Consider the following 144,179-nt stretch of genomic DNA (forward strand, 5'->3'; position numbering starts at 1 on the left):
CATCTGGGGCGCCGTAGGCGAAACATAAGAAGGCGGCAGTTCTTCCTGAGGACAAGGTATGATTGGTTTGTCCTTTGAAGCACTGTAAGTGAGCTGCCTCAGGCGGTGGGGCTGGATTCTTTTATCTTTCTTCACCTTTGTACATTACACTGGGTAGTGTCAAAAAAAAACTTCTGCAAAAAAGCTCTACCATGAATCTAATGGAGTGGAAGAACCTCCCCCCATCCTAACTTTCTAAACTCACCAGACAGACAGACAAATCAGGTGGGTAGACGGGGAACCAACTGGCTATCGGTAGTGGGGGAGTCAGCTGGTGAAACAATAGGTTCACAATCACACGCTGCCAGCCCATGTTGCCGGAATTTCCAGGCACAAAATGGCGCCAGAGGACTGATGGATCCAATGGTCAACAATGGGAATCAGGCTGCCATTCACACACCAATTACACAGACAACACCCTTCCTCCCCAAATCCAGCCCAGCAGAGAAACAGAAAACAGAGAAACCTTCCGGCTTCTGAGGGGTTGATCCAGCCCCTCCTTCAGCTCCTGGGAGCTGGCTGAACAGAAACAGATTACAGAGAGCCCATTGTTACTCGCCTGTCTGAAGCTCCGGCGCCGGTTAGAAAGGTATCTGTAGCAAAACTTCCACAGAGGTTCAGCTGCGTCCACGCCGCCCCCTCAGGTCGGTCCGTCCCCAGGTCACCAGGCATCAGCGAAGCCGAAGGCAAGCTGACGGCGCGCTCCCGATGAGTGTCAGCGGACGCCTGGGGGGGAGCTGCGAGGAGGCAAGCTGGAGTGGGGGAAATCTCCCTGGCAGGCTGTCCAGTACTCCGTGAAGTTTCCTTGTTGAAGGAAGCGGCCCCACGTTCGGGCGCCAGGAATGTTACGGAAAAACTGGAGCCCACACGGAGAAACTGGAGTCCACACCAAAGTTCTTGTCCAAACAGATAGCTTTATTCGCTAGCGAAACAGCAGCACGGGATGAGTCCACGGGCGGCTGCCCTGGGGACTGGGAGGAGGGGCTTTTTATACACGCCCCTCATGCAAAGGCAACGCACACACTTTTACACAAAGGAATTGCGTGCGCATCTTGGCAGCATAGCACAACCGGTTCAAACCTGTTCGGTAGGAATGTCTGCCTCGGACTTCAGGCATGCGCAAAGAGCACGGCCTTCATTAAGGTCATAACCAGAAATGACAGCCAGTTCCCTCACAGCTACATCATGTGGTAATAAATCCCATAGTTTGACTATGCACTGAATGAAGACATCCTTCCTTTTATCTGTCCTCAATCTCCCACCAATCAGCTTCATGTGATGACTCCAGATTCTAATATTATGAGAGAGGGAGAAAAATGTCTCCCAATCCACTTTCTCCACAGGATGCATAATTTTGTACACCTCTATCATGTCTCCCCTTAGCCTCTTTTTTTCCAAACTAAAGTATCCCAGCTGTTGTAGCCTTCCATCATAAGGGAGTTGCTCCAGCCCCTTGATTATTTTAGTTGCCCTTTTCTGCACTCTGCATTAATTTCATATAGTCTGATACTTGGGCAGGGGGTGGCATGGGAGGGCAACGGACCCCAGACCCATACAATATCCCACCACCTTTTCTTTGCTTTGAAGGAGGCAGAAGGAGCAGATGGCTTTCAGTCAGTCAGAGTTGATCTATTGGGTGCATTAGAACACTTCGCTGCTGCTCTGCCTCTCCTACACACGCACACACATCCTTGCGCAGTGTGACTTTTCTCCCCTGGGTAGCTGAAGCTGGCCAAGCGCATATTGCCGTGTCAATTATGCCTCTCTGCCAGAGCCCGGCAAAGCAGGGCCAGAGGTTAGAGACAGAGCTCTGCCGTCTCATTACACTACGCAGCTAGGATGGATGAGGGTGTCTAGGAACCTTGCCCCTGTGATCCTGTGGGGAGCCACTTTCTCCACATGGCTTTCTCCAAGCGGTGCAAGTCCACTTCACTCCAAGGACCGAGCCGCTAACATCAGAAAAAGGACAGGACAGAATCCAGCCAAATGCTGTGGGTTCTCTTGTCCTTTCTGCCAATAGATAGTAAATAAGACAATCCCACTTAAAAGGGTTTTGTCCTCCGTAATTATTCTTCTGCAACCATGATTTCATATAAGAGCTTTATCACACCAGTGTTATACTGTGAAATCACTGCGAATTGTGTGCAAAGGACTCCGAAGTTTTCCATCTTATAATCTGCTTTAATTGTGCTTCTTAACCAAAAGAAGTGCAATATTTTGCTACTAGTTTTCGAGTGTATCATTTGTTGTTTTCCGAGCGGCCACTGGGGCGCAAGAGCAGGGTTTGAAGAAAAATTTAACAAATGCTTACATCTGCGTAAGCTTTAAAGATAACGACATCAAAATTGGCACAGTAATAGATATTAAGGAGAACTTTAAGCATACCAAATTTGAATTGGATTTGGTTTTTTTTTTTTTTTTTTAATTTTTATTCATTTTCAACACTATATAAACATAGATAAACATTAGCAAAATATAACTGAAACAAAACACAATAAGAAAAAAAAACATCAAATATCTGCTGCATACATATTGAATGATTGTTGAGTACAAATATCAAAAACTATTACATATACCTTATCATACTACAACATCTTCGTTCTTAACATAAAAGTGCACCCCCCACCTCGGGATCATTCTTGAGTCCAAAATCTAATCGTTTCTTCTGCTGGTGGTTTCCCACTTCCCTTAGTAAACACAAACACTAGGAACTGTTTCCAAATTCCTTCGAACTCATTTATTTTAGTTACGCCTTTTCTCCACTTAATATTACATGTCAGTTTATCATTAATGGCTATATCCCATACTTCTTTGTACCATTCCTCAATAGAATATTCCCCTTGGACCTTCCAGTTCCTAGCTACCATCAGTCGTGCTGCAACCAACAAATTCGATATCAGCTCTATAGTTCCTTTTCCACACTTTATATCTTCAAATAGTGACAGCAATGCTATTTTTGGTGTTTGTTCTATTTTCATTCCCACTATTTCTTCAATTTCTGAGAACACCATCTTCCATAATCTTTGTACATATTTGCATTGCCACCACATATGTAAATACGTTCCTTTTTCCCCACAACCTCTCCAACAATTTGCTGAATGTTGATCACTTATCTTATTCAATCTAACCGGGGTTAGGTACCACCTCCATAGGATTTTAAAATAATTCTCCTTTATTCTTACTGATAAACTTCTCAACACTCTTTGTTTCCATAGTCCCTCCCAGCTCTGTCGCCCTATTTGTATCTTCAAATCTGATTCCCAAACCATTTTCTCTGTATTCTCTCTAAACTCCTTCTCTAACAATATTTTATATATTTCACTCATTAATCCTTTTGAAACTATACTCCCTCCTTTCCCTTCCTCCTTACTTACTACTAATTCTTCAAACCTCGTCATCTTTCTGCACATTCTATTATCTTTAATCCACTTTTTATTCCATTGCTCTAATTGACCATATTCTAGCCAAGATAGCTTCTTCTCCTTTAACAAATTTTCCATATCCTCTCTTGTTTTAATATCTCTTACCCAATCCTTTAATCTTATTTTATTTTTCTCTTTTAATATTTTACATAATCTACCCTTTAGATCCTCTGGGAAATTCTTTAACATTATTATCGGTGCTAAGGGAGAGTTGCTCGGAAGCAGCTTCCCTTTAAATTTACTCCAAATTTCCCATTGAGTCCTCAGGAGTGGATTATCTATACTTCCAACCCACTTTCTTCCTCCGTCTTTAAAAAAAACATTCTCCAAATTCATCTCTACCTTATTTATGGTTTTTTCTTCCATCCAATATAAATCTCCTACTCCCATAATTGCTTCTACAACATGTCTTAATCTATTTGCTACGTAGTATAATTTTATGTTTGGGAGACCCATTCCCCCCTTTTTTTGGCTTAGGTACCAATTATTTTTATTCACTCTTGCTCTCTTTTCTCCATTACAATATTTATTAATAATATTTTGCCAACTTTTTATCTCGGTTTCTGATATTTTTATAGGTAACATTCTAAATACAAAATTAATTTTAGCTAATATCTTCATTTTTATTAAGGCTATTCTTCCGAACCAAGATAAATTTAGTCTTTTATATTTCTCCAATTTCTCTAATACCTCTTTCTTTAACCTCGTTAAATTTTCCTTTTCAAGATTCTCTACATTTTTTGTAATTTTAATTCCCAAATATTTAATCTCATTCTTAACTTTCAATTCCATTCCCTTAAATTCCCCATCCTTTTCTTCCTTCTTGGTATAGTTAAACAACATCATCTCTGATTTAGACCAATTTATTTTTAACCCTGTAATTTCCTCAAATTCCCTCAACTGATGTTTAATTCTTTCTAATTTTCTTAATGGATTCTTAATGGTCAATAAAGTGTCATCCGCAAACATGTTTATCTTTATTTCCCTTACCTCTCCAATTCCTTCTAACTCTTCATCCTCCCTTAGTGCCTTCGCCAAAACTTCCATAACCATTACAAACAGGACCGGCGAGAGCGGACATCCTTGTCTTGTTCCTCTGGCTAGTCGTATCTTTTCAGTAAGTCCGTCATTTACCACCACTACCGCCGTATTTTGGGAATATAGCTGTTCTATTACATTTTTAAATTTATTTCCAAATCCCAATTTATCTATAATACTCTTTAGTGCCTGCCAGCTCACACAATCAAAAGCTTTAAAAATATCTAATGCCATAATACCTGCCTTAATATTTGCTTTTTTTATTACATTTATTACATTTAAAACTCTACCCACTAAATTATGCATATGCCTTCCTACCACAAACCCACATTGATCTGCTCCTATATATTCTGCCAAAAATTTATTTAGCCGTTTGGCCATAATAGATGTAAAAATTTTAGCATCCTGATTTATTAAAGAAATAGGTCTATAAGAATCAGGATTAGTCAAATCTTTATCTGGTTTTGGGATCAGAATTATCACTGAATGTTCCCATGATTCAGGTATCTTCTCTCCTGATAATATCCTATTATAAAGTTCCATTAATTTTGGAACTAAACAGTCTTTGAAGACCTTATAATATTCTGGACCCAAGCCATCTGCTCCCGGTGATTTACCAACTTTTAACTTATCAATAACCTCTTCAACTTCTCTTTGAGTTATTACTGACTCCATTAACTCCTTATATTCTAATTTTATTCCCTTCTTTATAAACCTTCCAATATACTCCTCCACCTTTTCTTGTTGAATTTCTTTACCCTTATACAATTCCTGATAGAATTCCTGAAAATTTTTTATTTTAGCTTTCATTGCATGACAATAATTCATGCATTGAATTGGATTTGGTGATGTGTTGATTTTTAATGATTTTTTTTACATTTCCCCCCTTAAACACATTTCCTGGTATGCAAAGGATCTTGCCGCCTGGTAGCAACAACAACAACAACGGCGACAGCTTAGCGCTATAGGGGATAATTCGAGGGAAACAGGTATGTGGGATGAAGCTTTAAATTAATTGTTCACAGTTGCATCAGAATGCAAGTTCTAAGTAACTGATCAACAGTTAGAACTAAGAAAAACCAGTCCAGTAGCAACCTCTCTCTTTACTATTGCTGCAACATAAAGTTGTCTGATGTCAGCAACAGACAGGATGAGGATGAGCAAATTAAAACTTAATTCAGGTTCCAGACAAGGTAGAGGTGCTCCTGGTTAGTCAAAAGGCAGATCAGGGAACAGGGATTCATCCCGTGCTGGATGGGGTTATACTCCCCTTGAAGATTCAGTTTTACACTTTGGGTGTATGCCTGGGTTCAGTTTTAAACCTGGTTGCCCAGGTCTCAGAGGTGGCCAGGAGAGCATTTGCACGGCTGAGGCTAGCACACCAACTGTGCCCATTCCTAGAGATGTCTGATCTGGCCATGATCACACATGTCTTAGTTCCATCCCATCTGGACTATTGTAATGCTCTCTAGGTGGGGCTGCCTTTGACAATTATTCAGAAACTTCACTGGTCCAGAATGCTGTGGCCAGACTGTTGGCCAAAGCCGGCTACAGGGAGCACCATCCAAACTGATCTGTTTCCAGGCACAATTCAAAGTGCTGTTTATGACCTTTAATGCCTTATACGGCTTGAGACCAGGCCCCCTGAAAGTCTGCTTTCCTGCATACAATCCTGCTCAGGTTTTTGAATCTTCATGGGAGGCCTTCCTCTCAGTACTATAACCTTCAAAGTCATGTTTGGTGGCAACACAAGACAAGGGCCTTCTTTGTGGCTGCTCCTAGGCTCTGGAACTCCCTGCTGAAGGAGGCTAGCTTGGCTAACTTCCCCATTGTCCTTTCACCAGCAGGCAAAGATGTTGTATTCATACTGGCCTCTGGCATATAAACTGGTCTTTTAATTGGTTGGTGCTGGGAGTTCCCCCTTTTAATGTCATGTTTTAATTCATTTGTTTTTATTTTGTGTTTCAATTAAAATTTTATTTTTAATCTAGATTTTACTGTTAGCTGCCTTGAGTAACATTTTTGGCAGGAAGGTTAAAAGAAATGGTTGATTGATCATTCAAAATGTTAATCTAAGTACTCATCTACACCAAGCAGGATATTCCACTATGGAAGTGCTATGAAAGCAATATATAAAAGGCAGGTGCCACACTACTGCGTTATAGTAGTATTGAAGTGCGCTGACAACTGTTGGGGCCCATTGACACATACCGTATACTGCTTTCATACCACTTTCAGAGTGTTATATCCTGCTTGGTGTAGCTGTGTTATGGGCCCCAACAGTTGTCACTTTGGTAAAACTATAAATCAGTAGTGTAGATCCTGCAGTGCACTTCAATACCACTATAAAGCAGTAGTGTGGCTCTTGCCTTTTATATACCGCTTTCATAGTGGAATATCCTGCTTGGTGTAGATGAGCCCTGTCTCAGCCTTCCTCAACCTGGTACAACTCCCATCATTCCCAGTCAGCATGGAAATTGGGATTAGGTTGGAGATGGCTGATATAACCAATTGAAAACAAGTTCCCAATCAAGGCAAGTGTTTTGTTTTGTTTTAATCCCTACTTCAGTTTTCTAAAGGGATGCTCACCAAGCCCCCATCATGAACTCTCCCCTTACTTGGGAGCAGACAGAGCAGTAGGAAGAGGGTGTTGCACCATTGGCTGCAAAGGGCAACAGAGAAGAGTGGGCAGCTATGCCAAACCCATGCCTCCCCAACCACTATAAGAAATAAATTTATCTGGAACCCTGGTTGCAGAGTAACACCCACACGTTGTAGTACCATTCCTCTTATTTTAAAGGCTTGTGATAATGGCTTGTGAATGTTCTACAATTGCCTTCCCCAACCTTGTTGGACTACAATTCCTAGCATACCTGACAAGTCCTGTAGGCTCGGGCTGATGGGAGTTGAAATCCCAAACATCAGATTGAGGAAGGTGGTTCTAAGAACAGTGTACGCATTTTTCTTCAGAGTAATTATTTATTTATTCCTCAGCAAATGTATTCAAAATTTAATCCGTTAATTAGTTACAAATCATATGACCCGTCTACAATTTCTTTGATTGGGCAACAGCCCCACTGTTTGCCCTGTGCATGTCCCGGTGTGTTTCTGAACAGCTGCTTTCCCTATTACCACTGCCCAGGAAGTGAGGGGAAACGTACTTTTAGGAAAAGATACTGTATCCAGAATGGGAGTTTGGTACCATTGGCACTGTTTAGGTACAGTTGTTGCTCAATTGCCCATTTAGACTAGGAGTAATCAACGTTGGAGATCAGTTCATTTCCTAAGTGACTGTGAATTGATACTCATAACCATTTCACCTGGACACACTTTTATTCTCCGGCTCCAAAGCTGTCTATTAAAACTGAAATGAAAGCTGAAAGAAGCAAAGTATTTAGATATGAGGAATGACATAGGTTGAAGCTGGCAAAAGGCATCTTCAGGTGTCATGACTACAAAATTAAAGTTTATAGTGTGAGCATGTTATCGTAATGCCATATTTGGGCTTTATAGGGTTCACAATCACGCACATTTGATCTGAAAGCTTGGAAATTTAGGGAATTTAGGGAATATAGGGAATTTCCATTTCAGCAATTCTGCAATTTCAGCTCATTTTATACCAACTTCTTGTCTAGAGAACAGCTCTCAGTGGTAGTAGACTGCTGGTTCAGTTGTACAGAGATGTGAGGAAATGATTCACAAGGTGCATACGGAAGATCGCTGAGTATTAATATAATGTTTTGTGGACATTTTAACACACCTGTGTATATGTAAATGACTATGCAGTTCTGAATGTTTATGTCAGCAGTTAATCTGACTGAATACTATGAGACACATACTATACTATAGAGAATACTATAGAGACACATTAACAATGATAACAGTAAGAGCTCTAGTCAATTAATTGATTAACTTGCATACATTTGCAAATGAATAAGCAATACTTCTGCAGAAAAATACTTCTTCTTTTCTTGCTTTGAGGTGATGTTCACACATTTAAGGCACCGTCTTAGAAGAGGCATTCCATTGTCCAGGAAAGAATGCCTCTTCTAAGCTAGTGTCACCCAGTTTTGTACAGTTTTTTGTATTAAAAAAATTCCAGCAATTAACTTTAAAAAACAACAACAACGATCTGTCCTGATTAAGTTTTTTGAAAATCTGGTCCATCAAAATTTTGATTACTAATCTAACCAATTGAGAGTTGTAATTGCAGCCTTCCTTAAGATTGCTATGGGAAACACAGGCATTTCACCAGTGTTTCCTGCAGCACATATATAAAGCATAGATGTAATATGTAGATCTTTATGCACCTGTGCACAAGCACAGACTCGTGCTTAAAGATGAGTATACAACCTTGTATCCGTACGCTTTTAGGGCCAAAACAGACATTACTTTTAAACTGTGTCTAGCAACTATGTCTTTTTACTTTTTTTTACTCTAGAGTAGCCCCCTTTGAGCAGGGGCCTGATCCAGATTAGGACTTCTGCACCTACTCTAGAGTAAAAAAGAAAAAGGTGAAGCATGACTAGCTGGGTTGCTGGAAGTTTCAGTCTAACATATCTGGAGGACACAAAGTTGGGAAAAGTTTAAAGCTCTCTCTGGGCCCTTAAACATTTGACATGGGAAGCACTGCTGCTCCCTGCAGTGCTTGTAAAGTATGGAGCCAGGGCTGGCGTCAAGGGTAGGCATGGTCAGGAACCTGCCAAGGGCCCACACTCCAGAAGGGGCCTTTGAAAAGAGACCCCTGGAATCGCTCCTCCTGTTCTCTGTTCATACGCGTGAGCAGCACATGTGTGCACCCAGGGATATATTTTTTTAAAGGTGACCATTTATTGAATACTCAGTCATAAAGGACATTATTTTTATTCATTTATTTATTAAACACTGTGGACATTGATGCCCTACCCTGTGTTCAGTTTGCGTGACTGAGGGAGGGCCATTGCAGCTGCTCAAGCAGAGGCCTAGTGGCTGAGGGGGCAGAAAGGCTCCTGGCAGAGAGGGCCCTAGCAGCTGGGAGCAATGGTGCTCTTTCAGAGGCAGTGGTGTAGCAGTGTAGCAGTGGGGCAGCTGGAGGGCCTTTCCCACTGCACCTGGATCCCTACTCAATGCCCCCCCCCCTCAATTTGGTGCTTATTGCTTGAGACATTAGGGTGTACCTGGGCACAACCGGCATACCCCTTGTGCACACCTATGTCTCTGTTACAACCTGCTTGTTCACCTGTTTCTAGTTTTGGCCCAGACACTGGATTCCTGCATTGAGCAGGAGGTTGGACTCAATGGCCTTATAGGCCCCTTCCAAGTCTACTATTCTAAGATTCTATGAACGGTGGTGGCAAGAAGGAGGAGCAACAGGTGCCACTGCCTACTTGCTCCCTGCCTGCCAGGCAAGCAAGTGGTAGCAACTATGAGAAAGAGGAGGAGGAGCAAGGGCAGCTGGTAACAATAGTGGTGAGACGGTAGAGACCTTGAGGAAGGGGGGAGGCATTGAGGGTGTCTTGCCTAGGGACACCCCAAAACCTGGAGCAGGCACTCCATACAGGCTGCTTGAAGTTCGGCATGTTAGCTCTGTTCTGCCTTTCGTCCTGCACATTCACACCTGTGGCACCCAAAAGCACATGGCAAGGGACTCAGCATCAGGTCTATATCTTCCCAACATGCTTCAAGCGCTTCTTTGTTCCTGCCACCCTCCAGAGGAGGATTAAACGGTGTTAATAACGAGAAAGCTGGGGCTGGCCGCTCTCTCGCCCCAACGACTGTTCTTCCGCTGCATACTGATGTGCGTGTGGGTTCTCGAACCCGTGTAAGTGATCATGGGAACAGAAGAACCAGGGGGCGGCCTATGGCACAAAAGCGTGTCGGCTTTTGTTCAGGCACTCGAGATTATGGGGAGAGGGGGAGAGATTATTGCTGTTTGCCGATGTTCACCAGAAGAGGAAAGATTGTACCTTCGGGGGGGGGGGGGTCCTTTTTGTTTTGTTTTTTGCTGCTCAGGCTCTCTCTCTCGCTCTCGCTCTCTCTCTCTCTCTCTCTCTTCCCCCCCCCCCCCTCAACCCGCTTTCCCCCCTCTTAAGGTGGCGCAGCGGGGTCCTCCCACCGCCTCTTCGCCTTTCCGGCAGGGAGGCCTTAAGGAAAATCTCCGCGTCTCCTTCCACACAGCGCCCCAAGCCCGAGCTGCGTTCGGCGGCGCTGCTTCGTAAGGAGGCGCCTGGAATCGGCTTCGCCTCTAGTCGGCGGGAGGCTTTTGCAAGGAGCCATTCAGGAGCCGAATCACTCGAAAGCCGCCGCCGCCGCCGCCGGAGGCACGTGCTGCACCCGCAGCCGGCAAACCTGTAGCGTTAAATCCGGACGGACGGACGCCTTCCTTGCCATAGCGGAGAGGAGACTCCGCCGCCGCCGCCTTTACTCGCCAGGACATCTCCCCGGCGACACTTGCTCGGATGTTCCTGGAGATGCTCAGAACTGGCCCATGAAGCAAAGCGACGCATTTATTAACCCAGGTAAGACCCAGATGGATAGATAGATGGATCTTGAATCCTCCTTCGATGGATGGATGGATAGATATAGCGGGGGGAGACACGCGACCTTGTAGAGTTCTTTCTCTTTCCCCCCCCCCCCCCGCTTCTAGACACCACCTTTAAGACTAATCAATGACGTTGCCCACTTTTTCTTTTCTTTTTTTCCCCTTTTTGGCCAGAGATGGGACAGTCGTCTGGACCACACTGAACTTTAAAAGACGCTAGGCAAAACAAACAGGTTTGAATTTAGTTCCTAGTTTGCTTTGGGGGTTTTTGTTTCAAATGACAACCTCGTGTCTTTCGCCACCTCCAACACCCCCCCCCCCGTCCCCAGGTATGAGTATTCGGGGGGTGGTCCTCTTTCCCCGCCCCCCAGCAAATTCGAAGGTTTAGAAAAATCAGGTTTGGAAATATTTTCGCAGAGACGGGATGCTGCCTCTTTTTTTTTTTTTTTTCTAGATCGCTACCGTATTTGATGCTCCAGTGACCGAATCCTAGGGAATATTGTCTAATCCCTTGTTTAACCCTTCCTTCCACTGCATGTGAAATGTCACCGGTGTTTAACTAACATGTGGGGGTGGGAGAAAAGATGTACTGATGCAAATAGCTGGGAAGCCCCCCCCCCCCCCCGCGCTCGTCTACGGATCAAGAGCAAAGCTCTGGCAGAGACCCCTTTGCGCTCTCTAATTTCCAACTGAACCTTCCTCTTTTGTTCAGATTGAACAAAAGAGATTATGGAGGGGGTGGGGAGTTCACTGTGCTATTTTTAAATTTTATTTATTACATTTCTATACCACCCAATAGCCGAAGCTCTCTGGCCAACAAAGAGGGGGATCCCAAGATACACAAACCCACAGACAGCCAATTATGACAACGTGGCAAGATACATTTATCTGAAATTCAGAAATGGTGCATGAGTCGGGGCACTAGTTAATGATTAAATGGAAGCAACTGTTCCTGATCTCTCTTGTCCTTTGCGTTGTTGTGGTTGTTTGTATTTCGGAAACCTTTCCCCATCTGCAGTTTGGTTTTGGGATGAATGGGACGAAGGCAATAGCTTCACTTCTCTTGCCATTCTAAAGCATTCAGACCGAACTGCTAAAATAAGGGATGGTGTCAGCAGGTGTAAACAGGGTTTGGTTTCCAAAATGAGAGTTACAGGCACAGTCCTGTTTGGCATCCTCAGTGCCTGACGTGGAAGCCATTATCAGATAGAGGAGTACTTGGGACCAGTTATAGTTACACTTTAGTGGGAGGAAAGCACTCAGGGCACCCTCAGAGGCATCTACATCTTCCAGGGCTGAGCTGTGACATTAAAGGCAAATTCCAGAGCAAAGCCCTTGGTGAGCTGTAGCTCAAATTAATCTCTGTACAAAGCATGCAGGGGCAGTAAAAAGCTAGAAGTGTACCTTCTGTACATACTGTAGCTTGGAAAAGGTTGAATGGTAGACGTCACAGATTTGTGCACTGCCTAGATCTAATGTCTGAGGATAAATGCTGAGCTACCCGACACCCCCCCCCAGCTTTACCTTGACAGGTGCTCCCATGCCTGGAGAATCTGTATGAAGTTCTGCGGGTACAACTTCATAGAGACCGTAACTGCTGAAAATCTCCCTACCACATGCTTTTTTAAAAGCAGAAGAGACCATTTTTGATCCAGATGTTCTGATCATAGAATTGGGACCTTGCCTAGACTAAAGAACCAAGCAAATGGCATTTTCAGCTCCCTTTTACCTCCGTGGCAGGGAAGGGATGACTCCCTGTATGCAAAGCGTGAGAAGCATAATGGGTTTAGTGCTTCACTTGTAGCCTGCTTCTGATCTGCTTCTGTAAATTCTGTAAATTCCTGCAATCATGCCTCTCATCAAAAGGGCCTAGAACAGGAAGAAGAGGCCACTGCAACTCAGAGGGTACGTGGGCTGAAAAATCAAATCCCAAATCAAGCTGATCCGATGTGGCTATTGAAACAAAAGACCAAGGTATGCTCCGAGGAAATGGCGGGGTGGCCAGCCTGTTTCATTTGAGGCACTTACAAAGTGGGGTAGGAAACACTGTGGGAGTGCTGTGTGGGGACAACAGAACCGGGATGACAACTCTGAATTAGGGGGAAGAGGTAGAGCTGCATATGGATAGTGACAGACAAGAGGATGAGTAATTGCTCAAAAGCTATGGGCACTGGCTGATCTTCCTACACAGAAGCTTAGAAATATGGCTGCCAGGTTGCCAGTGGCGATCATAAATTTAGTTCAGGTGATCAGCAGGGAAAATGTCCAGTATGCTCTGGCATGGGAGTAACACATTTTTAAAAATTGCCAGCGACTCAGAGACAATGTCCCTTTTCAAAAGGGTGCCAGACTGTCTTATGTCGTTTCATGTGTTGGAGGGATTTCCTACTAACACACACATCACCCACTGCTCTTATTCTGTCAAACTCCATGCCAAGCACTGGGTATAAAAGGGACATACTTACTTTGTGCCCGTAGAACAAGATGTGAAAAGGCCAAAGCGCTTTGGCTACCAGATAGTTGGCTGCCCAGCCAGAATTGTAGAGGCCATTGGCCGATTCATATATGGGGTATTCAGAAGCACATCTAAAAATGTAACATGTGAATGTGCCAAATGAGGGTTTGGAAAAATGTGCGTCCTTATTTATTTATTTATTTATTACATTTTTATACTGCCCAATAGCTGAAGCTATCTGGGCGGTTCACAAAAATGGGAAAGATGGGATTGGCTGAGGCTCTGAGTGTACAAATCCAGACTTGTTGCTCTATAATGTGTGGTTTTGCCCAAAGAGGAGGAATGGGGATATGCGGAGGTCAGTGTAATAGTATGTAAATAAAGCTCTTCCTGAGAACTCCTGAATTCATGTTCATTGAATACTTTCATACTCATTGGGAACACAGATGGAGGGTGAAATGGGGTCTGAATAGCAAAGGATGCTGCAGGTTGAAGTTGGGGGTATGTGCTACTCTTTGACTGGTAAGCTTCTGTGTGCAGAGTAGGTGAGTGTAACGGTGTATTGGTGTGAAAGCTGCTAAATCCTGTATACATCAGCTCTGAGGCAGACCTAGGAACTGGTGTCACTTCACAAAGAGCTGCACTTGCATGTTGGAGGAACTGGATCCAAAGTCACACCTTTTCCAAAGCAAACTAGACATGACAAACTAGATATCACATTAAATGTGTCTTTGCATTTAACATGTATACTTTAAAATAAATGCAAATAGCAGCTTCTGGGAGGATGGGCCTGGTAATTATCATGGTTGTAGTGATAGGGGAGGGAGGGAATTTTTAACCCTTTCCTGCCCTGCTGGGTTCCTGATAAAAATTGTTCCTCGGAAGCTGCATTTCTCAGTAGCAGGAAATCTCTCATTGGCACCAATGGGAGATATCTTCCCATATGTAAATAGTTTTAGTGATTTTCATCAGGACTGCAGTAGGGTAGAAAAGGGTTGATCTTCTTCCTCCCCACCTGCTGCTGTCCTGATCATTATTACGCACATTATTATACACAAACACCAATGTGTGCTATTTGCATTTTTGAAAACATGCATGTTAAAAGATGCATTTAACTTCCTGTCTAGTTTGGCTCTTGGTAGCAGCATCATAAGAAGCTGCTATTTCTCACCGTCAGATTTCTGATCTGAAAATATGGGAATGATTATATATATATATATATATATATATATATATTACTTCTATACTGCTTGATATAATAAAATATTTAAGTGGTTCACATTAAAATGATTTACCTGTTTGTTTGTTAGTTAGAAGGGTAATCCAAAGTTCAGCTTGTATAGCACTCTGAATAATAGACTGCTGGTTTTAACCCATAGTGCCACCTGAAAATATTTCTGTATGTAGCTGTGAAGGAGGAGAAAGGGAAATGGAGGCTTGAGAAAGGCTTTTTACTGGGTCTGAGGGATAGGAATGGGAAAGGTGGTATTTGTTTGGTGAGAGTTGGCTTTAGATTTCCACATTTGCTGTTTTGGGAGACTTCACAAAAGTATTTGGAGAGACTCGGCATGTAAAGTGGCTTCGGGGGCAGCTTTCTTGTATTACAAAATGGTGACTATGCAAGAATGTCTTTGGTTACTCCACCAATGTGTGATCCAAGAGATGTTGATGTTGAACTTAGTAGAGCCTTCTCAAATATTGCATTTGTGGGAGTATCTGTAAGATTTCTTTTTAAAGTATACCTTTAAACAAGGGTGGACAGAAGGCAGATCTACAGATGTTTCAGACATCAATTCCCAGAAGCCCTGCCAGCATGGCCAGGGGTCAGGAACGGTGTGAGTCAGAGCCCAAAACATCTGGACATCTACTTTCTGCCTATCCCTGCCTTCAAATGTAAAGTACGGATGTTGAGAACATGTGTGCATGTGATTCAGATATCTCATCAGGGAGCTGAGACTGACTGCAGCTTCAGTTTCTGGCAAACCTATTTTGTTTTCTGTGTAGCATGGGAAACTACCCAGTGGAGTGCTGACAGAACATCGTAAGAAGCTGTCTGTACCAGTCCCTGAGAGATTGGTGCTTGGTAGGGAGCTGGGAAAGCCAATCCTATGATCCTGCTATGCTTTGTAGCCAAGAAGCCAGCGCTGCACCAATATAGCATAGTCATGATCCAACGCGCTTGTAGCAGACAAGTCAAAAGCACAGCAATTGCCGTCGATACACGAGTCAGCATAGCAATGCCAACAGCCACTTCCATGAAACCCCTGACAATTCCACCACTGCCTAAAAATCGTGATGACTCTGGCTGACAATGCCAACCCCCACCATATCAGCCATGCATGGAAAGCACCAATCAACATGTAGCAACAATATGATGACAATGTCACAGTTGCCATTCCGCACACTCTTCACACACACAGTGCTCAAGCACAATCCCAGAAAAGGCTCACGGTGTCTCCCCTATCAGATGCTTCCATACCCCAGCAGTGAAAGGCCATTCTTACACACATACACATGCGCACACACACACACACACACACACGCACGCACGCACCTAAGACAATGTGGGGCTCTACTGCAGTCTCCAAAATGGTGCCCCTAGGCACCAGTGTGTCTGCGGACAGCTCTCTTGGCACCCACCAGGCTCTGTGTATCTCCTGGTTTTTTATTATATTTTAAAGAGGTTTTTTTAAAAATAAAATAAAAATAAAAATAAAAAAAATTAACCGTGAGGTGGCCAAGTGACGTGCTGTCCTCCAGCACCATCTTTATGTAATTTTCTGTTTTGGAACCCAAACCCCTCTGTCTTCTACTTAGCTTCTTGAGCAAGTGGCTTTTCTTTTCCTCTCAACCATTTGCTTTCTAGAAAATGAGTGTTTTGTGACTGACCATACTCACCATGGCAGCCATTTTATGAATGGGCAAGTCCTGCCCTCCCCCAGAATGGCAGCCATTTTGTGAGAACACTCCCTCAAAATTCCATCTGTGCCCACTGATCCAAAAAGGTTGGTGAGCTCTAGTCAGTTAGAATGACCTGGCCCAAGTTAGTGCCTGACTCATTTGTGCCTCAAGATACCATTCATTTTGCTCAGTCCACTTCTTTCCAATGAATCACACTTCCCTTCTGTTCTTTATGTTGGGACGGCCTACAAGTGCTGGTTATTTTCCTAGCAGACCTTGTTATCATCCATCCATCTTCCATGTCATTGCATCTATAGCACTATTGGATTCATCACCCCAGCAGTAACTACAAAGAAACTACTAACAGTAAGTAATGTGGGATCGGGGAGTTAGAAGGAAATTGAGATGTTTAGGCCTTCCTCTTCACCCTGGCAAGGCCATGGGCAAGATAGGTCTGTAGCCTTGGTGTGTGTTGTGACAGAGAAATTACTGCTCCCATCCCATTATGTGCCCCATCATAAATATATCTGAGATGAGCCAAGAAAGTATGGAGAGAAGCTTCCTAGTTGCTAACCTGCATAAGAAGAGGGAGACAACAGCTAAAAGGGACATAATTTTTATTGAAATGCATCTGTTTTGGAGCTAGTTCTGACAAAAGCACAGTGGAATGGAGTCTGCCATGGATTTGTTCTTGTAAGGTTCTGGTGCGCCTTTGAAAGCTACATCACAGACAGAACAGTAACATTCAGTAGTGGAGTGGTAATTTTTTACATGTAGGTGCTCATCATGAAAGTCCCCAAAGAATCTCCCCAGGAGAGTCCAAAAAAATGCAGGCAGCTGTGTTGATGGATATCAACAAACCATGTTCTGGCATTTTTCATTTCCACAAGAAGCAGCTCTTTTATAAAACTAATGGGTCATAATTGCTCATTCAAGACCAAGCTATTCAAATTCTTTGCAGTACAACAATGATAGCTTACAGTACATCCTTGTTGGTGGGATGGGGGTGGGGGAATCCATTCTCCGACTCTACTAGCTAATGTAAGGATTGCAGCTAAGCTCAGACGGACCAGGAAAACCTGATGAGGTGGCAGATGCTATCATCATCTCTGCTAATAATAAAAAAAAGTCCTGGTGCTTTAACACTGAGAACCCTGGCTCCACTATACCACTGGTAACAGGACCAGCATTTCCATATCACATCACTGCCCCACTGTGCCAAGTACTGATGTATGTTTTACATGGTTTTTTGTTTATTTAAGGTATTTTTAGGATTTGTTACAGGACAAAGTCCTCTCAAGGCTGCTTACCGATTATAAAACACCATAAAAATCACAATTTCAGTGATGTAACAGAATGTAAAACCACAGATGGCAAATATCAAAATTTCAAGGCAATGTCGTTGGACATACCTATAATTAGCAGCCTTTTAAAATATATGCAAAAAGGGGGGAAAAGGAAAAAAAGATCAATAATCCAGCAACCAGTTGTCCAAAAATCAACAGCAAACTTTATAAACTCATTCCAGTTAAAGGCCATCATGATACTGCTAGGTCTTGAAGGCCTTTTTGAAGGTTGGACTAAGCATCCTTTGTGGGGAGTTCCATAGATTACATTTTTGTTACGCATTTAAGTCTAAAGCCAGCAAGGGAATCCTGCAAGGAGTGCCCAAAAGCCCAAAGGTAAAGGAGCAGATAAAAATGATGATTTATTCAAGGAAAGAAAAATACTCCAATGCTTTTTAAACCATATGCATGTCCTTCTTCCGTGAAATCTAAAAAACAATATATAGTGTTTATAGAATTTAAATATTCCTTGTGTTCAATAGTGTATACCACATCAGGAATACAACTGTTCATCACAAAGCAAAGATGAGAAAAAAAATTAAAACCTAAAGAAAGAGAGGCTGATAATATGCAAACTATGTACAAGCATTCTCTTAGAAATAAACTGAGTTAGGTTGCAATCGTGTGCTTGTTTAAACACACAAGCAAAAAAATTACAACGTCCAATATTCCTCAGCTAGCCATGCTGGCTTGGAAATGCTGGGATTTGTAGGACGTTTTCCCCCCTGTCAAAACATGCATAAGATTGCACCCTCATTTAGTATAATGCACCAAGAATTGTACTTAAGTCTGGCAGCTTTCAAAGGCAAAGGAACTCTGTAAGAACAAAATATGACAATCCTACTCCAGGAAACACAGACGGCACTGACAAAAAAAATCAGAAGGGGGGGATGAGAAATGCTCTTTCTTTTGGCCTCCAAATTCCACGCAGTTCAGACCAGCATTTCATTTTTTTAAAACTTCACATATGTTCATTTCATCCTGCTTCCACAACAATCTGCACATTTTAACCAAAGAAACAAGCTGACCCACACAAAATTCACATTGTTTTTATTGGGGTTTTTTGTCACAAAAGTATGCATTTTAACCTAATAGCACATTTTAAAATCATTTCTTTTAGCGGAAAACTGAAGTGCAAAATTTAAAGAGGTGTCAAAACTGAAGGATAATTGCACTCCAATCCACATATTAGTCTGGGAAATGCGAATCAAGTTGGTTCACTAAAAAAGTGCGGATCAAACAAAAGTCCTTAAGCGTTCCTAGATTTACATACTTCTGGTGCTATACGATGAGGAGACATTACTTTAAATCCTTATAAGGACATAAGAGCCATGCTGGATCAGACCAAGGGTCCATCTAGTCCAGCATTCTGTTCGCACAGTGGCTGTCCAACTGCCCACAGGAATCCCACAAGCAGCACCCCCTTTTACCTGGCACATACATCTTTTCCTTTTCCTTTTTACAGTACAGAAGGTTCAGGGACTCCAATCTGGATTGAGACCCTAGTGAGAGGTGGAGAGGCTTTTTCAGTAAGGATTGTGAGCCCTGTATCTAATTTAGTGTGCACATGCTAGAGATGCAGATATAAAGCAATATCTGTTTTGGACTCTTGAATTAGTCAGAATCCTATCTTCTGATATTATTATTATCATCATCATCATCATCATCATCATCATCATCATCCCACCTTTTGCCCAATATTGGCTCAGGATGTGGGAGGGGAGAATATCGGGGCCAGTCATATGGGGCACAACGGTCTCCAGTATGAGCGTGGTGTTTTTTCTTTCCCATTTTGTTGGTGTAATGTTCCACTTGTGTCAGGCAGGAGCAACCACAAAGCAAGCATAGAATTCTGACCAAGTCCTGTTCTTTCTCCTAGTCTGTCTATTTTTGCCCCACATACTGGTGCTGCCCAACCAATTTAGGGGTTATGTTGGATGAACCTACCTCTGGTAGAGTGGTATTGCTGGGCCAGTATATATCTTTCCTCACCTGATACACAAAGACAATTTAGTAGTGGTCCAAGGATAGATTGCACTGTGAGTTAATGGGAACATGTATGGCACACTCTCTGCCCTTAATGCTTTTCATTGAGTGAAAACCGTGGGTCCCCCTGTGAGGTGGCCAGGAGCACAGCGAGTGTGATTGACATCCTTGTCTTGCAGGAACAGCAGCCGCCACTTAGCATCACTTTCCCTGCACTTAACTCTGCACTGAATAAAAAGCTAGTGGGAGTAGGAGGCGGGAAACCTGCGGCAATTAAAACTTGATATTGTGTGTTTTGAAAGTCTATTGATATTGAATTAAAGCGTGCTGTATGCCTGAGCCAATCAAAAGTACCAACGAATGGAATATCCATTAATGAATCATTTCCACTTTTCGAGCAGTCCTTGTCCTGAGAATGCTGCGGTTCAGGCTGCTTTTGAGAGAGCACTGCTGGAACCAAAATGCAGCCACCCCTGGTATTAAGGGAGGCAGCTGGTCATACAGTGTGTTTGCCCATAAATGGCACTCAGGGTAGGCACTAAGGATGTTGGCACCATACAAAGACAGGGAAGGGGAGGGGAAGAGAAATGTTGAAAGAGGGCATGCATGCAGTGACACCGAATTTTTGTTTTGAAAGGTTGATGTACCATACACTCCATGTGATATTAGTGATGGGTGAACTCACTTCGGTTTGACTAAAACAAATGATTTTCCAAAAAAATATCAACCAGTGGGGCTGTTCACACAACACACTAATCCACACTCTGTAGCTGAGTATGGGCTGTTGTTGCACTGTGCAGGACAGGTTCTGCAGGGTGGCTTGTTAACCACCCTGAACAACCCAACAACAAACCATGGGTTCTCAAGGTGGCGTGTTCTGGAAAAATAAACCACACTGCACAGATTAACAAGCCACCCTGCAGAAAATGACCTGGGTTCAGACAACATGCTAACCCATGGTTCAACAACAACCTACCCTCAACCACCAAGTATAGGTTAGGGTGTTGTGTGAACAGCCCAATATGTCATATTATTCTGAGCCTTTTCTGAAATTCAGACCCTGTGGCACTTCTGGTGACATAATCACATGTCAATGGGGTCCAGTTCCCTGCAAGCCACTGAGTCCTGTCTAACCATTCCCTTTCATTTCCTTCTCTTGAAACAGGACTAGCGATATCAGCAACAGGTTTGCCTCCCTGAGAGCCTGTACATGAGGCTTCCTTTCCTCCCTCTCTCACTGAGCACATAATATTGCAATATTAATATTCCAGGCCTCAGTTCAAGACTTTTCTCTTTTCCCAAGCATTTAGCAATATGCGATGAGCTTCACTGATCCCAGATCTGTTTTTCGGTTTCGCTGACAGCTTGAAGTCGTATATACTTGTTTTTAGATATATGTTCTTATTTATGCTGAATGTTTTTATGGTTTTAAATTTTGTATATCATTTTTAATTGTTTTAATCTTATGTAAACTATCCAGAGAGCTTCAGCTATGGGGCGGTATATGGGGGATGTTCCCTAGCACTCAGGTAGAACCAAATAATGTTTTTCTTCAGTCAGAGTTTCTTGTGTATAAAAAGACTAGCATGTTCAGTATGTTCTATAGGTAGTAGTGGTTTCATTCTGTTCAGATCGCAGACTGTGTTGCCTTGCTGTTTTATACTTCGGGCTGTTTAGTCAGTGGACTATCTGTTTATGACTCAGTAAAATTTGCCAAGTTGTTCACTTTCTGGATTCAGTCTGCATTATTCAGCCACTTCAGCTAATATTGGGCATGGGAGCAAACTCTTACGTTCACCATCACAAGTCTCCCAATTCTGTACTTCAGCAGAATCACTAATTGTTATTGCAGCACAGTTGTATCTTTATGAGAAACATGATTTCACTTTAGGCAGTCCTCTAAATTGTACCTTTTGTGATGGAATGGAATGTTTTTACAATATATAATGGCCACAATCCACTAAGAATATCTCCTGTTCAGGTGCCACTAAAGCAAATGGGAGTTACAAGAGAACTGTTGTGCTTTTAGTGAACACTCCTTAGTTCTCTTTATTTCATGTGGGAGATGTTCTCGGGCTATTCTACCCAACTGTGGCGTAATAACAATAATTACTCTGCCAAATATATGGAAAGTGAAGGTGTTTTTGTTTACTACTCATGTCTGACTTTATTTGTATTTCGTTATTTTTCCCAGCGTGGAAGCAAACTTACTCCTCCTCTCCCTCACATGCACATAACCCTTTATTGAGATTCCAGAGACCAGTCCCATGTGTATGTATGGCCATTTGCAAATTCTATTTTTTCATTTCAAAAATATTGCTGCAAAAGTCCACTCAAAGCCTTTACAGGTGCTCAGGATTTTTCCATAATGGTAAGTGAAGACACTGCTCAGCCGTCAGTGATCCACCTAGATGATATTGTCCCAGTGAGCATTTTCCTTACATGGGACTAGCTGGTTTCCTATCAGCATCAAAACACTAAATATATATTTATTGGGGGAAATAGTAACCCTTTCTCCAGTAGACACAAGCTTTGTGCTTGTTTCACAAGCATCTTCTGGTTGGGGCCTCTAACATCACTGAAAGCATGTCACAAATCCCTCCCATACTTACCTACAGCTCCTTTAGTTTCACGGAACTACTCCCTTCGGTTTGTTTGCCTTTAAAATGATGCATCTTATGCTCTCCCTTTCCAGTGCTTGTATACACAGCTCCGGCAAGTATGAAAAATAAGCACCACTATTTCCTTTACCCCATCACACGCGCACTTTATACAGAGAGGGACAACCCTGTTAGGCAGGGTCACAACAACCCTGTTAGGCAGGTTAGACAGAGAGATAGGTACTGGCCTAAGGCCACTGAGACTGCAATCCTAAACACACTTACTAGAGAGTAAGGCTAGATCACAGTGGGACTTACTTCCTAGTAAACATGCATCGGATTGCGTTGCTTGTGAATTTCATTGGTGAGAAGGATCTGAACACAGGTTACCCTCGTCCTGCTACCATGCTTCATTATGTAAATAGACTTTGACTCTCATTGCTACCTTTGAGGATGAGTCTACACCAGCCGTTTATTGCAGGATTGTATCGGAGTCATCACTTACGGGGCACATGACGTTCACCTGCTCCCATGGTGATCTCAGCTCCATCTCTCAGTTTTCCTGGAATATCCCTGGCTGCTTTTGTCATGGTTTTGCTGGCTCTCTCGCGTCCATTCCAAAGAGCGTTTGCCGTGTGCCCCCCTCCCTTTGCGAGGTCATTGCTGTTTGCCGCGAGTTCTGGGCTCAGCGAACAGCCAATCAGTTGTGCATGGGTATCGGAGGTTCATGGGTGTGGATCTGTCCGCCATTTCTGTGACATGTTTTGCATGAGTATTGGCATGTTTTCCCACCAAGTGTGTGTGGGGATTTTTTTAAATACAAACGTATCTCTGTGCAGGAGCACATATTCGACAGAGTTCCTATTCCCCACATGTGTTGCTGCACATTGTGCTCCTGCACATCCCTCATGGTCATTAAAAAAAATCTCTGCCCCGTAGCCATCTTCCTAGCCCCACCCATTTTTATTGATACACATGCAGGAGCGCTGTAACGGGGCACATGTGCTCCCGCAACATCACTCCTGTTAATTGCGCTAAAGAGCAGTCACGTATGCCCTGTGAGTGGTGATCGCGGAAGCAGGAACATTCGGAAGCATCTCTCTTCCGTAGTGAACGGGCTGCAGGTGTAGATTAGCCCTGTCTCTCATTGTGATGGTTCTTTTCCAATAACATCCCTGTACATGGAATATGAATGAATTGTAGATGTTCAATCAACACTCATAGGAATCTGTTTATCAGATCACCCGCTACATCTTTATTTTGCAAGACAGCTTTAAATCAGGCACCTGCACTCTTTCTCACTGGGCACAAAGTTCTTTATAAATCCACAAAGAGCATCTTGAATTACAAGACAGAAACAGACTCCCTAGGGCTTCTATCATACAACAACCAGGGTTTTGGCAGACCAACAGTGACATGTTTAATGCCATATCTAATATGGGCCTGATTCAGAAGGGCAGTTCCAACCAATGTAACCTTTCATGTGCTTTGGGGTGATAGTGGTGGCGGCAGCAGCGTGAGCATCCGGGGAACAGCACCACTTGTTTGGCAATTACAGCTGTACTGTTCAACAGTCCCAGAACTCACGATTTCCTAGGCCCACAATGTTGCTTCCTGTTTCCCCCATCTCTTTTCCTTCCCCATCTCTCCCCCTTTCATATGAAACCATAGTACCAGGGGTGCTGGGATGCCATCGGTGGCTATGTGTGAGTGGAAGCAACCCTTTGCTTATTTTTCCACACCTACCCCATCCATCATACTTCACCTCAAAATTGCTAACTGAAATAACAAATAATCCAAATAGCTGCATATCTCTGTTTCACAGCAAGCAACAGTTTAATAAGACGGAGCAACCCACAATATGAGATACAAAGCAGGTAGGTAGATAATGTTTCAATGCTCCAGCTTCTGATGCTTTCATGTTAAGTAGATCTTTTCTTCTGGTGAAATGTAGCTAGTTTTCAACGATTGAGAGACTAAAGGTTGCAGGCAGGCAGCCCAGGTCTTTCTAACCGAAGAGCGTGGAATAAACTAGACATGAGGTAAGTTGCATGGATGCAATTCATTTGCATGCTTTTTAAAAAAGTTAAATGGTTACAGGAAGACCTGAGCAGCACTGGAACTGCAGAGAGTCGGGTGGGAGAGTTTAACACTCCCTTCCCTGCTATAGCCCTGATTAAAATCCCGCCCCCTTCCAAAAGCTGCTGTTTGCATTGGGACAGAAGCCTCCATTCATGCCAACAGCAGCTTTGGGAAGGAAGCAATTTTCGTTAGCACCACAGTATGGTGGAGGGAGGTAAAACTCCCCCTTCCCCAGCACCTGTGGTCCTGAGGCTACTTAGATCACTTTTGGCTTATATTTTCATTTTTTTAAAAAAAGCAAGCAGGTTCATTAAAAGCATTCACATGCAAATAATGTCGCATTTAGTTTGTCTTGATAAAGCTAGTTCATGTAGTGACTTTTATAGGCTATGTTTTGGGGCTCCAGTTTTCCTTACCAATGATGAATATGGATTGGATGTGATGAAATAGCTCTTTCGTGTGAAAGCAGATGTGGTCCTTCAGATCATCACAGGATTATTTGACACAACCTTAATCATACAGTCATTGGATTGCATTGTCTGAAAGAAAGGACCATCCAGTTCAAAAATAAATGTAAACAATTTTGTTAGAATAATGAATGGGATGGTTGCTGACTGACCTTTAAATTATAATAATATGACAATGCTTTTTGATTGCACACGACTAAAAAGTGATCCAAAACAGAGATCTATTTTTGTAGTGAGCACAGGATGCCGGTCTTCTGTAATGCCCCACATGCTTGAGAAGAATCTGGCACTAAATTATTATGCGTAAACCACCCTTCATCCACAAGGGACCCCAGGGTGGTATACACAATATTGAAACAAACAAATAAATCCAATACATAATTCCAATCCAAATCCAATATAAAAACCATACAATTACACATTAAAGGAAAAATTAAAACTACCGTTATTTGACTAGCCTGCCAGACAGAAACACAGTAATCAATTCAGTTTAAAAATAAATTAAGATTAAAATGGTAAATCTGTAAAATCTTAGAACACTTGAGCAAAAAAGAAATGTTTTAATTTGGTTCCAACAAGAAAAGAAATCATATGAGATCCATCCTTCCATTTTATGCTGAATACAACTGTGGTTAGACTGAGAGATGGTGACTGGATCAAGGTCATCCAATAACCTTCATGGAGTTGTAAGTGTTTCAGCTGGGATCTTGCTGGTCTCACTCCAACAATCCCCCACAATTTCTCTCACACGCCTGTTTCCCAGCAGAATCTGCTCCCACCAGCTTCCTAAACACCTGATCAGAGTGGGCTGATTCTGCTGGAAGGTGCATGCAGAGAGTTCTCCTTGTGCCACCAGAATCCCACCGGCTACTGCCAGCCCTCCGAACAGCTGACTGGCGGGCTGGCAGGAGCCCAGTTTTGCTGCTACACCAGGCACACGGGAAAGACTCTTCTCCTCACATGTCTTCTGCAGTGGGATGGCAGCATGCTCAGGGGGGATTTGGAGTGGCATGACACACTTGGGGAGCAAAACAGCTGTTGTGGATTCCCGTTCCCTCCAGCATTCACACGTGCTGGCAATGCATCTTGACACCATTGACACTCAAATCAATGAGACTTCTTTTATTGAGGGAAATGTCATGGTGAAAAGCTTAATGGTTACACACTTCAGAAACACTTAAAGCTGATTGATGGTCAGAAAGCTTTAGACTCCAAGATAACGTATAGTCAAAATGCTACTCACTACAATAACAACCTGGTTTCCCAGTTGCCATCTCAACAGTTCCAAAAACAGGTTCCAAACCCGACCAAGGGAAGGAAAGATTCCTGCTATGATCCTTCAGGCAATCAGAATGGGAAAGGCTTAACAAACTATTCCAAGGGAGCTAGTCCTGTACGCCACCCTGAGATCTTAATGATATAGGGCGGGATACAAATGTTTTAAATAAATAAATAGTCCCAATGTGGCCACACATTGGTAACTCAGGGAACTTGGCCAAAGCCTAAACAAGATCATGGGGTGGGTAAAAATCTCAGGCACAAGAACTCCTGTGCTGCTACTTTAGCATGGGGAACTCCCTGCCACCTGAGTCTGCAGAGAAAAAATCCAGAAATAAAAATCAACCCCAGTCTACCCTTGCACTGAGCTGTTGATGAACAAACACACACAAAATCCACCACAAATGGGAGTTCAAGTCTATGAAAAGCCTCACAGTACTTTTCATGGATCAGTCTTTAGAAATCCAAAGTCCAAATAGGAGAAAGTTCATGTGCAGAGTGCAAATGGTGATAGATCCTAACAGGGAGGGATTTCAGGTTATGAGTCAAAAGACAATCCTAGCAAAGGCTCATCGACTTTGTTCCAGCTTATAAAGGGAAGTGTAGGCCTGTTGAAAACCACTTGACAGACAGGGGCTCTGGCCCGTAAATCATGTCTATGTCCAAACAGTGTGGCATTACTCAGCCCACCAAGACAATGCCACAATCTGAGTGACTCCTTAAACAACACCCCCACTTTTCTAAACACTATCAGTTTCCCACAGAAGTCTTATTTATTTATTTATTTATTACATTTCTTTCCCGCCTTTTTCCCTGCATACATAATCCCTCCTCTCCATTTTATCCTCACAACAACAACCTTGTGAGGTAGGTTGGGCTGAGAGTCTGTGACTGGCACAAAGTCACCCAATCAGTTTCCATGGCTGAGTGGGGACTAGAACCTGGTTCTCCCAACTCCCAGACCAACACTTTAGCTGCTACACCACACTGGCTCTATAGTTCTACAGTCCCAAGGCCAAGGAAGAGGGGAACGAAACTACTCCCTTCTATACTTACCCTGAGAACCCTGGCAGAGATAAGTCCACTCAGATTCCGACACACCAAACCAGTTCTAATTAAATCTGCTTACCACCTGCAAGGCCTCCTGGCCTTGCTGAACCCTATACTGGACAGCAACCACCATAGGCCATAACCAGTGGCTATGCATTGCCCACTCCTATACTACTCCATACTGGACTCTCTTTGCCATTGCATTCATCACTGAGATCATTTCATCACATTGAGTAGGGAGTAAGGTCAGGCCAGTTTATCTGTTTGGGGAGTCGAAGTAGTGAGTATGTGCATAACTCTGAACTGCATTGTGGGGTAAGAACTAAAACAGCTTTTCCTTTTCCCTTTCTCTGCTCATCAATCTTGATGAGTCTTTAGTATTTCTTACAATGTGAAACATCTTTCCAGAATTCTAGTCTAGGCAGATCCATTACATGTATGAGAACTATCCACTTATTCCAAATGGTATTTTCAAAATCTATCACCTTGCCCTGGCTACTGTTTCAGTGAAGTCCTGTACCAGTTAGAAATGGTTTCCTTCCTATTTAGTTGATGAGTTCATATTAAATATCTCTCACTTCATTTGTAATAATAATTCCCCCCCCTCCTCCTCCTCCTCCTCCTCCTCCTCCTCCTCCTCCTCCTCCTCCTCCTCCTCCTCCTCCTCCTTCTATAACACACCATGACCTCTTCCACCCACACCTCTCTCTTTCTTCCCCTCTCAAGTCCTCTTAAACTTTTGTTCCTATCTAATCTCTGCTAACATCTGAGTACAGTAATACTGCAACAAAAATCCTTTTGTCTTGTTTAGTCTGCAAAGATAAGATGTGCTGCATCGGGACATCTGATTCACAATGATAATCTCCATGTAGACCCACCTTAAGATGGGATGTTCTTCAGCCACAGCCTGTTCAAGAGTTTTACTCTATGGCCATAGCTAGGCCTAAGGTTCATCCCTGGATCGTCTAGGGGTCAAACCTGTTCACCTAGGTGACACACAGGGGATCCAGTGCTCAGGCAGGGGCGAACCCTGGATGATCCCAGGATAAACCTTAGATCTAGCTGTGGCCTGTGTTTAACTTGGACATATGTCAATGGCTAATTCCAAATTATGCCTTGACATCATTTTTAAAGAAAAGCAATCTAAAGATTGGGTGCTTAACCCTTTTCCCTATCTTCAATTTCTCCAAATTGTACCTCACGCTCAATGGCTTTTCCTGCCACAGGCTTCAAAATACGTATTTTCACAGGGGTATACATCTTTGCAACTCTGGAGGGGAAAAGCTGCTTAGGGGGCAGTTTGGAGCAGGAAAAATGGCAGATGGGAAAGGGTTATGGACTTATTTCCAGACAAATGTGTATACGTTGGCAGCCTGAAAGAGAAACCAGTGAAGCAGATTGGGGTCTGGAATGGTCCAGTACAGTAACTCATAAGATTAAATCCTTTTATGTGACAAGTGACTGCTAGTTTCATTGGTTAAAAAAGAAAAGGAGCGCCAATATTTATTTATTTATTACATTTCTGTACCGCCCAATAGCCGGAGCTCTCTGGGCGGTTCACAATAGAAATGAGAGAAAGGACTGCCCTATAGAACTGAAATAATTTTGTGAAATAATGGTTAAAGGCCTGTATGTTTCAGGCTATATTAGCTGGAAAAGTAGGTGTCTTGCAATTAAACACAATTTATTCATGGAGGGAAACCGCCTTGTGGCATTGAATGGGAATGAATATCTGCGTGACCGTGAAAATAATGCAGCTTTAACCATTCTGTGTCACCGCTTGTCAATTCCACACACAAATGAAGCATGGCTTATTAAAACTCTGTGCTCAGAACACAAACAGACACAACAGGTCTCCCATAGCTTGAGAGCAGAACAATTTGGATTCAGCTGGATCTGACTGCGCAGTGTGTAATTTGCACTGCCCATTGCTTATTTGAAAGGAGACTGTAATCAGCTGTGAAGCCCTGTTTGAGGCACTGTGTCATAAAGCACACTGGAATGCAAAAGACAGCTATCCTGTTCTCTGTTGATATTTTTTAAATGCTCCAGATATTCTGTTTCAGGGCCATTGTTGCTCCCCATGTGCAGTGAAGCAATACAACGCAAAGGGAAAATGAGCACTCGTAAAATGTAAACACTTGCTGGGAAGATTCGTCCTAGCGAAGCAGAGCTGTTGGCCTTGTGTAGATATGCATTACAGCATGTAAAAAAGCAAAACCAATTTTGTTAGGGGGAAGTACAGTAAGTCGATCACCATTTGCATGGGCCACGTTATCATGTTGCTGTGGAAAGTGGCATGGCTGGAGACGATGGATATCCAACACATCAGGAAGGTGCATGTTGAGGAAAGCTACATTTATGATTTTGAACCCTCTTTTAATCACTTTCATACATGGCAATTGCAGTATAGGAGGCCCCTTCCCCTCTCTTCTGGTTTGGCAGTGTCAACAACGCAGAACCACATAGGCCAGGCAAATGACGGGCTTCTTTCCTATGCCTGTGGAGAAGTTTTTCTCATTCTGTCTGTCCATGTGTCAGTTGTGTGGATTCTTAACTAAGACCCTGTTCAGACAACACATTAAGCCATAGTTAGAGCACTAAACCTTTTGCAGCAAATGGTTAGTGAGCGTGTTCGAACCGTGGCTATGTAGCCAACATTGGTTAGGAATGGTTCACACGATACGCTATGTCATAGCTCACACAACACACTTAACCATAATGTTTAGCTCAGAATGCTTAATCACCATTGCTTACTGTGTCATCTGAACAGGGTCAATGTTAGTGATGCTGCATTCATCAGAAGGGCCAATAGTAATTCTGGATGAAATAACATGGAATAGAAGAGTGGTTTTGTCTATGTTACTCAATAACATGTTCACTAAATCTACCTTTGAGCACCATTTAATTTGAGTTATATTTCTGCTTGTCTATCCTGTCATTGTTCCATGATGGATCTCAAAGGAATGTGCGTAAAGTTTCCCATGCAGGCATTAACCAGCCTCGGACATGCTTAGCTACTGCATGCTGACATTGTTGTTGCATCTTGTACCTGTGGGTCTGATTTGATATTAATCAAAGGGATCAGTCTGGCGTAGTGGTTAGGGTGTTTGACTTGGAACTCAGGAGACCTCGGCTTTAGTCCCCACTTGGCCATTAAGCCTCCTGGGTGACTTTGGGCCAGTCACTGACTCTCAGGTTGTTCATAGAATCATCGAATAGTAGAGTCAGAAGGGGCGTACAAGGCTGTTGAGTCCAACCCTCTGCTCATTGCAGGAATCCACCTAAAAACATCCCTGACAGATGGTTGTCCAGCTGCCTCTTGTAAGCCTCTCATGTAGGAGAGCCCACTACTGCCTTAGGTAATTGGTTCCATTGTCATACAGCTCTAACATTGTCATACTGCTGTAACAGGATGCAGAAGGGGAGGATCATGTATGCCACCTTGGGCTCCTTGGAAGAAAAAAGGCATGGTATAAATGCAATAAATAAATAAAGGTGGCTTGTTTGATGTAAAACCTTAGCTATAATTAACAGTGGTGACCTGCTGCCTTAAAACCAAAGAAACTCCGGTGCCACTGAATAAAAATGAGAAGTGAGCCAAAGCTGGTGTGGTGGCTAAAGTGCTGGACTTGGAGTCAGGAGATCTGGGTTCTAGTCCCCACTCGGCCATGGAAACCCACTGGGTGACTCTGGGCCAGTCACAGACTCTTAGCCCAACCTACTTCACAGGGTTGTTGTTGTGAGGATAAAATGGAGAGGAGGAGGAGGAGGATTATGTATGCCACCTTGGGTTCCTTGGAGGAAAAAAGGCAGAATATAAATGCAGAAAGAAAGAAAGAAAGAAAGAAAGAAAGAAAGAAAGAAAGAAAGAAAGCGAGAGAGAGAGAATCCGATAGCCTCTTGGGGTCATTGCACAACCTGTGCCACAGTTGCCCTGATCTATGTATGCCGATTCCTGAAGTTCAGCAAAATGTTCCACTGAATTTAAATACTTATTTCTGCTCAGACGACGGAAATACCTTTCTTGCTTAAGATGCTTTCTTCTTATTTGTTCTCTGAGCATAAGGCAGAAAGGGCTCCGGCTGCTGATGCTGTAGTGGTGTGCACCCCCCGCCTCACCACTTTGGATGCTGTCCCAACTACAGACTCCCCCAGTTTGGCAGTCTTCCTAGGATGAAACTCCACAATTGCTGGCTATCTCAAGCCAGAAATCAATCAGCCGGGAAATTCCTTCTGTCTGGCACTCAGAGAATCAGTAGCCTGTTTCTAACAGACTTCAAGGCAGCAGTGTGATGAGTTTGGGGGGTTGTGCAGAAATTGGGGAAGAATGCCACTTAAAGCAATTGAGAACAAGCGCTGTTGTATGGTGTGGATACCTCCCTCCAGTTATTTCAGTGTGAGAGGCCTTAGCTCTCTGGTGAGCTGGTCACAATTCTGCATTATGATGATGCTGTGCTAGTTGCTTTCATTATGTAGCGTTCTTTCAGATGTATCTTACATAAGTTCCATGCAGCTTTTTTTTTTTAAAGAAAACTTCATGGAAGTCTCACATGGAAGAAAAAGTTTGATCAATGCAAAAGGGAGCTCACTCTAATCCTCTCCATAGTTTTTTTTTTTAATGAAATTTCATATACTGCTGAGGCAAACCAAGTTTGAATGTCAAGGATACACTTGATGGGGAATTGTAGCCATGTAACTGTACAATATATGTCTTTGCAAATGCATTTGTCGCATTCATATGTTACATTTTTAGCTGTATAACTAAAACACCTTAGGGCCAATGTACACATACACATAACATGCACCTGCAAGCAATTTCATTCCAGCTTTTTTTAAAAACAACAAAACTGTTTTATTTATTAAAATATTTTTAACTTGCCTTTCACACCAAAGGACATTCAGTGTGGCCAAAAGCCCTTCAATGTGAAATAAAACAATTAAGAATAGCAAACTAAAACAACCAAATATGCAGCAAAACAGTTATATTACTAGCAAAAGAAGAGAAGCTCAGCATAATAGCTAAGGAAGAAAAAGCTCTTTTACATTCTGAAGGAGCTAAAGGCCTGTGAAACAACACAGCCTTTGCCTGTCAGTGAAAGGCCAACAGTGAAACAAACTTTCCCCAGAAGGGAGTTTCAGAGGTTTGGTGCCACTGTAGAAAAAGTCCCCGGGTTGTCTTAAGCAACAGACATACCTGGAGCAAAGCCTCTGAGGAAGATCTTAAAGGTGCATTTAGGAAGAGGTGGGCTTTTAGAAACCACAAACCCAGGCTGTTTAGGCCTTTAAGAGTCAGCAACAACACTTTGAATTGGGCCAGGTGGGAACCAATGGAGTTGTTTCAGAACTGGTGTGATATATTCTCTTAGGCTACCTCCGTTGAAAAGTCTGACAGCCACATTTTCTACCAGCTGCAATTTCTGAAGACTCTTCCCCTCAAAGGCTGTGGCCTACCACACCTTGTCTTTCGCTTACAAAAAAACATTCAGGTAAAGTCACACACAACTGTGGTTACAGGTATTTTGACCCATAGTTGAATACCTCAAAGATGACTGAAGTGGCCTACAGGTGACAAGTTACCACATGCCAACTTATTACACTGTAGTCATAGTCATCTGTACTGTTGGTTCACAAGGTAGGAAGATAGGAGCCACTGGTAGGAGCAGAGAAAGTCATATTATGATGGCACGGATTCATACAGTGATGTTGGGACTATAGGGTGGCCACCTAAGAATCACCAAAACCAAAATGGAGCACCAAAAAGAGAATGCTGATATGTATAGATGCAAATTTAGAAATAATTATAATTTAAATAGAAAGACACTACATCTCACTGACTGGGTTTAGATGACACAATAACCAACGGTGGGTTAATAGTCAACGACCGGTTATTGTGTTGTCTGTTGAGACTTTTTCACACCACAGTATGTTATCTGGCCAAAATAACTAGTGCGAATACCAAATGCTGTGCAGAGTTGATTATTTGAACAACTATTGGTTATCATATGGTGTGTCAGGTACCGTTGACTATTTCATTGCACACAGTTGGTTATTTTGGGCAACTACAGAGTTCCCTGGCAAGAACAACCAAAGCGGCGGCTGCCACTCTAGTCCAGCTGGCAGAACTCGCAATGGCTGATGGGATCCAGCAGGAGAACTGTGGGGCAAGAGAGGGTGAGTGATATGTCAGTCAAACACACTGTTGACTAATAGTTGACTTGATGCTGGCCTTAATCCACACCATGGTTGATTATAATCATGTCATGTGGTAATTGATAACCGTAGAGTTGACTATTAACCCACCATTGAGTATTGTGTTGTCCGAATGCAGCCACCATAGTGCAGAAAACTATAACCAGGTGACCTGTGTGGCTGCCTGGGGATGGGCAACATTTCTTAAGGTTATTTATCTTTAAAGCAGAATGGAACAGTCCTCTGGCAGCCTTTCAAACAGAAGACTGTCCTCTACAAAAGAGGATGCAAGACCATCCTAGTTCATTTCATTACATTTACTATATTTCTGTACCACCCCATAGCTGGAGGTCTCTGGGTCATACACAAAGATTAAACACCATTACAAATACATTGTACAAAGTGCAAAACCATTTATATAAAAACGTATAGAAAGACAGCACACACCAAAACAACATATATCTAAAATACTTTAAAAAAAATAAAAAATAAAACAATCCACAAAGTTGTGCAAGAAACTACAGCCTGGGATTTCATTGCCATGAGCGACAAACGTGGGGGTGGGATGCTTTTAATTCAGATTGCAAGGAGCTTCAAATGACTTCAGAAAAACAATACTAGTTCTGTAAAGGAGATTCAAAGGAATCATCTATACTATTCTAACCAAGATGGCTTTTGGGGAGGTTTGGGAGAGGGCTAAAGTGCCCAGCACTCTAGCTGAGCAGCTTGTATTGACTTTCTCCGCTCCGACTGATCTTGTTTTCCTCTCTTCTGTTACATCGTCCCTCTCCTGCTTTTTGCCTTTCATCTCCCTGGGCTACTTTTCTCCCCACCACCACCACACACGCACACACACACTCACTTTCATTTTCCCCACCGGCCCCTGCCCCAATCTGCACAAAGGTGAAAAGGAGCGAGGCGCGGATGGCTCTCCTGTATCTGTTGCTGCTCTCCCCACCTCCGAGATGAATAAGGCCCTTCATGCACTCCTCTAGAGGAAACACAGATGCTTTTGTTTGGAGGATTCGTTGGGTAGGATGGAATTAATAAATCAGAGAGCTGATGTTGTGCTGCTACATTCTTGCAATATTAAGGCGAGATCATGAAAGAAAAGTGGAGGAGGGATTGGACCAAGTCACTTTGTCTCTAGAGAAACCACAGATGTCCAGCCAAATTTCCCTCCCCCACTTTATTTTCTTATAATCCGTTGCTATATATATTCGTTCAACTCTCTCCATTGTTCACCTTTTTCACCTCTCACGCATTATTCATCTCTGCTTTCCCCCATTGTGCTGTTCCACCACCTTAAATTGTGAGTTTTTTGCCAACCTGCTCCATCTTCCTCAGGCTGGCCAGGTGTCCTACTTTACAGAGGACAGTCCTCAGTGTGAAGGGCTGTCAGAGGACAGTCCCCTATATGAAGGCATCCTCTCTTTCACAGATGGATAACTTGTGGACCTCCCAGTGTTTTGGCCTACAACTCTCCATCCCTCACAATGGGCTATGCTGGCTATTCAAAGAGCTGTCCAGTCTAAATCAGGGGGCGGCCTAGATGGCCTGAAAGCGATGCTGTGGATGCACAGTGGCACTGCGTCAGTTATATGATGCAGCAGCCATCTCACAGCTATCACAGGGCTTTCCTATGAAGCTGCAACTTTAAAAAGTTGGGGATTTACCCTGACTTTTTCTCTAGAGTAAGGCAAGTATGGCACATCCGCCATCTATCCTTGCTCTGGAGTTGAGGTGGAAGCGTTCCCAGGTCGATGGCAACCCCTAATTAGTCACTGTCTGCCTGGGCAGGGGGTGGGGCTGGCAGGCCAATGGCCACCAGAAACCACGTTCCCTCCCTCTGCGTCGGGATTAGCCACCGCAGGGGAAGTGTGGGGTTTTGGTTAAGGTGGTGGCAACCCAGCGCCATTTAGGCAGCCCCCCTGGGTTGGACTCGATGGCCTTGTAGGCCCCTTCCAACTCTGCTATTCTATGATTCTAAAGAACTATAAGAAGGGAGAGGAAGGACCTTGACGCTTCCCAGAAGCAGTTAACACCTGGTCAGCAGACTGAGCAGACACACAGGTCACGGTCTTCCCCACAATGGTGAATACTTTAATTCTGTTTAAATTATTGTAATTATTTCAATATTTTCATCTATACATAGAAAGTAGCATATGCAATTTTTGCCTCCTTTTTTTGTTTGTTTGTAATACATGTCCTCTTTTTTACGGGGCAGTTAACCGTGCAGTGTGGTTTATTTTTCTCAAACAAGCCACCTTGACAGCCCATGGCTTGTTGTTGGGTTGTTCAGAGTGGTTAACAAGCCACATTGCATGGTTAATGAGCAACGCTGCGGAAAATGTGCTGCATTCAGGCAACGCGATCACCCATCCTGTAGAAAAAGCATTGCATTTAGACAACACGATAATGCACACTGAGGTAAATGCACTTTGTTCAGACAACATGGTAACCCACGGTTCAACAACCTGCACTGGGTGGGTTAGCACGTTGTGTGAACCCAGCTTTAGAGTAGAGCCATTGAAATAAAGGAAATTTACATTTGTCGCAACTAACTTATTTATTTACAAAATTTGTATACCGCTGCATATCTAAAACAATTTCCAGAATGGTGAATGTAAAAAGTAAAACACTAAAAAAAATTAAAAAATTAAAACATCATATTAAAGTTATACTGTTTAAAAAACAGTATACCAATAAAACCGTAGCCGTGTGTTAAGGCATGCTTCCTGGAAAGGAGTTGTTTTCATGAAGCACCAGAAGAAGCACAGTGCTGGTGCCTGCTGGAAAGCCAGGGACAGGGAGTTCCAAAAAAGGGGGGCCCCACACGGAAGGCTCTTCTCCTGTTGAACGCCATCTGGGCCATAGGTCCATGTGGAACCACCAGGAACTTAAGTCCCATTCATTTCATTGGGACAACTCTAAGTAGGACTAATGTTGGAAACTACCCACCGTGTGTAACTCACCACTCTACTTCCTCTCCACAGGACCCTTCCTTCTCCTTCTGTCTTCCCTTCATGCTCTTTCCATCAAGGCAAAGTAATCAGTGACCAAATAAATCTATCACAGTATGAGGAACACCTGGGTTTGGTTTCTGATCTAGCGGAATAGCCTCCCACATTAAGGGCACAATCGTATGCATATTTAGACAAGAAAAAAAGTCCTACAACTCTGAGCATGCTGCAGCCAGCATGGGATTGTGCCCTTAGATGTTTTTTCCTAGAAACCAGATAAATGTTGGGGGAAATGGATTTACATTCTCACAGATCATTCTAATAAATCTTGGAGCAGCAAGGCATGCCCATATCTGATTTACAAGTAGACCCGGGTGTAAACCTTGACCACGTTAATATTTGCCACTCCTGTCAATGTAGTCAGAGTTGACATTCCACATATTGTTGCATCAAATTGTATTGGGATGGGATAGGAATATGGGAGGTTTTTGAGCTACTTACAACAGGGGAGGGCAGAATGTAGTTGGGGATCTACTAGTAGATCTTTGAGTGATTTACAGTGGATTGGCAAGGAGGTCTGATTCCTAACTTTTTAACAGAAATGGCAACCACAAAGTGCCACTTTCAGCCCCAGCCCCATTCCTAAATTGCACTGCTGAAATAAAGAAAATGGATTTGGGGTGGGGGTGCGGGGGGAGATGGGGGGAAGGACCAGGTATGGATTTTGTGTGGAAGGATTGTGTCCTCGTTTTAGTTCTCCAAGCAAATTCAGGGGCTCAGAATCCTTTTAATTCTAAATATCTGTCTTTTTTCACCTGGGTCTGTTTAGTAGATCTCAGGATTCTAGTTTAAAAAAAACAAATAGATCCCACAAGCCTGGCAACAGCCCACCCCTGACTAATAGCATATGTTGTGGAACATGGTACAGAGGGTGGAAGAATTCCCAAAAGTCCTTTCCACAAAGTAAAATGGCCCCAATAATGGAGAACAGGACCTCAAAGGCTGCAATCGTAAACCCACTTCTCTGGGAGTAAGCTTCTGAGCAGATTATTATTATTATTATTATTATTATTATTATTATTATTATTATTATTATTATTACTACTACTACTACTACTACTACTACTTTTTATACTGCCCATCAGCCAAAGCTCTCTCTGCAGTGTACAATTAAAACTATAGATAAATTTAAAACGTTAAACATTTTAAAAGGCAATATAAAACCAGCTAAGTTAAAATCTAGGGAACCCTTTGTGAAAAGGTATGTTTTCAGGAGGTGTTTAAAAGATGTTACATTTTCTGCCACCCGAACTGCAATAGGGAGGGTTTTCCAGAGGGTGGGTGCCGCTACATAGAAGACCTGTTGCCAACATTCTTCATGGTGACATTTCATTCATTTCAGAATGGCTAGTAGGGCCTCCTCCGAGGATTGTAGTTGTTGTCCGGGTGTATATAAGGGAAGGCGGTCTGCTAGGTATGCTGGTCCCAAGTTGTTAGGGCTTTGTGGGATAACAGCATAACCTTGTATGTGGCTCAGTAGCTAACAGGCAGCCAGTGCAGGTCTTTTAATACAGGTTTTATATGAGCAGAGCTAGGTGTCCCCATGAGCACCACAGCTACCCCCATGAGCACCATAGCTGCTGCATTCCGAATCACACACATAGAGTGCATTACGGTAGTCTAGTCGTGAGGTTACCAGTGCATGAATGACTGTGGCAAGGCTATCCCTATCTAAGAATGGGTGTAGCGCAGGCTGAAAGAATTCTATTGGTATCAAGTGAACTGCTGGAGCGGCTTGCCTGTGTTTATCTTAATGTCACTTTGGCACCAGGAGAAGATATTTTCATTTTCCAAAGGCTTTTTAAGACTGAACTGCTTTACATGTTCTTCATAGTTGTTTTTATTTTCTGCTTTTCTGCAGCTCTTTTAAATGGTCTTGAAATTAAAGTGTTTTGGATTTAAATTGTTTTTACTATAATTTTAACTTTTTGTAATCCACTCTTTGAATTTGCTGAAAGGAGTGGTACAAATCCCAAATAAATAAATAAATAAATAAATAAATAAATAAGCAATGTTGAACATCAGAGATTGGGATTTTTAAAAATGTAATTTACAACATGCAAAGCATATTATAATCTGGATATTTCTTCATTTGTTTGTTTTTATTTAAAGTCTATTGAAACTTATTTGGTGATATTACAATGCTAAACAAATCTACTGGAATGTGCAACATCCATGTGGTGCGGCACATTTGAATGTGTCTTCTCAGCAACTCTGAAAGGTAAGTAGGTCTCTAATATTCCCATTTTATTGAAGAGGAGCTGGGGTTGAGAAATGACGCCTTATGCAAAGTGATTTTGGGCAGCAGTGGCTGATGGGATACTTGAGGGAGGACTGAGATTGGGAGACTAATAATCAACTCAATGCTGCTTCTTATCATGTCATTGGGGGGGTACCTAAGCAAAGGTTGAGTTGAGTATTGACTGACCATTGACTGTTGGTCCAACGTGCTCTGCAAGTCCATTGTGGAGCAGGGTGTCAGATCCAGGTTGCAGTACAACACGTTGTATGTACAAAGAGTTGGTACTCCCTATGAGACTTTGCAGTGAATAACTGATTCCCCAGCCACAAACCCTTTGTTATCTTCTGGTGCTGCACCGTGGGGGCTTGAAATGCAAGGCAGTTTGGCAGATCCCTATTTTGAAACTGAAAGACACAGAACATTCTGACTGTTCTCATTCTCATACATGACATTTCTCTGTGTTCCTGTGAGCAGAATAGGATCCTGCCGCCTCCAGTTCCCAAACTGGCAGGGATCCTACTTATTGAAACACAACCAAAAATACATCCAGGCTTTCCCTAACGTTCATGCGATTTTGTTCAAGCAGAAGAGTTGCTAACAGTTCCATATGCTAACATCGCAGTGAAGCAGAGATAGGAAAGTGATTTTAAAAATTCCACAACAGCCTCCCTGCACCTGGTGCCCTCCAGATGTTTTAGACTACTGCTCCCATCATCACCAGCCACACTGATGATGATGGGAGCTATAGTCCTACACAACTCGAGAGCACCAGGTGCAGGAAAGCTGGTTGATGGAGTCTAGTCCAGAAAAGACAGTTACGCATACATTAGATGAAACCCATGCCTGTACTGTGCATACATTGTGCGCTGTGCATTTATTTCTATCAATTTCAACGGGATTTGAGCAAGGCTGATTTTATGTAGAGTGTGCCTTTTGCCTCCCAAAAGTGGTGGTGGGGGTTTCTTATCCTGATAGAGATGTGGTTTCTCTTGGGATAATTTATGGCTATTGGGCAGTGGAAGCTGGTGGTTCCAATTTCATTGAAGCTCTGGACTCATTCTGGATTCAGCACCTTGGATAGCTCCTTTAGAGTTCTGGCTGGTTCTGACTAAAGCCCAGAATGGAATCACAATCCCGCTGAAATTGGAGCAACCAGCCTCCACTGTTATGGATAAAGAATAATTTATTTATTTAATTATTTTATTTATTGCATTTATATACCGCTCCCATAGCCAGGGCTCTCTGGGCGGTTTACAGAAATTCTAAAATTGAGGTAAAAACAAGTATACAAAATTTAAAACTCTAAAACACAGAACATACACACATAAAGCATTAAAAACCAATTAAAAACTAAACATGTGGGTAATTAGGATGTGCCGTCATATGCCTGGGTAAAGAGGAAAGTCTTAACCTGGCGCCGGAAAGATAGCAGCGTTGGTGCCATCTTTGTGCTGTTGGTGGGAATGTCTTCTTTATGTAGTCCAGGCCCCAGTTGGCAGATGAGCAGGAAGGCCTACAAATCCAGCACACTCGGCTTGCCATTTTTCAAGTGAAGTCCTTCACATTACCACTTGAAAAGCTCCCCCACTGTACCATAAGACTATTAAATCCAGTGTCTCAAATTACCTACATGCAGCACTGACCCTAGCCTGGCCCCTTGTTCTGCACAATGGGTAGATCACCTCTTTGCTTAAATGGAGTGAAAGGAAAACGGGATTCTGGTGTAGAATAATTTCTGCAATGAATAGGGCACAGATCGCACTGGGAAGATCCATGCAGGACTTTGGCCACTTGCAACAGCTTCTTATTCCTCTTTAAGAAAACCCATGAACCTTGGAATTAGATTTTCAATTGGCAGTATCAATCCCAACTCCAAACCCTGCATTCTTGTAGGGTTAACTTCAGATCTATTACAGTGGGAGGTTATGAGACTGGAAAACGCTTTGGTGCCTGATGAATCTGCTCTGATATGTGGCTCTTTCTAAGCAATTAGAATGATCCAGCATGGCTCTTCTTATGTTCTTATTAGCTCCAACCCCCCAAAATGAATAGGATTTGAGCAGCCTATATTCCAGAGAGAGAAGGAAAGCGTCTTTAGTCTGCAGCAGCAATAACAGCAAAGATTCTTGTGGCAATTAAGAAAAGCCCATTTGACTGGTAATGGTACCACTCTGTTCTGCTTTGGTCACAGGAACTCACCTGGGCATCACAGTTTAAGAAGGATATTGACAAACTGAAAAATGTCCAGAGGAGGGAGGTGATGATAATGGGAGGGTGGCAATAGACTTTGTTACACAAGGCATTCATTAGGCGCTTGTGATTCCTTACTCACAGTTGTTTACAGGCTTTTTAGACAACACTGTGATCCTCCGGTGTTGCTTCTGTTTCTTCAGGTTGTTTTAGAATGGGGAAAATGGGGTATTATTTTAGAATGGAGAAATAGCGCTGTTTCTCCAGGTGTGTTTGAGCTATTCCACTGTACCACAGCTCCACCTAGAGGTTATGTAATGGAAAAGCAGGAAAGGAGAAGCTCTTCTTGTAGAGTTGGATCTCAATTCTGCAATGGAACCAAAAGTAGATAAAAAGCCTCATGTGGCAAAAGCTCTGAGTTCTACAAGGAAAGGTTGAATGAACTGAGTATGTTTGCCAAAGAGAAGAAATGATTAAGAGGTGATTGTCACATAAGTGGTGGAGCAAATTTGTTTTTTGTGGCTTCAGAGGTAGGAACTGAACCACTCGGCTCAAATTACAAGAATGGGATTTCAGTGCATTTGGTTATCCTTAATGCTGTAAGGGGAAAGTCCACTGGGAAAAATCCAAAAGAAGGTTAATGTCTCCCTTGTATTCCTGGAGGCAGATCTAAAAAACACAAGCTTTTATATTTTCAAATGGGGGAACTGTCCATTATTGGGCCTGTTCAGACAACATGCTAAGCCATGGTTAAGCCACTTACCCTTTTGCAGAAAATGGTTAATGAGTGTGTTTAAACCATGGTTATGTAGCCACCATGATTAGGAATGGTTCACATGACATGCTAAGCCATAATGTTTAGATCAAAATGCTTAATGACTATGCCTTAGCATGTTGCCTGAACAGGGTCATAGTTAGACCAGTGTGATCTAACCTAATTAAGGTGACAATCCTATGCCCACTTATGTGGGAGTAAGACCCAATGGACTCAGTGGAACTTATTTCTAAGTAGACATATATAGGATTGCACTAACAGCTCCAGCATTCCATCTTAAGACCGTTCTAAACTTCAGACACTGGGTTTTTTTCCATTATGGTCCATTTTCTCTATTACCAATCCCCACTGTCCAGCCTGAATTTCTGGGGAAGTGAAAAACTTGCAGACTATTTTACTTGGTCCTAAGGCATTACTCTACTGTTACCTGTGACTTCCCTCCACCCCAATGGGCAGGTACCTGACCTTTTTGTGTCCTGAAGGAAAGAGAATTTCCATACTGTATAACTAAATAGGGAACGTCAGGAGTAGTATAGTGAATTGGTGATCCAGCATGGTATATGCTAAGGTTTCTACTCTAAAGTCTTTCAGTGCATTCGATATCACATTGATATGTTGTTAAGAACTCCCTTACCACTATGAAACATTTAGCTTCAGAGCTAAACTTTTACAGGAAACTGATAGATATTAAATCCAACAAGATATAGAAAACTTAAGAAATCAAAGTCGTGTTCATACATATGCCACCCCCACCCCCGGGCAAACTACCATAATAATTTAAAGTACTATAAATCTGCTTTTCCAGGCATTTGGAAGATGAAACATATGACAATACACATACTTTTTTGCAGTGGGGTTTTGAATACAGTCTAACTACCCTTTTGCACTGTAAGCAGGGATGGCCTTTCCACTAGATGGCTGCCTAGGCTAGCACTTTATAGGCCCCAGTATCTTATGCTAAAACAGCCTGATGATACAAAGTGGCAAACAGGAAAGAACAAATGGCAGCAAGGAGACATAAATGAAGAGTCTTACACAAACAGGCCATGCATATTTACTTGGAAATAAGTCCCACCGAGTTCAATGGAGCTTACTCCTAGGTAAGTGTGCCTAGAACTGCATCTTCAGTGTACTGTAGATGTGTTAAAATAAATAAAAATAAAGGATGATCATGATGAGTCTACCGGCTGGAAGCCCAGGACCCCAGCAGTGATGGATGGAGTAAGAATACCAACGAAGAAATGGATAAGACAGCACAACACCATAAAATGATGGAGGTGTACAAAATTATGCATGTTGTGGAGAACGAGGATAGGGAGATATTTTTCTCCCTTTCTTATAATACTAGAACACAGAATCATCCCATGAAACTGACTGGTGGGAGCTACAGGACAGATAAAATGTTGGGGCCAGAACTTTTCCTTGGGAATTCTGTTTGTGCTCAGAAACACAGCTCACAATGCAGCTCTTACTTAGCAGAGTAAGTTTATTAGCTTCAGACTTCTTTACAGTTCCGTGTCATTGTGCAGAGTGACAAAAGCTATACACATATACATATATACACAGGTTTTTTTTTATCTATATTACATACAGCTGTGATTAGGCTAACCCAGCCTCAAGGATCTTTGGTATATTCATATCATTAACAACATGATATCTTAGAGAATCCTGGCAAGGTTCCCAGTACAGCTTTTATCTCAAGGTAATGGCTCACAGATAGTCTTCCTCTGCTTAGCCTTGAGATAGCCACACACACAATTTTAATGACTACGCAAGCCTTTTACTTTCTTAAACTTAACATAAAATGAACTACTTCTTCACACAGTTGTGTGAAGAATTCACTTCCACAAGATGTAGTGACGGCCACCAATTTGGATGGCTTTAGAAGGGGTTTGGATAAATTCCTGGAAGAGAAAGCTATCAATGGCTACTTGTCCTGATGGCTGTATGTTCCCACCAGTATCAGAGACGGTATGTCTATGTACACCAGTTGCTGAGGAACATGAGCAGGAGAGTGCTGTTGCACTCATGTACCTCTTGTGGGTTTCCCACGGGCAGCTGGTTGGTCACTGTGTGAACAGACTGCTGGACTAGATGGACCTTGGTCTGATCTAACATGACTCAAAAAAGAGGGATAAATTAGTCTAAGAGCTCCAGGATGGGAGGAAACTATACTCTTCACAGCTGGGGTTGGGGGTAGAACCTCAGTCCTAGGGCCAAATCCAACCTATCTGAGGCCGCAGTTTGGCCCTCTGCGTTCCCCAGAAGACCCCTTCTCTTTCTCTTGCCCCACCCACTTTCTTCAAACCACCAATCAATTACTGTTTTCCCAGCGTTTGTGCAGGTTTTTTCCCCATACCAAAAAGGTTGACATCTTTCTCTTTAGGCTTAATTACTGGCAGTGGTAGGGTGACCATCTGGAAAGGAGGACAGGGCTGCTGTATCTTTAACAGTTGTATAGAAAAGGGAATTTCAGCAGGTGTCCTTTGTATTTATTATTTATTTATTTATTTTATTTATTTAATTACGTTTATATACCGCCCCACAGCCGAAGCTCTCTGGGCGGTTTACAACATTTAAAAATAGTAAACATTAAAAGTATACAATTTAAAACATACACACACACACACACACACACATAAAAAAACAGTATAAAAACAACAGTATCCATTTAAATGCATGCAGCTGGTGAAATTCCCTCTTCTTCTCAACAGCTAAAGCTGCAGGAGCCGTGCCCTCTTTTGTATCTGGTCAAGGGGGCAGGGCTCCTGCAGCTTTAACTGCAGGGATTTCACCAGGTGCTGCATGCATATAAATGACACCTGCTGAAATTCCCTTTTATATGCAGCTGTTAAAGGTACAGGAGCCCTGTCCTCCTTTCCAGATGGTCAATCTAGGCAGTGACAACTTAAAGCTAAAATATGCTGGCGTTTCGGCCCCACCCTTTTTGCCTTCAGCCCCACCTGCCATTAGAATGCAGCATCCAAAAGCTTCTCCGGAAAAAGAATTTGGCCCTCAGGCTGAATGAAGTTCAACACGCCTGCTTTTCAAGTTTGCAGGTTTCAACCACGACACCAAAAGATCTTGGACCAACCCTTGTATTAATGCCAGTTTCTGAGATTTGGTGTTCTTTTTATGCTAAAAAAAAGAGACAAAGCATTTGTTTCCATGGCCCTTTCTACGGATTAACTACGGAGATCTTAGGATAAATTCCTGGAAGCTGGAATTTAATCCTTAGAATTCCTTTCTATGGATTCTAAGGATTAACCCAGGAAATGGAGGGATCATCCCTGCCTGCTCCTGGATCTCCTGTGTGTCATTTGGATGCACAGGGATGATCCTGGAGAAAAAGGCAGGTGTAGACATGCCCCATGTTTTTAAGATGTGCTCCCAATCTGCTACTCCGGCTGAGTAGACACCGTGCCTTAATCAAGGAAAGAAATACCTTGGTGAAGTGCTCCAATAAACTGAAATGATTGGTGGTGGTTGTTTTTTCCCCCCTCTTTGCAAGCTTCATTTAGCCTCTCCACCAAAAACCAATTTTACAAACCAGGTAATAAGCTGATGTGTTTAGAATAAACCTGAGATGAATCTGGAAGGGCTGCATTTTTGTTTGCCTTGCTGAGCGTTCACTGTGATGATAACGCGCAGCGCATGCAAGATCACCAAACGGATGCTCCTGGACTGCCAGGTGCAGCTGTGTTTCAGAAGAGAAGCCCCTGCAGTTGTGTGAAAGGTGGGGGTGGGAAGCGTGCTATAGGTAGGGAGGAGGATGTAGATGCAGGGTCCAATTGACCAAGTTCAAGCCCCTTGTGAATGAGTTATAAATGACTTCAGTAACCCCTTTGAAATACCATCATATACTCAAGATGGGAAGGTGCAATTCTACATGGTAATATCCAGGACTTTGCATTGTGGGCCGTTTATCTATCACAACCAGGACCCTCTGCCCTGTGATAGTTTTGCACCTCCCATTAGGTCTTTAGATTCCTGTGCTATGCTTTTTTTAAGGTGTTTAATCTCCTGAAAATGATTGGTTGTTTGCAGTGTGCTGTTATTTGGTTCATAGCAATTATGAATAGCCATACCACTGGTGTATTGAGGTGTGTGTGTGTTATATTGTTGTGTCTGGCATTTTAATCTTTGAATGGGCACTCTAGAGCGGTGAGGTTAAAATGTATTGAAGATATAGGATTGGCATGATATTTGATGACGTAGCATTCTGACAGTGTGAACCATGGCTGTCCTTTCTCCTGTTTTGGAATATGTGGCCTTTGTTTTCCCCATCAGCACACCAATAATGTACAGCAGTGCCATGTCACAGTACAGATAACACAGGTCAATTGTGTATCCATGCAGAGCTGTGCCTTAACTTATTCCTAATGTGCCAGAAGGCAGAAACCAGCGTGCTAAAATGGATAGTCACAGGCATAATTTTTAAATGAGTCAAAACACTCCCTTCAAGAGTAATCCCGTTAAGTCACATAACAACGGAAGGACAAGAAGCCAAGCTGTGATTAGCAAAATCTCCTATTACTCAGTCCTTGGTTTCTTAATTCAATCCTATTCCGATTCTTACAGTGATATATGCCCAATGACCAGCTTCCGCAGAAATCTCCTTCAGTCAGGAGCCATTCCCATAGTGAACAGGATGATATAGATAGACTATAATCCCAAGCAATATGTTTGAGCTGCCCTGATGAATCTCATGTAGCCATTTTCATTCCCCTTGTTAACAATGGCCCATCTCCTCTCTGCATAACGGAGGGCAAACGAATTTACATGTATTGCTTTCCAAGTGTTGGCAGAGAAATGCCTTGTGGAGTTTAATGTCAATTTGTGTCTGCTGCTCCGTTGCCTTTTTCAGAACGGATGCTTAGCATTGATTGCTGTGTTACAGTTTGGCATCCCCAGTCTAATTGAGTATTCAGAAAGTTTGGATTGATACTCAGCTTTGAATTTTACTTATTCATTAGGACCTGAGCAGCAGTATCAGTACAGTTTCTGCAGCAGTTAGAACATAAGAACATAAGTGCCATGCTGGATCAGACTAAGGGTCCCTCTAGTCGGGGCACTCTGTTCACACAGTCGCCGACCAGCTGTTGACCAGGGACCAACAAAGCAGGACATCGTGCAACAGCACCCTCCCACCCATGTTCCTTAGCAGCTGGTGCACACAGGCTTCTGCCTCAAATACTGGAGATAGCACACAACCATCAGGGCTAGTAGCCATTGATAGCCTTCTCCTCCAGGAATTTATCCAACCCCCTTTTAAAGCCATCCAAATTAGTGGCCATCACTACATCTTGTGGTAGTGAGTTCCATAATTTAACAGTAGTTAGGGTGACCATATGGAAAGGAAGACAGGGCTCCTATATCTTTAAGAGTTGTATAGAAAAGGGAATTTCAGCAGGTGTCATTTGTATGCATGCAGCAGCAACTGGTGAAGGGTTCTGCAGCCTTACTGTAGAGACATCCAACCATTCCCCCCCCAAATGTCAGTGCAATGGCATTCCTAGTTATACTGGAGTGAGTCCACAATGCATGGTAGCCATACAAATGCCTTGAATGCTTCAATAAGAGACTTACTACAGATCAGAGAATTTATGTTGTATACTCACTAGGCACAAGGAAAGGGATTGCAGAATCCAGGCAGAGGCAATTGATTAGTTCTGGTCTAACTGACTGTTACACTCGCTCTGAGGATCAGTAGCCCCATAGCAAGTGTCTCCCACCCTGGCCATATCATATCATCACACAAATCTTTCCTATCATGTAACAATTTTTTCTGCTCACCATCCATGTCAAACAGAGGCATTTGCTGGCAGTGAGAAAGAAATTCAGTAATAGTGCAATCCTCTATATGTCTACTCAAACATAAGCCCCATTGACTTCAGTGGGGCTTACTTCCAGGTAAGTGGGTATAGGATTGCAGCCTAAACAATACACAGGATTCATGTGAGGTCTCCATAATTACAGATAATAATAAATAAATAAATAAATAAATAATAACAATCATTAACAAGAAAAATATCAATAACAATAAAATGATTCTTCATCATCATCATCATCATCATCATCATACCACCATTAGGATAATCTATATGATATCCTGAGAGGAGGTGAGCCTAACATCTGGAGACAAGGCCCCTGTCTGGATGGTGGCACTTTGGTACCATGAGGCACCTGGGTCCTGCACTTGTGTTCCTTCCCAGCATCTGCATGGGAAGGAATGAAAGTGCGAACTTTCCCCGCAGCGCTGAGCACCGAGACGGATGTGGCAGGAAGGAGGCAGCCAGAGGAGGAGGAGGACGAGAGGGAAGCTGGGCTCCTGAACCACCTCTCCTCCCTCTGACCTCCCTCTGGCTGCCTGTTCCTCCCCCACCCACCCCCCAGCCTATTTACAAATACTAAAAATATTTTTAAAAGTGGGGGGGGGGAGGAACAGGCTGCATTCCTCTCCTCCCCATCCCCGTTTTTTTATTTATTTATATTTTTACAGAGACGATGCCCAAGCTCTCTGTCTTGGAATTGCTTATGCTATATAGTAATTGCCAGTATGTACATGATGCTGCAATTGTTTGCATGCTTTCCCTCAGAACACCCCAGACATGTAGTTTATTGATTTATCTAGGGAGAAATCCTATGTTCCCTAGACAGCATCGGGGTGGGTGGGGGGACACAGGGATTTCAGTTTTCTGGCTCTGAACTCAGAGACAGCACCCCAAACCTGGAGCCAGGAAACCATGCTCCCCACCCCTCCCCCTTGCTGCAGCAGCATGGAGTGAACCACGGTGGCTGCCTCCCAGTGCTCATAAAACCAAGCACAGAGAGGGTGAAAAAGTGGCATTCCCAGGGATGGAAAACTGCTTTAAACAGCTTCCTATGCAACGCATGGCCTCCTCCTTCCCACTCCAAAGCTCTCAGATAGATGCTCAAAATTGAACGTCTAGAAACAACTGCAGGGCAGATGAAGCACAGAGGAGAGGATCCCCTCCATCCTCCTTCCGTCCCGCATTGAATACTTGCAAGGCCCTGAGTTCAGGGGCTTACAAGTACCCTGGGCTCAACCCATAGGATTGAGCCTTATTTACCCTTTTCCCCCCTTCTATACTGCCCCTTCATCACTAAAGGTGATCCCAGGGTAGTGTACATATATATCCATGAAACCCTGGGCAAATAGGAATGTTTTAATTTGGCACCAAAAATACAGCATTAAGCCAATCTTGCCTCCCTCAGGAAAGTATTCCAGAGTTGGGGCACCACCACAGAGAAGGCCTGTCTTTCGTAGATGCATTGGGCACTTTCTCCAATGATGATACATGGAGAAGGGCCTCCTCTGAAAATCTCGGTGTGCTGGCAGGATGGTACTGGAGGAGGCATTCCTTCAGATATTTTGGCCTCAAACCATTTAGTGCTTTAAGGCGATCACCAGGAGCTTGAATTATACCTGTACAGGTGAGGAACAGAGGCATGGTGTTAAAAGACTTTTCAAACACCAGACAGCAACTCTGCAGCAGGTAATATTTGTCAAACCTTACAAATTCCAGTGTGCTAATGAAGAACAGCAGCTGAAAGCAAGAGATTTGCTTAAGGGCAGGAACAGACCCATGATAGTCCATCTCTCTCTCTCTCTCTCTCTCTCTCTCTCTCTCTCTCTCTCTCTCTCTCTCTCTCTCTCTCTCTCTCTCTCTCTCTCATACATACATACATACACATACACATACACATACACACACACACACACACACACACACACACACACACCAATAAAAGCATTTGAAAGAGATCTCTGGATTGTATGCAACTACAATCAAGGAACAATGACTGCCCCTTTTATTGCACTAAGAAATCACCTTTTCTTTACTTTTACCTGGGCATTTGAAGCAGGTAGGCGTTCTCCTGGGGTGGAAATACAGGGCCGCTGAACATTTCAAGTGTGTCCGGTACTTGGCACTACATCACAGCATCTGTCAGTGCTTCTGAGGAAATGGGATGTGAGGGCATGCGGGAGGCACAGGCACCTGAAAGTTCCTCCCAATTTCAGGGAGCAGAAGCTGCCGAACGCCACAGACACCGGAGTGGGCATGAATTATGCATCGCTTATTTAAAGAGAGGTCAGCCTCATCAATAATGGAGGGAAGGTTCCCTGCTCTGCCTTCTGCATGCATCTTCCAACACCAGCAGCAACTCATGAAATCTGCATGGACCTTTCTCAAGGTGTTTTAAGGCCTGGAAAGAAGCTGCAGGATGGGAGGCAGCCCAGCCGAGCTGCGGCAAATTCCGGTGCATCTTATTTAGGAGCCGCTCAATTGAGTGCCGAATTAATTTGCACACATCTGATTAGTTACTTTCTGGCACAAACCCACACATACATACTGGCCTGTAATGCAGCTTACTGCAGCTCCCAAGGCATACTTCTTGGGAACTGTGCTGATATTCAGGTGCTCTACGAACTGCTGCTAAATTTTAAGTCAGACCTGTGTTTACAAGCCAACATATGCCTCATATGAAATGGGGGGGGGGGGATAGAGAAAGGTGCTGTGTTCAGGTTTGGTAGTGTTGTTTCCCCCTGTGGTGTTACCCCACAATTGAGTATATTGTATATGTCTAGATTAGTAAGTCTGGTAATGGAATGTTAGAACTGAGTGAGTGTAGTTTATGATGTAATAGGTGGGGGGGAAGGAGTATATAAGGAGAGTGTTGGGAGTTTGTGAGGTATGTGAGTGTTTGAGTGTATGTGATGAGAGTGGTTTAGTTGTAGAGCAAGAAGAGTTTGGATTCTAGGGATTTAGGGTTGGTGTGAAGAGAGTCAGGTGGTTGGTGTGTGGTGAGTTTAGATCAGGCAGGACTGAAAGTATTATATTTTGATTTAAAGCTTTTAAACAACAATAAACTTATTTTTATTTTGTTAGCTACCAAATACCACGTGTTAGCTTGGCATTATTTACCTGCCTTACAGTTATTAAACACCCACACCAGAGTATTCCCTATCTCCAGTATTGGAGGCAATAAGCTTGTGTGCACCAGCTGCTGGGGAACATGGGTGGGAGGGTGCTGGTTGGCTGATGGCTGGTTGGCCACTATGTGAACAGAGTGCTGGACTAGATGGACCCTTGGTCTGATCCAGCATGGCGCCTCTTATGTTCTTATATTTGGAGAGATCCTATATTAAACCTGTTTCCCTCATAGCTAGGGGAATGGTTTTATTTAACTCTCCCTCAGTTTTTCAAGTGGTGGTGCTTGGCCTGAGAAGGGTTTATGCAATGGGCCTAATGAAAGGGCTGGTGACGGCGCACCCCCCACTCATGGTGTGAGTAGGGGAAAGTAGGATACTCTCTGCTGAGGTTGTCATTAAAATAAAAACAACCTGAAAAGTACATGGTGGGCAGGTGAGACACGGTTGGGCATCTGCCCAGGCCCACTCACTGAGAGCCCCCTGGGCTTGCTCCTTCTCTTCACTAGTCCCAGCTGCTTGTTCACCTGCCTCTTGCTCTGGCTCAGACAACACTGAGAAGGAGGTGCTGGTGAGAAGGAGGAGCAGGAGATGCCACTTCCTGCTGGCTCACTGGCTCTCTTCCTAGCAAGCAAGCAAGGTGCCACAATGATGGGAAATAGGATGAGTTAGTATGTAGCTCAGCAAACCAAACCTTTCCTTCCCCCCTCTCCCAACTCCACACAAATATACTTACATAACAGTAGTGTGGCTGGTGGGTGGAGAAAATGGTCTTCTTCCCATTCTGTTATTGTCCGTATCTCTTTCTTTGCATGATGAAATGGTGACGACTTAAACAAGATTCATTGCCAATTGATACTGTGGAAGTAGAAGCAGAGAAATGATTTCTCTAAGGGCCAAACTAGCCGTGATGCCATTCGTTCAATTAGCAATTGTTGGCCTGGGGGAGGGGTGGTTAAATAAAAGGAGGATACCAGAGATTAATTTAGATTGGAAGGAGCAAGGGGGTAGAGGTTTTTTAACCCTTTGTCTACCACAGTGTCCCAATCCGGATTGGACCACTCACACCTGCTAATCATATTGGAAGGAAAGCCTCCATTTATGCAAATTCAAGCTTTTCTTCAAAGGCTTACACCAGGCATGGGGCCTCTGTCCATATCAGGAACACAACTATGGGCAAAGGGTTAAAGCCCCTCTACCCCTCTCCACACACACATATATACTGGGTCCCAGTCTGTATCATGTCCTCCTGCATCTGCTATTTACTATTTAAAAAAAAAAAAACCAAGCAGGTGCTCATTGCATGAATCAGTGCCAGTGCTAAGTTTTGGAGGGCCCTTGGGCAAACCCTCAGTGGGCCCCTTCCCTCTACCTTCTCGTCACCATTGTCACCAGCTGCTGTGGCTGCTCATCCTCTCTCTCATCATTGCTACCACTTACTTGCTTAATAGGTGGAGAGCTAGTGAGCAAGTAGGCCATGGCATCTACTGCTGCTTCTGCTCACCATCACCATTGTCTGGGCCAGAGTGAAAGACAGGTGAACAAGTAGATAGCACAGATGAAGAGAAGGAGGAGCTCTGCTGGGTTCTAGTCAGTGGGCCCTGTTGGGTTGTGGGTCCTCAGCAGGTGTCCATTCATGCCTAGCCTTGACCCTCAATGGTGTCATGCCTACTTTGGATGGTGTCATGTCTACTTTGGTCCTTAAAGAATCACCTCTCTACTTCTACTTCAGCATTATCAATTGGCAACAAATCTAGGCTAGGTTGTCACTACTTTATCACATATTTATAACCAAGTAAGTAATGATGCTAAGGGGGGGGGGGGGGAGAATATAAATTTTAATAACAGAGAAGGGGGCACAGGACCATGTTGTCCATACACCAACAACGTTACCAATTGTGGCTGGTGACGCTTAGAAGAGCATGCTTTGTATGCAGGAACAGACTTACACAGGCACAATACACAAGTCATACCTATACCTTTTACGCGTGTAAAATCTAGTTGCTCTATAATGCATGATCATGCTTAACTGTTCAAGATGAACCTGACCAGCTACATGATACAAAATGGAAGGTGTACAGAGTACTGCCTTCCAATTCACTTGCTGCAGGATTCATCTGAGTACATTTATTTCAGATGGATACATTCTAGAGCAGAGGTTCCCAAACTTTTTCAGGTCACCACCCCCTTGGTTCCACAAACTCATGCCCAACGCCCCCTACCCTACACTATAAAAATCATTATTCAGAATAGCGGTTTTCAACGCTATTCCAAGGAAGATAATAACAATAAAATTCAAAACAGTAACAATTAATTGAATACTTTATTCAAAATCCAATTGGTGTGTCCCGCCACGCTGGCTGCAAACAGAGGCGTTTGCTCTCTTTTCCCTCCCTCCCTCCCTCGGCAAGCCTGGGGCAGGTGCTTCCCATTTAGAGGGGATTCTAGGAGTTGAATGACTTTTTTCTGTCTAAACATGCATAAAATTGTGCCTTTAGCTTATCATGTCACATTAGCATGAATACAGGAATCAAATAGGATTTCCTTCTTCAGTGGAACACACTTACTTAGGAGTAAGCACCATTTTGTTATAGGAAAGGATAATGTATTTTAATTAAAATTTTAAAATAATTATCTGCCACCTGGTACAGAGTTTTCCTATGGAAAACCTGGCTGGGACTGAAGTAGAGGGGCACTAATTTTACTGTACTTATTGTCTTTAAATATGGTTAAATATCCCACAGTTACCTTGCTATTCTACTTCTACAATTCATTTTCTCCTGTCTTTTCTTCACCCTCTCCTCGTTTTCAGGCTGAATCCTATGCACATTTACCTCAGAGTAAGTTCTATTGATCTCAGTGGGGCTTACTTCTGAGTAGACATACTTAGGATTGTGCTGCAGCTCTGTTTTTATGGTGACACAAGATACACACATACCATGTTTACCAAAAGAATGCTTGAAAAAAGGGCTTTGGACACCCTGAAATGAGCAAGGGCAGATAGGAATGGTTTCAGCAAGCATTCTGGAAAAAGGTGCTGCTGAATCTTCTTTAGCCAGGAAGGACCTGGGGAATTGCAATTCTCTCTCCCTTCCCCTTTTCTTTTCTCTCCAAATCCTGTTGTAGTCCAGATTTTTTTGGGGGTTGGAGCACACACAGAGACACACAGCATCTCTCTCTCTCTCTCTCCTCTCCCTCAAACCCCACAATAGCTGCTAGGCTGATTACGACAGGAGGGCAGCAGCTCAAGTGGGAGATGGCCCCAATCTGCAACTCCTGATGGGGAGAAGGGAGCCTGGTGATACCTTGCAGCAGCACAAGCAGTTCTGCTCCCCACCCAGCCAGCTGGCCGCTGTTCTTAGCAGTGGCTCTGCCACCTGCCGTCCTCCACGTGCTCCTTCCTCTCTGCCACAGGGCTGCTGCTCCCACCTTGTGCAGCAACTATCGCGAGATGTCTGCCGGGGCAGCTTGTAGGAGGGAGCAGCTCTGGCCAAGGGAGCGAGTGAGCTGGTGGTGGTGGCTCCAGCAGGACAGAAGCTCTGGGCCCTCCTAGGCAGGAGAAGAGTGGGCAGAGCAGCTGAATTTGCTGCTGTTTCCTGCTCTGCTGCCTCCTGTGGGTGCTTCCCCCACCCCCTACTTCTGGTGGAGCCACTGTGGGCTTGAGATAGGAGGAGAGAGCGGCTGTGTGAGTGAGAAAGTCCTTCCTGAGCAGGAGCGGGGTGGGGAGAGCAACTGAATTTGCCGCTCTTTCCTGCTTGGTCCCTGGGTTTTAGGACCTTCTGGAGAAGAGACCACCTCGAGCACCTCCCTGCCGCTCCTTTGCCTGTTAGCACCCCCTTGCTGTCCCTTTGCCTCTTAACGCCCCCCTATGCAATCCCACCGCCCCCAAGGGGACAATACCGCCCACTTTGGGAACCATTGTTCTAGAGTGATGGCATATCCACTTCCAAAATGGAGATTTATCTTCTAAAGATCTGGGCTGAAACCTGAGGAATAGCAGCTTGAAGTCATATGTGTTCATATTAACAAAAAATTTAAAACACTGACGATTCAAAGATGCTCTTTTTCTAGTTTTAAAACACTACAGAATTTTGTGCAGTTTACTCTTTGCCTTGAAACCAAGATCTTGCCTTACTTTAACCTCTCCTCATGACTGGCAGAAGTGAAAACATAGCTAAGTTGCACAAGTGCTACCTGGTTATGTTGGCCGCAGGAGCATTTAAGTTAAAATGAGGTTTCTGTTTTAAGGCTGAAGCTCAAACTTTTAATTATGAAGCTCTGCTTTAGCTAGCTCTATATAAAAGGAAAATGGAAGATTGATGGCTGAAATTAAACAGCAATGTGTATAATTGGAAATCAGCTCAAGAATTGTACACACAGCATATTGAAGGCATCCATCATGTGGCCGGTGAATGTCGTTATAGGTATTTAGCAATGGAGGCTGAAGCAAGAATTAACAAAATAAAGGGAGCTGAGGAGAGGAATACTGAGAAAAGAAGAAAGCTAACAGGGATTGATGACAACTCAATTCTGATTCTAGCTTTCAGAATGCCTTGCAACATTCAGAAACTCCACTATTTCCTCCTCCTCTGGACTCACTTCAATCCAGCTTCTGAGTTGGGTTTGCAAGAAATTTCCTTGGTCATAGTTTTGGAAGCAGGTTTTAGAATATAAAAGGTCCAAAGCAAAGCAGCAGATGAGGATGATTCCCAAGCAAAGCCCTCCAGAAGGCATTTAGCACATTCAGACATTATGAATCTGCCACCATGTTTATTGGTTGATATTGTAAAATTCGGAAGAAGTAGCCTGATAATCCCAGCAATGCAAAGGCTAGCAGTAAAAAGAAGAGATATTAGGTGAAAACATATTAACTGTGGTTTTCTGTGAGGGTGTTGTATTCAGGGTAATGGAATATGAGTTGAACATGTTATCTGGGCCTGCTCATTTAAATCCAGCAATCCTTTGATACAATTGGAACAGGAAGTAGTTCATCATCATTATGTGGCATGAATGCATCATCCCACTTCTTTCCATAATTAATCTGGAAAACTGTTTTGAACACAACTGCTTTCTCTGCCTCACTATTAACTGTTTTGCCCTCTATGTATAGTAATGAGACGTGTTACATCATTGTTTAGATTTCTTTTGTAACCAATGTATTTAAACGCACACACGCAAAAGCATTCCCCTTGCCAGCTGTGGCTCCTTCCATGTCGCATTCAGTGCTTTAGTCATTGTCTACATTTTCCAGTGTCTAATTTACATTAATTGTTTTTCCCATTCATCTGTTTTCTCACTGCCTTCACTGTTCTTCCAAACTCTGAACAAAAGTGATTTCAGTTTTGCAAGATAACATACTATCTAATCTCTCCTAGTACTTGCCAATTCTCAGGTGTTTTAACAGGAATACTAGGAGTAGTGTAATAACTGATAGGTGCAGACCATAAAGGGTGGAAACATGCTGGCAAAGATGTGTCATGCACCATGAAAGTGCTCTCACTCCCATTCAGAACATCCTTTTTACATGATGGACTAAAAATACAAAATGATTACAGTCAATTGGAAACAATACTTGGTCGTTCTTAAATGTCATTGTAAACTTCAGAGAGAACACTAATAAACATTGGAAAGAAGGCCAACTGCACAAACGTAAGATGAAGAGGACTGGCCTTATAGGGAAGAGCAAACAACATGAGTCACCCATGTGGCACTGCAGCACAGAAGGCCAATGCCATTATGGATTGTGTAACAATTATATCGAGGGTCAAGCAGTAATAATATGCTTTATCCATTATCCTGCACTGAAAATGCCACTGTGGGCACCGCAATTCAACAAACATGTTACTGAATCAGAAAAGATTCAGGCTGCTTCCAAATGAGACATTTATTGTAGGATCACATTTTACGGGGGAAGGGGATACACATATGCCATCAGCCATTTGTAATCCTTCCATGTTTTCCCAGTGCTTCAAAACTGCAAAACGTATGACTTTTTTGGGAAGGGCAGAGGAGTAACACAATCTCTGTGGATGCTGACTCCCTTAGCACTACTACTCTGTCCAGGTGAGGTATCCAGAAAGTTTTATCTTGGAATGGCTCCAGAAATTTGGGTTAGGCAGAATGTGCACATGCTCACTCTAGGACACCTAATGTGAGCAGAGTGTTGAATGGTATCTAAGGGATCATGGCAGAGCCTGCTGCTGTCCTTGGCTTGGTTTGATGCCCAGGGGAAGGAGCCTATTGCACATGCCACTTGGAGATGGATTAGTGTCAGGTAGAGAGGAGTCAAGCCTCGGTAGGATAACATCCAGTAAATGGTCACAGTCAGATTAAGCACAGCCAAGTCCAGGAAATCATGGACAATGCAAGGTAAAGACCTGCCAGGACCATGGACAGCACACTGCAGGAGTTACTTACTGAAATGTTTCACCACAGGGAGAGCTATTGTCCTAGCAAGGGACTGGAGGCAACAGGCCTTAAAAAGCCTGGTAGGTCCAGAATTTTCAGAGGCTCCACTCCCAATGATACTAGCTGTAGCCATCAAAGGGCCCACAGTTACTTCTGTAGCTTCATACTCCTGCATGACTGAGGGGCAGAAAAAGCTGTGGGCAAATTATCCTCGGAGCCTGAGGTTGAAGAGAGGGCTACATCTTCAGCTTGGAAGGTATTTGAGGGGGTGCCCATTCTCCTTGAAGTGGGATGACTGGTGAGTCACCAGACTTTTGAGTCCTCCTCAGGATGCTGCTGAGCCTCAGAGCCTAGGGACATGACAGATGCTCCTAAGGACTTCCCCAGAGAATGTACAATGCCCAACCTATCCCACTTGCTACACAGCAGACCTTTTAAAATGGAAAACATTGAAATGCACAGTGGGGTGTGATTGTAATTCGTGTGCCTCTTAAGTACCCCTACAACACACGTGTGCATTTTCTTTCTGGGTGTGTGCTTGCTTTGTGGTTTGGAGCCACATTCCATGACATTTACAAGCCTGCACGGAGTGGCAGAAAACCCTCAGAGCTGAAAATTTGACAGCACTAATGCTGAAGAGTGCTAGAGTCAATCTTCACACAATTTAGAGCGAGGGATATAAAAAAGCCAAGGACAAGAGGGGGGGAACAGATGCACAAATATAGCTCAGCAGTCCCTGTTAAAAGTGCCATGTTGGATATTTTCACTGCCCTTATCATAACATTGACAACTTCACAAGCCTTGTCTGCAAAAGGGCCCCCAGGTCATAAAATGATTTCCCTCTTCTTGGAAACATTGGTGAACACTGTGGAACATAGCAATGGAGCCTGTAGGGAGTGTCTTTGGCAGAGGGAGGAGAAATAGTACATTTAATTACGGTTTTAGAGGCACCTAGTTTTCACATGGTTAATCATTTTTTTGTATCGGCTAACGTAGTATAACTTTTGCATGCTTTGAATTTTGAATTTCACAAATGTTCTTTTGAAACTGCACATTTTTAATGGAATTGCACATTTTGTGTCGGGTGATTGCACATCAATGTGCACACAATGCACATTTTAAAAATACCTCAATATGGTTTCTACAGTACATTTAGATTGGTAAAAACGGCATAATGTATTCCCACTTTACCCAACTCCTGGATAAGGCTTTCAGTAAACATAATTTTGTGTAAAACTGTACCCAACACTGTGCACTTGTTACAAAGAGACTGGGTAAGGGTTGTTAACACAGTTTAGACTGTCAGTCAAGCAAGAATTTGGCTCGAATTGCCACTTATGTATCACCAAAAAGGAGCACATTTACAACTGAAAAAAGGACAAAAGACGATACAAATTTGCACAAAAGCTGCTTCTGCTAATTTATAAGTATAGATGTGAATGTAGAAATAACTACTAGAATTTCAATTTCACAGAAGGCAAGCTCACTAATTTTCCATCTAAATCACTCCAAATAAAATAAATTATTCAAATAATTTACATCCCCATCCTGAGTCATCTGTTCCTCTTCAGTGAATTCACCTCCAATTAATTTTCCACCCAGATTCTGCTCCAGAATAATTTCCATTTCAATTAATTGCCCCACTCATCAAAAATGCCCCCAAACTATTGTTGTTGTTGTTGTTGTTAAAAAACAAAAAGTGCCCTGCCTCAGCATAGGTATATGCCACCTTAGACGCTCATAGTTTGGAGAAGTTCATTTTAGTTGTGGAAAACAAAAGCTTTTTCAAGAGCCCTTCTCTTTTTTTACAGTCAACAGAATGAAAGTGTTGCCATTTGTACACTTAGAGCATCCTCCTTTGAATTCATCTACATGGGATAACACTATTTCTACACCACATCAGAACAAAACCTATAGAACCTTCCAAACATACAGGCGGAAACACTTTGACCCTGGTCATAGACCTAACCAGTTTTAAGAACACAAAAAACACCTCTCTAATCATTGTCCCTTACATCTACATGTCTGCATATTCCAAGCATCCCAGACAATGGACCTAAGCTGATTTAAAAGGGATTAGACAAATGATTGTGAGTATGCTTATCATTTACATTTCTATACCATCCTATAGCCAAAGCTCTCTGTGCAGTTTACAAAGATTAAAACATTAAAAACAATATGCAAAATTTAAAAACACACAACAGAGAGTACACACAGAGACAACATTCATCTAAATACAACTCTGAGCAATCAGCCAAACCATAAAAGACAAATCTGGGGTAGATTAAAACTCATCGCATGCTACTAAACAGCTGAAAAACATGTGCAGAACACAGCTGCTAGAATGTTAAAGGGTGAGGCCCAATGGAATGATATCATGTACTGGTTGCCAATTTGCTTCTGGTCCCAGTTCAAGGTAATGGTGCTTACCTTCCCTCAATTGTGTGTGAAGTCAGTTGCAATCCTGCTTGTAGCTTACAGAGAAGAGCCATGATTTATTAGTGCTAGGAGCCATCCGTCTGGAAGCATCAAAGGAAACTTGTCATATGAGGAAAGTGTTGAAGGACTTGCGTGTCTTTTGCCTAGAGGAAAAGGAAGATAGGGATGCAGAAAATATTTTAGCAGGAGATGTTTTACAAAGGATGCTGTAACAGGCTTTGGTGAGGTATGGTTTTGGAACATCAGAGAGACGGGAAGGTATCCAGTAAGTGCGTAAGCAGGTGGGTACCATTCCATTTCACTCAAATACTCATAGTTGTAATTTCACATCAAGAGTCGTACGTTTCTTAGCATGTGAGAAGCCTTACTCTGTGGCTGCAAACCTATATACTTTTAGCTGGGAGAAAGTCCACTTTAAAAACCAGTGGGATTTACATAGGGTTGTTTTGTGTGTCTCCATAGGCCTCCAGAGGAAGCACAATCACTCCCTGACAGACAGGAATGTGGAAGAAGGCCTACAAAAAAGCTGCCAAATGTATGCATTCAGCAGCACCTGAGGAGACTCTCAGGGAACACCAACCCCCAGCAGGAAGGCCAGGGGGCTAAACCTCTCACAGCCTGACTGCATTCCTCCAAGCCATCAGTGCGAAGGCATGCCCCCTCCTGTGACAGATAACTGGTGAGTCATTTGCAACAAGGCTGATAAAAGTGTGCTTGCTTTAATATGAATTGGATGTTTGTACATAGAGCTGAAAGCTCAGTAGAATTAACCTCCTTCTTTCCCCCACCCCAGCCCCCAGCCCCGCAGGGCTCTTGCATCTTTTCACAGATGCAGGCCAAAATGTCACAGCAGAGTCTTTTCCTGAAAAATGTGTGTGTGTGTTGGGTGGGTGGAGGGATTCACTGGTGTGGAATGGTGGATGCTTGACTCTTGCTCAGGTATGGAAAGTTTAAGAACCCTGAAAGGGGGGGGGGAGATGAAAAACCAAAGCTTTCATTATTTGAAGAAAGCACTGGTCTGGTGAGGCAACAGCTTAAAGGAATCACATAGTATTGTAGTTATACTACAACATCCCTTCCCAACCTGGTGCCATCCAGATGTTTTAGACTTCAACTCCCATCAACCCCAGTCAGCATGGCTCATGGTCACAAATGCTGGTAATTGTAGTCTGAAACATCTGAAGGGTGCCAGATTGGGGAAGGCTGTGCTACAGGATCCTTCCCCAGCCTAGTGTCCTCCAAGTGCATTGGACGAGGAATGATGGGCATTGCAGTCCAACACATCTGGAAGACACAAGGTTGGGAAAAGCAGGCTCAGGTTTCCTGGTGAAGTAACCATTTGTGATTGGTTCAGGATGGGGGGAATGTTCTCTGGCTGAGATACTGAACTAATTATTCGGGTTGAAATTATCAACAGTAAATGGTACTTTGGAGCATCTAGTTGTTTGGGGGTCCAGTGTGAATAACAAGTTCCCTGATACCCCTTGATGATTCAGAACGTTTGATAAAATGGATAGAAGCAGTAGTGCTCAAATACCTCAAGGTACTAGATCTTGTGAAATAATTAGTCTGGGAACTAAGCAGTACATTCATAGCCATGATTACTCAAAACCAAGAGCTAAACCATTCATAGTGTTCCGCTATAAAGTGTGTGTGTGTGTGTGTGTGTGTGTGTAGGGAAAAGGTTTAATTTTATATACGAAAAGGACCATATGGTAGGGTTGTGAAACTTGGTGCAGGGCTGGGAGAAAATGTCTTGGGGCAGGACTTGGAGTGCAGAAAAATAAGACGTAGGATGAGGTGGGTTTCGCTCCTCACCCTTAAGAACATAAGAAGTGTCATGCTGGATCAAACTGAGGGTCCATGTGGTCCAGCACTCTGTTCACACAGTGGCCAACTGGCTGTTGACCAGAGACCAACAAGCAGGACATGGTGCTACAGCACCGTCCCACCCATGTTCCCCAGCAACTAGTGCACACAGGCTTACTGCCTCAGATACGGGAGGTAGCACATAACCATCAGGGCTAGTAGCACTAGTTTTAGGGTTGAAAGCTAACCACACACACCATGCTTTATTGTCAAGCCAGCAAGCACATGTCTGATAAACAACCCCACATCTGGATTGGTCCTAAGCCCCTCTATGTTCAGTGGGGTTTACTCCTTGGTAAATGTGCATAGGATTGTAGTCTTCATTAGCCACTAAAATAATTCACAAATAATTCATTGCAGAATGAATGCCCCAGAGAGTCATGTGAGTCTGTTAACCATTCTGCATAAGTGGCTGTCTCAAGTTCTCCTGCAGAAGATTAACAATAAATTCAGCATCCGTTTTGCAACAAACATACATCTCTGCATGTGCTAGAATGTTTTTGAAAAGAAATTGCTACGTTGCATTCTGCTGGGTCTGCAGTTTCTTAGGCTTTGCCACATCAACCAAAGTCAGAGTCAAACAATTTATAAGTACAAAAAAAACAACCCACCCTAATTGGGATTTTTTTTTAACCTACGTGTGGCCTAAATATGTAAGAGCTTGTTAATTGAAGAGAAATGAAGAACTGATCAAGCACTGGGTCAGGATCAGAGCAAACATCACTTTGCAGAATGTAATGTGAGAACTGGACCAAATCTGCTAGACTTATGTAAGATCCCACTGGCCAAAGCATTGGGCACTCTGTCTCATGCTATGTATTCTGTGCTTGTTTTGCTTTTATAACCCGTCCCCTACTTTTTCCGGAAGGTAGGGAGATGCCCGGGCACTGGAAGTTCTCTGCAGCATGCTGAGGAGACGTAACCTTCTCACCACACTTCTGATTGCTTTGCCATGGGGTCTTCTTCTAACACTGTGGCATCAGTACCCGACCACCCGCTACCTCAGCCTTCTGAGAAGTAAGTACACACACCTGGAGCCTTACAAAAAACCTCTGCAACTCCCCCACCCCCAACAATATTATTGCGAAAAAAATGAAGCACAGTAGCACAAGACCCAGGAAGAAATGGCCATTGCTCCACTCCACTGTTAGTCTGTAATGTATCATAGGGGTTTGGATCTCTGTGATCCACATTTGCAAACTCTTAACAGGGTTATGCTTCTACAAAGGATATATTCAGGTTTGGTACAAGCATGGCTTCCATCCTCTTCGGTGTTCTCTGTTTTTAATTAGCCTGTTGTTTCTTTGTCGCTTTTGAAGCGCTGATCAAATTTTAAATGCCCAGAGGAAAGAGAATTAGAATGCAAAGGAGAACGAGGAAAGGGACTGAATGTAAACTTTCGGAGAGGTGTCGCAGCTGATGTATTATGCTTTCTTCTCTTTCTTCCTTTTGCCTTAGAGGAAACAGATGAAAATGTGACGGCTAAATCTCTCTTCAACAGCACATCTCTAGTGAGGGAGGATGGGCTCCCATCATGTGCTCGGCAGCCAGCCATCGGGACTGCTCCCAAAATAATCCGGAGCTATGTGTATGCCCGGCCTCCCCCATGGTCAGACACCCTGCCTGCCATATTTGTGATCACACCGACCTACACCCGGCCAGTGCAGAAGGCTGAGCTGACCCGACTGGCCAACACTTTCCTCCATGTGCAGAACCTCCACTGGGTAGTGGTTGAGGACTCGCCCAGAAGGACCAACCTGGTGTCCAATCTGCTGGAGAAGGCAGGGATCAATTTTACTCACCTGAACATTGAAACTCCCAAGAGTCTGAAAGTGGGCCTGTCCTGGATCCCATCTCACACGCCGAGGGGCACGTTCCAGAGGAATCTCGGACTACATTGGTTGAGGGAAAGCTTCAGTGCCTCACCACCACCAGAGGGTGTAGTGTACTTTGCCGATGATGACAACACCTATAGCCTAGAACTGTTTGAAGAGGTATGAGATCCAAGAGTGAAGTGACTTCATCTCTTTGGTCCCTGATTTAGACACATTGCAGATTGTTTTGTCCTAGCCATAGCTCTTGCAGTGCACAACAGGTTATTTGGGTGGGTAGGTAGACATGCCAGCCTGCCATATGGCAGATGAAAAGGGCCATAGCTCAGTGATAGAGTGCATGGGCTGCATGCAGAAGATCATAAGTTCAATCCTGGCATCTCCACTCAGGACTGAAAAACATTCCTGCCTGAAACCCTGGAGAGCCAATGTAGGCAATACTAAACTAGATGGACTTAGGGCAGGCTTCCCCAACCCAACATCCCCCAGATATTTTGGACTACAACCCCTATCGGCCCCAGTCACCCTGCCAAGAGGTACAACACATCAGAGCATCAGATAGAGAAAGGTAGAAAGCAAAGCAGAAGAGTGAGAATGGAAATGGTGAAGGAAAAGAGCAAGGAGAGACTATCAGAAGCCAACATTTGGGGAAACAACAGGGTGTGTGTGCAGAGGGAAAGTGGTGGGGGAAATCCTACGGAAGGCCTATAGTGCATCATAAAGGGATGAGAAATATAGCCGTTACAGCCGTTTGTTTTTCTTTATGACAAACAGATGCGCTACACAAAGAAGGTATCCGTGTGGCCAGTTGCCTTTGTTGGGGGCCTCAGGTACGAGTCCCCGAAAGTGAGCCCAGCAGGCAAAGTGGTAGGCTGGAAGACGGTGTTCGACCCTAACCGGCCCTTTGCCATCGACATGGCTGGCTTTGCCATCAGCATCAAGTTGATCCTAGAAAAGCCTCAGGCCAGTTTCAAGCTGGATGGAGTGAAAGGAGGTTACCAAGAAACTAGTTTACTGAAGGATCTAGTGACAATGGATGGACTGGAGCCCAAAGCTGCTAACTGCACAAAGGTCAGCATGGCTAGAGTGGCTTCTCAGCAGCCTTTTTCCTGCCAGCCATTTCTCTTTTGTACATATCTTGTGTAATTTACCACACACACACACACACACACACACACACACACACACCCCTTCCATACTGAACAACCAGCTTGGATTCCTTGCATCTTAAAATGCATCTAATCTTGATCCTTCAGCCATGAACAATTGTTGGATAAATCAATTATTGGTGCCATGGAATTCGTTGATTAAAAAGGCATCAGTAGAGAAAGGGGGCAGATTATACTTCCTTCTCTCATACTTATCTCTTCAGCATATTTGGAGCAGAATCTTTTGTTATCATAGTAGAATCACAAAAAAAGAAGCAAAAACGTAGAGAGTCCAGCTTCTAGATTAAGAGGCAGGACTACCCATGCATCAAGCCTTCAGCAATGAGCCTATACAATTCAGATAGTATATAGGCAGAGAGCAGGTGCCCTGCAAAAGGGTCACAACCTTTTTTTGAAGAAAACCCTTTCCTGGCTTCATTTATGGAAATCAACTTGAGTTTGAATATAACAGACATCTACCAAGTCATCGTAGTAGTTCCCAAACTTGCATCCCCAGATGTTAATGGACTACAACTCCCATTGTCCATGGGTGTGGATTATGGGAGTTGAGGTACAACAATAACTGGGGATCTACGGTAGGGAACAACTTATCTAAAAAAACCTAACCAAACAGGATATTGCGCTATGAAAGCAGTATGAAAGTGGTATATAAAAGGCAGGAGCCACACCAAGCAGGATATAGCGGTATGAAAGTGGTATATGGTATGTGTCAGTGGGCCCCAACAGTTGTCAGTGCACTTCAACACCGCTATAAATCAGTAGTGTGGCTCTTGCCTTTTATATACCGCTTTCATAGTGCTATACCCTCCTTGGTGTAGATTAGGCCCAAGAATAAATAATAGTCACCCATACGGTTTTCTGTCGTTAAAAGTAACAGCCTCTCAGGATCATTATTATTATTATTATTATTATTATTATTATTATTATTATTATTATTTATATAGCACCATCAATGTACATGGTGCTGTACAGAGTAAAACAGTAAATAGCAAGACCCTGCCGCATAGGCTTACAATCTAATAAAATCATAGTAAAACAATAAGAGTAGACCCCAGTTTGCCACGAAGAGATTGCTCAACAGGGAGCATGGCTTGTTACTCCTAGTGATTCTTTTTCAGGGGTCACATGTGCACATCCATGCTCTATGCAGGGGTGGGCAACTTATGACATTCCAGATGTATTGCCTCCAACTCCTGTCAGCCCTAGCCTGCATAACCAATGATGTGTTGTAAGCCAAAACATCTGGAGGGCCACAAATTGCCCACCCCTGATCTAAAGGTAGTTTCATTCAGGCTCCTAATACATTTGAGGGGCACTACAAACTGCTCCTGCCATGTACCTTTGCTGAGGCCTCCAGGCTCAGCTATGTAATTCTCATAAGGCTCACATTCCTTTGGTAGGTCTTGGTCTGGCACACAAGGACTGAAAGGCCAACCCTGGTCAATGAAGGCAAACGTGGATTCACAGACCCAAGGGTGGAGGTGTAGAGAAATCGTCCTTACACTGTAAGTATCTATATTTTGATGCACGCTGTTGTGGTTTTGTGAGTAGCTCTTCAGCCACCTTAAATGTAAAGCGCAGAACATGCAACATTTGAACATTTGAGCACTGCAATATTCAGCTTCTCAATCACTGTGTCTTTGATGCACTAGCTAAATCCACACCATATACAGCAGGAGTAGGCAACCTGGTGCCCTCCAGATGTTTTGGACTATACTTCCCATGAACCCCAGCCAACATGGCCATTTTCTGGGAGATATGGGAATTGTAGTCCAAAACATCTGGAGGTCGTGACTTTGGCTATCCCTGATATAATGGTTTCGGTGTGAATAATTTGTGGGCTCAGATTGTCAATCTTGTGCCAATGGTTTATTCTGCTTGTAGTACTACATGGGTAAAGCCAAGATGCACTCCTGAATCTCAGCAATGACAGTGATGGTTCAAAGTGTATCCTACTTAACCAAATCTTATAAATAAAGCATTGGTTGAATAAAGGACCCCTTTATGCTGGCCACTAGGCATGTGTAGATTGGCCATGATGTGCCAAATGAAGGGGCCATGGCTCAGCTACAGAAGATCCCAGGTTCAGTCCCAAGTATCTTCACAAAGACCGCCTCTGAAGATCTTTCCTAGCTCTGCTGTAAGTCAGAGAAGATGATACTGGACTAGAGATCTCAGTGGTCCTCTGTCTCACTATAAGATCATTCATAGTTACCTATCTGTATACCTATCTGTCTATCATCCCCTTCATGTAGAGAGTCTCCATGCTGCCATCAGACATTTTTAATGGCAGATTCAGTTGGCATGGAGACTCTGTGCAGTCAACGTAGTGAGCCAATCAACATTGCTCAAAATCCCCAATACCTGGAGACCATGGCTTGGATCCTCAGGTAAGTTCAGAGAGGGAAAATTTCCCTTTCCCTTCCTCCCCCCCCACCTCTCTATTCCACTTTGTGTAGGAGGGCCCCATACCCTCTGGAGAGGCTTGGGATAGGGTTGGGCTTCATGCGGATGCAGGGAGAAGGAGATGGGAAACTTTCCTTTTGTGAACTTCCTCAAGCTGTTTTAACACCAAAGCCCAATTTGGGGTGATTTCTGCCTCTCCCAGCAGCCCAGCCTACATAGTTCTGGAGAGTCTTAGGAACATAGGAAGTTGCCTTATACTGGGTCAAATCCCTGGTCCATCTAGCCCAGTATTGTTGACACTGACTGGCAGCAGCTCTCCAAGGGCATGTCTACACAGGGCAATATCCCCAGGATGATGCACAGGGAATCCCTGGAGCAGGGAGGGATCATCCCTCCCTTTCCCTGGGATATTGCCCCACTCTTTTTTTGTGGTTTTTCTGCGGTCTCGGGATGATCCCGAGACTGCGGGAGGTGTGGCCTGCCATCAAAGTTTCGTCCCGGCTCCTCGCGACTAACTGTGAGGAGCCGGGACCTGGGCACGGAGCTCTTCAGGAGCTCTGTGCCCATCGGGGATGGGGTGGAGGGAGCAGGAATGTGTGTGGTTTTTTTTTTAAAAAAAGAACAAGTTACTTTTTCATTCAAGCATTCATCTTCATTAAAACAAAACGGCGGGTGTGATGTCCTCCATCCTCCCAGGACGTCACACGCCGCATGTAAGTGGGGGAACTAACATCTACCCCCTTGTCATGGTCGGATCACTTCCTACTGAGGTTTAGACTCTCGGCGGCCTTTCCCCTCTGCAAGGGTGGGGGGCCTATTAAAATGGTCCGCCCCCGGAGGCTAATGGACTCCGATGGATTCCAGAGGGCTCTGGGGGATTTTCCTGCTGATATGGCCGGTGCTCCTGTCGAAGCCCAGGTCGCTCTGTGGAATGCAGAGATGACTCGGGCGGTTGACACGATCGCGCCCAAGCGTCCTCTCCCTCTGAGCAGAGCCCGGTCAGCTCCTTGGTATACACCTGAGCTGAGGGCAATGAAGCAAGAGGGGAGACGGCTAGAACGCAGGTGGAGGAAAACTCGTGCTGGGTCTGATCGAACACAGGTTAGAGCTCACTATCGAGCCTACTCTGTGGCGGTGAGGGTGGCAAAGAGGCAGTTCTTTTCCACCAGCATTGCGTCTTCTCAGTGTCGTCCAGTGGAGCTTTTCCGGGTGGTTCGCGGCCTGTTACACTCTGGGCCAGGGCGAGAGATGGGGGAACCCTCGGTAGCACGCTGTGACAAGTTTGCACGGCACTTTGAAGATAAAGTCGCTCAGATTCATCATGAATTGGACACCACACTTAATGCAGCACCACTAGTAGAGGCGTTCAGAGCGCCGTCCGGTTCAGTTTTATTGGATGAGTTTCAGTTATTGAGGCCCGAGGATGTGGACCAAGTCCGGTCGACCACCTGTGTGCTTGCCCCTTGCCCCTCGTGGCTCATTACATCAAATAAGGAGGGGATCGCCGGCTGGGTCCGGGAGGTTGTAAATGCCTCCTTGAGAGAGGGAGTAGTGCTGGCCTCTTTAAAAGAGGCAGTAATTAGACCACTCCTGAAGAAGCCTAATCTGGACCCGGAGGATGTTAACAACTACAGGCCGGTGGCTAATATCCCTTTCCTGGGCAAGGTGCTTGAGCGGGTGGTTGCAGGACAACTCCAGGCACTCTTGAATGAAACGGATTATCTAGATCCATTTCAGTCGGGTTTCAGGCCTGGTTTTGGAACGGAAACTGCCTTGGTCGCCCTGTGGGATGACCTCTGTCGGGAGAGAGACAGGGGGAGTGCGACCCTGTTGATTCTCCTGGACCTCTCAGCGGCCTTCAATACCATCGACCATGGTATCCTTCTGGATAGGTTGTCTGAGCTGGGAGTTGGAGGTACTGCGTTGCAGTGGTTCCGCTCCTACTTGGATGGCCGATTCCAGAAGGTGGTGCTGGGGGATTATTGCTCTGTGCCATGGCTCCTAAGCCATGGGGTTCCACAGGGCTCTATCTTATCCCCTATGCTGTTTAACATATACATGAAGCCGCTGGGGGAGGTTATCCGGAGATGTGGACTGAGGTGTCATCAATATGCGGATGATACCCAGCTCTACCTTTCCTTTTCATCAAACCCAGGTGAGGCAGTGACTGTTCTGAACCAGTGCCTGGGCACGGTAATGGACTGGATGAGGGCTAATAAACTGAAACTCAATCCAGACAAGACGGAGGTACTGTTAGCGGGTGGTTCATCTGTCCGGCAAGGTGATGTTTGCCCTGTCCTGGACGGGGTTGCACTCCCCCTAAAGGATCGGGTCCGTAGTTTGGGGGTGCTCTTGGATCCAGAACTGTCACTTGAGGCACAGGTGAACTCAGTGGCAAAGAGCACCTTTTATCAGCTTAGGTTGATATACCAACTACGCCCTTATCTGGACAGAGATAGCCTAGCTACAGTTATTCATGCTCTGATAACCTCTCGCTTGGATTACTGCAATGCGTTATACGTGGGGCTGCCTTTGAAAACGGTCCAGAAGCTTCAGCTGGTACAAAATAGGGCAGCTCGTTTACTAACAGGGACTGGCCGACGAGATCACATTATGCCAGTCCTTTTCCAGCTTCATTGGCTGCCAGTCCAGGCCCGGGCCCGATTCAAAGTGCTGGTATTAACATTTAAAGCCCTAAACGGCTTGGGGCCAGGTTATCTGAAGGAACGCCTCCTCCCATATGTACCTGCCCGGACCTTAAGATCATCTACAGGGGCCCTTCTCCGTGAGCCCCTGCCAAAGGAAGTGAGGCAGGTGGCTACTAGGAGGAGGGCTTTCTCCGCTGTGGCACCCCGGTTGTGGAACGAGCTCCCCAGAGAGGTCCGCCTGGCGCCTACACTGTACTGCTTTCATCGCCAGCTGAAGACCTTTTTATTCATTCAGTATTTTAACACTTAATTTTAACTTAAATTTAAATTTTACTGTTTTAACTCTGTATTTTAATCTTATAATCAACTTTGCTGTGTGGTTTTTATCCTGGTTCCGCTTTTTATACTGTATTTCGTAATTGTGTTTTTAACCTGTTGGATGTTTTTTGTGGTTTTAATTTTTGTGAACCGCCCAGAGAGCTTCGGCTATTGGGCGGTATAAAAATGTAATAAATAAATAAATAAATAAATGTAGACTGAGGGAGACAATCTCACAAGCATAATACCGCAAGATCCTCCCCTTCCCTCCCGCAACTCCATGTGGTGTAGAAATGCCCCAAGGTTTCAGAAAGGATTCTTTCCCAGCCCTACCTGGAGAGGCTGGGGACTGAACGGGGACCTTCTGCATACCAAGCGTCTGCTCCACAACAGAGCTGCAGCCCTTCCTGTCCTGTGATCCTCCAGCCTTTCAAAAGGTTGCACAATCTTTTGTGGTATTTTGGTTGGGCCCAATAAAGTGTATTTTTAAGAGGCTTTTATGTTCAGAGTGGGCTTAAAATAAGCTGAAGAGTGCTGGAGCACCCTGAAGTGCACCATGTGGTTATTCCTTCAGTTCACAGCCTGGGGCACTATGGCTTTATGCAACTCTGTTAAGAGTAACCCTCTGTTAAAAGTCAATCTCTGGTAGAGATGACTAAAACATTAGGGGAAATGGCTGGCTGGATGTGTGTGGGTTTTTTTTGGGGGGGGGGTATATGTAATGGTTATTGTAGGCCCTGCATATATCCTGCCCACAGGTTTTCTTTTAGCCATGCCTATCACATAACCACAGTTCATGCTGCAAGTGAGCCATTGGGAGAGACTCTGAAGACAATGGTGGGAAATGTTTGATTTCCTTTAATAGTTAAACGTGCCCAAAGGCAAGAATCTGAAACCACCAATATACAGCAGTTCAGCATAACTGGTTCTTTGTTCTCCAGAATACAAGTGTTCCTTTTTCTTTATTTTTTTGGCTAACCCCCCACCCCCCACCCCGCCAAAAAAAGAAAGAGCAATGATTTGTGGGGGGAAATATATAGTTAACTGTCTTTGAAAACTGAAATGATAATGCCCTATTGGCCCATGCATTGCAAGGATTGTTACTCTCGGGTAGTCCCATCAGCTGGTGGGGAGGTCATTGACTATGAATCCCACCCTGCCTCCACAGAATCTCAGAAATACAGAAGGGATACATTGTATTTCTTTGGAGTCGCTTAATGATGTGCAGGGAATTTGTATCCAGTGACAGCTTTGAATCCTGGGGGTGGGGTGGGTTGTTAAGAAGACTTTCTGAGACAGAGACTTCAGTTCCAGTTAATCCCAATGGGACATATAAAGGTGTTCTTAATAGACACCTTGCCCTAAATCTTGGTACAGGAAAAACTGGGTTGAGTTTGAACAACTTGACTTGAGTTGTAGAATTAAAGAGTGAAAGCACCTATGTCTGTGCTTTCCCCTGTGAGGGGAGGTTACAACAGCTGGGATTGTTTAGCTTAGAAAAAAGGAGGCTAAGGAAAGACATGAAAGAGGTGTACAAAATTATACACGGTGTGGAGAATGTGGATAAGGAGACATTTTTCTCCCTCTCTCAAAATACTAGAACCCAATGGGGTCATCCCATGAAGCTGGTTGGTTTCTGTCCACCACTCTGCCGCTAAGATCATCTTCTTGGCTCGCTGCTCTGACCATGTTACTCCACTTCTGAAATCTCTTCATTGGCTTCCAATTCACTTCAGAATCCAATATAAACTTCTCCTGTTGACCTTCAAAGCTTTTCACAGTCTAGCTCCTTCCTATCTCTCCTCTCTCATCCCACACTATTGCCCCACTCATGCTCTTCGCTCCTCTGATGCCATGCTTCTCGCCTGCCCAAGGGTCTCTGCTTCCCTTGCTTGGCTTCGCCCATTTTCTTCTGCTGCCCCTTACGCCTGGAACGCTCTTCCAGAACATCTGAGATCCACAAGTTCAATCGCAGCTTTTAAAGCTCAGCTAAAAACTTTTCTTTTTCCTAAAGCTTTTAAAACTTGATGCTGTTTGGACTTTATACTGTTATACTGTTAGTTTTACCCTACCCTGTGCCTGTTTACCCTACCCAGTGCCTGTTTGCATTCTCTTCCCCTCCTTATTGCTTTACTATGATTTTAATAGAATGTATCCCTATGCGGCAGGGTCTTGCTATTTACTGTTTTACGCTGTACAGCACCATGTACATAGATGGTGCTATATAAATAATAATAATAATAATAATAATAATAATAATAATAATAATGCTGATTGGTGAGAGATTCAGTGAACAAAGTGCTGGACTAGATGGACCCTTAGTCTGATCCAGCATGGCACTTCTTACGTGCTTATGTTCTTAAAGCAGCCTGGAATGTGGCCCAGAGTCAAACTAGAAGCTAAATGTGGAGCAGATATATCAGATCAGGCTCCTATGCACATAGCTCAGAATTGTCTAAATGAATAAATATAGTATATTGGAAGCTGCTTAGCTTCCAATATACTATATTTATTGATTTGTTTATTTATCACATGTTTATACTGCCCATCAGCTGAAGCTCTCTGGGCAGTGCACAATTAAAAAACATAAAGCAAGTATAGATAAATTTAAAAACTTTGAAGTTAAAAAGCAACATAGAAAACAGCTAAGTTAAAAACCAGGAAAAGCCTGTGTAAAAAGGTATGTTTTTAGAGGTGTTTAAGAGATGTTAAGTTTTCCGCCTCCCAAACCACACGAGAGAGGGTCCTCCCATCACAGAGAAGGCCCACCACTGAGGTTCTTCATGGTGGCATTTCGTTCATTTCAGAATGGCCAATAGGACCTCCTCTGAAGTACTATACATTATGGAGGGAGAGGGGAAAGTTCCTATTTAGTTTGGCCCTGACTCAGTTCAGTTTCTTTGTTTAATATGGTTTGATGTCAGTTGGTCTGGCTTAAAATAACTTATCTATCTATCTATCTATCTATCTATCTAGTTAAATGAGGTCTATGGGCTTTGCTAGACCTGCCGGCTTACGTTGGCAGGGAGGCGGGGCCGAGGCACGCTAACGTTAGCGCGCCTCCCCCAGGCTTCCACGTGCAGGGACGTCGAGTCCCTGCGGCATCCGCCATTTTTTTGTTGTTGTTGTTAAAGGGGCCGGGTGCGGCCCGAAGACAGCGGACTGGTAAGTCCATTTTTTGGGGGTTATTTTTACGGGGGGGGGGGGAAGGATGGCGGGGGGTGGCACGGGGGCAGGGCGGGTGCGATCACGCTGCGCGCTGCCCGAGCAAGCAGGCGAGCGGCGCTTGCCCGGGCAATGCCTGGCATGGGGCGGCATTGCCCGGGCAAGCGCCGCTCACCTGCGATCGCACCCGCCCTGCCCCCATGCCACCCACCCTGCCATCCTTTGCCCTCCCCTCTCTTCCCCCCCCCTCGGACCGATGGGCACAGTGCTCGTATGAGCACTGTGCCGGGCAGGTCTGTGGCTTTTCGCGGCTACTCGTGAGTAAGCGAGTAGCCGCAAAAAGCCACGAAAGTCCCTAGCCGGAGCTGGGGAAAAGGTGCGCCATAAGCGAATTCGCTTATGGCGCGTTGGAGGAGGTCTCAGCGCGGCCTGCCTCCGGATTCCCCTGTGCGTCATCTGGACGCACAGCAGGGAAACCGGGTCGGAAGGCGCGCTAAGGCCTCGTCTAGCAAGGCCCTATGTGGCCTAATCTGCACCAAGCAGGATATTGCACTATGAAAGCAGTATATAAAAGGCAGGAGCCACATGACTGCTTTATAGCGGTATTGAAGTGCTATATCCTGCTTGGTGTAGATTAGGCCTGTGTATCATAGTACAGTGACAGATCTAATGGCCCTCTCTAGAATTCAACAGCTTTAATTCCTTCTTTTGGCTGGTGTTTCTTAGACTTAGTTGGATTACAAGCTGCCATCCTCGTTTGCCTGCTCCTGGCAGACTGACACATTTCTTTACAGTCACCAGGCGGGTGGGCGGCTGCTTGAAAAGTTTCCAAATTAACACACAAGCCCTTCTGCACTCTGCCACAGCTGCACTACACTGTAATTCTGCACGTCAGGCCCACAGCTTGATCATGGGCCTTTCCCTGACTATTTGTGAGTCTCTCTGTCTTTTTTTCTTGTCTTTTTTAAAACCTTGTTTCTTTCAAGATAAATATACTAGCAATTATATACTCATGTGCGCATATTGTTACATGTGTGAACCCCACTTCCAACACGAGACACTCTGGTTCTCCAGTTCTTACCCAGGATTCTATTTCCTTAGGTCACTGCAGACTTCTGGCACTTCTACGATTTAAGGTTCATTTATTTATACAAATGATGGCTGAGCATAAGGTCACAGCAGTGCTGGCTCCAGGTTTTTGAGGGTCCTTGGGCAAATGCCCTTATTGGATCCCTTTTGGGTAATGGTCAAAATCAGTAAAACATTTCCTCCTTCTTCCTTCCCTCCTCCCCAAGTCCTGAGTAATTTTACAACTAGTTTTAAGATTTTGAGAATTATTACTTTTAGTAAGTAAAAGGTGTGTGTGTGTTTATTTCCATTAACACTCATGTAGCCCTCTAAAAAGAAAACAAGAAGTGCAAGACTACCTGCTCCCCATAGCAAGTACATGTCATTTCAGGTACATTATTCTTAATTTTTTTAAAAAAAAATCCTCCTGCTCCATCCCAGATGGTGTGTACTCCCCTCCTCCAGCACTAAAGTGAACATCAGGTTGATCTCAGAGCAAACAGAGTACCACCTACCTATCATCTACAAAATGTACACAGGTGTGTCCACCTATCACAACATTGTCTTTTCTTGTATTTTGTTGGTTTCCAGGAAACTGAGACAAGAACAGACAAAATCACTCTGTTTCATTTCATAGCCAAAGGTCCTTGTTCTGGGATGGTTGTGCATGGTGAGTGAGTGAATGAGGACTTTACCATACCAGGCTAAAATCTCGCATCCTTACCAGGGCTTCTGCTTCCAGATTCTTTGTGGCATTAAGATCAGCTCATTTACACTGGCAGTCATGTGCTTTGAATTGAGGATGCCCTTTTTTGGTAAATTCTATGTGTTATTTAGATATTTCACTATACAGCCACTAGATGGCACTGCCGGTATATTGGATTAACCTTGCTTATAGGGTTATCTCTGATCTTTTGGAAGGCGAGAAAAAGCGGGAGGTTTTCTGGAGTGTGATGATGACATAGTGTAAAGGACCCGCAAACTTCTGTGAGTAACCAATCACGAGCATACGATAAATCATTTGTGTAGAAATGCTCTGAGAGAGAGAAAGAGAAGGAGAAAGATGGTGCAGAGGGAGAAAAAAGAGATGCTATTCTTTGGTTCTCTGCTTCCTAGTCCAACCACAATATGCAGATTGCAGCATGTCGTGGAAAGGTATAACTTAGCCTAGCAACTGTCTATATCTTTCCAGGGAGATCTGCCTGCCACTTTGGGAAGCCTGGGGCTAAATAGACCATTTGCAAGACGTTCTTAAACTACAGCATTGAAAATATTCATCTGTGTGTTATTCATTTGGGGGCGGGGATTGCAACTCTTAAAATGCCCTGCAGAAGAATCAAAAGATGAATGCAGTCGCTGTATTGTTATTATTATCGTCTCTGCCCTCCACGTTATTTCTTTCTCGTTTCTTTATGCAGCAGCTCTCTTTGCATGCTACATCACTGAAGCAAAATGCTGGTTTCTGCCTGCAGCAGGCCCATGTCTGAGAGCTGCTCCTGAGCTCTCAGTGATTATCTTCTGTTTGCTCTTCTGGGAGAGGATATTGATTGGATGTACCACATAAATAACCACCCTTAACCATAGTAGTAGAAAACATGGTTGCTTCCCTTTCTTTTTATAATATTTATTCTGGGCTGTGCAGAAAAGACAAAAAGAATGTTCCAGAAGGGAGGGGGCTTAACCCAGTGGCCACAAACCTACACAGACTTAATCGTGCTTTTAGCCCACTGAAATTAGTGGGCACGAGGATGATTGAGTCTTCAGTGGGTTGTGACAAGTTAGTCTAATGCAGCAGAAGCATTGTAATGAATGAAACACTGGATTCTTCACTCAGTTCCTGTGGATTTTACATCAGAGCCAGTGTGTCATAGTGGGTAGAGTACTCGACCTGGCTTACTAAAGATCTGGGTTTAGATCCCTGCTCAGCTACCTGGAGCTCACTGTAACCTTAGAGCAGTTGTCTTCTTGCAGCCTAACCTCATTCATGGGTCTTTCGTAAGGATTTTTAAAAAGGGAAATAGGAACCAGGTACATTACCCTGAGAAAGTGCAAGTAACAGTTAATCAATTCCCCTAGGGCATCCTTCCTCAACAGGTACCATTCAGATGTGTTAGATTGCAACTCCCAACCAGCATAGGCAAAGCTAAACTAAGATATACTGATTACTAGAGAAGTCTGAAAATGGGACCATTTTGCAATCAAATTATGAATGAAAATTTGTGTCATGGGGCTGTGGATCTTTTAAGTGTCTAGCAATGCCCTGGCCCTGACTACTGCCTATCCTTGCAGTGGCTGATGGGAACTAGAATCCAACAACATCTGGAGGGCCTCAGGCCCCACATCCCTGCTCTACCCTCTGCAAATACTGTTGGGAAAGACCTGTGTCTGAAACCCTGGTGAGCCGCTGCTGGACCAGCCTTTCCCAACCTGGTGCCCTCCAGATGTTTTGGACTATAACTCCCAGAACCCCTGACTATTAGCCATGCTGTTTGGGAATGCTGGGAGTTGCAGTCCAACATTTCTGGAAGGTACCAGGTTGAGGAAGTTTGCTCTAAGGATTGTAATATATTAATAACTATTTCCTAGGAGTTGTGCCCAGTGTTACACTGTTGTCATCCTGAGGAACTTTAACCAAGCTGAAGTAATCCATGTCTCCCCCTCTCTTGCTGGTAAACTTTTGCTGTAGTGTCTGGTATTCGTTTCAGAGACAACTGGATCAAAACATACAGTAACTCCAGAAAGCTCAAGCAAATTATTAGAGAAAAGTTAAACACTGTTTCTCTGCTATGTACATCAAGACAAAGATCCAACTGTGTTACATGTCCTCAGATGTTTGGGACATGCCCAGCTACAGCATTAGTGGAAATGTCATTACCATGTTATCAGCAAGTGAAGGAACTGTTGTTTTTAAACTCAGATATAGCTCTTTGCCAGTTTATTCTACTGCTATTGGCCAAGATCATCAAAACAACTAAAGAGGGCCCGTGAGGGGTAATAGAGTCTCAGAGAAGGACCAGGAGAACCTGGGTTCAAATTTTCACCTGAATGTAAGGCTTACTGAGTGACTTTGAACTGGTCACTCTCACATGACCTAACGTGCCAAACAGGCTTGTTCTGAAGATAAAAAGTTGACCATGTATGCAGCCTTTCGTGCCTTGAGGGAATGGTGGGAATAATAAGAATAAGAATACCCATTAAATTCATTCCAAGGAAGTGTTGAACTTGCCTTTCTTAAACAGCAGCATTCTATTCTGTATGAGAAAACTGCTTTTGAAACAGAGCAGGTTGCGAAAGAAATGCATGTTATAAGTTTGGGGAGATTCCATGAGGCTATACAGTTGTTTAGAACTCTGCTGAGTCCCATGGTATGTTGCCTGCCTGCATATATTCCTTTAACAGCTCTTTTTGTGTTTGTTTTACAGATAGTCACTTTTTGCAGCGCTCTACATTTGCTCAGCAGCACACTGATGAAACAATCAAGAACAACATCCTACATGTGGTCATATCTACCAGCTTCCAACTTCCCTAAAGCCATGAAAGAAAAAAGCAAAATGAATGTTGTATGTACCCAAATGCATTTGGATTGTACTCTGACCATTTACCATACAACTAGGAGAACGTGTTTCTGCATTTTTATTTATTTGTTGGAAAACATTTTAAAGAACATAAGTGAATCTCAAAAAAAAAGAAAAAAAGAAAAAAGACCATCTGGGACAATGTGAGAAAAGTCAGGTTTGCACAGTGGACAGAACTCTCTTTGCTAGCCCCTGAATAAACCTTGTTTTGTGAAGCAGTGAGACATGAGCTTCTGCAGACTGACTCCAATGCAGTGTTCAAAAGGAGACCATCCCTGCAGTATTAACAGTGGAATATTTCAACAACATTTTAAAGAAGAACAGTTTCAAGCCTCGTCCAGCCTGAGGGATTCTCTCTTTGAAGGAACGTGGTTGGGCAGTTCTTGCTCAGAAGGCCACATGTTCCCTTTTTTTGGATTTGTTGCATTTTACATCCATTCCCTTCACACAATCCAGAATGCAACACAAGCTTCCAGCTTCTCTTATACCTGAATGAGAACCTGAGCTAGAAAATGGGGGCGATTCAACTCCAGAGCTTCATCGTTGGCAACTCAGCAGGATCAAAGCCGCCTCGTGTGCAGTATTCTTTAGATCAGGGGTGCGGAATGGCAGGCTCCAGCTCTTTTGCCTCTGGCCACGCCCACCACTGGAATTCCTGCCCCCTGAGAAGCTTCTCCAAAACTGAATTCAGCCCTCAGGCTGAAAAGGTTCTGAACCCCTACTTTAGACAGACCTTTTTTCCCCCAGGAGAGGTAAAGGCAACCATTCCACATTCAGTGCTTCTTAGCTTTTCTCACTTTAAGTGGGTTATGGACAACAGCTAGGATGTGGCTTCCTAGAGCAGCCTTCCTCAGAGCTGGCTGGGGCATTCTGGGAGTTGTAGTCCAACACATCTGGAGCGCCCCAGGTTGAGGAAGGCTGTCCTAGAGGCATGTGGCAGAGTGGGGTACTGCATTAAATGAATCTTTGGTCTGATCCAGCAGGGCTCTTCTTGTGTTCTTGTAGCTTTGTAGATCACTTGCACATTCTGGGACTGTTTGTGCATTTGCATGACCATTTTCAGCTCATTACTTGTCCGGACGGCTGTGAACTGTGAACTCCCAACAATACAGTGATGTTCAGACAATGTTCAGCCAGACTGAGCCATAGACTCCAAGCTTAATAAATGTGATGATGGAAAAAAAGAAAAAGAAAAAATGTACCAAGAAGCATCCAGCAGCATCCAGAAACAAAACTTGGTTAACAGTAGAGGGAAGTGGCTACCACAAGCCCTAGTTACTAAGTGGGGGTGGGTGGGGGAAGGATACAGAAATGTTCATCCACCATGAGCATAAATTGGAAACAAAAGCACTTTTAGCCATCAGCAATTGTATTTGTAGTTAAAGAAGTATTGTCAGGAAATCAGCAAGGCTTGGGACAAGTATGGAAAAAGAAACAATTATAGGCCAAGACCTGAAAAGGTATAACGCCTTGACGATAGCACAAGTGTTTGTTTCTATGGTGGGCTGTGCTCACACAACAAAAAGCACACTCTGGTGTTTTCATGTGTTGGAAGTCTTCATAATTGAGGAAACTGGGGAACCATGTTTTGTTTTGTTTTAGCAACTGAGCCAACCCTGAAAATTATTCTGAGATGATAGCAGGAACTTAAGTGTTTCTTAGCCTATTTTAGGGTGGCCATATGAAAAGGAGGACAGGACTCCTGTATCTTTAACAGTTTTAGAGAAAAGGAATTGCAGCAGGTGTCATTTTTAAAAAATGTAATACTTCAAACAATACATCAATACAAATAAAACAATACTACATAATACACAATAATATAAAATAAACATTTGATAACATATAGTCTAACTTAATTCTCTTAACATAATCATACTTAACATAAAAGTGCTCCCCCCCAACCACGGGATCTTATTCATGTTTCCAAAATCTCATTGCTTCCTCATTGCTTTCCCTCTCCCCTTTGATAATACAAATTCTAGAAACTATTTTCATATTCCCTCAAAATCATTCATTTTTATCATTCCTCTTCTAACTTTTATATTACATGTTAATTTATCGTTAATAGCAATATCCCATATTTCTTTATACCAATCTTCTATATGATAATCCCCTTGAACCTTCCAGTTCCTAGATATCATTAATCTTGCTGCTGTTAACAAATTCGTTATCAATTCTTTTGTCTCTTTATTACAATTCAGTTCTTCATATAATGATAACAATGCCACTATAGGTGTCTCTTCGATCTCCATTCCTAAAATTTCTTTTATCTCATTAAACACCATTTTCCATAATTTTTGTACAAATTCACATTCCCACCACATATGTAAATACGTTCCTTTCTTTTGACAACCTCTCCAGCAGCTTGCTGAATTCATCTTATTTATTTTATTTAATCTTACCGGGGTTAGGTACCACCTCCATACAATCTTATAATAATTTTCTTTTATCTTCACAGACATATTTCTCAACACTCGTTGTTTCCATATCCCTTCCCAACTCTGTTGCCCTATTTGTTCCTTCAAGTCAGTTTCCCATACCATCATGCCTACACTTTCTGTCTCCCCCTTTTCCACTAATATTCTATATATTTCACTCGTTAACCCTTTTATTAATTTATTTTCTCTTTTCTCATTTTCTTTTTTTAAGATCAGCTCCTCAAATTTCGTAATAGCTCTACACTCTCCATTATCCTTTAACCATTTCTTCGTCCATTGTTCTAATTGAAGATAATTTAACCACGTTAAATTTCCCTCTTTTAGCCTCTCCTTTGTTTCTTCTCTAGTTCTCATCTTTTCTAGCCAATCTTTTAACTTCATTACCTTTCTCTCTATTAAACTTTTCCACTACTTGTTTTTTAAATTTCCCGGAAAGTTCCTCATCGTTATCACTGGTGATATTGGGTAAATACTCGAAAGTAAGTCCTTTTTATATAATCACCATATTTCCCAGTGATTTTTTAAACAGCAGGTGTCATTTATCTGCATGCAGCACCTGGTGAAATTCCCTCTTCATCACAACAGTTCAAGCTGCAAGAGTATAGCTAGAGTGTCCAGGTACAAAAGAGGGCAGGGCTCCTGCAGCTTGAACTGTTGTGATGATGAAGGAATTTCACCAGGTGCTGCATGCATACAAATTACACCTACTGAAATTCCCTTTTCTCTACAACTGTTAAAGATACAGGAGCCCTGTCCTCCTTTCCATATGGTCACCCTAACCTATTTATAACATGGGTCTTTTCTGTCTATCCCATTTATATTAACCTGGATCATCTGGCATGTTTGTGGAGAATATTTTTTCCCCGTTCCACCCTGTACTCTTCTGAATCTCAATAGGGAATAACAAATTTTATACTCACTGCTGAAATGTCATATCTATTTCATGCTCACTGCATTATAGGGGTGGTTGTGGGTGGGGAAACCTGCTGTCTTAAATTAGCCAATTAATTAGAAGCACAGTAATGAGGAAAGTGTGTCATTTGAAAGAGAAAGAGACTATGTGGGAGTTAAGGTTGGCAGAAACGGTTTGTCAAGCTTTTCAATTCCCTTACCAACTGCTTCTCTGAGGGAAACTGTGGATGTCACCTCATATTCGAACGAACACGCAACAGAAACTTGGGAAGTTTCTGAGAACACTGTGTGATAAAAAATAGTTGAGGAACAGGGGCAAGAGCCCATCCCATGCCCACTGGTGTCAGTCAGTAAATCATCTTTATACCAGAAGAGCAGACTTAGGCTTACCGCATATTCCAAGATGGAGGAGGGGTGATCTCACGTTGTGAATAATGCGAGATCCTGCCCTCGTTTACACGTCAGGCAAGGCGACCTCAACAAGAGAGCCATCACGCCCACCATTTTTTAAAAACTTTTAAAGGGCCAGCTGAGCACTAGCGATGAAAAGTATTTTTTTTATAAAAAAAAATTGATTCCCCTGCTCCCCCCACCCTAGCCCCGATGGATGCAGTGCTCCTGAGTAATCGCGCGGAGCCAGGGAAAGCCATGGAAATGGGCCTCGCGGTCTCAGGCTGAGCCCAAGACCGCGGGGAAAAGCAGGGCCAAAGGGGTAAGCTATATCCCGTGGCCAGGGAGGGTTGATCCCTGCCTGAGCCTGGGATCCCTTGTGCATCATCTGGCAAAGGCCTGAGAATCAGGCAGTAAAAAGGGAATATTTGAAGTGGAGTTGCCATTCTTTACCTGCACCCCCTATGTTTGTTTAAAAATGTTCTTGCCAGTTCAGCTGTAAAGTATGGGGGTGAGGGAGGGGAGGGGCTAGCGTTCTACACTAAAAGGAGCATGCATAGGAGGAGGGGGTCTCTGAGTAGGCAAGAAATCAAGAGGGAAGGCTAGTGGTATCCAGATATTGCTATTAATTCCAGCAACCCAAAACTATTTCTCATAATTGAGGATGCCTTTATACACATCAGCAAATTTGCATTCATTTGCTGAATAAAACTTCATAGACTTCCTTAAAGGAAACTTTACTTGTTATTGAATAGCACAATGAGGTGGACTGCTGAGGAGAGGTGGAACTTTTTAAGGGTGTTTTCAATTCCGCAGTGAGGCTCCCAGGAAAGAGAGCAGCTATTCTCAGCTGAAACATGCAGGCAACAGAGGGAAGAAGGGTGGATGTGGTTAAGAGTGGTAGATGACAGAGACCTGGGTTCCAATTTCTGCTGCATTTATGAAGGTGCGCAAGTTTTTTTACTATGGTTTTCTCTTCTCCTATGCCTTCAACAGCAGCTCGACACACAAAGCTGAGCCTTTTTCTTTATCCCCTTTAAGGCAATGCAAGGAAACAATTCACCTGCTTAATTTCCCTGTGTTTGGGTTGCTGTTAAATGGGAAACTTAACATTAAAGAGATCTAATCACTCTATATCTCATATTTTTGTGCCTTACAGTCTGATCCTAAAATACTTACTCTTAAGTAAGTCTCACTGGATTCAATGGGACTTCTTAGAATGCACAGGATTGTTGCTGCTATTGAGGAACTAGTTGCAATCTCTGGACGTCGCTAGTCCATGGCTGGGCAACTTGTGTTTCTCCAGATGTTTTGACTTGCAACTCTCATCAGGCCTAGCCAACATAGCCAATAGTTACAGATGATGGGAGTTATAAGCCAAAACATCTGGAAGGCCACAAGTTGCTTTCCATTGCACTAGCCCTACCCAGCATTCCTAACCATTGGGAGTTGAAGTCTGAAACATCTGGAGGGCACCAGCTGGGGAATGCTGTGGTAGACAATACTGGACTAGATGAACCAATGATCTGACTTGGTATGTTCCTACTTCAAAGGGGCTCTTGCTTACCCAGAGATCCCTATAATAGAAGGGCAGAATATGGAACATTGGTAGGACTATGTGAGGCGTAGATATCAGGAAATACAGTGGGAAGGCTAAGATTCCTGAAAGCTTTCTACTAAGACATAGAGTGCAAAGGGACACAGCTTTGGGATATAGTTTCTGCATAAGTACATCTCAAATGGCCCACCTTTGACCCAATCCTGCCCCTGCTTTGTGTATGCTAAGAGTCAGAGGCCAGCTTCTACACAGTGTGTGACTGAGGACGATGTTGCATGATGAGGGACTAGAACAATCCAGTGAGAAGGAGGAAGAGCCATTGGCCAGCTGAGATGTCTGAAGTAAGACTCATACAGGCATACCTAAGGTCAGAGGAAGGATGCTTACCCAACTGACAGAGAAGTTTTTTTGTGAGAGAAATTAGTTACTTGAAAAGAGCTGTGTAGAAAGGCGTCTCATTGGAGCGAGTGTTACTCTCCTTGAATTTCATAAATACTATTAACTTTCTGTATTGTAAAAGCAAAACAGCACAAAGGGAACCCCCCCCCCAATGTTTAACATGAGAAAGGGAGAATGTCAATGAAGTCATTTTTTAATGCTTATTTGTGATGGCGGGCGCGTGGCTATTATTAAACATGGTATGAAAACAGTGTATGGAGATACCTGATATCCTGCAGCTGCTTTTCCCTCCAAGAAAAATTGAACTGGTTTCTAAATAAGAATGTATTGCTACGCACTCCCCCAAGTGGAGAGGAATTGCAGAAGAAGCTTAGTTATCTTTGGAACACTGGAGACTTAAGTGTCTTTGTAATATTTACTTTATTTACAAATATGTAAGCAGAACACCTTGGAAGCAGATCGGCACGCCTTCAGTGGGTAGAAGATTCCCAGAAGGCCAACTGGTGTAATCCCCACAATGCTGGACTCACCAATTCCAACTACCTCTGAAGATAGACACTCTCCATTTCCTCTTCCTATGCCACTCTCTGTTTTAGCCATACAACTGTTCTCTCTCCCTCCCTCCCTCCCTCCGTCCATCTGTCTGTGTCCCTTTCCCTCAACTGGAGAGATCTTGCCTTCTTTGATGGGTGCTGCATTTCAAAAGCTGAAGTGAGATTCCCAGCTACCAAGAGATGATCTCCTGTCATCTACTCTCTTTTATCATCCTAAGTCAGCCATCAGCTTAACAAAGGGAAAGTGCTTCTGTTGACCAGACCCTCTCCGTATTTCCCAGTTTTGAAATAGTGACCCTGTTCAGGCAACATGCTAAGCCACAGTGGTTAAGCATTTTGAGTTAAACACGGTTCACATGACATTAGCGTGTCATGTGAACCATGACTTAGCGTGTTGTGTGCTCTGTTCCTAACCATGGTGGCTACATAACCACAGCTTAAACATGCTCATTAACCATTTGCTGCAAAGGGGTTAGCACCCTAGCCATGGTTTAGCGTGTTGTCTGAACAGGTCCGTTTTCGCCAAATGCACAGCTGCCTCTCAAAGCTGTCTTCTCGCTACACTAAATACTAGAAACAATAAGTATATACAGTGCAAGATGTCTGTCTTCTCCGAAAGTGTGAAACTAGAAAGTGTTATGTTTAGAAATGGAACTGAAGGAAGGGATTTAAACCACCATCATCCCACGTGTATTTAATTTGCCAGTGGCCAGCAGTACTGCTGCACTCTGAATGGGCAAAGGTCTGTCTCTACACTGCCCTGTCCGAGACGATAGCAAGCTCCTCTCAGTCCATTGGGGAGCTTGGCTGTTCTTCCAGAGCAACTCCTGCCATACCTTCTCCAATCCTAGAACTCTTTGAAGTTTGTGAGAGGCTAATAGTACACTACAAGAACATCCATGTAATGGAGACCTGACACGGTTGTTTGCTTGAGTGTGAAAGACTCAAACATACTGCCCTTATACAAATCTATGGTGTAACCACACTGAGAATACTGTGTACAGTTCTGGTCACCACACCTAAAAAAGGATATTATGGAGCTGGGAAAAGTGCAGAAAGGGGCAACTAAAATGATGAAGGGGCTGGAGCATCTCCCCTATGAGGGAAGGTTACATCAACTGGGATTGTTTAGCTTGGAAAAAAAGGAGGCTAAGGGGAGACATGATAGAGGTGTACAAAATTATGCATGGTGTGCAGAGTTTGGATAGGGAGACATTTTTCTCCTCAAAATACTAGAACCCGGGGTCATCCCATGAAGCTGATTGGTGGGAGATCCAGGACAAATAAAAGGAAGTTCTTCTTCACACAGCGTGTAGTTAAATTATGGAACTCACTACCACAAGATGTAGTGATGGCCACCAATTTGGATGGCTTTAAAAGGGGGTTGGATAAATTCCTGGAGGCAAAGCCTATAAATGGCTACTAGCCCGATGGTTGCGTGCTATCTCCAGTATTCAAAGCAGTAAGCCTGTGGGTGGGAGGGTGCCGTTGCACCATGTCCTGCCTTGTTGATCCCCGGCCAGTGGCTGGTTGGCGACTGTGTGAACAGAGTGCTGGACTAGATGGTCTGATCCAGCATGGCACTTCTTATGTTCTTATGCTCTTAGAAGCAGCTGGGAGTGGGATTTTGAAAGGAAAAGCAATAGGGGAAGAGGTGCCCATATCCCCCCTTTTTTTTATCTGCCCCCCTGCACTCTCCAGATTACATACCCTCTCTTGTGAAAACATGCCTTTTTCCACCCCAGGTGTTTGAACTTGCATGTTCTTGAATACTGTAGAGAGTGGGGGAGCTTCATGGGGCAACGTGAGTGAAGGTGCTCTCCCTACCACCACCAAGGCCAGTTCTGCCCAAAATACCATCCCTGCTTGCAAAGTGCCATTTCAACAAGAAAAATAATAATCCATGTCTGGTTTCCGTTACCTACACTTGCATGTTAACATGTATTTCTGCTCCTAAAAAGAACTAGGAAGGAGATTTGTGATGGGCAAACACTACTCTCCTCCTCCAATTCTCCTTGGATTGGCTCAGAATAAATCGAGCTATTCCCCCCCTCCCCCGAATCAGGAAATTATTTCCAGTCAATCAGAATAAAAGACAGTTGTATTCATAATAAAACCTTCTATAAAAACTTTAACATACACAAATTTAAAACAGTTTGAAACCGTTTAAAAAATTAACAAAATTACCAGGACTCAATAAAAAACTAATGGCTGGAAGTAGAGGAAAGTCTTAATTTGGTGCTGAAAAGATGACAAAGTTGGCAGCAGGTGAACTTCACTAAAGAGAGCATTGCACAATCAAGGGGCACCACCGAGAAGGCCCTTTCCTTTGTTGCTGTCCTCCAGACCTCACCTGGCTACCCTACATGGTTTCATTTCAATGGGTCTGTTCTAACATTGGATACAACCTATATCCTTTTCCACATACCCATTTTATAGGGCCTTCTTTTTTACAGACCTGTGCCACTGGTTTGATATTTGCTGGGCTATATCCACTTGGGGAAAATGCAGGATGGATTTAGGGCTCATCTACACCAAGCAGGATATTCCACTATGAAAGTGGTATATAAAAGGCAGGAGCCACACTACTGCTTTATAGTGGTCCTGAAGTGCACTGACAACTGTTGGGGCCCGTTGACATGTACCATATAACACTAACATACTGTTTTCATAGTGCTATATCCTGCTTGGTGTAGAGATGTCATGGGCCCCAACAGTTGTCAGTGCACTTCAGGACCACTATAAAGCAGTAGTGTGGCTCCTGCCTTTTATATACCACTTTCATAGCGCTTTCATAGTGGAATATCCTGCTTGGTGTAGATGAGCCCTTAGGCTCTTTAGAATCCAGGTGACCAACCTGCAGCATGGATGCCACAAGCGGCACAGACAGCAGAGGTCTGTCACAATCTCTCTTCTAAAATGTTTTGTCTTTATACCCCACTGCATGGCCTTAGGGTACAGAACAAAGGATGGGAAGGAAACAAAAGCAGGCTCCCAGCATTTGAAAAATACAGAAAAGCACTGAGTCCTGCCTAAAAGGGCTAAGACGCAACCACCAAAAAGCAAATTCGATATTGCAAAATAGATATGCGGTTTTGTAGAGCTGTTTGTATAAATATGTTTATTCATGAAAAAGAAGTTTTTTTAAAAAGTAATCCAATTCCAATCATGCATACATTCATGGATTCCAAGTCTCTTTATGAATAATAAATTCAATTCTTGCTCTGTCGATCATATCCCCCAAACTGAAATACATGGTGCTACAGTAACAATGGCTTTTTATAGTAGGTGTTCACAGACATCTTTGAAGCCATAAAATGTTATAGGAAAGCCATTCCACCAAGCTCATTCTCACAGGTGCAAAGGATGTTTTAAGGAAAACGATTTCGAGGAACTTATTTGTTCATATAGTCATAACTTATACGACAAAGGGAGGTGGGGGGAAGGAAAGCATTTCTGATATACAGCAGGTGAAACTTCCACCAATTTCTTGGACACCTTTTCTCCAAAGGACAATTCTCCCATGAGGAGAGTCGACTATTAATAAGAGGTCAATGGTGAAAATTCTGCGTTTTTCTTTACATTAATCTTGGGCTCTTGAATAATGTTATCTGGGGGAACCAGAGCAGGAAGGAAGATACAGAAGTGCACAAGAAAAGGACATTACAGTTTAACTGCAATATTATATATCTTACAACATGTTAGTCTTCTAATTACTCAAAAGCAGTTCATCTGAAAACAAAAACATATCTCCTGATTCTTCCCTACTATTGCAATGAATTGGATATCAGAGGTATAAACCTAATATAAAGAAAGACAAGTATGGACCTGCAACAAAATATTGTGGTGTATCCCCAGCAACTTATAGGCTTGCACAGAGAGAGGGAGATGGGGAGAGAAGGGGGACAAATTCCATCTCCAGAAAATAAAGTGAGTTACTCTGAATTTCTTATCTTTATAGGCTCAACTAGTACCAACATTCCAAAAGTCCTGGAAACTCACAGAATTTTGCCAGAATGCTTAAAACTTTTAAATTTACAACTGTATTTTTGCATTCCTAAGTATGTAGAAACAACAATCTTATTTTGGGGTGGCCTGTTTCACTTCCAAATGGATAGCACCCATGTTCAGTAAAAGAGGGTATGATGTTATAACTCCTATTTAAGACTATGTGGTTTCGTGTGTATGCACAACCCAGTGTGTGGATGCTGTGAAAAAAGCAAAATCCATGTTAGACATAATTAGGAAAGGAGTTAAAAATAAAACTGCCAAAATCACACTCCCCTTATATAAATCTATGGTGTGACTACACTTAAAACCTCAAACTCGCCACCATGATAGCTTATTCAGGGACACACACGCACGCCCAGACTCAAGGCAGTCCCATCATCCCCTGATTTTTGGGGAATTTATGAAAATCCAACACCCCATTCACACCCCTTTCGATAGCTCTGTCAATTTGCACGTTAAAAACCTCAAACTCGCCACCATGATAGCTTATCCAGGGATACAAACGCATGCCCAGACTCAAGGCAGTCCCATCATCCCCTGTTTTTTGGCGGGGCTTAAACCTGCAGACATCTCAATGGGGCCATTTCAAAGGAAATCCCAACATGCCATGAATTGGAGAGTAGAGATAAACCTATATGAATCTTCTTCCACACTTGAAAAATGGATTTGGAACTTCCAAAACTCCAAGTGAGCGCAGGAAGGACTTCTCCCCTGAGTCAAAGCCAGACACACACAACATCCCTGCAAGGCGGGCAGGGGAGGAGAGAGGGAAGGCAGGCAGGCAGGAGACATTTCTGGGGGCATAAGGAAGTGAGCCAAGGATAAGCCAGTAATGCATATAAAATGGAATAAATAAATAAATAAACAAAGGAGGGGTGAAATTAAAAGCAGCAGTGTTGCTGAATAAACAACAAGAAGAACTTTTTTAAAAAGGCTATATCTGTCTTTTACCAGCAATAGGGGGACGTGCCCAGGGGAGGGGGAAGTAGCTGCAAGTTCAACTCATGAAAGACATTGCTCCACCACTAAGAAGTAGAACTGTCACTTCAACTCATGATAGGCATTGCTCCACCGGGTTACTCTCTTTGGAAGGCTCTAATGGCCCTCCAAGTACAGGAGAGAGTGGGGGCACGTCCACATGGCATGCCCTAGGGGAGCTCATCCCCTTGCACCACATCTTTTCAGTTGTTCCCCAAAGTTAGGGTAGGTAGCAGTGCTGTGTTTCTATCTCTTATTCTTGGCTTAGTATATGATTTCAGGTTGTGTTTGTGCATTTGGTGGGGCTACTGTTTTAAAAAACACTGGGAAAAGTCCATTCAGACTAAGAAAGAGAAGTTCCCAGAATCTCAAGTTACCCGTTTTGCCTATCCCCTCCTCCAACTTTGGGATCATGTGATCATGACCGGGAGTTGACTCTGCCCCTCAGCCCTTCGGAAAAGGTATTTTCCTGCTGGTTTTTTAAAAAGTTCTAGCACACGAACCGCAGCACACAGAGAGCTGAGAGTAGTCTCAAAATGACCCCCATCCACGACTCTCCAAGCACAAGAATTTTCAGAAAGATAGCTTCAAAAACAACACAGTTATCCCCCTTTCTTTTCCGCAATGCAATCCTATGGGCGAAATGATTCAAGATGGCGATCGGATCGGACCGCGGAAACCGGAGCGCTCCGAAAATGGGCGCTTTTCTTCGCCTTGCTTCTAGGGGTCCGTGGTCCGCTTCTACTCTGCCTCTGGGCAAGGCGGAGCAGGCCAATTCGCTCCTGCTTCTGCGCTTCTAATCGGAGCGGAGCACGTGCCTACTTAGAATACCATGTACAGTTCTGGTCACCATGCCTTAAAAAGGGTTATAAAATGCAATAAATAAATAAATATTGCATAGCTGGAAAAAGTACAGAAGAGGGCAACTAAAATGATCAAGGGGTTGGAGTAGCTCCTCTATGAGGAAAAGTTACAACATCTGGGATTGTTTGACTTGGGGGGGAAGGCAAGTAAGAGGAGACATGATCAAGGTGTACAAAATTAAGCATGGTGTGGAGAAAGTGGATAGAGAGAGATTTTTCTTCCACTCTCATAATACTAGAACCCAGGACCATCCCATGAAGCTGATTGCTTGGAGATTCCAGACAGATGAAAAGAAGTACTTCTTCACACAGCGCATAGTTAAAGTAAAAGGGAATTGGACATATTCCTGGAAGAGAAGTCTATCAATGGCTATGAATCCTAATGGATATATTCTACCTCTGGTATCAAAGGCAGCATGTCTATGTACACCAGTTGCTGGGGAACATGGGTGGAAGGGTGCTGTTGCACACATGTCCTGCATGTGGGTTTCCCATGGGCATCTGATTGGCCACTGTGTGAACAGAATGCTGGACAAGATGGACTGGTGGTCTGATCCAGCAAGGCTCTTCTAATGTTCTTATGATTTTATTCTTCTCCTTTCTGCAGGCCTTCTCACCCTATTTATACTTACCAAAATAGGTCAAGTGGGATTGAGGAGGGCATATGTTTATAAAGGGCTCATTTCACCAGAAAGCATTACTGTGTGAGAGAGACAGAATATCCATCCAGATGTTTGTTTTAGTGGCCAGATGTTACTCAGATCTCAAGACAGGGTACCTTATGGAATTCATTCTGTTACAGAGATATTGCTATGACCCCAGGGTAAAACATTACATAAGGGCAGGATATTAGCTACATCACTGGCGCTGGATCAGGGGCTAGCACTAATGAAGTGCTAAAAATAAAATCCATTTATATGATTGCCCGGTAAGGTTCATGCACCCTGTGTTTTTGTTGCAAGCAGTGCATTCCAGAGCTGTATGGTCTTGATCAAGTGATTTCTTTGTGCTTGTTTACACATCTGCAAAATGCCCAAATAATTTGACAATCCCCAGTATCGTTATTGTAAGTTATTAGGAATGCTGGAGTGGGGGGGGGGAACCCAGCTTACTCATCATGTTACAAGCTCCCATTTGACTCTTTTGAATCATTATCATAGCCAATATGTATTACTTTAGAATGTAGGATAAATTGTCAAGGATCTTTCTATGGCAGAAAGACTAGTTCCTACGCAAGTAGAAATTAAATCCTCCAAAGCATAGCTGCTCTCTGTTACATCATTCCTTTTTGTGCCACGGGATCTACTTCCAATGCTTTACTAGGAGGTACAGGAATTCCCTATGGATATATAATTGTGTGTTCTAGAGACAGTTTGCTGGAGATAGATCCAGCTAAAGGAAATTCCTCATAGAGAACTTATCCTCAAGTTTCCTAAGATTAAATTCCAAAATCACCACTCTGTAATCTACTTTAGATATTGTAAATAAATTTAAATCTATTTTAAATCTACTTTAAATATTGTAAATAAATAAATATTGTAAATCTCAGCCCAACCCACCTCACAGGGTTGTTGTTGTGAGGATAAAATGGAGAGGAGGAAGATTATGTATGCTGCCTTGGATTCCTTGGAGGAAAAAAGGTGGGATATAAATGTAATAATAATAATAATAATAATAATAATAATAATAATAATAATAATAATAATAACCTCACTCCTGCAGCACAACCAGGAAGAATGTTACTGAGAACATAGACTAGAAACACAGGCTGAATGATTCAGAGCGTCATCAGACGTGGGCAATCACGTTTCCCTTGTTGTTATGGTCTCTTGCTGCTGTCCAATAATAGCTACGATCTCTTTACATGGGGAGAGAAAGAGGAAGCAGCAATGACCACATGACCATTCAGAGCTGCATCTGACAAGAGTTTTATTGTATGCTCATTACTGGGCACTCACAGAGTTTGCTCAGGTCCCTCACATGAAGTCGTCTGCCTCCCGTGCCCCTTCCGGCCTTCCTTGCGTGACAAACCCACCCACCCTATTAAATTTGATGTTTTTTAAAACTCTGAATTGCTGCTGTCTCCTGCTGTGTGCAGGAGAAGCAGCGCCATTAGAGCAGTGAACTCAATGGGCCTTGTGCTCGTTGTGCACTTCCTCTTTTGAAAGAGGAAGTAACTGAGGAACAAAAACACGGGCAGAGAAGCGAAGGTAGGGAGCATGTTAACCCCCGGTGTGATGGAGCTTTCAGTGGGTGTTTTTATTGCACTGCTTTTTCTATACACAGCTGGAAATGGCAGCAAGTTTCACTTTAAAAAAATAAGTTGGATTTACCAGGCTCTATTTTGCTGCAGAAAAAAGACACGCAGTAGGCAGACGTCACCATCAAACGGACATGCAAAAAACCTTGAGTGGGCAGTAACGAGTGTGTGATAAAACGCTCATCTGATGACACCCCCAGTTAGTAATGCCATCACCACTCCCGCTAATAGTGAACTTCGGTGGTTATGTGCTGACAGTTGAAGCCAAAACAGGGCTATTAAGAAATAAGAGAGGTATCCGCATTCATGGGTGAACATGTTTGAGATATGCAAAAGTACAATTTGAACGGCTGATTCAAAGAGAAATTACATTTCAAGGGTATATGTGGGGGGAGGGAAGCGGACACTTTCGTCAGATATCCACAATCCTTCGCACAAACTTAATTTCAAGCTCTGTTGAAGATTGCATTTAGCTGCATTAAAAAGGGGGGGAAAGACATTGACTTAATTTCAGAGTCAGATGCGTGAAAATGAGAAAGATGGACCTTTCGCTGTGAAGATCGCCTCATGCTCAGTCCTTAAATGTTCAGTCTAGCATTGCCCTTCCCTTCTCCCCCAGCCCTGCAGTCACTGATGCACAGAACAGCTACTCTTGGCCTGCATCAGTGGAGATTGCTGCTTCTTTTGAGGTATTAAGTCAACTTTAAATTCAAGAAGACTGAAGTTTATCAAAAATAAATATATCTGCATTTAAAGAAAGGAAATCTGTGGCCTTGATGAGCAGTTTAGCTTGGATTGAGGAAACTTATCTATCCCTTTTTAATTTTGATTCAAAAACGGTGGGGAAGATGAAAACAACAGATGAAGAAAGAGACTTCACAGTGTAATCCTGTGCATGTTTGCTCAGAGAAATTGAAAGGGCCTTATCTTTCTCCCACGCATGTGTGCATAGGACTGAAGCCTAAGTCTACAATTTATGTAATACACAATTTATAGATATGGAAAGATGCACTTTAAATAAAAGATTGGCTAGGATGCTGAGTTTTCTCCTACTGGATGGAATATCCCTTGAACAAAGTTCCGCTCTCTGGATGCTCCTGCCAGTGAAAGTGGTGGGAAAGGGGATTTTCATTGATTTCCCCTTCCTTCAACCCCTTATGCCTTTGAAAATCTGCTCTGGATTTCTGGAGAACCTACTGGAACAGGCAGATGGGGGTGGAGCTGCAGGGGTAAAGGGAATCAGCAAAAATGTCCTTCCCTTCTGCCCGTGGGATCTTCTTCTGAATCTCCATCCTGTTCATGGACAGGAAGAACCTTTCCATTCTCTGAACATAGGAAGCTGCTTTTACTGAGTCAGACCATTGGTCCATCTAGCCCAGTATTGCTGACACTGACTGGCAGCAGCGGCTCTCCATGGTTTCAGGCAGGATTCTTTCCTAGCCCTGCCTGAAGAAGTCGAGGATCAAACCTGGGACCTTCTGCATACAAAGCATGTGTTCTATCACACTGAGCTATGCCCCCTCTATGGAGGACCCTCTATTTAGGACCCAAGCTATACAAATTGCAATAAAAAGCGACTAAGTATAATATACAATAAAAACAATAAAATCACATTAAATACAGTGGAAAGGCAGGGAATACATATAATAGACAGCTCACATAACCTACTTAAGCAACCACTTGGCAAATGCCTGGGCAAACAAATAGATTTTGATTTGGCCTGGAAAAGAATTCAACGTTAATGCCATAAATGAGGTGCCACAACAAAGAAGGCTATCCTCTTTCCCCCAGCGCCACCTCACAGAGCAGATTTTTTTTTGGGGGGGGGAAATCAATCACCCTCCCCTCCATCCATAGGATCATCCAGTTCATGGAGTACCACTCAGACAAATTCTATATCCAACCCATTGTTTCAGGCAACAACATGTTAGCTGTAAACTTTGTGTGCCTTTCTTTCTCAAGCAAAATCTTATTTAGAGGACTGGCAATGTCCCAGCATCCTTCATAAAAAAAAAAATGACAGAGCATGGATAAAATAAGAGAAATGCCGCACTAGTAAACTATACAGCAGCCTTCCCCCGCCTGATGATTTCCAGATGTGTTGGATTGCAATTCCCAACATTTCCATTCAGCGTTCTATACAGAGTAATCCCATGATAGTCCGTACCTAATAACATAGAAATGGCTTGTATCTCACCACCAGTCTTTGTGGCACCACACATAAAGTACGTCACAATTGAAAATACAAAGCAGAGAGAGAACCACTCAAAGAGCTTCTCCAAACAAGCGATTTATTGCATGTTCGTGATTGGCCACTCACATAAGTTTTCGTGTCCATTATATGACATTGTCAACAACCAGGATGTCTCTCGTGGTATCCCCGAAAGTCCTGCTATGAAGTAATTAAACAATGGAAATCACTTCCACAACATGTAGCTACCACTTTGGTTGGCTTAAAAGGGGATTGGACAAATTCATGGAGGATAAGGCTATCAATGGCTACTAGTCCTGATGGCTAAATGCTATCTCCAGTATCAAAGGTAATATATCTATGTACACTAGTTGCTGAAGAACATGAGTGGGAAGTTGCTATTGCACTCGTGTCCTGTGAGTTTCGCACTGTGTGAACAGAATGCTGCTCTACATGGACCCTTGGTCTGATCCAGCAGGGCTCTCTTTACATTTTCTTTCACATTTGTATGGTATTAAAGATGACATTCTGTTCTTCCCCTCCCCCATTTAAACAACAAGAACAAGAATTTAGCTCATGATATTGCAGAAGGGCAACAGTAAGTGGGCGGAGGGAGACAGTTTTGCAGAATAGGCAGTGGTGCAGCTAAGGCTGGCTGGACCTTGGGTTCAGGGCTCCCATAGCCCAGGGCTCCCTCAAAAGACAATTCAGGGAGCAGCAGGTGATGGGGACACTGACAAACAGGTGTGAGCACTTGCTTCTGGGGTCTTTTCTTCTTACTGTTAAACGTTTTAGAGTTTGAGGGCAGCTGACTGAACATGTACAGGATTACAGATGCTCATTTTATTATTTTTACTTTAAAAATGTATTCTCCTTCTCTACAACAAAAGGTGTTTATTCCCAAATAAATGTCTTTAGCACTAGGGCAGCAGAAGCAAACTTCATTTCATTCCTGTACTCGTGATCACAGTGCTCTGATTTAAGTGAGTTTAATCTGCATATGCTCAAACTATTTCTTTTCTTTTTAAATGAGGCTTGGCAAATAGGTTTTTTTGTTTTATTTGCTTTAACACATCAGGAACATAGAGCCAGTTGCGAAACATGGAATGGCGGGATAGGAAGAAGAGAGATTTTAGTTTTGCATTTCACAACACATGGTTACCTAAAGGGGGCGGGGTAGTGGTGGTTGCATAAGAACAAATAACTCCAGGGTCTAAAATGATCTAGCTGCACCGCAGAGAGAATGCTTTCGATTACAGCAGGCCTCCCTTTGGCACGCGTTCGTGTACGGATTGGTTCGCAAGCGTAAGGGAACGATTGTAAGACTCCAACTCCCAGCATGCAACGTTCTCCAGCGTTGCATCCTGGAAACTGTAGTCTTAGAAACACTTCTTACGCGAAACACAGCGGTGTTAATTGAAAGGGGGCGTAGTTCCGCGACGGGTGTTCAGCGGAAGTGTTGAACGCGAGCGTCCCTCAGGTGGGCAGGCAGGTAGGTGAGCAGTTTCATGTCTTCCCCGGGCACGGCTTGGAGGGCGGCCGGATGGACAGTCGCCTCCCGGAAAACCGGAGAGGGGAAGGTGAGGCTCAGCGCGAAAGCAGTAGGCTCGAACCGCAAGCAGGCCGACCGACCGGCCTTGGAAAAGAGAATTTGAAGTTGGCCTCCCACCACCACCACAATACTTAATTAATAGCCTCAGAGTCTGTTCGAGACTGAAGGCTCTTTTTAGACTGCTTTACAAACTTAACTGTGGGGAAAGACAGCTGAATACTGACACTAATGGAGATTTTAGGCTTACTGTTAGTGGCAGCAGCGTCTCACTCACACACAAGGAGCAACTGAGTTTGTGTGGAAATTTTTAATTTAAAAAGCTAAGATTTACATTGATTACTACATGTAAAATATGTACATGTAGTAACACATGTACGCCTGCTTACTACATTTAAAAATATCTAAGTGGTTTGCAAGAAATTTAAATACAGTGAAATACAATTAAAATACATAATAGTTATAGGCACAACCCTTCTGTCTGCTAAACCTTGCAGCACAAGGCTTCTGTATGCAGTTGAGTTCTGGATTTTGGCTGGGAGAGGATTTGTAACAAGACTGATTTTTGCTGCAGGGGCTGTTTGTGTGTATCTTCGGCCAGCAGCAAAAGAGTAAAACCACCCTCCCCGTATTTTGGTCAGTCAGCTTGGAAAATCTTCTCCCACCCTCTCCTCATGTGCTTGCATTTCTCTAAGGAGTAAATGAAAACAAAGTGCTGGGTCATAATTATGGACTATGTTGCAAAGTTGTCAGACTCTATTTACTTTCAGAACTCCGCCGCCTGCAGTATGGGCATAATAACATAGGATAGCATTGCAGGGCCGTTGCAAGCAATTCTTGACTGTCTTCCTCACCACCTCCCCTTTCAGTATGTAAGTAATGGCTTATTGGACTTGGTAGGGCAATTTTTAAAACTTTTAAAGACTCAAAAAGCTTACATTTTTTTCCACATGAAACAAGAGCAGAGACTGAGTTAGAATAACACCTTTTTTCCCCTGCAGGAAGTTCATGCTGGTAACCATTCACAGCTATATTAAAACTCTGGGTTACCCCATTGTTTCCTATGGAAGCTCTCACCTTTGCCCCAGCAGAAGGTTTTTTTAAAAATGGCTTCCAGCATGAATGCAGAAGTTCCTTATCTACACTATAAATGGATTACAATGCTATTTTCAACAGTCTTGTAGCACCTTAAAAACTAACAAATTTATCTTGGCATAAACTTTGGTGAATGCTCTTGGCTTGATCTGATTTTTTTAAAAATCGTGCCTACCCCTTCTACAGCACAGTGACAGAGAAAGCAGGAAAGTGAAATTGGTGGGGTAGGGAAAGAAATGAGGAAGCATGATGTAAATAAAGTGAGGTTTGTGTAGAGCATAAAACGTATTTTTTAAAATATGAAAGTCCTCTCCAGCCAGTTAAGGGCTGGCCATGCTCAGCCACCATGGTATGTTCACTTTTAGTTGGAAAAGGGAGATTATTATTATTATTATTTATTTATATAGCACCATCGATGTACATGGTGCTGCACAGACCACACAGTAAATAGCAAGACCCTGCCGCATAGGCTTGGTAGTGGAATGGAATATCCTGGAAGAGAAAATGGATAGGAGGCATCATACCTTGAATAGGAGGCATTCCACGCAACATTTTATTGTAGGCCCCACTTGCATTTAATAATTCTACTCTCAAAATAATAATGAGAAAGAACTTTATTAGATGAAAAATCATAATTTCTTCAGGATTGCGGAGGTCTATGCCAGAGTTTAGCAGGGATGCCTTAAATTATTAGCATTTTGAAGCTGTTCTCCCTTGTCCAATGGAATAAAGGGTAAGTGGCTTACATTAGTCAATGGTGGCAACTAAATATAGGTCAGACATCTGGTTGCCTCTATATTGGGCAATAAGCAAAGTTAATACACTTATATAATTTATGGAAATGAACAGAGATTCACAGTTCTCCCACTTAGAATATAAGGAGCTGCTTATACCTTTTGTTCATCCAGCACAGTATTATATAGTGTTGGCTGACAGCAGCTTTCCTTTTTTCCTTATACTGGCTGCTTTAAGAGCGAAGAGAGAATTAGAAAAAATGGATTAATTAATAAGTTTTTATCAAATGTTGTAATATATGTGGGGTCTTATTAACTGTTAGTCATATATAATGTATTAATTACGAACTGTATATTGTTTTAAAATTTTAAATCATAAATTTTAAGTAATATCTGTTTGTTTTTAATGATATGTGATTTTTTGAAATGGTCAGAAGACTTATTCAATAAAGGTATTCATTCATTCATTCAGCAGCTTTCCAGTGCCTAAGCAGAGGTCTTTCACAGCCATATTATTTAAGGTTCATTAACTGGGGGAGCCAGAGACTTAACATGGTGCTACCTCATACAGAAGAGATTGGAACTATTGTTGAGTTTGAAATAGTATTCCTAGTCATAGTTTAAATGTTATTCCATCCAATTTATTGAGTCAAATGTTATGAAGTTTTGTATTATTTGCACATTTTTATTGCTTTTCTCATATTCATTACAGATTAACTAATGAAAGAATGGCTAAAGTTGCACAGAAGATGGTTAAAGTCTAAAATGTTTGATCTAGAATAATATATGCATTGCATGATATGCTCAGAACGCAGAGTGCTATCCAAAGATGCTAGCTTTCTTGCTCAGTTGCCCAGCAAGAACATTTACTGCTGCTTTCACTATTGTACCCGTTAAGTTAAAATATTGGTGTCTCCTGAAGAATTAAATCATTAGCAAAGCTAACTGTTGTCCATGGCCTTTGGGAGGAAAATATCCCTTTCTCGAGTTGAAAATCCTTGTTTTCTGCTTTTCTTGATCATCTTTCAAGCAATATTCATCTTGATATTGTACCGAGGCAGCACTTCAGGTGCGTTTCAAAGTGACTCACATGTTCCTAAGCAATTGGACTATTCAGTAGGAGAGGATGTCTATACAAATCTCAGTTTGTTCACTCGTCTTCCTGATAATGCAACTATGCCAGCCTGCACATCTAAGTCATCGATACATGGTATGTATAAAATGAAAATGGTGCACAATAAGGATTCTTAGTCTTTCTCAGTCCTGTTGTCATAATTTGATCTAGGTCAGTGAAGCCTAATGATTTGACTAACAAATGGAAGCTATATTTGAAGGTTATCTTAATATGTAGATATCAGGTAGTTATTATTCTGGGACAGGCCTCCAGTTGTGACCAGATGTGTGAAAGCATCTTCCATAGTGTAAATTTTAAATTTTATGTCAATCTTTTAGTATAGATAAAACCGATAGTTGATAGCTTGTGTGCTGCTTTAAGCACGCACACACACACACACACACACACACACACACACACACACACACGACTAACTCCACACACACACAGTATTTTCCAGTGTTAGGATTGCAAATATTCCATCCATTAAACATTGTGTATATTTCTCTTTTTGTGCTTTGAGTTAACAGACAACATAATTCTTATTGTGACAACTACTGTTTTGCCCTTGACTGGACAATCGTTGTCCTTGTTACTTGTTTCATATACCATTTTTGACGTGTACTAGAACACCCTTAGTTACTGCTGGAAAATTGATTTGAAACTGGATGACCTTTCAGTGGACCCAAAAGTTCATTCTTAGGCTATTTGAAAGGATTAGTTCAGGATGAAAAACTAATACTAGATAGTAGTGTGGGGCAGTGCTTTATTTTTCTGCAGAAATGTTTCCGTTTCATCAGTTCATTAGTAACAATAAATGGCTGTCAATTGCAAATACAATATTAGGCAAGTGTGGCAGTTTCAAAATTTTAATTCATGTTTTCCCTAGCAAGTATGTGCAAGAAGACATATATGACATTGAAATATATGTCTGTCTCAGTGTCAAGTGGAACTAATAAATAGTGATCAAAAAATTGGAAGTGACCCAACAACCATAGTGGAAGAGAGTTGAACTCTTTTGAAATAAATGAATAGTAGTCAACGTATCATGCACAATTCTTTTGGTTCCTAAAATTAATTAGTGCAGCCTTCGCCAACCTGGTGTCTTCAATATATCGTGGGCTACAAGTCCCAGTATCCCCATCAGCCATGGTGAATGATGGATGCTGGGAGTTTTATTTGAACATATCTGGAGTGGAAAGCTGAATTAGAGGGCAATCCTGTGGTTCCTGGGTGAACTTCCCAGGGACCATAGGATGGCTTGGATGTCCCCCTCCAAGGTCAGAAACGGTGTTCAAACCTCAAAAGGAGGGGTCAGAGATCTGATTTCACCCCCACACCATCTCCTTGTTGCTGATGTGAAGAGAAACTCACTGGCTGCCTTTCTGATGTTGGAAAATTGACCACGGAAAGGGAGTGTTTAGGTGGACAAGGAGTGGAGAAGACCAGAGAAGCCAGGATACAATTTATTCTGAGCCTCCTCCAGTCTCTTCCCCCTGCAAAGTGCCTTGCTAGATGGACTAAAAAGCCTATCTAGTGAAAGAATCAAGCATTGGAGGATGGGGAGGCAAAGATTGCCTCTGCTGCACCTCCTGTCTTGCTGGTTTCAGCTCAGCAGGTTATAGGAATCTTGGAAGCCTCCAGGTTTGGGGGCTTTTGAGTAGTGAGGACACAATCCATACTAAAAACCGTTGACACACCAAGGGCACAATTATATGGATTGCGCCTTTGCTACTCGACCCTCCCCCCCAACTTGGAGGCTTCCAAGATTCCCAAATTCAGCAGGCCAGGAGGTGCACATTTGGGAATTTGCAACATTTTCAGAGAAAATATGACCCACTCACATTCAGGATTGCAAATGGGGCATTTTTGAGTGATTTACGAACAGAAGCAAAATTCTCATACATCCCTACAAATGTGATACAGATGGTCAATGCGACCCATTTGTTAAGGGCTTGTGAGAGTAGATCTGCCTTAATCTTTTATATGTACTAGTCTGCTTATATCAACTGCTTCTTGTCTTCGTTAGAACTTGGAGTGTTGGTAGAATCAGTGGATCAGGCAATTGACTTGAAGAGCAGTTTCAGTTTCCCCCCCTCAAAACACAGACACATAAGTAGGTAAAGGCCAGCTGAATGTCTTGATGTTTCTTGCGTTCAGGCATTCCAGACTGTGCCTGTGTGACAGATTTAACAAGTGCGTCTTCCTCCCAATTGCCATCTCAGCTGTATGCCACAGAGCTTGTTAGGTGTTTTGACTTCCTGTGTAACCTAGTCTTTGTTGAGCTTTCATTGTAGATTCTCAGATCTTCTGAGAATACCCAGATGTGCTTTGGTAACTGCAAATATACACTTTGATCTTGTGTTGCTTTGCTCTTAAAGTATATCCTAATCTGATTTCACAGACATTTGGCAACGTATCAGCATTTATGCATAATACCTTTGAGACTCATTCTACATTGTTTTTTGTGCTTTGGGTTGGGTATTTGTGTGTGGGGATGGGGGTTGCATTTCTTTATGCAGCTGCCTTTTCCAGGAAGCAGATATTCCTATAACAATTAACTCTCCTTATTCAAGATACTGACCTTGATGTTTTAAGATGTTGCACCAACTTGCATGTGCTAGAAATTAGCATCTTGTAGTCCCACATTAACTACTATCTTGCATGCTGCTATTTTTGAAAGTTACTAATTTCCAGAAGCTACCTCTAAGCAACTGCCTGACTTTGAATTTATTTCAATGCCTTTTTTTCCTTATTGATTTGCATGCCTCATTACATTAAACTTGCAGCTGATTCAGTATCCAAATATCCTACGATTCATTAAGGTGCATTTTACTGTGACTCTTGGAATAAGGAGCAGTCTGCTGAAGGCAATGGCATGAGAATATCAATGAAAATGTCTTTCCAGGAGGAAATCCAAAACCAGGGAAGGTGATATGATAGCACCTGTTTGCTGTTTTGGAGTTGGGGCCTAGTGTGGCAGCCTGGACTTTGAATTAAAAAATCAGGTTTCATAGGCCAGACATCAAAGAGAATATTAGCAGAGCAATTGCTGTTGCTTCCCCAAAGTCACTGACTTGCACAGGTTCCCAAGGCCAAAGCAGCTTGGTATCAGCTATGGATGTTTGTGCTAGCCATCTTCTGGAACTAGTTCACAGGGAATGTACAAGTGGCTGATGTTACGGCTACTAGAATGTAGATCAGCATAATTGAGTCAGCCAGTCTTGCAGTAATGATAGCTAATTTCTTTCTCAACCCATCCCCCCCCAAAGTGGTAGGTACAGAAATCAAAAAGTTTTTTTAAAAAAAGACTTGGGAAATATTGGTGGCAAAAAAAGTAATTTGCTTTCTGGAGGTAATTATACAAAATTTGATCTGTACATATTTAAGTAAAATATTTCTAGGCTACCTTTTAGGGCAGAAGTCTCCCAAGGCAGCTTACTACATTAAAATTCAAAAACACCATAAATCAACAAACAGTCTTAAAACAACAGTCACCAGCAATAAAGATACAAGATAATTGCAGCTACAAAGCAGAATAGTCCAGTAAACATAGGGGAAGGCCAGGAGTCAATAATGAGGTCATCAGGGCCTTCCTAAAAACTTAGTAACATACTGGTAACCAGTGCAGGTCTGACCATTTCTCCCTCATCAACACTTGGGTGGCTGCATTCTCCACCAGCTAACATTTCCAGACTATCTTCACCAGCAGCCCTGTGTTCAGCGCCTTACAGTAATCCAGCCTGGATGTCACTAGTGAATGGATAATAGAAGCAAGGTTCATCCTCTCCAGATAGGGCCACAGCTGGTGTACCAACCTAAACTGGTAAAACAGACTCCTGGACAGTGCAGCCAACTGAGGTTCAGTAGTTAGTGCAGAGTCTAGGAGAAAACAGACTGAAGACTTGTTTTTTTAAATGTGGAGTGCAACTCTGTCTATTCCTATCCCTAATATACAATGTAGTCTTCTTGAGTGGATACCTGTGCTGTTCCTCTTTGCATTTTTGTTTTTGATTTAAAATAGCTGTGAGTGCTTCCATGTAGGGGTTGAAAATGGTACCGCTTTAAAAAAGAAACTCAAAAGGGGAAAAATCCATAATGCAAAAAGTTTACAATGGGCAAGTTTAGATGTTTGCGAAGTCATGGTTTAATGTGATGAGAATGAGCCTAGGCTTACCCTCGGCTTGTGCCCTCTCCCCTCCTCCTCCTCCAGCACAGCTGCAAGGGTTTTTGCTTCCATTTGAAATTAACTACAACTTGCCATGATCTCCAAAACCAGACAAATTTTAGTTAATCTCTACTATGGTTAGTGGAAACAAACCAACTTCAAACCATAATATGAAGCTGGCTTGTTTTCACTAACCATAGTTAAGATTTTGGTTTTGGAAGACATGTAAACTGCACTGTGAAATGGAAACAGAAGCTTCCAGTCCCCTTGCAGTTATATTGGAGGAGGGGGCAGTGTGAGGGAATGGGGTAGGGAGACTAGTTGAGCATTATATCCAAACACAACCGCTATGGCAAGGTGTGGGGTGGGGAGAAAAGAGAGGGAGTTGTGATACTAATACATCCTGACAGTATTAATTTCCACAAAGCTTCTGCAATTCATTCTATTCAGTGATCACAGTATCAGAAAATGTGCCAGTTAGACTGACAAAGTACAGCTTCCTGTCTATTTGACTCCTACAGGAAGCCAATAGGTTTGCAATTTCAGTCTTTCAGCCCTTGTCTACAAAAAGTAATATCTGACTCAATCCAAATGGTTTAGTCAGGCTGTGGGAGAGATTGTTTCTTTGTTTCTGTATGCACTTAATGTCCAGGCTCCTCATTAGTAGTGGGAAGAAATAACTTCATTTCCATATTCTTGAAGGTTAAGATCTGTAGGAGGTTGTCTGCTGCTTTTTTGGAAGATGATTATACTCATGATTTATACTGATGATTCAATTTGCTTAGTTAACACTGAAGTCTTCTGCACTCACCTTGGGCATAATTATCACCAAGAATCGGTTTTCCAGGGTTGTTCCAGGGTTGTTGTTTTCAGACAGAATTGGTCCCTCTGAGTTAGAGTTTTTTTTCATATTTAATAGTAGCTTGGCAAGTATTTCTAACTCCCAGTTAAATAATCGCTACAGCAAAATTATTCCCTTCCCTGCTCCCAAAAAAATCTGTTGCTGAAATTGAGGTGATGGTAGGGGAACAGTAGTGGATTTCTGTGTAGAAGGACTGAATTATGGTACTCAAAATAAATTGCTGGACTCAGAATTCTTTAATGCAGAACGTATGTTATTTCTACCTGTCTCTGATTGATGGATATCTGGGTTATAGTAAAACACAAAGTAGATCTGCTCAAGCCTGATGTCTCGCCTGTGTAGTTCAACATTACAGCTTTTGAATCCTTTCCATTTTTAGTAGCATCAAATTGAAATTTGATAGTCCAACTAGGATATAATTTCACTTAGTTGAAATTTAAATCTAAGTGTGTTGAAAGAAAGTAGTTTTTCCTGTTTCGAGTGCTGAATGTGCTATTTCTGTAAACATAAACTCAAGGTGTTGGATTGCACTGTTTATTCTAGGGTTGGAATATGGGTCTATTGATAGATCAAATTTTTGCACTTTGCTAGTCAATTGACTTGACTATTTTTTTTTTACCCTTAGCAAATATTCCATGACTAGCCCCTCCCTACTTAGTCTATATCCATTAAAGCCTCTACATCAAGGATTCCCAACACAAGCACCCTTTTTTAAAAAACACTGTATTTCATTTTTAAACATACATGGATTTGTTTAAAACGCATAACTTTCTAGCAATTCGACATGGGCTGCAATAGTAGACCAAATATCCAAATAAGTATCCATTTGAAGGTGGATCATAATGTGATTTTAGATTGTAAGCCTCTAGGCAGGGTATCGCTGTTTTATTTGTATATTTTGTACAGCACCAAGTACATTGTTGGTGCTATATAAATAATAATAATAATGCTAGACTCCTGTGTGGAGTTCAAAAACTTTGATTTCATTTTAGACTAACTGCAGCTTATTGTGACATCCAAACCTGGACAAACTGCAGTTTCTCTTAACAATGACTTACTGAAACAAGCTAACTTTGAATCATAGTGTGTGAAGCTGGCTTGTTTTAATAAACCACAGCTAAACAAGAGCTTCCAAAGCCATGCCAGAGGAAAGAAAGTGGGGGGAGTGTTTTTGTAATGCTAAGGCATGGTTATGTCTGAACATAGTGTTTATCACATGCATTCTTTTTAGAAGTACTCCTTAAAATATAGAGCCTCGTGTGGCGCAGAGTGGTAAGCGGCAGTTACTGCAGCCGAAACTCCCCGCAGCCTGAGTTCGATCCCAGTGGAAGCTGGTTCTCAGGCAGCCGGCTCAGGTCGACTCAGCCTTCCATCCTTCTGAGGTCGGTAAAATGAGTACCCAGCTAGCTGGGGGAAAGGTAGCCACAACTGGGGAAGGCAATGGCAAACCACCCCGCTACAAAGTCTGCCAAGAAAACGTCAGCTAAAGCAGGCGTCCCTCTAGGAATCAGCAATGACTCAAGTGCTTTGCACGAGAGGTTCCTTTCCTTTCCTCCTTAAACGAAAATTAATATATCTAAATAAGCTAGCTTTGCCAAAGAGTTTATCCTATGGAATGTAAACACTGATTCTGAAACTTGTGACTAGGATTTCAAAGTGGTCTTCTCTCCCTCACCCATTAACTCATCTTCTCATACAGTTGGACCCTTAACCATCACCTTTGGCAAACTACCCAGTGAAAGAGCAATCATCCGCAAAAATCCATATGTCCGGTCAGGTGGCTGCTATAGCCCTCCCCACTGCCAGGCCAGTTACAAAACTGCTGTCATTGTACCACACAGGAATCGGGTGAGGCAATTGCGTCACTTTCTCTATTACCTTCATCCTTTCCTCCAGCGTCAGCAGCTTAACTACTGTATCTACTTAATTCATCAGGTAAGCTAAAGTCGTGTTACAAGTCTGTAGCTGAGGGGTCACGTGGTTTTGAATATAACATGCTAATACAAACATTGTCTGATAAGTACTGAAAATGGGAAAATGCACCTGTAATTCTGCCCACTACCTTTGATGTCTTAAAAGCAAATGCTGCTTTTCTTGAAATCTTCTGTAGAAGTAAAAGATAAAACATCAAAGATGATGCAGCTTCTCAGCTCATAACGTTTTTGAAGCAGATGGGAAATGATGTGATTATAGCCTAGCCCAAACCATTACTATGATCCCTCTACAAAATGAATGCTCCATCTATGTGATCTGTCAGTGTTTTATTTTTTGAAAAGAACAATCAGAAACCAAATACTGTAGAGAAGGTCCTGTGGAGCAGGAGGTTAATTTGGTTTTGTATTTTATTTCTAGGTGTTTGTGTGTGACTAACTGATATTCAAGCTTGTATGCCATTATACCAATCTGATCATTATACCCCCCAAAGAAGGGCACCAAAATTCCTAGTTTCATATAGTCATCACTTTAGAGCAGTAATATCTTCGGTGCAATACCAGTTCTGAATATGCTTGGAATCTCAGTCCAGAACTTGATTCTCTCTTTCCTCCGTTCCTTTAAGTTGTATTATATACCTATCCATCTTCCAGTTCTTCTTTCATAGTATGTTAAATACTCTGCACCCTTCCTTCAGGCTCCTTGTGTCTCTCCCCTAGACCTTTCCCCAGTGTTCAGTGTGCTTGTGTAAGGTGTTCATCCTAGCCAAACAGTTCACTTCATCTTCTCTCAGAGATACTGGACTGCAAACTGTTTAGTTATCTCAACAACTGATCCTTCTACACAGCACACCAATGCAGTTGCATCAGTGCCACAAGAACAAATATAGATATAGAGTGGATATTGCCCTCGCATAACTTCATTGGCATGTTCTTTTTCCAGGCTGGAAGCGGTCCATTTAACAGAGCAAAGCTCCTTAATGTTGGAGTCCGTGAGGCCTTGAAAGATGATGACTGGGACTGCCTCCTTCTGCATAATGTGGATCTCATTCCAAGGAATGATTATAATTACTATGCCTGTAATGAAAATTACCCCAAACATATGGTCATTGAAATTGACAACTTACAGCAGAGGTAATATCACCTGATTATGTTAAGAATCTTCAGTAATATCAGGGTACATATTCTCATTTATTATAATGCAGTACTTTTTGAGAGAGGGAAATAGCTGTAGCATGGCATTGGATTATAAAGAGGTTTTTACCTCAATGTTTTCTAATTCAATAGTTGGTGTAAACAGTAAAGAATGGATGTATGGTTTCATGTCAACCCTAACAGGAATTCCTGTTATCTTTTCCTGATTTGAAATTGCCTAATGTGTAGGAATCAGTGTTTGAGGCCTAAAAATCAAAATGTTATTGGGGCGGGGAATCATAAACAAGTGCAAACAACAAAATATAAGTAGTTACATTGTAGTAAAAATCAGTTGATAAATAAAATAAATTCTTTTTTTTAATTGCTACCACGCTCCTCAGTCAATCACCCCAGAATATTTGCACTTACTGGGCAGGAAACTGGAAGGTGGGAGCAGGTTTACCACCTGTAGGGCAGTTGGGTAGAGTGCTATCTACACCATGCATCCTTTCCCTTAATCACTAATCATTTGGTGTTTCCCATGCTGGCTAAAATATTTTGATATTCTAGCCCCACCCACCACTGGACAATGTTTTGGTATGCTTAAAGCAGTGTTACACCATCTTACATCCCTATGCTATGATCCTAAGCATATTTAGATGGATGTAAGTCCCATAGTTAGGAATGACATTTAACATCAGAGTGGAAAGCACAATTATATTGTCCAAATTGATAGCTTTGTCACTACTAAATTACAAAGTGTTACCCAGGCATCGAAGCAAACACCTTGGGCAAAGATTCTAGAAGGTTAATTTAACCATGTTGCATTCATGTAAGATGTTATAGTGCCAATCATTTCTGAAAGATTTTTACAATTTAAGTCACCTGCATTTGAACATAAAGTAGTAGAAAAATGACACAAACCCATAACATGGGCTTACTTTTTCCATAAATAATATTCTCATGTTTTCCACCTTGGTACAACAGCAAGCACTAAATGTTTATGAATGTGAAAGTGTTGAATGTGTTTTTTGATTGCTGTATGTCAGACTGAAGAAAACGACAGTTCGCTATTCTTTTAAATCTGTACTGCTGCTTTTTATTTTGGTTTTATACTGTAGTTTTAAATGTTTATGTCATATTTTATCCTACTACGTTTAATCATTTTAATTGTTGTAAATTACCCAAAGAGCTTTGGCTATTTGGCGGTATAGAAATGTGATAAATAAATAGACAATGACTGGGTTCAGCGAACACAATAACCAACAGTGGTTTAAATAGTCAATGGTTGGTTATTTAACCCACTGTGGAGGGAGTTTTTTAACCAACAGTTGGTTATTTAACCAACACAAATAACCAATGCTGTGCAGAGTTGGCTATTTGAGCCACCGTTGGTTATCATGTTGTTTGGAGGGCACTATTAGTTATTTCGTCAGCCACTGAGTCGTAAGATAAGACCAGTCAAAGCAGTGGCTGCCACTCTAGCCCAGCTGGCAGGATAGTTTTTCGGCAGCAATGGCTGATGGAATGCTAGCGGAAAGACTGAGGGGGGAGAGAGGGCAGGGGATGAGTGAGTCAACTCAGCATAGACTAATAGTCAACACTGATCCATGGTTGATTATTATCATGTTGTGTGGGGAGTACCCCCTAGATAACAACAGTTGAGTTGATTATTACCCCACCATTGTCTATTGTGTTGTCCGAACACAGCCACTGTATAATACAGCTGCTTGCAATGGCAAATCCATGTAATCTTTGCTTTTATCAATATAATGTAAGATCATTTGAAAATTGTCCTAGTTCTATTTTTCTCTGTAGCATACCGCATTGGTTCTTTGGTGGTGTAACTGCTTTGACCCCAGAGCATTACATGAAGATAAATGGGCTTCCAAACACCTTCTGGGACCGCACGGGTGATGCTGAAGACATCGCTGAAAGGTAGTATTGCTGGTGGGGTGGGGGACAAGAAGTACTGGGGAAGTATTTGGATAAATTCAAACATAATGTCCATTGCTGAAGAAGATCTAACTCATGGGCTAGTCTATTTGAATAAGTTTAAAAATCTAAAAAGAGCTGGCTTTCAATCCTCCCCACCCACTCTGCTAACTCACACATTGTTTGTGTGTCAAAAATAATGTGTGGGCAGGCTGGTAATCACTTCTGTGAGCTAATAACCTTTGTATACTTTGATGCAAAGCTAAAATGTACTACACTTTGGTGAAACGGGTGTCTTTCTAGCAGAATTGAGAACTTAAAAAGAGCCATGTTCAATCTAATCAAAAGCCTATCTAGTCCAGTATTCTTTTCCCAGAAGCCAACCAGATGCCTATGGGGATGTTCAGAAGCAAGACATAAATACAATAGCACTGTACCACTGATGTTTCCCAGCAACTCTTATTGAGAGGCATACTGCTAATAATAATATACAGCCATCATGACTAGTGGCCACTGATAGCATCCTCCATGAATTTGTCTACTCCCCTTTTAAAGCTGTTATGATAGTTACCTTGTCGTGGTGCTGGAGCTTGAGCACCTCAAGGATGCCATGAGCTAAACCGTGAAGGGACACCCAAGACGGGAAGGTCATGGTAGAGAGGTCAAACTAAATACGATCCCTGGGGAAGGTAATGGCAACCCACCCCAGTACTCTTGCCATGAAAACTAAATGGATCAGTACAACCAGAGATATGTCGATACACCATCAGAAGATGGGACCCCCAGGTCGGAAGATGGTCAAAATGCTACTGAGGAGGAACAGAGGATAAGTTCAACTAGCCCCAGATGTGATGACGTAGCTAGCTCAAAGCCGAAAGGATGGCTAGCAGCCGACAGTGCTGGTGGTGAACGACGAATCCGATGTTCTAAAGATCAACACACCATAGGAACCTGGAATGTAAGATCTATGAGCCAGGGCAAATTGGACGTGGTTATTGGCGAGATGTCAAGATTAAATATAGATATATTGGGTGTCAGTGAGTTGAAATGGACCGGAATGGGCCACTTCACATCAGATCAGCACCAGATCTACTACTGTGGACAAGAGGATCACAGAAGAAATGGAGTAGCCTTCATAATTAATAATAAAGTGGCTAAAGCAGTGCTTGGATACAATCCAAAAAACGATAGAATGATCTCAATTCAAATTCAGGGTAAGCCATTTAACATCACAGTGATCCAAATATATGCCCCAACCATAGATGCTGAAGAAGCAGAAGTAGATCAGTTCTATGAGGATCTGCAGCACCAACTGGATAATACACCAAAAAGAGATGTTATTTTCATTACAGGAGACTGGAACGCTAAGGTGGGCAGTCAAATGAGATCTGGAATGGTCTAGGAGAACAAAAAGAAGCAGGACATAGGCTGATAGAATTCTGCCAGGACAACTCACTGTGCATAACAAACACTCTTCCAACAACCGAAAAGACGGCTTTATACATGGACTTCACCAGATGGCCGACACCGAAATCAGATTGACTACATCCTTTGCAGCCAAAGGTGGCGGACATCTATACAGACAGTAAAAACAAGACCTGGAGCTGACTGTAGTTCAGATCACGAACTTCTTATTGCACAATTTAGAATCAAACTAAAGAGAATAGGGAAGACCCACAGATCAGTTAGATATGAGCTCACTAATATTCCTAATGAATATGCAGTGGAAGTGAAGAATAGATTTAAGGGACTAGATTTAGTAGATAGGGTCCCGGAAGAACTATGGACAGAAGTTCGCAACATTGTCCAAGAGGTGGCAAAGAAAAAGAAAACCAAGAAGGCAAGATGGCTGTCTGCTGAGACACTGGAAGTAGCCCAAGAAAGAAGGAAAGCAAAAGGCAACAGTGATAGGGGGAGATATGCCCAATTAAATGCAAAATTCCAGAGGTTAGCCAGAAGAGATAAGGAATTATTTTTAAACAAGCAATGTGCGGAAGTGGAAGAAGACAATAGAATAGGAAGGACAAGAGACCTCTTCCAGAAAATTAGAAACATCGGAGGTAAATTCCAGGCAAAAATGGGTATGATCAAAAATAAAGATGGCAAGGACCTAACAGAAACAGAAGAGATCAAGAAAAGGTGGCAAGAATATACGGAAGATCTGTATAGGAAGGATAATAATATCGGGGATAGCTCAGACGGTGTGGTCAGTGAGTTAGAGCCAGACATCCTGAAGAGTGAGGTTGAATGGGCCTTAAGAAGCATTGCTAATAACAAGGCAGCAGGAGACGACGGTATCCCAGCTGAACTGTTTAAAATATTGCAAGATGATGCTGTCAAGGTGATGCATGCCATATGCCAGCAAATTTGGAAAACACAAGAATGGCCATCAGACTGGAAAAAATCAACTTATATCCCCATACCCAAAAAGGGAAACACTAAAGAATGTTCAAACTATCGGACAGTGGCACTTATTTCACATGCCAGCAAGGTAATGCTCAAGATCCTGCAAGGTAGACTCCAGCAATTCATGGAGCGAGAATTGCCAGATGTACAAGCTGGGTTTAGGAAAGGCAGAGGAACTAGAGACAAAATTGCCAATATCCGCTGGATAATGGAGAAAGCCAGGGAGTTCCAGAAAAACATCTATTTCTGTTTTATCGACTATTCTAAAGCCTTTGACTGTGTGGATCATAACAAACTGTGGCAAGTTCTTGGTGGTATGGGGATACCAAGTCATCTTGTCTGCCTCCTGAGGAATCTGTATAACGAACAAGTAGCAACGGTAAGAACAGACCACGGAACAACGGACTGGTTTAAGATTGGGAAAGGAGTACGGCAGGGTTGTATACTCTCACCTTATCTATTTAATTTGTATGCAGAACACATCATGCGACGTGCTGGGCTTGACGAATCCAAGGCTGGAGTTAAAATCGCAGGAAGAAACATTAACAATCTCAGATATGCAGATGACACCACTTTGATGGCTGAAAGCGAGGAGGAGCTGAGGAGCCTTATGACAAAGGTGAAAGAAGAAAGTGCAAAAGCTGGGTTGCAGTTAAACCTCAAAAAAACCAAGATTATGGCAACCAGCTTGATTGGTAACTGGCAAATAGAGGGAGAAAACGTGGAGGCAGTGACAGACTTTGTATTTCTGGGCGCAAAGATTACTGCAGACGCTGATTGCAGCCAGGAAATCAGAAGACGTTTACTTCTTGGGAGGAGAGCAATGACAAATCTTGATAAAATAGTTAAGAGCAGAGACACCACACTGACAACAAAGGTCCGCATAGTTAAAACAATGGTATTCCCCATAGTAACCTATGGCTGCGAGAGCTGGACCATAAGGAAGGCTGAGCGAAGGAAGATAGATGATTTTGAGCTGCGTTTGTTGGAGGAAAATTCTGAGAGTGCCGTGGACTGCAAGAAGATCCAACCAGTCCATACTCCAGGAAATAAAGCCAGACTGCTCACTTGAGGGAATGGTATTAAAGGCAAAACTGAAGTACTTTGGCCACATAATGAGAAGACAGGATACCCTGGAGAAGAGGCTGATGCTAGGGAAAGTGGAAGGCAAAAGGAAGAGGGGCTGACCAAGGGCAAGATGGATGGATGATATTCTGGAGGTGACAGATTTGACCTTGGGGGAGTTAGGGGTGGCGACAGCCGACAGAAAGCTCTGGCGTGGGCTGGTCCATGAAGTCACGAAGAGTCGGAAACGACTGAACGAATAAACAACAACAATCTGTTTGTAATCAGCTGGAACACTTGGCTGAACGTGCAGCTGTTTTGTCTTATAGCTACTTATTTGGGTCCTATAGTACAAGAATCTGTCATCAAGACGGTAGCTGCAACCCAGTGTTCTTACTCTGTTGTGTGGTTGTTGTTTTTATTTCAAACTCCTTGTACTATGTGACAAGCTGCTTTTGAAACTCTGGAAGTCCAAAGCTTTTTATGTGATATAGGACAGGAGGTTTGTGTTTGAAAGAGATGTCCTCTCTCACAAGCCTTTGTAGACATCTAAAAAGACAAGGTTATATACTATGGTTTCTTACTGGACATTTAATTAAATATCAGCCAAATTGTAATTTGACCAAATTTAAAAGCTGTTCCACTCATGATTGCTATAGCAAACTCTTGGGGGGAAATGAATACAAAAGCTTCACATTTTTTCTTTTATTCTTAAACACTGTTGATGAATTATTAAAAATTAAATGGAACATTTTGTTCAAACAATGGGAGTTCTTTAAAGCATTGTGTTCTGAGATGGGGAAGTTGAATGGAATACTTTAAAGCAAAAAATGTGATCAGACTAACTTCTAGAAAATTAGTGTTACAATATTCTTTTGAAAATCATATTGGCTTGGATCTAGAGGTATCCTACAACAAGCAAAAGGTATATCTGCTAGTATAAAGATGGTTCTGATTCTCCCCTCCAACCCCCCATCACACTCTGTTTAGATTGTAAATCTGAGGGCCACGACTGTCTTATATTTTGTTGATCTGTAACCTCAGCTATAAATAAAATAATGTGGGAAGACTGCCAATGAAAAGGAATATATGCACCACAGCTAAAGTCATATTCAGAGAAAGAGGTTCTTGAAGCATCCCGCCCTATCTGCTGTGCTACATGGCAGCATGATGGAAAGGTTGTACAGAGCCTTCTGCTGCAGTGTGGGCCATTGCTAAAATGCACTTTACTCTGGGTTCCATGCGGAAGATGGTATGTATGTTTTGAGCAGAGGCAGGACACAAGAACACTGATGGCCTAATATAGCTCCACCCACTGAGCAAACGATGTAAACTTGAAAGTATTTGTGTGTGCAGGACTTTGCAGTGCAAAAAATGTTTACCATTAGCCAAGGAACAGACTGCATATCCTGGCTTGACTTTTAACGGTCTTAATCATTTCACCTGCACTGCAGTCTGTCTTGGTTTGGCTGTTTTCTTGTGGAGAAACCCTGCTCTGAAATGCCCTGTACTTGTGTTCTGAAATGACATTTCCCACTTTGTCTTCATTTCAAAAGGATTCGTATAGTAGGAATGACAGCACTACGATCTGTGTTTGGACGTTATAAAAAGGTGGGCAGTAGACAGGCGTCTTCCCCTGACCGGAACTTTGCAAGGTGACTACAGCTTCTATTTCCTCCTTCTTTGCATGGCCACATCCATGTATGGTCAGTTTGTATGCATTCCTCTTCCTCATAGGGCTAGTTCAGACTTGTGATAGCAGCAACACCAAATTCCTACCACATAAGCAGTGCACCTCTAAATTGGTAGACTTGCAGCCATTTGTACCGCTAAAAGAATATTCATCAAACTAAATACTGGCAGGGTGGTACAAAAAAATTAAATACCTAATTTGCAAGTATCTCCCAAACTATCAAATCCAAGCAATTCTGAAAGTGTGGCTTGCAGCGCTACGGGATTTGCTGCAAATGGTGCCTGGCCAGAAAAGTCTTACCAATTTCATCTGTGCAAGCGGCTTATGGCTTTTAAAAGTTGAGGGGAAGTTATGTGTTCAGAAGTATATACACTGAAAACCACTCTATAAAAGGGCCAAAGTAGATAAAATGCCAAGCATGCCCTTCACAATTGCAAGATTGGCTTTTAAAATGTAATTTGCAGTATAGGGAAGCCCAGTTTGGATCAGTGGCTCCACTGCTGTCTCGTTCTAGTTTGCCTCTCCCCCCGCCCAATACACATGCAATTCGCGTTGAGAAAAAAGTTGGGCTGTGATCCGCTTCTCTTCGGTTCGGAGAAGCAATAGCAGAGCTGCCTGATTCACCTCTGTTACAGGTGGAGGAGAAGTAGATCGGGTGACTAGCGAAGCATGGCGAAGAGAAGCGACCGAAAGCGAATAATTTACTTTTACATGGAGCGCTCCACCCGCCATTTTGGATATTTTCCCCATAGGGTTGCATTGCGGAAAAGATTCGCGTGTAACTTTTTTGTTTTTCAAGCTACCTCCTTGAAACTGAATGTGCTTAGAGAGTTGTGGGTGGGGGTCATTTGTGCCTATTTTCAGCACTTTTCGTGCTGCGGTTTGCTTGCTATAATTTTTTTAAAAATAGGGTAAAAAAAGCGGGAGGGGTAACTTTTTTTGAAGCGCTGAGAGGCAGATTCAACTCCCAATTGTGATCACCTGATGAAGCATCCTCCAATCCCAAAGTTGGAGGGGGGTGGGATAAGCAAAACAGTACTTAGTAACTTGGGTTACTGAGAAACTTTTCTTTCTTAGTCTCTGAACGGACTTTTCCCAGTGTTTCTGGAAACAGTAGCCCCACCAAACACAACCTTAAATCATATACTAAGCAAATTAATAACAGATGGGAAACACAGCACTGCTACCCACCTTACCGTTGGTGAACAAATGAATAGATGTGGTGCAAAGGGATGAGGTCCCCTAGGGCATGTGGATGTGCCCAGTGCACACTCCTGTCCTTGGGAGGGTCATCAGAACCCTCCAAAGGTTAGCCAGTGGAAGCTACCTAATGCCTGTCATGAGTTGAAGTGTAAAGTAGCTTCTGAAAGATTGGTACCTAGACAGGGCCAGTCAAATTGGCATAGTTCCGCTTTCCTCTTACTGGTAAAAGACAGACATGTCATTTTTTTTTTAAAAAAATGTTGTTGTGATTCAGCAACACTGCTGCTTTTAATTCTACCCCTCCTGTGTTTATTTATTTATTTATTACATTTATTATACACCCCATAGCCCAAGCTCTCCTGGCTTTACCTCTTCAGTTAAGTCAGGCAAGCCTTCATTGTGGTTCAACTTATTGTTGTGGTTATTATTATTATTAGTAGTAGTAGTACTGCTATTATTAACATTATTAATGGCTGTGATCACAGTGCAGTCAATCAACTCTGAAGCAAGGATCACAAAGCTTTACTCTTATCCTCCTAGCCTCCTAGTTATGGGATGCAAAAGAAAAGGCATCTCTCTGTGCTGCTCCCGCCTCACAGGGTTGGTTTGCATTACTTGCTTTGAAACAATCCTTGGCTCACTTCGTTGTGCCTCCAGAAATGTCTGCTGCATGCCTGCCTTCCGTCCTCCGCTTGAGTGCTGTTGTGGTAGGGCATCTGCTGGGACTTACTTCCCCATAGATCTCTGCCCTCCTGGTGCCTGGGAGATGTACTACATGATGGACTTTGTGGTTCAATCCCACAATTATTATTATTGATTTATATAGCACCATCAATGTACATGGTGCTGTACAGAGTAAAACAATAAATAGCAAGACCCTGCTGCATAGGCTTACATTCTAATAAAATCATAATCATACTAAAATCATGATAAAACAATAAGGAGGGGAAGAGAATGCACCAAACAGGCACAGGGTAGGGTAAAACTAACAGTATAAAGTCAGAGCAAAATCAAGTTTTAAAAGCTTTAGGAAAAAGAAAGGTTTTTAGCTGAGCTTTAAAAGCTGCGATTGAACTTGCTTGCTTGGCATGCTTGCTCCCAATGCTACGGGGGCATGCTTCCTGTCTTCCTCTGTGCCCGCCTCACAGGGATGGTTTGAAGCAATCCTTGGCTCACTTACTTACCCGTTTCCTGGGAGATGTACCAGAGGTTGGGCTTTGTGGTTCAACCCCACAAACTGTCCTCCTCTGTGCCCGCCCCACAGGGATGGTTTGTGCATGACTTGCTTTGAGTCAGGGTATCCTTCCTTGTGATAGGCAGCTGCATTTCTTGGGGGGGGGTGTGTGCATTTTAAGTGTTTTACCCGAGATGAAGATCCTTATTTAGAAAAAATCTTTATTCCCCCAAATCATCTGTCCTATTATGGGCAAGCACTTTGCCATGGATCCTTATAGGCAGGTATGGAAAGATGTCGGAGTAAATCCCATTTCTGAAAATGGGGTGTAGGATTTTCAAAAAATTCCCCAAAAATCAGTGGTGGCTCGGATTGACTTCCAACTGGGCACAAAGATGGATACGTCGATAAGCTCTCATGGTGCCGTTTTTGAAATTTCTAACATGAAAACTGACGGGAGTTCTAACATGGGACTTGAATTGGGGTGAGTTAAAAGGGGGGAAAACCGCCAAAAATCAGGGGATGATGGGATTTGCTTGAAGCTTACCATGAATGTGGATCTAGATGGCATCTGTGAGGGTGCCCACTTCCAAGTTTCTATCTGTAAAAATGTCAGAGTAAATCCCATTTCTGAAAATGGGGTGTCGGATATTCAAAATTTCCCCGAAAATCAGGGGATGCTTGGATTTGCTTCCAAATGGGCAGGAATGTGGATACATGGATAAGCTCTCATGGTGCCTATTTTGAGGTTTCTAACGTTAACAGAAAAAAAGTTATAGGCATTTGGATTTCAATGCAAGTCTAGGGGGGGGGGGGGAACGGAGCTCCGAAACGAAGCAGACCGTAGGTGGATCGCTGCAGACCCAATCCAGAAGTTGCAAACCTCGAAGAGAAGCGGATTGGGGGCGTCCGTGCACAGCCCTAGAAAAAAGCTCTGCTTTATTCTTTTGCAATGCAAGTTGGAGGCAGAGGGCTCAATCTGAATATGAGCCATGGTAGGGAGTAAATGTCTGAGAGCCAGTGTGGCGTAGCGGCTAAAGTGTTGGACTGGGAGTTGAGAGATCTGGGTTCTAGTCCCCACTCAGCCATAGTGGGGACTAGACTTTGGGCCAGTCACAGATTCTCAGCCCAACCTACCTCACAGGGTTGTTGTGAGAATAAAATGGAGAGGAAGAGAATTACATACACCACCTTGGGTTCCTTGGAGGAAAAGGGCAGGATATAAATATAGTAAATAAATAAACTTCCCTTCTCCCTCCTTCTCAATCCAGATTGATCCACTCTGCCTAATTTATTTTTTAATAGCCTCTACTGCAATGGCAGTTTATGTGATTTGTGTCTCACTCTTTGGCTGTAACCATCCTTTTGGATACTGAGTCCTCTGCTTGTGAAGGTTTCCAGTTTGTCACTTGATTTCCTTGAAGAGCGTCTTTGTGTTTTTCACACACTTGCTAGTAGATATAAAACCTTTATCAGGTGAGACCCCTACCACATGGAAATATACTTACCTTAGATCTCCATCTATTCATGCTCTGTAGCACTAGAAAAATCTATTTTTCAGTTTGCTGAAAACCCAAGTCATTTAAAATCATTGTTTGATTTACATCTTTAACTCTCTACTGTGCCTAACTTACTGAAGTCTACAATCCTGCTTTCTCTTTCCCTCAGGTCTGCTAAACTGCATACTAGAAAAACGTGGAAAGACGATGGAATGAATTCTCTTGACTTTAAGCTCTTGTTAAAGAAGCAGCATCCTCTTTATACTAACATTACTGTGGACATTGGGGCTCCACCAGTGCTTCTGCCTCAGGACAGAAGAGAAGGAAAGAAAACTTGAGTTTATAGCAGCATCTGACCTTTTTGCCAGCGGTATCGGTGTACAAGTTTGTGTGTCAGACTTGGAAGAAGCATTTTCTCTTCTGTTAGCTATGTTAATAGTAAAGAAAAGAAAATCAACAGGAATGAAAGCAGAAGTGTTAGGTTTATTGTAAAAAAGAAAAGAAATTTCCGAACGGTGCAATCTTCCAGCCATAGGAAGCGGCATTAATGTGAGGTGTGTGTGCTGTCAGAGGCCCCCTGCTACATCCATGGAAAGCTTTACAAGTGTAAATATCCTGCCTACAGGAGATTAAAAGAGGGCATTCCAGGGATGTGTTGGGAATCTTAAGTCCATCTTGATCACTTAGCACACCCATGAGAGAGGGCTCAAAACTATCCCAGACCTAGAGCTGGCTTTGTAATTTAACTCCCCTTGGAGCTAATGGAAGGGAAAATAAAATCTCCCACCCGGGCTGCCACAAGCCAGCAGGGCTAAGAAAGGCAGTGGTTCTGCGAGAGAATCTCTCCCCTGCATAGGATTGGTCTGTAAGTGTTGTAAAATGCAATGTCTACTGAACCTTGCACTTTTTCCTTCCTTGCACAATTCTTGAAGAACAAATACTGGACCATGTAACCACTTAACACTGATACTGGTACTTACCACTACTGTATTTTCTCAGCACCTATCTGAAAGTTAGGTAAATGTGGATATTGATGTGCTTCACTGGAAAATCTAGTTTTCGTTTTGCACCAGTGTTAAGGCTTTAATATTACATTTAAGTATTAACTATCTTTCAAAGTATTACTTTTGTAAGGGTTGATTTTTCAATGAATTCAAATAAACTCTGTTGAGGGTCAGCATTTTTCTGCTTGTAAGACGCGTTCAGACACAATCTTTAACAGCTTTTCTAAAGAAATTTCTTTCAGTTCAGTAGTGGGTAATACTGGTTGAACACACTTCTCTGGTGTTTTATCTTGTTCCAGAAGCTTTTGAGATATACAAATGCATAGGCCAGGACCAAAGTAAATGTGACGGGCTAACCATGTTTGGGTTTTTTTGTGCATTTGCCTCATGTAGGCAGGGGAGTCTGTCTCCCTCCATCTGCAGTTCCATCCCTGCATGTAAGGGGGTCACTGAACCCTCAGAGCAGATATATAGGCAAGGAAGCAGTTTTCCATGAATGTGAACTACCATGTGGATTTTTTTAACAGACCTAAATAAAATAGAACAGCAACTTTCTCTTCAGAGGTCTTCAGAAGCTCTTATCCCTTCACTTCATTATGGCTTGAGTTCTGAGGACTCAGCTATCAATAACTATAAATCACTGCAGTTAATTACTTCAATGGGCACTTTACATATTAGAAATTAAGTAGCTATATCCCATTTATGCAGTGTATCCAATAATTCCCCACAAGGTAGGCTATACTGTTTGTAACAAGATTTGAAATGCATTAGTATCTACCCAACCTCCAGACCTTTCTGCACAAGTGCACCAAGCCTGCTATACTAGGGAGTGTATGCAGGAATTTCCATGTTCATTTGCACAGTTTATTTAGACAAAAACAATAAAAAACATACCTTGATACAATCATTAGAAACTACCTGCAGAATGAAATAGGCTTCTTGCACGTTATTAAGCTGACAGAGTACCAGGAAAGCTTAACCAAGACAATGGGATGCTTTTCAGCAAAATCTATTTTATTTTATTGAGATTTTTCCCATCCTCACTGTGGCTGTTCTTGCAGGATGGTGTAATATACCTTCCCCTCAGAAAATGATTATGATGAGTACTTGAGTGGCTTGGAAAAACAACAACAGCCACTACTAACAACATGATTATCCTGTTTAAAGTTTGTCCATTGGATAAAAAAGCCCTTTTTCTTTGCACCTTTGAAAATGGCAGTATTGTCTTTATATCCCTCTTTCCACTTCAAAAAAGTGGAGATTCAACCCCAGCTATCAAAACCAATAGCTTTCAGATGGTGGAACATAATTTCTGTCCAGAGGATAGGATCATATTTTGTTAATCAAAGGAAAAGACAGGTTTAAAGAAATGCCTCCAAGAAAACCCCAAACATAAAGTGACTAGTGCTGTTCTGAAGTCCACAAGAAAATATCTAGCAAAACTACTGGACACGAAATAACATTATTATCTCCCCCCCCCCCCCATTTGCAATGTACTTGCTGCTGGGAAGCCACCAAGAGAAAGCTGGGTGTTCAACTGCTGCAATTCTGACATGGACAGTTCTTTTTTCCATTCTAATAAAATTCGTTAGGCACAAAAAAATGGTTATGAAATCTTGGTTGGCCTGCCAAAATCCACTGTGATGTTGGTGTATAAAGGGTTGTATTCCACTGAGAGCAGCTTATAGGAACAGGAGTTTAGCCCATCTGTTTTCCACACTCGAGATACCTGACGTAGGAGATTCATCCTGAACAGATTTTTTTTTTAAAAAAAAAAAGTTGGGTGGTTGGAGAGAGAACAGAAAACAAATTACGGATTATAAATCAGGAGGCTCCTGTTTTACATGCACTATTAAAAAAAATGTTTCAGCAGCTGAACATGTATTAAACTGCAGCCTCAAAAGCAGTATAGACCAAAACAATAAATACTTCTGTGTATAATTTTACCAATCTTGGTCTCCCACAAGTGTTAGAATCTGCTCTAAAGTACTAGATATTAGAATCATAGAATAGCAGAGTTGGAAGGGGCCTACAAGGCCATCGAGTCCAACCCCCTGCTCAATGCAGGAATTCACCCTAAAGCATCCCGGACAGATGCTTGTCCAGCTGCCTCTACTCTGCTCTACTCTGTTTAGACCAGGGGTAGGCAACATGGTGTTTGTAGGGACCACCGCTTCCCCGGACACGTTCCTTGGTGCCTGTCTCATCGCACTTAAAAAACAAACACATTTTCTTACCAGCAGTTGGAATCCCTTCAAAGGAAAATCACTGTCTTCGGGGGATTTTACTTTGTGATTAGCCATGCCTCATGTGGCAATCGTTTTGAAGTGGTGCCCAAGATAGTTCTGAAATTGCCAAATGTGACCATGGGCCCAAAAAGTATGCCAAGATCATGCTCCTCCCACTTCTCACCTCCCACTTCGTGTGCTTCTTAACAAGAGGTTATTAAGAGTAACGCTTCTTTAACTCACCTCTGTCCATTTGCCTCATTGCCTTGGTCTCTTGTATGGAAGATCATAGTGTACTTGGCTATATTGGGGGAAGGGCGGATCACCTTCATCTTCTGCATTTCAACCCTGAAGAAAAAGTGGGAACAATGACTTGCAAGGAGGAAAGAACCATGCAATGAGAAACAGAACTCCCAGTTTCCACCGGTTCAAAACGGTATAATAGAAAAAAAGCAACTGACCTACTCATGCAGCCTTTACAGAAGCAGTGCACAAGTTCCCATCATCTTCTGATGAAAAAATAGCCACACAGTGCATTTTTGTACAAGCTGCAAGAACAGGGGCCCTTTAATTGCTACCTTTGCTCTTAGAAATGTGGTGCATGTATCAAATTTTCTGGTATTCTCCACTGATGGTGTGTGGGGTGCTTTTAAATTCATTTAACACCGCCAATCTTGCTACGCCTTCAGCACATTATGAAAACAGAGTAAGAGAAACAGGGTTGTTAAGTGCCAGTTTTGTTTATGATCAGATTTTCTGGTGAGGAAGCTATATACAAGATCACGCTGTTCCATGAAGTGCTAAAAACAATCAGGAACTACCACTGCATCGTAGTTGCAAATTAGAACCCCATGTCATCTAAAAGCGAACATTGAGAGGATGCATGGGGGGAAAACAGGAGTTTGCACTCCTTTATCTCACCTTAATTGTAAGTGCAGCAGTTTAGTTAAAAAAAAGTGGGGAGGCCTAACTAATCCACCAAAGATTGACTCTCAAGGCAGTTCACAAGCATAAATAAAATAGATTAAAACAATAAAATACATTAATATGGTCAGTGTTGACAATATTGGGCCAGATGGACCCAATGGTCTGACACATTATAAGGCAGCTTCCTATGTGGTGACAGGCATGTTCTTGTGAACCCTTTTGCCTCCTCCCAAGACCCAGGTTCAAGCCAAGTTCTCAAAAGAACTTTCAGCTTAGCTCTAAAATACTACAATGTTTGCAAGAGTAATGTCAGGGGAACTGCTGCCCTCTTCTGGATTTATGGATGAAAGCATCAATGGGGAGCTTTCTCTTGGTGCAAACGACAAATTATATGCAAATGTAACAATTCCCCAACTTTTGCTGCGTCTGTGGGGAAACAACTTCGTGATTCTGTGTGCAGGAGATTTGGAGCAACTTCTCTCCCCTGTAGCAGAATTCCAGATGAGCCATTTTCCTTACAAAATGCAAGTCAAACCCAGGAGGGGAGGAATAGCAGTGGGGGAACAGCAGGGCAAACATACATACACCACTTCCCTGCTCCTCAGTACCTCCTCCTGATGCTGCTTTTCCCTAGTAGTAGTAGCTGTCAGGAGTTTGCGAGCTCTATTCCTGTGTAATGTGTAGTTCTGCCCACAGCGAGTCACAAAACAAGCAATGCTGTTAAGACCATACAGTTACAAATATTGTGGAACATGCTCCTACTCAGTATCCATCAGAGCTGTAGGGCACTGTGTTTTCTTGGTCGAGTGGATGTTGCTGGTACGTGCTGCTAACACTGCATTTGATTCACCCCAAGATGTACCCCTCTCAGGGCAAGGGTGTACATGCAAGGGATTGTGAGTAGACCAGTCACTGCTGCCAAGATTCTGTCCTCTGGGACAGGATGATTTACACAGACTCATCAAAATTAAGAGCCATTTCATTAGGTTGCTTAATCTTAGAGTCAAAGTAGATGATGACTGATAATACTGGAAATATTGTGTTCTTGTATTAATTAGCGTTACTCTAGTTTGCAAATGAACAGGATTTAGTGAAGGGCATAGAGAGAAAGAGAAGCCAGAAATCTAGACAACTCCAAAACCAAACTGGCAAGCCACACAGTTGAAATGTAACAGCTTTTTGATAGTTACTCAACTGGACAAGAAGTCAGAGCTTCTTACAATACCTAAATGAGGAGAAACTAAAGCAGTATCCCAAGACTGTAGCCAGCTGATAAAGGAGATTTCAAAGCAGCCTAAGTCGGCCTACTGAATGCTTTGTATAACCCTCTTCCCCCGTTTTTTTAATGAACAGTACACATGATGGAAAATGAAAAATAGATATAATATATGTTTTTCCCCCTCATTTTCACAATGTATTTTCTGTTCTGTTTTGTTGATATTCACAATAGAAAATAAAAAGCAACAGAATATTACATATCCATGTGATCTATTTCCACACTTACAGCACCCTGATGCTAATCAAACAAGCACAGACACATGATTATACGGTGGGGACAAGTCAAGGAAGTCAAGTATCATCATCTAGTCACATCCAGAGAAAGACCGCTTTTTGATCTCAGCATGTCCCTTTTTAACATTAAGTAAAAAAGAAAAAGAACAAAGCTTCTATCTTTCCTTTTGATCACTTGGCAGTATTTATTTTCTTGTAAATAAAAGTTCTATTGACTTTCAGCGGGAAAGATAAACAGAACAGAACGCTCTAGGGAAGTTGCAAACAGGATGTAAGTGAAAGCCAATTAAATTGTCAGTAAAGCTGGTAAACAAAACTCATCAATGACAGAAAAACAGCCATCAGTTCAAGAACTGGACTTTGAGGAATTTGATTATGATATTCATTTTATAGGAGTCCTTTTACCAGGGTGCCCAGTTACCTTTTCTTCATGTAAGAAAGTCCTATGAGAAATTTCCCCAACTACAAAGCTCTGTGACCTTCACCCCTACAACTGTGATGTAGCGTAATAGGCTAGACAAACTTGCTCCATATTCTGCCCCTTCCATTCCTCAACCCAAAGCTATCATGCTCCAGTAATTTGCAAGTGTTTATATCATAAGTTAAAATTGTGAAACATGGCTGAAATTATCTGCACAATTCGCTCTTGAGTATACATCCCTTGGCGGGGTTGGGCTATGTCAGGGATAGAAGTCATGGTGCCTGTGAACACCTTTCTAGGTACCCACCAAGGTGCCCAACTCCTCATACTTTATTTTTGAATTAACTTCCCGCCCCCCAACAGCTGAGATTACTTCAAACTGAAGCAAGGTCCTCCATCCACTGCCATCTTCATTTTCCAAGAATGCCTCTGGGTTGCACATGTTCAGAGACATTCTTAGGAGATAAAGATGGGGTGCCTGCTGGCAGAGACTTTTCTCTGCAACATATGAACAAGAAAAGTGTGGGGGGGGGGGGAGGAATCCCTGTCACTTCTGTCTGGTAAACCACACCCCCATGGCAGCCATTTTGTGGTGGTGCCCAGGAGAATTTCTCAAACAGCTATAACATGCCTATCCCTGATCTATGTAGTTGAAGATTTGCTAGGCACCCTGGAATATTATACTCTTACTGTATCTGCAGTAGTTTTAATGGATCAACACTTTATTTTCCCCTCTGGATAATCATTACTGAATAGTTAGTTGTCAGAAGCTAACAGCAATTGCCTCACTTTCAAAGTGGGCTTGTACCTCTCTCTTCCTATTAAACTGGTTTTACCCATTAGATCTCCAGCTCTGACACTTCTTAAGCTCAGACGTCCCTAGCTTCCTGCATCATTTTGAATGGCCTGTCAATATTTCAAGTCCCCTCCCACCTTTAATTTCTTTGCTGACTTGTGCTAATTAGTCCTAGCATTGAAACATGCACCATCATTGCCCTATTTGTCTAGCCTTAATCAAAGAGACTGATTAGAAAGATTTAACAAGATCGTTGCTAGTCAACCAGAAACTAGCGGTAGTAACAAAAGGTTAGTCTTAAGGTAACAATCTCATTTGAGTATAGTCATTGCAAATTATTGTCTGCTTCATAAAGGGAAAAACTGTCAGAGTTTCAAAATCCAATTTGAGCAGCTAGCATCCCACAAATCACCAACATTTTTCATCTCAAATCACCCAAACAACTTCTCCTCACCTTTTGTATTTGTCATAAGTAACATATGAGTCATATCCAAGGAGCGCCCATCATCCCCAGCCCACACCACCCACTTTGCCTTAGCTGTGCAATTACCTGATCCGGAGGTCATCGTCCTCTCCTCCCCAGCCCCAGTAGCTGTTAGAAAATCCATTCACCTTCGCAAATTGCTCCCTTGTTAGAGCAGTTACACCCCCAAAGTATCCTTGGTAACGCAACCTGGGAACATACAAGACGGGTAGGGAAGATTATTTTTAAAGAGTGAAATAAGACCCAGTGCACACTTGGCCAGAAAGGTCAAACAATTCCCAGCTTTTTAATACAAAACAAAGAACAGCATAGCAGTCTACTTCCAGGGCAATGCCATGCTCTTCCCCAGGGGAGACGAAGGGCAATGACTGGAGCAGCCAAGGAGTTGGAGCCTGCCTCTGGCAGACATTCCTATCCACCGGCAGTCATATCTCTACGCAGAATTGCTGACAGCAAGTCCTTTAATATAACAGTGGCTACACTAGTGTTAGATGTATCCTTTTGGTGACACCTGTGGTATCAGCAAGAGGCACATCACAAAACCCTTTCCTGACCACATGTACCTGCTTGAAATCCATTTCAGCACATAAAGCCATTTCCCTGGTGATTTTTTTTTTAAAAAATCTGAAACTGTGTGCTTACCTCATCTAACATCTGAGCACATACATTTAAGAGAGGATTTAAAATGCCTTCTCCTACTAGGACATGATTCTCCTCCGGCAACAAGCCTAGCTCCTTTGTACTACCTTTACTCAATAATCAGGGGATTAATCCTGCTGCTGATCAGCAATAAGCATTTTCCATACTAAGTACCAAGAAAGGAAGCACTTTTGAGTGCTAAGCAAGGAATACCCCTCATTTCCATTTAGCTGTTCATTGGAGATAATACCTTTCTCCAACACCCACACAGGTTAAAGTTTGCTTCTTAGAGCAGTGAAAGCCAAGTGGTGGCCTAAGGGACAATTACAATTTGAATATGATCACCAATTGGACCCATTCACCCATGCAACAAAGAGCTTTTTAGTCAATTCCACACCTGTATTCAAAAGCAATAGGAACCACCAGGAACACATAGCTGTATCATTCATGTGTGAAGCACTTTACAGGTCAAGGACGTTCAGCCCAACTAGCTATGAGTACAACAATGGGGGGGGGGAGAGAGAAGACATCTGTGCTCTGCCCTAAATATTTCCCTTTGGCCATCTAGTTGCCAACCACAATCTTAGAACAGCTGCTCTTGGAATTATACCAACTTATGCTGATAAAGAACAAGTGTGTGCTGTATCAGTAACAGGTGCTTCATCTCTCCTTCTAATCAAAAGAATATCTACAAATCTTGATCAAAGGCATGTGTGACTCTTGAAAACTAAATGGACAGGACTGATTATGCTTCTCAATGGAAAGCGAGGTTGGCAATGTTACCACACCCATGCCTTTTAAAACAAACAGGGAAAGTACTATTATGCTCCTCCAGGTATTTTGGGCCTATAACTGCCATCAGACCTAGCCAACATAACCCATGAATAGGGATGATGGGAGCCATAGGCCCAAATCTCTGGAGGGCCAAAAGTTGCCCAGCCTTGGATAAAATCAAGGACACAAGATAGGATGGGAGAATAGGTGGCAGCAGCTCCTTGGAAGATGGGTGAGACCCAGCAGGCAAGCCTCACGGTTTTCCCCACACACTTCTTTTAAAACCGCAGACGACATTGCCGGCGTAGCAACACTAGCGTTTCCAGTCATGGATCATGGGGCTGTAGTTCAACCCCCATAATCCCCAGGCAGAAAAAAGATGCTGTGTCACCAAGTTGGTAGCATCATCTTCCATTTAGAAATAAGAACTGGGGAAAGAAGTGAGGCCTGTCAGAGCTTGCTTATCTTTCAAGAAGCCAGTCACCTACTTTCTCATTGTGGCCGCCAAGGTAAGTTTTCTCCTATTGGGTGTGGGCTAAGGCTGGCGTGTGTGCACACATGCGCAGAACTGAGGCAGGTGGCTGGCTGAGCAACCCATCCCAATCTTGCTTACAGAATTCATGTGGTGGTGGCCACCTATGCGACATCCCTACTGGTTTTGTCATAACACCTACCACTCAGTGTCAATTGTATTGGAGGAAATATGTCAGAACCAGCTGTTCAATCAGAAGGCTTTTTGAATTTATTGGATTGGATCCAGACTTAGTCAAACTTAAAGCAGGCAAACTGAAATTAAAGGACTAATGCAAGTCCCATTGATAACAATGGCAATACGTTTATGGTGTTTTAACCATATGCTGTTAAAAGTGGTATATATGTTACAAAAATACATACATATTACAAGTGTATTCTGGGCCAAAAGCTTCATCTAAGGTTGGATGTCTGGGATTATGGGAATTGAACTACAACCCCCATGACCCCTAATTGGAAACACCACTGTTGCTACACTAGCAACATCACCTTCGATTTTAAAAGAAGTGTGTGGGAAAGACATGAGACTTGCCTGCTGGATCTCTCCCATCTCAGATTGGATGCTCTGAAAACCTATCAAAGTAACAACAGGCCTCAAGACAGTTTAGACACAGAGAGATTTGTCAACTGCAAAGATCTCCAAGTCAAATGGAAGGAACAGAAGGGCAAAGTACCACTCACTAGTATGTAAACTGCACATCAACTCTTCTTCAAAAGATATAGGGATCTCTCACTTGACTCTTCTTTTCCTACCTGTAGCCTGTGCTGTTTCTACCCACTACCAAGTGCTTTGGCTGACTGCCACACATGTAAATGTTGAAGTCGTTCTCTGGCACCAGATCTACATCATGGAATATGAAACAATCCCAGTTCTCTTCCTTCAGGGCTTCCAAGTATCCCACATTCAGCAGTTTTGCTCTGTTAAACTTGAAATTGCCAGCCTGCAAACAAGAAATTCACATCAGACCAGGATTCTATCCTCATCAGTCATGATTATAAAAATCAGAGCCTTGTGACACTAAGACTAACACATTTATTATGGTGTAAGCTTTTGTGGACTACAGCCCACTTCATCAGATGCAATGTTTACGGTATTCTTCCTAGTTCACAGCAATTGTAAGAGAGAGGCAACAGAAGCTGTAGGGCTGTGAGAAAAGATAGGCCATAAATGTTAGAAATCAATAAATATGTGTTTTTGAGCCCAACCCACCTCTAGTTGCTGACAACTTGTTACACGTATATAGCTTTTCCCCTCCATCAGCTACCATTCCAACTGGCCGTCTCAAAGAGAGGCACAAGACAGCAAGACTTTCTACACCAGCTCAGCTGAAACTAACTACCACATGGCTCTTCCATGCCTAAAACTGCCCCATCAACAAGCATCCCACCTAGTCATTATGCAATGGTATGAAAGAGCTGGTACCTGGATTTGATTATTTTCCTTTCCCCTTCCCACTCCTTTTTCCTTTTGTATTGCATCTTTTAGACTGCAAGTCATTATTTCATACCATAAACCACCTTGGATGCCTTGGCAGAAAAGTGGGACAAAAAAATTAGCAATCAAGGGATAATCAGCTGCTGACTCTGGATGAGGGCATTCGCCAATTTAACGAAGCCCATACAGATCAGCTGATTTTACACACAGGGCCCCCTGGCTAGATTGGGGGGAATTTATCAATTAAACATTTTAACACATAGCAATTTAAAACATTAGTATTCAGCTTCCAAATTAAGTTAAAAAAATATTTCTTGAATGACAATATTTAACAGTCCAATCCTTCGCCTGTTTACACAGAAATAAGCTCCACTGTATTCAATGGGACAACTAGTAAGAGAGTAGCACTGCAGCCAAGGTCTTGTAATTTGCATAAAACTAAAACTGAAGGTTACCCTTCATTTATAGGATTATTTTAAAATAAAATGTACAGTACACGTTAGTTGTAAATTTCTGAAATGCCTGACCGATACAATATTGTTTTGTCAGCCTTATACTTCAGCAAATATAATAAAAAACTTAGCAATTTTATTTAAGTGTTTAGGCAGGCAGCCTAAACAGAAGCACTCCATGTTGCAACTTATTTGTTTCAGGTCCCACTTGTAAAAACTAATGTGTTTTAGAGTAATCATTTCATCAATAAACATGTGTGGGAAAGGTATACGAGCATCTGCCCAATTAACCACTCTTGCCCAATCGTATTTCAAAATTCTTCCTCTTGAGAACTGGAAGAGGAATGGGTATCTTCACAAATAAGGCTGCCCTTTCAATTCTATCCTCACAATTCCTATTTTTCTAATGGGAGTTCAGGCTGAAAAAATGTAGACTATCTTACAAAAGGAAAGAACTAGATACTTGCCTTCAAAAGGAAAGAAGTAGACACTCGCCTTCAAAACATTGCTCTGTCCAGTGCTGGTAGGGCTCCTCAGCCATGAACGGAGCTTTTCTCAAAATACTGCTGCTGTCATTCAAGCAGCACAGGCAGCAGCTGACGGGGGCATGCTTCACCAATGCCACTGCACTGAATGGATCAAGCGCTAACCAAGTGCACACTACTCCTAACACATTTCAATGGCCAGTCAGGGATGCACCGTAAACCTGTCCAGAATGGTGCCTGTAGAATGGAGCCCACTTTGCCTTATTAGATACTGATTACATGTGCAAATATTTTCTGCAAGGTTTCTGGCCTGAAGGTTTTATTTTATTTTATTTATTACATTTTTATACCGCCCAATAGCCGAAGCTCTCTGGACGGTTAAAAAAATTAAAACTATAATAAAACAACCAATAGTCTAAAAGCACAAATACAAAATACAGTATAAAAAGCACAACCAGGATAAAACCACGCAGCAGAAATTGATATAAGATTAAAATACAGAATTAGAACAGTAAAATTTAAATTTAAGTTAAAATACTGAAAGAATAAAAAGGTCTTCAGCTGGCAACGAAAGGAGTACAGTGTAGGCGCCAGGCGGACCTCTGTGGGGAGCTCATTCCACAGCTGGGGTGCCACAGCAGAGAAAGCCCTCCTCCTAGTAGCCACCTGCCTCACTTATAGATTTACAAAATGCTTATATATTTGCAAAATGACACTCTCCTCCATCCACCCAAAATATTTCAGAACAATTTATACTATTCCAGTAGGTTTGGGAAGCTGCCACTCTTCCACATCAACGGGTAGGTTGTCACTAAGCAATTATGCACAAGATAGCAGCAAACGCAACTGCTGCTAACCTGATCAGTTTGCTATCTCAAGCACTGATCAGACCCCAGACTCACACCTGCTTAGCTTCAACAAGGTCACTCCTTCAACTATGCATGTCCTGATATATACAGCTTATACATCGGGGTGGGGGTTGCTACCAATTAGGTTCTAGAGAAGCAAGGGAGTTCTGGAGGGCAGGCCACATATGACTGTAAGAAACCTAGATGAACAATCTCTAGGTTTTAATTTAATACTTTTTAAAAAATAGATAGCATTATTACTTAAGAGACCCACCCAGGAAATACACTTAACAAAATACAAAAGCTGACCACACTTTCTTATCTCTTTTGCCATCTGTGCTGCCCCATTTTTGCTCAAGTGAAAATAAAGGCCCAAACACTGCCACCTCTAGGGAAGAGAGAGCAAGAACAGAAATTCACCAAGCGTAGCCAAATGAAGAAAAGTCATGCACAAAAACGTGAGACAAACTCTGGGATGTGAACAGACAATTATTTGAGCAAGACATATTTTTCAAGCCCAGCAGCTTTAAGGAAAACAATGCTCTACCAACAATGCATAAAGTTAATTTGCCACCCGCTCTGTTTAATTCGTTCGATCTGCTTTAAGCTCTTGCAGCAGAAGGCATAACAAACTCATTCCTATGCATAGGAACTCCTAAGCGCCGGTAACACACTGAGATGGATTTATATTAGATCTGGGGAAAGTGACCTGGGACTTGCCTGAGGCAGTGTACTGAGCACTGGATTGAACAGAGACAACAACAGTCAAAAGAGATAGCCTGAGGCCTGGAGAAATGCCCACAAGGCAGCAAGATGTAGATCAAGCCCTCACCCTTAGTTGCAGAACAGGTCTTCATCCTCTGTAGACTCACCTGGTGGACAACATAAATGCCATAGTCCAGCTGCTGCCGCTGCAAGAATGGATGAAGGTATTCCAGCAGATACAGCAGGTGCTTCTCTCGATTGCGGTGTGGGATCAATATAGCCACTCGCTGCCGAGCTGAGCAGTCTCTGGGCCGATGGCGTCCTTTGGCCACCTGAGAATTCTCGCTCTGCACCTCTTCCAGGGTGAGAGAGGCTTTGAAGGTGAGTTTGCTAGGGCCCCCTATTACAGGGAAAAAGGCAAATCTCATTTTTGTAAAAATAACTACTGCAAACTTTAAGAACTAGTTAACACTAACAGCATGATTCCAAGTTGCATGTGATTCTTTGGACTCCTGTGATTTGGTTGTTTTTATGGCTCTCTTAGAAATAAACCTGCAATTAAATTGCCACATCTTGCTATTTAAATGTAATGTTGACACTTTCAAGCACAAAGGGCTGCACAGTTAGTTGTCAAGCATGGACTCCAATTCCTGTGGCACCAAGTGAGGGGTAAAACCAAGCAAGAAAACTACTACCAAGGCATCACTGCCTCTGCTTTTAGAAAAGGGAACTACATTCTGCGTATCCCAGCCACAGTCCCTGTGATCAGACTTTGCTATCAACTCACCTGGATACAGCCTATCATGTCTCACTCCCAACAGTACATAACATCCTTGCCCTCGCTGCTTCTTAGTTTGAAAAGCTAGTCAAACACCCTGATTTTTCAGACAACCCCCCCTTCAACTGCCTGATGCCTTGATCTAGCATCCCCAGATGAGTCACCATCTTCCTGTCTTTTGCTCTTCCCCACTTTTCTGCACCCACTGATGGCAGGGATCATGATTGCCTTGATTGTTAATATTATGCTAACATGTGGGTTTAGAAATTGCAGTCCTCGGATGAAGGTCTGGTCTTTGATGGGAAATTCCTTGTTTCTCTGGGCAGCCTGTGGCTAATCCTTCTCCGTGTTAAGACCTGGCAACTTATCTACAGTTGGAATGTGTCCTGATTTAACCCTAACGATTGGACACACTTCCCTCTCTTCTATAAAACAAAAAACATAACAAAAAGTCTAGAAAGTGTTGGTGCTAGGAAGACAGCTTTTGCAACAGGAAGTAAAAATGGTACTGAAAAGAACTGAAGTTAAAAATTGTCTGTAAAAGAGTTGGCACAAATGGGATAGCTATTGGTAATGCTGATTGTACATTCACAACATCAAATATCGGATCTTCTAGTGCTTGTGCTGGTTGTGGCGTTTGCAATCCTAAAGATTGTACCATACGTTGAATTTGGTCTGAAAAATGGGTGAGATCTTCCGGTGCTGATAATGGTTCTTGTGGTTTTAGTATTACCTCTGGGTGTACACTAGAGGGCGCCCTGGACGCATATGAGGCTGTATCTGATTGATAATCATCCGATACTGAACCTGGAGAGGCTGTTTGTATTGACAAGTTCTGATGCTCATATCGATCTTGCTCTGTCTCTCGTGAGGCTGCAGGGCAGTCGTGTCCACTCTGCCTGGTTTCAACATCCCGTCTTAATGCAGGTGTTGTCTGCTGCCTTGATCTCCGTTGTGAATGATAATAATCATCATGGTGTCGATACCGACGAGATTGCTCATAATACTGCGATGACATGTCAGAGTATATGTCTCTATCTGAAACTGGGGATCGTGACCGGTATCGTCGCCTTGTATTTGTTGAGTGGATTGAATTAGGCGAGTCCTCTCGGTAATGCTGTCTTGTGAAATTCTTGTCTCTCTTGTGAAATTCTTGAAATAGGCTCTACATGAGACCTAGGTTGTACATGGGGTTGTCCTTGGGGAGAATCCCTGATTTCGCCTTCAGAAATAGAAGCGGATGGGACGTTATTATTCCTCATTATCTGAGGAGACCGTGCTCTAGATGTTGACGGAATGTGTATGTTGCTTGTTCTCCGAGCCGACGGAGACTGCCCCTCCCTAACCCTCGATGTTGATGTAATGTATATGTTGCTTGTTCTCCCTGCCGACGGAGACTGCCCCTCTTGAGGCCTCGATGCCGAGGGAGGCTGCGCCGCGGAGCCTCTCGATGCCGAGGGGCGTGGCACAGTGGACGCTCTAGGCATCGAAGGAGAGCGTCCTCTATCTGTTCCTGGGGTCGAGTGTCTGGACGTGACTAGTGCCCTCGATACCGACGGCGAAAGTCTCTCTAATGGAGGTGCATTATCCGGTCTCGATGTCGAGGGGGACAACAATGCGTCATGTCTTGTGGTAGACTTATTTCCGGACTTCCTTTTCTTCTTCTTTTGAGCGTCTGGGGCTTTCGCTGCCCTCGCTGCTCTTACTAGCTTTTTTGATTTATGGTTTTTCGCCGCCCTCCCTGGCGTGGGAGGTGCCTCTCTCGCCGTCGATAAAGAATGCAACGGGGTATGAGGTTTAGCTAGTGGAGCCTCATTTTGCTCTGTGATAGGCGTTGTTTGTGCCATTTTAAATCTTGGGTTTTGGACAGCTTGCAAAGCTTTTGTCCACAGTTCTGCCTTAAGGCGATCTGCCCTGTTCTTTCTAGTTTGCCGTGAGAACGCCTGGCAGTTTTGGCACGACTCCACTTTATGGCCTTCTCCTAGGCACATTAAACACTGGGTGTGTCCGTCTGAAGGCGGCAGTTTAGCCCCGCACCTTATGCACTTTCGAAATGGTGCCCGCAGGGCCATAAACGTCCTTTTTCGTTGCGATCAGCAGCCGCTGATCGTCTTGGCCGTTTGGGGATTAATGTAGAAGGTATAAATCTTTGAGGTAATTTTTTTTTTTTCAGAGAAGATATAGATGGATAAACTAGGTGACGAAGACAGGTTGAAGAGGTGTAGAGTTAAAAGAAGACTTTATAAGGTAAGTACTCAGCTATAAACGGTTTTTATTTTTCCGAGAAGAACCCGACGAACTAGCCGTTAGGCGGTCGAAGGAGAACTGAGGAGCTGGGCGGGGACCCTCCTAGACATGCGCAATAGGGAGTGGGGGAGGGTTCCCGCCAAAACGCTCAGCTTTAGAAGTTTCCCGACAGCAGCTCGCGCAGGCGCAGAGCCCATATGTGTGATGCACAGAGACCACGAAGAAGAACTACTGCAAACTTTAAGAACTAGTTAATTTAAATGTCTTGAAGCCATTCCAGGGAATGACCCGGTTTATTTGAAGTTTCTTTTTGAAACTTCCTGCTAGTGATGTGGGTTTTTCCTGGAAATTTTCCCTATGCAAATTAAGCGAATTTGCCTAGAATAATTTGCATCAGGGGGAAAAGTTTGTGTCAGAAAAAAATTCTAGTGCTCCAGAGAATTATTGTATTTAGCAAGTTTAATTTGCTTGCATTTAGTGAACAAAATTTTAAGAAGTACTCCATGTTAATCACTTTGACCCAACATACCAAAAGTATCTGACTTGAAATATCTGAGGAAAAAGGTTCTAGCATGCTTAATATGATTTAAAGGTTATATTAAAAAAATTACAAGTCAATGTCATGTACATCCTTCATATTGTTTAAATTTAAGGGGGGAAAGCAAAGGTTCAAAAAAAACACTGACCTGGTTTACATGACATGACTGGGTCATCATGGGTCATTTAATTCATAAGTCATGGTGCATGCCAGGCACCGTTTTCAATATGCAGGGGGTACAAGGGTTGTGTTGTGTCATGCAGACGCTGCCATTGTGGATTATTTGAGGGCTAAACAACCCTAGCGTAACCCTTGATTAGTAGTAGGGTTACATGAGGGTTGTTTAACCCTTGAATAATCCACAATGGCTGGGTTTGCAATACACAGTAGAACTCCTTATCAGGGGGTGGTATTCAAATGGCAATCACACACACCACGATGAGCCAACTGTTTTCCACTAATACATTTTAGCAACCCAAGAACTGTGCTTGATATTCTGACAACCTCTCATCCATTCTACTTCCACTAGGTTGTTAGGGCACCTTTAGTTTAGCGGCCACTATGTATTAGATCTATCACACACTGAGACATATATATATATATATATATATATATATATATATATATATTTCAGTAACATACATTTCTATTTCTGTAAACCGCCCAGAGAGCTCTGGCTATGGGGGCGGTATAGAAGTGTAATAAATAAATAAATAAATATTACCACTCATACTTCCTAGGGATAATCCCCTGAAAAATACTAAAACTTTGAAACAGCCAAACTTGTCTAATATTCTATTTAGAATTGGCATCCATTTACTGTTACTAAAGAACTTATGAAATAGATTTTTTTCCTGCAGAAAAATAAAGCACATCATTGCTTCACATGGTACACTAAAATCCCTCATAAGCAAATAGATTTGCTGGCAGGCTGCTCTTGAAGTTGCTGGAAGGGGCGTGTGAAAAGAAGTGGACAATGTCCCTTACCCCATTACTCACTCCACATGGCCCTCCACCTTCTCAGACAGGTTTCAGTTAGACACTCCCTGGGACTTTCAGTTCCCAGTCTGTAACACCATCTTTAATATACATATAACTCCCAAACTTCTAACTGCTACCTACAAATCCAAAAGCAGCAAAGCAAGGGAGCACATGAGATTTAAAATTAGGGGCCTGCTCTAGCATTAGAAGTAAAGGACAGGACCTGCTTTTCAATGGCTGGACCCCTCTGCCTGGCAATAGCTGAACAATGAAATCTTGTGGGATGGCTAGATCATAACAGAAATGCCAATGTCAGCATTATTGTTGCCACCCCTCGGAATACAGCACAGACATGGGAAGTTCCCAAATAATATGGCCTTTTTATGCAACCATTATTCATCCATTAATAGAGCAGCACAAGATCTAGCCACAACACTGTGATATAAAAGCCAGGTTTTAAAATGGCACTAAAATAACTTCTGTCAGACAGAGGAATGCAATGCCAGGGTCAAGAAAGCAAGAAGGCTAATTTTTGCCAGCCAAATGGGGGTTTGTCTTCATACAGAAGACCGACTCAACTTAAGGAGCGAGAAGTTTGGGGTTCTTGGCTCAAGCCCCTAGAACCACAAGAGCATAGGAAAACTGGAAGAGACTTACGCAGATGTGGAGACAGAGTGGGACAAGGGTACATCGCAATAGGCAGTTTCACAGTAGGCATGGCATTCCTCTTTGGATCTCCCTTTCGCTCCTTTGTGAGAGGGGTTGACTTCCTGAAACTTCCCACCATGTTTTTTGTCCTTGGAGTTCCATGCACAGCATCCATCAGGTAAGTGGAGGTGGCCCAGCCCACCAATAAGACACATAAGGTGAACAGCATCAGCAGCTTGAGCTTGTAGGAGACGTGACGGCTGGCATAGCAAAAGCCCATGGCCTTTCCTGGTTTATAAGCTTGTCCTTCGACACTGCCTCTGGTGTATCCCTGTCACCGCACACTTCAAGGAGGGCAGGACAGTCAAAACAAAACAAGGAGCTCTGTGGTGCTGCATTCTGAGAAGTGTCTTCTGGCTTTTGAATGCATGTCTTTCTAGCTTAGCCAGAAGTGAAAGGCAGACATTACAAGGCTTGACCTGTCCAGAATGAGACAAAAACATGTTCTAGTTCCATCCACACTTAGATCCATCACCTCAGAGTACACCAAGAGCAAGTATTGAGCAAATGCTAGAAAAACTCACACTAGGAATGGTCTCTACACAAAAATTACAAGCACAACACAAGACCCAGTTAATCAACAAATGATACAAATGTAAATACATGTACCATTTATATGTATACCTTTGCATGTGTTTTTCAATTTCTTGGTTCCAAGTACTATGTAACTACCATTTATAGATCAACTGGGTCTTGTATTTGCAATTCTTGTGCAAATGCTGTCATACCACAGACATGAGCCATGGGGAAGTGAAGCTCTCTTCCTTGCACTGTAATAAAACACACACAGGTTCATAGAGATATGGATATTAACTTCATAATTGATTCCCTAACAGTGGCACATGCTTTGCATTCAGAATAGCCTTCCCCAACATGATTCCCTTCAGATGTGTTGAACTACAACTCCCAAAAAACAACATAAGGATGGTGAAGGTTGCTAAAAAAAGTGTCCCTATCCATTGTTTAACTCAAACCCATCCTGCCAGCTATTGATGTAAGCAACAAACAGGCATGGATCAACAGGAGGATTCCTCTAGGAATACAGTAAGATTTAAATGCTTCTTCAAAAGGCAATCCCCATCTGAATTTGGGCCTGAAATCCAGATAGGGTGCATGGAGGGTAAGTTGAAAGCAAGCACATTTTATGACATTGCATAACATCATCACTGATCATAGGGCACGTCCGTTAAGCTTCCAGCTTCCTGACTTTGTGGAGCTTGAGCCAGCATTTTTCATAATTGACTTTCCCTGATTTTCAAAAAAAAAGAAGAAAATTTTCTCTAAGGAATTTGAATCTGCTTTCTTGCAAGTCAACCTATTTGATACATGGAATTACAAATAGCTAATGGTAATTTTGATTTCATTTCAAGGAACACACTTGGGTTTTTTTTAGGTCTACGCCTCAAACAAACAATAAATGCAGGTAACTGTTTGCTAATTACATCAAAAGCCTAATAGAAAGGGTAATACTTTCATTAGGAATATCCCAATATCACAGTCTAAGAAGTCAGTTTTTGAGATACCCAGAGTGCTTCGTTGTGCTGAATTATAATAAAAAGAGAGGGTCTAGACCCTTTCATTGGACACCCACCCCACCCTGCAATTTATAATGAAGGGCATGGGTTTCAAATGAAGGGTGCAATTCTGTTCTGATTTACTAGACTGTAAATTCCATTACATTATCCAGCCCTGACAGTAGGGCTTATTTCTGAGTAACCTGTTAGGATAAGGGTTTATAGCAGTGGGTGTCTTTCCAGCAGCACTTTGACCACTTGGCTCCTTGAAAACCGTGTGGCATCGCAGCTGCAGAGTAACACCGGCTTTCTGGCGGCCATTCAGTTTGTGGAAGGGTCTTTATTGGTTTGTATAGGCCACTGAAGGAAATATTATGGTTTTTGCTCCCCTGATAACTAATTGCCCATTTAGACAAGGAGTGGTTAAGCATTTTAAAATCAGTAAATAATGTTTTACATACCAGAAGCAGAAGAGCCACGGACAGAAATGCTGCACAGAGTGCACTGGAGAAAGAAATGTATAAAGTAGTAGATTCTCTTGATCAGCCTTTCCCCTCTCAATCAGCCCCAGTAATACTTAGTTTTCTGTGGAACAGCATATTGACAACTCCTGTCAAGAGAGACCTCTCCCTCTGTTGAAACCTATCAAGGGACTTCCCAAAGAGAATTGATCCCATGGAAAATGGCACATGGTGTAAGGGATATACTAGACTAGTACTTTAGAACAGGAGTGGGCAGAAAATAGACCTCCAGATGTTTTTGGATTTCAACTCCCAGCTGGGGCTTCTTGGCGTGAAGTCCCAAACATCAGGAAATCTACCTTCTGCCCATCCCTGCTTTAAAAGATCGTCAGAAAGGCGAGGAAGGCACAGACCGAACCCCAAGTAGGAATCATTTATGCCTGCAAACAATATGAACAGAGAGAAGTGAATCTCTAAAAACTGCTGGTATGTTCTGAGCTGAAAACACAGAAAGAGATCATCCAAAACTGAATGCTTTTAAACCAACTCCTTCCCTAATTTTTTTGGGAATTTGTAATATGGTTTCAGCTGCCAATCCTTATTCTCTACGCTGAAAACCTTTCTGCAGTATGATGAAAACCTGATCAAATATCCATTCAGCCTGCACTGGAGAAGAGGCATTCAAGTCAGAGACGCAACTCGCTTGTGTTTTCTTAGTTTGAGCCAAGAGAAAGTGAGCCCATTAGACTTACTTGATCCTGCTGCTGCTCTCCTTCCTGTGAAGCTGTTTTGTTCTTATTGCAGCTGAGATGGCTCCCGTGCCAATTATCAGGGCATTTCTCAGTCATGAAATCCCACACCATAAAGAGCCCTGTGTTGCCTCTCACAGATCCAGGAGGAGGAGTCTGTCCCAAACTGCAGGAACCGCTAACAAAAAACCCAACAATTTCAGCCTTTTCCTATTAAACGCCACTCCCCCCCCCCACTTCTTAGGCTTTTCGTTTTCCCCCGCCCCTTTTGCTTTCTATCAAGAGATGGAAAGAAGGCACATCAGGGGATCTCAGAGAGCTAGAAAAGGGAAACACTCACAGCTGTCTATGCAAACAGCCTGATAGAATCGCTTGCCAAACGTACAAGTAACCAAGTGTATTTCTGCCCTTTAGGTTTCCATTCTTGTGGGAATTCTTCCCAAGATACACCATCTACGCTCCACATCCTTCATTGCTTCCTAACTTCCACGTTACAAGCCCCTTCTCAAATGCTGAAGAGATTTAGCAACCACAGTGCTCACAGATTCAACATTTATCTAAGTAAAAGCTGCCCAGGAAGTCCAACAGAGTCACATTTGACTTCAAAAGAAACTTCTCAAAACCTTGGGGACTGGATAAAAAGGTGTCAAAAGTGAGGCTCAGGTCGCATGGTGTTGTGAACAATTGAGAACAACTTTGCAATGGGAGCAATTGGGTGGCAGAGACCAGCACACTAGCTTTTTCACAACAACCCTGGCATTAAAAATCCCTGCATTGTGGTGATGTGTGAAACCAGCCTGAAAGTCAAGAGGTTCAAATCTCTCCAAAATGTTTGGAAGTTATTTAAAACTACAATAGTAGAAGCTCAGCTAGAATGTACACTTCAGATTAGGAAAGGTAAAAACAAATCCAACTGGACACCAGCATGGTATGTTTAACAAGAGTTAAGGAAGCTTTTAAAAAAGGCAAGAAGGCTTCCCTTTAAAAAGAAAACCAAAATGAGCAAAACTCTGGCAAAACAAATCTAGGTGACAATATGGCAAGTAAAAACAAAGATTAAGAAACATTAAAATGAGCAACACATATTTCTTTAAATATGCTAAAAACAGAAAACAGTTGTTTCATTGCTGGCTTTTATTGTTTGTTATTTTTGTGTAGTTGTGCTTTTATTGTATTATTCTTATACACTACATTGAACTCTGAGGAAAGTTGTGGTATGGATGTTTAAATAAATAAAGGATTTATTTTAGACTAACATTGGCTACAACTCACTGGGGAAAAAAGACTTCAAAACAAGTTGGAGCAATTATGTAATTTCACATCTGTGTGTAAACACATACACACATATAGTTAATACAACATATTGGATGAAATCCAACATCATGTAAGTGGACTTCCCCTTGCTATCCCCAAATCTCCTATACGGGATTTCCAACATTCCAGAGAAGATTTGAGGGCTGCAACAGGAGAGGACTGCCAGCATTGGATACAATGGATACAGCATTGGATACAACCCAATGTCTCTTTCTTTTATTTGTATTACATTTTATTGTTGGCTCACTGTGTTATGGACACCAGTGTCATGCTAGAAAGAATAGTCAATTTGCCACATTGGCCTTCCTTCTGCAGAATATTGGCAACGGCAGGGAGCAGATGACATTTCAGATTAGTACTGAATTGGAAGTGTGACTTCAACAAAAGTACAATAGGTAATACATCTGTGAGCAACAAGTCGCATTAAGACTAGAGGAAGTAAGCAAACTTAAGGAAGTACTGCAGACTTTCCCCCCAATTAATAATAAACTAGTTTAACTAGTAGAACACACAATGTGCTGGTCCAAAAGGTACATGAAAAGCAACATCTCTGCGTCAAATTTAATCGATGTTTAAATGACTCTCAACTCTGTTGAAAGTAAAGGTAGTGATATGAGGTGATACAGAAAGATCCAGGCAGAGAGAATTTCATGCTACAGTGTTTGCATATAAAAAAAAATCTCTTCAACTATAACTGAAAACACAACAGTGAGAGGGGAAGAGCATTCCATTTAAAAAGAGAAAGGTACCAAAAATGACCTAGAGCACACAAACAAATTGGCGCATCAAACAGATTTAATCTAGTCTGAAACGGAATGAACTGGGTTTAGTAGTGAATAAATAGGACCAGAATTTTAACCGTTACATGGATTCTTCCAACCCAACTTGATGCATGCAGAACAAACTTATTAAGGTTTATCTATCTTCTACAACATATATGTCATATCCCTGCATACAGTAATCAGCAAATACTGAATTTATTTCTGGCATCAATGCAGTTATAGGAACTGTCATATACCATTTTCATTTGTTATGTATAGTGATGTGGGTTTCCCCCCAAAATTTCAAATTAGAAAATTTTCCTATGCAAACTTACCTAATTTGCATAGGGTCATTTGCATCAGAAGTTTTCCATTTGTGTTGGATAATTTTCTGATGCCCTAAAGAGTGATTTAATTAAGCATGTTTATTTTACTTGTATTTAGTAAACAATAACACTAAAAAGTACCACCCCCTTACATTGTTTAAATATAAGAAACAAGCATAGATAAAATGCTGACACACTAACTGAGCCTTCCCCAACCAGGTGCCTGCCAGATGTGTTGGACTACAGCTTCCTCGAAAAGCTGTGTTTTTTATTGAATGATTTTAATAAATATGTAACTTTTAGAACTGCTAAATTTCTTGGGCTGGCCCTGCTCTTGTGCACAAAGGCCAGGGGGATGAATGAATGAATGAACGTAACACATCTATATGAAACTGTATAATGGCTGGCTGCTAAATACAATAAACTTGACTTGGACAACTCCCATCATCCCAATGCTGGCTGGGGATGCTGAGGCTTGTAGACAAACACATCTGAAGGGCACCAGCCTGGGGACCAACATGTATTTCAACGTTCAACTTTCTTCCACTAAGGTTGCTTGGGCACTTTTGGTTCTCTTTCACTACTTATTAGCTTCATTTCACACTGTGACATATATGTATTTCAACAGCATGTATGCATTCTCTTACATACATGCTAGGAATCATAACCCACAAAATATTAACTACAACTTTTACATTCTCAAGTTTGCCTAATATTGTATTTGCCATTGACATCCATTCATTATTGGTAAAAAAAAAAGTTTTTTTGTGTGTGTGTCCCCCACCCCAGAGAAAAAAGGAAACCATGGAAAAATTTCTACACATCATTGGTTATGCATGGTGTCCTCTCTACACTGCAACTAAATGATTATCACCCATCCTTTTGATGCTTTTTGATACACAAATGAATTGTGGTCTAGCTAGGATTCTTGTATTTATTATCCTGTCTTTTCCCCTCTCACATGGAACCCAAGGCAGCTTACATAGGCTTTCTCCTCTCCACATTATCCTCACAACAACCCTGTGTAGTAGGTTAGGCTAAAAGTCATTGACTGGCCCAAAGTCACTCAGTGAGCTTCATGGCCAAGTGGGGACTACAACTCAGTTCTCCCAAGCCCCAGTTCAACACTCTAACCACTACACCCCATTGGCACTTGTTTAATCTGGTTAATGGGGGGGGGGGGAATCATTCTATCATTTGAGATCTAGAATTATCAATATTAACTAAACTTCTAATATAACCTATGAAAGGTTTTCTTTTCCTCAGGCAGTCTATCACTTCAGATATCCTCTCTGACAATAAGTAATAAATGAGTTTTATGTGCTCAAGAAGAACAGTTTTTAATGCTTCCTCATGTGAACTAAGTATGATAAACCTCTTGATGCCACCTACACCAGATATGAAAACGCCATCAAGTCACAAAAGCTTTTTTCTCTATGGTTTCCAGCTGAAAAGGGTATACAGTGACCTCAATTCAGAGTAATTTGCTATACTTCTGCACCTGAAATGAATGGGACAAGTTAGTCACATTCATTTCAGTGGGGCTTAAGAAGAATAACAATACTTCTCTGGCTTGGAGCAACGACTTTTTATCTTCACCATAGCGAATTTCTGTTCCTACAGGTATCCTCCCCATAAGAGTTGGAAAGCAAAGAGTCCAAATTATTGTACTACCTTTTGGCAACTGCTGCCTTGCTGAAGAGCCAGCATAGCTTCCAGGTGCCCAAGAGCAGGGCAGTTTTTATTAGCAAAAAAAAGGCAGCTCAATGATGCCCAATGTATCTTGAGACAAATTATTTCCGCAAGTGTTGAATGCATCCAGAAGCTCTGCTTAATTAAAAGTTGGTTTAATTAAAGAAGCACTGCACCCCAGTGCATAAACACGTTTCAGTGAACCTCCAGAATAAAATGAACCATGCTGGTACTGAAAAGACAGGTCATTAAATATCAACATTGGCTCTTTAGAACACTAGACTGAAGTGTTCTATCAGTTGAGCCATTGTCAGCAGTTGTTTGGTATACAAAAACTGCAATCCCAATCACACTAATCTGTGAGTAAGCCCTGTCACACTCAGTGACATTTCCATGGGGCTACAAGGTTAAGTGAGTAGCACCAGCCCTAGGAAGCCCTCTCCTCATTTCAGTCTAACTCTCGGCAACTCCCCCGTGTAGTACCTACCTGCTTTTAACCACTCACCAATTACCAACTTTAAGGACGGGTTGCTAAAGAATATGGGAGGGCCTTTGCTATATAGAGACGTCTGGATTAGGACCTCAAGTCGTGTGGGAACTCCGTGTGCTTAAAGTAATACAATGTGTAATTTAGCCTCTAGAAAAGAAACTGCATGAGGTACAAAGAGGTGGGAGTAATTTCTCCTGTCTCCCCCATGATGTTTTTGATTTCTTGGAGAGAGAAAACTGAGGCTTTTGCTCTGCTGCATTCCACTGCAAATGGGAAAGGGAGTGAATACATATGCCTCGATATTGGTATCCAAGACAATTTGTACATGCTGTGCAGTTGTTGATGGAGAGCATGCATACTTACAGCAGTTCCCCCCTCTCCCTCGTGCCACCCCCTACACTGACAATGTAGCCTCAGATTACAACAAGACTTCTACTTCTCTGGGCTAAAGAGTGGTAATTAAAATTGCTGTGGTTTCTTACTTGTGAAAAACATTTCCACAATTGCCCCATTTCTTCTTAGTCATCTCTCCCTGTTCCACAAGAGTGATGGTTATATTACTTTATGAATTTTCTGGAACCCATTTTTTTTGTATTAATTGTTCAGTTGCAGTATTCTTCTAGAGCACTTGTCTTCAACCAATACCTTGTGATTCAAAACAGGATGCCAACCTATCTAAGGAGGATAGCAAGAGCTAATGATAGCTATTCTTCAAGAGAAAATGAATGAGACTAGCAGGGAAATGGGAAGGAGAGAAAGAGAGAGAAATTATAAAGAGAAAGAATACAGAACTGTAAATACACA

General features: G+C 42.7%; 3 protein-coding genes across 10 annotated transcripts; 2 read left to right on the forward strand and 1 right to left on the reverse strand.

Annotated features, from left to right (window-relative positions):
- The first annotated feature begins 10,922 nt into the window (after positions 1 to 10,922).
- LOC134399573 (galactosylgalactosylxylosylprotein 3-beta-glucuronosyltransferase 1-like) lies at positions 10,923 to 77,773 on the forward strand. Of its 2 annotated transcripts, none has more exons than XM_063127652.1 (7): positions 10,923 to 10,996; positions 59,872 to 60,088; positions 62,147 to 62,295; positions 62,737 to 63,272; positions 63,885 to 64,181; positions 65,680 to 65,784; positions 77,307 to 77,773. In XM_063127652.1, the coding sequence occupies exons 3-6, from the start codon at positions 62,184 to 62,186 to the stop codon at positions 65,764 to 65,766; spliced, it is 1,032 nt and encodes a 343-aa protein (XP_062983722.1). In that variant the 5' UTR covers positions 10,923 to 10,996; positions 59,872 to 60,088; positions 62,147 to 62,183; the 3' UTR covers positions 65,767 to 65,784; positions 77,307 to 77,773. The 2 variants fall into 2 exon arrangements, with proteins under 2 accessions (XP_062983722.1, XP_062983723.1); XM_063127653.1 differs by having other exon boundaries at positions 62,151 to 62,295.
- A 17,714-nt stretch (positions 77,774 to 95,487) lies between these two features.
- On the forward strand, positions 95,488 to 118,770 carry LOC134399116 (beta-1,4-galactosyltransferase 3-like). Of its 6 annotated transcripts, none has more exons than XM_063126945.1 (8): positions 95,535 to 95,593; positions 96,137 to 96,434; positions 98,104 to 98,601; positions 105,235 to 105,470; positions 106,410 to 106,600; positions 108,401 to 108,538; positions 113,563 to 113,661; positions 117,745 to 118,770. In XM_063126945.1, the coding sequence occupies exons 3-8, from the start codon at positions 98,346 to 98,348 to the stop codon at positions 117,911 to 117,913; spliced, it is 1,089 nt and encodes a 362-aa protein (XP_062983015.1). In that variant the 5' UTR covers positions 95,535 to 95,593; positions 96,137 to 96,434; positions 98,104 to 98,345; the 3' UTR covers positions 117,914 to 118,770. The 6 variants fall into 6 exon arrangements, with proteins under 6 accessions (XP_062983018.1, XP_062983016.1, XP_062983020.1 ...); XM_063126949.1 differs by having other exon boundaries at positions 108,419 to 108,538; XM_063126947.1 differs by having other exon boundaries at positions 96,137 to 96,198.
- Positions 118,771 to 119,633: 863 nt separating this feature from the next.
- Positions 119,634 to 142,897, reverse strand: B4GALT4 (beta-1,4-galactosyltransferase 4). Of its 2 annotated transcripts, XM_063126951.1 has the most exons (9): positions 142,868 to 142,897; positions 141,203 to 141,266; positions 138,796 to 138,970; positions 136,018 to 136,487; positions 130,984 to 131,216; positions 127,645 to 127,832; positions 125,014 to 125,136; positions 121,051 to 121,155; positions 119,634 to 120,327 (listed from the first exon to the last, which is right to left on the reverse strand). In XM_063126951.1, exons 4-9 carry the CDS (start codon positions 136,286 to 136,288, stop codon positions 120,186 to 120,188), a joined length of 1,062 nt encoding a protein of 353 aa, XP_062983021.1. In that variant the 5' UTR covers positions 136,289 to 136,487; positions 138,796 to 138,970; positions 141,203 to 141,266; positions 142,868 to 142,897; the 3' UTR covers positions 119,634 to 120,185. The 2 variants fall into 2 exon arrangements, with proteins under 2 accessions (XP_062983021.1, XP_062983022.1); XM_063126952.1 differs by lacking the exons at positions 138,796 to 138,970; positions 141,203 to 141,266; positions 142,868 to 142,897 and adding an exon at positions 136,693 to 136,714.
- Between the last annotated feature and the right edge of the window lie 1,282 nt (positions 142,898 to 144,179).

Source organism: Elgaria multicarinata, chromosome 5 (genome assembly GCF_023053635.1).
Source record: "Elgaria multicarinata webbii isolate HBS135686 ecotype San Diego chromosome 5, rElgMul1.1.pri, whole genome shotgun sequence".
In the NCBI taxonomy this organism is placed as follows: Eukaryota; Metazoa; Chordata; class Lepidosauria; order Squamata; family Anguidae; genus Elgaria; species Elgaria multicarinata.

Excerpts from the sequence above, each read along its gene's own strand:
- LOC134399573 (XM_063127652.1), top strand. The coding sequence starts at position 62,184 with ATGCTGAGGAGACGTAACCTTCTCACCACACTTCTGATTGCTTTGCCA. Across the intron at positions 62,296-62,736 it reads CTACCTCAGCCTTCTGAGAA|AGGAAACAGATGAAAATGTG; the intron begins GTAAGTACACAC and ends CTTTTGCCTTAG. Across the intron at positions 64,182-65,679 it reads AAGCTGCTAACTGCACAAAG|GTCTTGGTCTGGCACACAAG; the intron begins GTCAGCATGGCT and ends TTCCTTTGGTAG.
- LOC134399116 (XM_063126948.1), top strand. The coding sequence starts at position 98,346 with ATGGCCTTTGGGAGGAAAATATCCCTTTCTCGAGTTGAAAATCCTTGT. Across the intron at positions 108,539-113,562 it reads GCTGAAGACATCGCTGAAAG|GATTCGTATAGTAGGAATGA; the intron begins GTAGTATTGCTG and ends TCATTTCAAAAG. Across the intron at positions 113,662-117,744 it reads CCTGACCGGAACTTTGCAAG|GTCTGCTAAACTGCATACTA; the intron begins GTGACTACAGCT and ends TCTTTCCCTCAG.
- B4GALT4 (XM_063126951.1), bottom strand. The coding sequence starts at position 136,288 with ATGGGCTTTTGCTATGCCAGCCGTCACGTCTCCTACAAGCTCAAGCTG. Across the intron at positions 127,833-130,983 it reads GCATTTATGTTGTCCACCAG|GCTGGCAATTTCAAGTTTAA; the intron begins GTGAGTCTACAG and ends TCTTGTTTGCAG. Across the intron at positions 125,137-127,644 it reads AGAAACAGCACAGGCTACAG|GTTGCGTTACCAAGGATACT; the intron begins GTAGGAAAAGAA and ends GTATGTTCCCAG.